General features: G+C 40.5%; 1 protein-coding gene across 3 annotated transcripts; it reads right to left on the bottom strand.

Moving 5' to 3' along the window:
- Positions 1–60,458: 60,458 nt before the first annotated feature.
- Positions 60,459–121,128, bottom strand: KCNN2 (potassium calcium-activated channel subfamily N member 2). 3 transcript variants are annotated; one of them, XM_061478526.1, is made up of 10 exons: positions 121,067–121,126; positions 120,551–120,631; positions 119,203–120,308; positions 118,898–118,993; positions 100,303–100,721; positions 77,425–77,566; positions 72,218–72,328; positions 69,623–69,750; positions 64,951–65,020; positions 60,459–63,081 (listed from the first exon to the last, which is right to left on the bottom strand). In XM_061478526.1, the coding sequence occupies exons 2-10, from the start codon at positions 120,570–120,572 to the stop codon at positions 62,794–62,796; spliced, it is 2,382 nt and encodes a 793-aa protein (XP_061334510.1). In that variant the 5' UTR covers positions 120,573–120,631; positions 121,067–121,126; the 3' UTR covers positions 60,459–62,793. The 3 variants fall into 3 exon arrangements, with proteins under 3 accessions (XP_061334510.1, XP_061334512.1, XP_061334511.1); XM_061478528.1 differs by lacking the exon at positions 121,067–121,126 and having other exon boundaries at positions 120,551–120,745; XM_061478527.1 differs by lacking the exon at positions 64,951–65,020 and having other exon boundaries at positions 62,917–63,081; positions 121,067–121,128.
- Between the last annotated feature and the right edge of the window lie 23,051 nt (positions 121,129–144,179).

Raw genomic sequence — 144,179 nt, 5'->3', positions numbered from 1 at the left:
AATCTCCATAACTAGAATGGGATGAAAGAGACTTCAGTGAAAAAGTTTCTTTCATCTCTAGGCAAAAATTTCCCAGATACTACAAATACCATTTCTTTTTCCAAACAAGTGCTCCAGTTCAGATGTTAAATATTAAACCAGTAAATATGTAGGGAGCTGCCTGTCAAAAATATGGGCAGAGAGCAAAGCAAAAGTAACAGAACAGGGAGGCTCTGCTGCAAGCTGAACAGCCCCAGTAGTGAGCACTGTCTGCTGTCTCTGCCAGACAAGAGCAGGTACTGTGAGAGGGCCCATTCCTGTTGCAGTCATCTGAATAGGGTGGAGAGGCGTTGGAACAAGCTGCCCAATGCTTGTGATGCTCCATCCTTGTGAATTCTCCATCCCTGGCAATGTTCAAGACCAAGTTGTCAGAGCCTTGGGCAACCTAGTCTAGTCTGATGCCTCCCTCTGCATGGCAGGGGGGTTGGAACTAGATAATCTTAATTAAGGTCCTTTCCAACCCTAACTATTCTATGGTTCTATGAATTTACTGCATGGGCTTTGGACAAACACAGCTTTTGATGGTTTGAGTGTTTACAAACTATTACATGTGAACTATGATTTTTCCAATGTAAATTTGTGTTTTAAATATTTCCTCCTTCATAATAAATATTTCCTCCTTCATAAATTTGTTCACATTGTTTACTCCAAGCAAGGGATCCTAAAGCAGGATGTAAACATTAATATTAGCACATAATATGCTACAATATCTTACTGCAAAAGCATAGCCAACCACAGGAACACTTCAGAGCCTGGCCCCTCAGTCTTGACCCACAGGGGCTATCCCTTCTCACATGAGTAATTCCATTCAGCTGACACCAATTTAATACTAAGCATTTGCTGCTTCTTGAAGGTTTTTGTGGTTTGGGTGTTTTTTTTTTTTTTTGTTATTTTTTGTTCGTTTGTTTTTACATAAAATCTTGCTTTATTGCTATCTTCAAAGATACTACTTCAGGAAATGAACTGAAGCAAAAATGTCACATTTTGGACTGTTTTATAAATATTTTTACTTTTGTAACTCTATTCTGCTGATGTTTTCTTGATTTATGCTGTAACTTATTTATAAATGTAACAGTACTGAGTTAGTACAATACTGGACAAGTGATCAATAAAATCTAGAAAGACTTTAGCATATTTTTCTGCACTGTGATAGTGATACCATGGAAGCCTGGTTCATGAAAATATTTTTTGAATGTCTCTCCGCGCTTTCATGTTTTAACATCTGGTATGCTACTAAATATTTTCTTAATTTTATGTATTCTATATTAATGTTCCATATAGGGATATTCTTAGGAATATTTTCTTAAACCTCTTTTAGCTTTAGGTAGAGAAACACAAGAGGGCACTTTAGTGCATTCATTTATTAAAGCTGGTATCAAGAAAAATCCTCAGCACTACTCTGACCACTTAAAGAGTACCAGTGAAAGGGCATTTTTAGCACTTTTCTTTCTTCCTTAACAGAATGAAACATTTGTAAAACCTGCAGCAGTGGTAAACAAGGCAAGAGAGAGAATCAGGCAGGAAATACATGCTGTGCCTTTGGGGTGAAAGGTTCCTCTTGTTAAACAACTGGTGATCATGGCTATTTGAGCTGTGGTCTGAAACACTGGGATTAAGGAATCATAATTAAAGGCAACATGTAGAAAACACCTTAAAAAACATTTTAGAAAACTATGTTGTTGGTTAGGTGACTTCCTTCCATTTAGGTCAAAATCAGACTAGGACTATAAAATTCTGAAAATACATGCATGAAGTATAAAAATTGAGGCTTTTTTTAGACCTTTTTGGTGTCTTCAGGCTCAAAGTTGAAGCTGCAAATCCAGTAGCAGTCATTCTGCCATGGACTTTCTCCTTACCCTCTGAGTTGTACAGTGATTATGAAAATGGAGTTATTTTGGTGAGTGTGGCTACATTCAGCTGCAAAATGGCTGCTATATTTATCAGTTGATGCATAAATATATATATTTTAAAAGAAAAAAGAGATGTAGGAGTGCCATTATCCACAAGGATAATGGCAGTAAACTACTGCCTCAAGCACCAAGACTTTTTTATGCTGCTGGTAGTCAGCAGCTTTGCACAACCACAAAATGTCTTTTACACTCCAGTAAGCTTCATGATATATTTTAATCTTCAGTGCAGTGGCTTTCACATGTCTTTTTATTTTTTCTCATTTCCATTTTTAGCCTTTCTTATTTTGTTGCAAAAAGGTATGTTCCAGGCCCCCTGAGGTTCTGTTGCCCTTCTATACTGTCAGGAACATTTTGCTGATAGTGATATTCTCAATGCCCCATTCTTTCCCTGACTTACCACAAAACCATGTTTTTCAAGTTAGTAACTGGGCAAACTTGTTTTAAATGTTCAGTTGCATAGCTACCTGCCACAATGTGTTGCATGTCTTATTAGACCATGCTAATGAAGGATTATGCCCAATACACCTGCATTCCTGCCTCGCACAGTTTGGGTTCATTTCTGTCTGGATAATGGCATTCGCTCTTTGTAGACTGTTTCTGGATTTGATTAGATTTACTGATGAGGAAGCAGTGTGCATTTGTAGAATAATTTTACCATTTTCTAGCAGCTTCTCAAGACCTAACATGCTGTCAAAGGATTCTTTTGAGGACCAGAACGGAAGACAACTTGGCAGGAGCTCAAAGGAACTGGAGGCTAAACTGCAGTTTAGGATGCAGTGGATTGCACTGATCAATATATCAGTTCTCACTGATATTGGTAATTGCATGGCAATGAGTGGGCAAATTTAAAAGTGATATAACACACGCCTTCACTACTTTGCATTCCTTAAAAATCCACTTATCTAATTGTTGTTTGGACAGTGTGTATGATGTATCTTGAATAGGCATCTATTCACTGGCAAACTTGTTTCCTTAGTTCAAGCTGTAGGGTCTGTTTGAATGATGAATTTTGCCAGTTCAATTCCTAGTGACAGCTGGGTTGAAAATACATCATATATCACAGCAGCAATATGATATGTAGTATATATGATTAAGAATCCCTTGAATATTAAGTAGTGCATAGTAAAGTTAAGGGTACTATAAGCTGTCATGGTTTAAGCCTAGCCAGTAACTCAGAACCATGCAGCAGCTCACTCACTCACCCCATTCTTCCTCCCCCCGTTCCCAGAGGGATGGAAAGGAGAATCAAAAGAATGTAACTCCTGCTGGTTGAGTTAAGAACAGTCCAGTAACTGTTCTTTACAGAAGTGCTACATTTCTTAGGTACAATATTGACCTGAGAAATTATTTTAGTCTGTGAGATTCAGTCTAGTTTTATTTATACTGTCCATGAACTAACCAAGACAAAGCCTGTAATGGAATCCCACTAAAATGACAAATTCAAACCTGGAATGGAATAACTTTTACAACTGTATTATTGAAATTTACTAGCATGCCCATAGAACGTGATGTGTGTTTTGACGCATGCTGCACTTGGCTGGGAACCTTTAATTACTGCTAGTAAGTTAGTTTAGAGATGAGTTGCTAAAGGCCAGAGTGAGACAGGGGCTTGATGTCCACTCCCACTCAGCATGACTGGGGGAAGGTGATCTTTTACGCCACTCAGTGCAGTTCCCAGGAGAAAACACAATCCCTCCAGAGGTTGAAAATGCAACCACAATTTTATTGTAAACTTCCCTAAAACAGTGTCAGGAGAAAAGTTTTGTCAGGTTCTTATTCTTACAAAAGATACTAAATAGAAGGAGGAAAGAAGAAAGTTAAAAAAAAGAAGGAAAGAAAACCGAAAAACAGGATCACCATCCTATGGATCCAGTGGCACCTTTTCGGTCAGCAATTTCACACTCTTTCACTCACCCTTTCACTTGTATTTTTTCAATTGTAGTTTCTGGAGTCCTTGTTTTCCTTGCAGTCAGTGAGACTGCTGACCTGGGGTCTAGGATGCATACCACACAGCTGCAGGATGACTCCTTTTTATAGGGTCAGTATCTCTTGGAACCCTCCTACTTGTTTGCAGGGAGATATGGTGAGCCCACAGACCCAGTTAACCAGCTGTGCTCTGACACGTGCTGTCTCCAGCCAGTTTGCTGCCAGGGCAGCTGATTTTCGCAGCCTCAAGGCAAACAGCAGATGAAGGTATCCTCCAACCTGGTGAAGCAGAATCCCTGCTCTGCATCTCTGCCATCTGCCTGATAGTGAGCGGTCAGTTCTTTCTATCTTTTGAGTTGTTTTGAGACAAACACAAAAGGGGTCTCTTGACCATCACACATGACCCTTAACTTTGAAATTACAGGCAGGGTAGTGCACGTTACTGTAACACATTTCTTAAATTTTCAATCAGAATGAACTAACTGGCATACAAAAAATTCTGTTGAGCTAGAAATTATGGTGATGCATACATATACTATATATAACATATATATGCTACATATAGACACACTATATATAAAATAATATTCTATATTCAATTGCTGAGGTGAGTAGCTCGAGAGAGGACTCCTTCAACACCGGAGCGAGGGGGAGATCAGCGTCCAGGAGCCTCAACTCAGAGCGACAAGAGCCTCCCACCGAGGGAGCCTCAAGTCCTCGACAGGACCTGCCCAGGAGCCGGCAGCTCAGCTGACGAGAGCGAGCAGCTGACACACAGGGGGCGGAGCTTGAAGCAGCGGCAGCAGCCCTGACTGGTTAAAAGCCTGCCCGGGGAGCGCGGCGAACAGAGCGGGTCGAGGCAGTTTGTGTGGCAGTTCGAGCGGGATGGTGAGCACTCGGCGTATGATCAGGGCCCGGTCCGGGAGCTCTGCTCTGGCCGCCCCGGCGGCGGCCAGCGTAGGCACCCAGACAGAGCCGATGAGAGGGGAGGCTGCAGCGCAGGGCTCGGGGTGTAGAGAGTGCCTGCACTGGTCTGGTGAGGGGAGGGTGCGCAATGGGCAGGGCTGCGCTCGGTGCTCCCTGGTGGAGGTCCTCCTGCAGCAGGTGGCTGAGCTGCGGGACGCTGTTAATAGGCTGCGAGATGACAGGGAAGCTGAGAGGAAGCAGGAATGCTTGCTCCCGGCCCAAACTGTGCAGGGGCCTCGAGCTTCACCTCTAGCTCATGAAGGAAAGAAGGAGGCCGCTAACCTGGGAAGCTGGGAATTAGTGACCGAAAAAACGAAGGAAAAGGACAACCAAAAGCAAGGGGCTTCCCCCTAAATCCCCTGTCCCCGTGCAGAACCGCTTTGCTGTCCTGCAGGGGGCTAATGAGGAAACGCACTCGAGCCAGAAACAGCCGGCTGATGCACTGCTAAAGATCTCTATGGTGCTGCCAGGAAAAAGCGGCGGGTCGTAGTAGTAGGGGACTCTACACTGAAAGGGACAGAAGCACTCGTCTGCCGGCCAGACCCTGCCTCAAGGGAGGTGTGTTGCCTACCGGCGCCATGGATCAGGGATGTGGCAGAGAGGCTGCCTGCTCTAGTAAGTCCCACGGACTATTACCCACTCCTGGTGATACATGTGGGTGCTAGGGATATAGATAGTAGTAGCCTGGGGAACATAAAGAAGGAGTACAGAGCCCTGGGGGAGGTGGTTAGGGGCTCTGGAGCTCAGGTGGTCTTTTCATCAATTCTCCAGGGTACAGGGGAGGACCTAAAAAAAGCTAGGAGGATTAGCCAGGTTAATAACTGGTTAAAAGATTGGTGTCATAGTCAGGGGTTTGGGTGTCTTGAACATGGGACCCAAGCTTGTAGGCCAGGTCTAGTGGGGGCTGGTGGAGCTGGTCTGATAAAGAAGGGAAAGAGCAGTTTTGGTAGGAGGCTTGCCAGACTGGTCAAGAAGGCTTTAAACTAGATGTGTTGGGGGAGGGGGCATCATTCCATCCCAACACACCCAGTCAGTTGCCAGAACCTATAATAAATGCTTGAAGCAATGTAGAGATATTCCAGCCGCTCCAGCCAATGAGCCGGCTTCATTTGGAGCTCGGCTCAGATGCCTCTATACCAATGCCCGTAGCATGGGGAACAAACGAGGAATTAGAGATGTGTGCACATCTACGGGGGTATGATATAATAGGCATCACAGAAACAAGGTGGGATGGCTCCTATGACTGGAGTGTTGGAATGGAAGGTTACAGGCTCTTTAGAAAAGACAGTCCTGGCAGGGGGGAAGGGGGAGTTGCCCTTTATGTTAGGGATAGGGTGGAGAGTATGGAACTCTGGGGACAGGTGAGCAGTCCACACAGTGTTCGTGGGTCAGGGTTAAAGGGAATATAGCTATGGGAGACATTACTGTGGGGATCTGTTACAGATCGCCTGATCGAGGAGAACCTGCAGATGAAGCAATCCAGAGACAGATAGGAAAAGCCTCATGCTCGCAGGCCCTTGTTCTCATGGGTGACTTCAACCACCCTGACATCTGTTGGAAGGATAGTAAAGCCCAGCACAAGCAATCCAGGAGGTTCCTCGATTGTGTAGAAGGCAACTTCCTTCTGCAAGTAATAGAGGAGCCAACAAGGAGAGGTGCCGTGCTTGACCTCGTGCTCACCAACAGGGAAGGGCTTGTTGAAAATGTGACGCTCCAGGGCAGCCTTGGATGCAGTGATCATGAGATGCTCAAATTTGAGATCCTCAGGACAGTGAGAAGAGCGTGCAGCAAGCTCACTGCCCTGGACTTCAAGAGAGCAGACTTTGGCCTCTTTGGGAACCTGCTTTGGAAGGTTCCATGGGATGCAGCCCTAGAGGGCAGAGGGGCCCAAGACTGTTGGTTGATACTCAAGGATCACCTGCTGCAAGCTCGGGAGTGTTGCATCCCAACTAGAAGGAAGTGCAGCAGGAGGGCCAGGAGACCTCCTTGGATGGATAAGGAGCTCCTGAGGAAAATTCAAATGAAAAGAGAGGCTTATAATAAATGGAAGCAAGGACAGGTGGCATGGGAAGAGTACAGGGATGTTGTCCGAGAAGCTAGGGACCAGGTTAGGAAAGCTAAGGCCCAGTTAGAATTAAACTTAGCTAGAGGTATTAAAGATAACAGGAAGGGATTCTACAGGTACATAGCAAATAAAAAACAGACTAGGGAGAATGTAGGCCCCCTCAGGAAGCTCTCAGGAGAACTGGCTACACAGGATTTGGAGAAGGCTGAGGTTCTGAATGACTTCTTTGCCTCGGTCTTCACTGCCAAAGGCTCTGACTGCACCACCCAAGTCTTGGAAGGCAGATGCAGGGACTGAGAATGAAGACCTTGGGCCCACTGTAGGAGAGGAACTGGTTCGAGACCATCTTAAAAATCTGAACATGCACAAGTCCATGGGTCCTGATGAAATCCATCCGTGGGTCCTGAAGGAGCTGGCAAATGAAGTTGTGAAGCCACTGGCCATCATATTTGAGAAATCATGGCAGTCAGGTGAAGTTCCCGATGACTGGAAAAAGGGAAATATAACTCCCATTTTCAAGAAGGGGAAAATGGATGACCCGGGGAATTACAGACCAGTCAGTCTTACCTCTGTACCTGGCAAAATCTTGGAGCAGATTCTCCTGGATGGCATGCTAAGGCACATGAAAATCAACGTGGTGTTTGGTGACAGGCAGCATGGCTTCACTAAGGGGAAATCCTGCCTGACCAATTTGGTGGCCTTCTATGATGGGGCTACAGAACTCATGGAGAGGGGTAGAGCAGTTGATGTCATCTACCTGGACTTGTGCAAAGCGTTCGGCACTGTCCCACATGACATCCTTGTCTCTAAATTGGAGAGACATCAATTTGATGGATGGAGCACTGGCTGGATGGCCGCACACAAAGAGTTGTGGTCAGTGGGTCAATGTCTAGCTGGAGACCAGTAATGGGTAGCGTCCCTCAGGGATCGGTGTTGAGACCGGTCTTGTTTAACATCTTTGTCGCTGACATGGACAGTGGGATTGAGTGCACCCTCAGCAAGTTTGCCGATGACACCAAGCTGTGTGGTTTCGTTGATACGCTGGAGGGAAGGGATGCCATCCAGAGGGACCTCGACATGCTTGTGAGGTGGGCTGATGCCAAACTCATGAGGTTTAACCATGCCACGTGCAAGGTCCTACACCTGGGTCGGAGCAATCCCAGGCACAGCTACAGGTTGGGCAGAGAAGAGATTCAGAGCAGCCCTGCGGAGAAGGATTTGGGGCTGTTGGTCGATGAGAAAATGAACATGAGCCGGCAGTATGCGCTTGCAGCCCAGAAAGTCAAATGTATCCTGGGCTGCATCAAGAGGAGCGTGACCAGCAGGTCGAAGGAGGTGATCCTGCCCGTCTACTCTGCTCTTGTGAGACCTCACCTGGAGTATTGTGTGCAATTCTGGCATCCTCAATATAAAAAGGACATGGAACTGTTGGAACAAGTCCAGAGAAGGGCCACGAGGATGATCAGGGGACTGGAGCACCTCCCGTATGAAGACAGGCTGAGGAAGTTGGGGCTGTTCAGCCTGGGGAAGAGAAGGCTGTGTGGAGACCTCATAGCAGCCTTCCAGTATCTGAAGGGGGCCTATAGGGATGCTGGAGAGGCACTCTTCATTAGAGACTGTAGTGACAGGACAAGGGTTAATGGGTTAAAACTTAAACAGGGGAAGTTTAGGTTGGATATAAGAAGGAAATTCTTTCGTGTTAGGGTAGTGAGGCACTGGAATAGGTTGCCCAGGGAGGTTTTGAATGCTCCATCCCTGGCAGTGTTCAAGACCAGGTTGGACGAGGCCTTGGGTCATATTATTTAGCGTAAGGTGTCCCTGCCCATGGCAGGGGGGTTGGAACTAGATGATCTTAAGGTCCTTTCCAACCCTTATGATTCTATGATTCTATATAACTTTTTTTTTTTTTTTCACTCAGCCAGCGAGGCAGCAGAGCTGGTGACCACGCTAAGTGCAGTGTTTGGGCTCTTGATGGAACTTTATGGGGGATTCTGAGCTCAGTGACAGGCCAAGCGAGAGGACATCGTCAGGGTACGCAGGGGTGCAACAAGGAAGGGGTTTGCCCACTCAGTTCCACTTGGAATTCACTTGGAATTGAGTCTGTCTAAGGACATCATGTACAACAAGAAGCGTGGGCTTCTAGAAGGAGATCAGCAGCTAAAGGATGATGAGGGAAAATGTGGAGCTGCTGCTGAATTCAGATGGGTGTCCTGGTAACAGAAAACATAGAGAAGACAGAACTACTGAATGCCTTCTTTGCCTCAGTCTTTACCATTAAGAATGGTTCTCAGGAGTCCCAGACTTGGTAAGTAACAGAGGAAGACCAGAGAAAGGAAGGTTGTAGAGATCTGGGTTATGGATAGGCTGGTGAATGCCTTCCCTTGCTGGCAAGGAGATGGAGGAGCAGGCTCACGGGCATAAGGTAATAAAACCAAAGTGCTCATAAATTACCTTCTCAGTAGCAAGGAAATATGGATGAATTCAAGTACCAGAATATTTGAGCTATAGTTTTTTTAAAACCCAGAGAAGGAATTAAAACTACATGGAGGTCTTTCTCTATACCCTGGGAAAGCCTGCCAGGGTGTTTTGGCCACCTGGGCTTGGCAGTGCTCCCTGTGGAGAGGGACAACTTCAACCGTTGCTATCAGACAACCTGGTTCAGCTGTCCCAAAAACACAGAATGCCATTTTGCTGGTCAATGAGTTGTTAACAACATCTTCCAAATGCAGACGTTTTCTCTCTTTCTAAAAAAAAAAAAAAAAAAGGAAAAGAAAAAAAGGAATAAAAGGGAAAAACAAAAACAGATACCTGCTCTGTGAAGGAAGTCCAGCAGGCTTAGGGAAGTTGTGCAGGGAAAACGAAGTGTGACAAGTGTCTTTCAGTCATGTTGGCATTTGAGGAAGCTCTATGAAAGCTGCACACACCAGGCAGCTGAATGGTCAGGGCATTGAAATTGTGCACTATACATGTAATTGTGTCGTGTATGTAGACAGTTATCCAGAGGTATATGGGTGATGATGACCTGTGGTTCCCAGAAAAGTAGGAGAATTTAGTGTCTAACTCTTCACATTCAGAATAAAAAGATACTTTTCCTTCTCTGTTTGCAGTTCCTCTCTCATAACCTCCCTGATCTCTCTCCTTTTTTTTTCTGTGTCCCTGATGGTAGGCAGGTTGCATACACAACAGGTATCTTCAAAGCACTGCTGAGGAGGAGTGTAATACATAGCAGGAACCACAGTGTTTCCTGAAAGGTCTGGGAACCTTTGCTATTTATTAACTCTCCAGTCATGCCACTTTGCTGTCCCAGACAAACACTGTCCTACCAGATCAGCTGGGAGCCCAGAGAGCTTTGCTGGTGCTTTGCTGGTTCTGAGCAGAGTAGCGGGTGGGGAACTGCTGCATTATTACTCTGTAACAGCTATATATATTACTATATATATAACTATTATATGTTACTAAAGAACAGCTTTCAAAAATTAAGATTCTAAAATAGGCATTTAATTTTGTCAGGACTGCTATTACCTTCTTCATTAACTGAGTACTAATGAACTCTGAATAATTTGCTTATTGACATTTATCTGCTGATTGAAAGGGCTAGAAAAAAATTTTTGGAAGGATAATAGCCAGGCACTTGTTAAAAAGCCAAAGGCTTTAATCTGCTCATAGGTGTCTTTTTCGAAAGAGCTGCTTCTCAGTGACCAATGCGAGTGGCAGTATTTGGGCATTAAAATACACTTGCATTTGAATGATCGGTATCTTCTTCAACTTGTACGGCATGGACTGTGAAGGTAGAGCCTTTGCCATCCAGGCTTGTAAAACCTGGATGGCCAACAACTGAAATGGAAACTGACTGGATATACAAACATTACTTTCATGCAGAAGCTCTGCTGCATAGCTCAGCTGGGGCAAATATGCTTCAAACACACTATCTAGAGGAAAATGTAAGGTGTGGGGTAGAAGGGTGCTGTACAGCTGCATCAGGACTCACAAACTGCTGTACATACTGATTTCTACTCAGAAAGGCTACCGTGAATTTTTCTGGGTGTAATTAACCTCCAAGAACTAGCAAGAGCCCAAGTAATTGTTTTGCTGATAGCTATGGCAGTGTTTTTCTTTCAAGATAAATGTCCTCCGTAAGTCAGCTACGTAAACACTCCAGGTCTTACAACTGTAGGGTCCCTGGTCTTGGAGTTTTTTCCAGCTCCTTGAACTTCTGATTATAGACTATTAGTTACTTTTGGTGAGTTCTGTATGTCACCGACATTCCCAGGACTGTCCATGTTATTCTGGATCACTTCAAAATAGGGATGGAAAAGAGCTGTTCAATGCCAGTGGTGAAGGTATTTCAGTAGCCTATCCTGATATGAGAGAGAGACGTACAATGGCCATACAACCCATTTTTTGAACACTGGTGACAATAAGGATAGTTATCAACAGAATAGTTCAGCAGACAAAAAGTAGCTAATTAAAGGAATTACACCAGTAAAGTTTTCAAGAAGAGCGAAGTTTTCAAGTGGAGACCCATAGTACATGAAGTGGGGAGTACTGGGAATGCTCTTTAATGATTTGTAGCTGGATAACTGCATCTAATTCCTGCTCAAGTGGATTTAAATACAAGGAACTTGGTTTTAATGCAGACATGTATTTCTGATTATGCACCGTAGTTATTTTTATTGCTATGGTGAATAATAAGCAGGTGTGTCCATTGCAGTGGGTGTAATGTGATGCAGAAATGAAAAATGAAAGAACAAAAAGGAAGAATCGAAACAAAAGAAGCAATTTGGCTCCAGATTCATGCATGCATTCAAATATTATTCAGCATAAGGCCTTAACGAATACCATTTCTGATACATTTAAGCCTTTCTTGGAAGTTTAGCAGAGCCAGTCTACCTGTTTTATTTTGTATGCACTTTTGTAATGCAGTAAAATGGATAATGGATTCAGCATCAACACCTCTTACTAGGGAAGTTTTAAAAATATGGTATAAAAAAACAAACAAAAAAAAAACAAAACCCACCCCCAAAAAAACCCACAGCTTTCCTTTGACCAGATGTTCAAACATTAAGCAACCTTCATATCACACAACTTTGTGAAATCAGGGCCAATATTGTTAGGTTAATGTGTGTGGGGAAGCCCACTAGGCAAAAAGTGCAAGATAATAAAAGCAGGACAAGGGGACTGCTTTAAAAGGTCAGATATGCATTGTTGGAAAATGACTTTATACATATTTTTAAAGTTGGAAATGTAACTTAAAATTCACAAAGGCAAAAGTATTCTGCAAACTGAATTAGTTTTCTTCCTGGTTCCAGTATTCTGCAAACTGAATTAGTTTTCTTCCTGGTTCCAGCTCTATGCACAGTACAGGCAAGAGGGATGTTTCTTTTTGTCTCCCATTCTAAAGAAAATCAAACTGGGAGGGGTAACTTAGACCCACTACAATCAGCAAGTAGTGGCACATGGAGAAAACTGGGGAGTTTACAGTCTACATGGCACTTGGTCATTAGCAATAGTTTGAAATACCCCAGAAGGTGTGGTATTTATTAAATGGCTTCTATTATAGTCATGCCTATTTTATCTTTCTTTCTGTATTTTGAGAGCTCACTTGCTGTGTAATAAAAGCAGTGAAGGAGCAAGAAGTGAAGAATGTATGAGTGAAGGGGAGAGAACACAAACTAAGGATTTGAAAGGAAGGTTTTGAAAGAAAAGCAGTGACTTCAGGATGATTGTTGATAGTAGGTTTGGGTGTGTTTTCTCTGTTTCATTTGTCTTGAATTCAAAAAGGACAAACCAGATTACTTTTAAAATGTGAACTGAAGTTATTAATGGTGAAATGTCCAGACACAGTTCCAGAAACTTATGAGAGAAAACTACAGAATAAATGCAGATGTGAATAACATTTTTTTAAATGAATTTATTTTAAGGAACTGCACTATAATCAAAGTTCATGCTTGAAATAATATCTGAAAAGATAGAAAACAGTGAGTGTTAGAATAACCAAAGAATACAAATCTGCATATGTTGTAAATAGCGACTGATAAATGACAACTCTATGGCTGTATTTAGAACATCATTAGAAACTGTAGTGATAGTGACTGAATAAAGCTGCATGAGTTACTTTATGCACAGTTATAAATTATGATGAATACCCTTGGAATAAAATGTTGCTTTGTTAAGAACCTAATGTAATTAGTTTTCATATAGAAGACTGCTTTGCTTATTTTGTGTATTCAGCAGGAGTATTTGGAACATAATCACATCTTTCAGCTGCCAAGGAATGATCTGTGATATTTTTCTGTAAACCAGGAAAGGCAGAAAAGACATGACACTACTGGATCTGCAAGGCCAGGCTTTACAGAGTCTGCTTTGCTTTTGCAAAAGCTTCTCAGGATCCCATTGTCTCCGTGTCGGGAAAAGAGGTCAGACATGAAGACTCTCCTCATGTCCCTAGGTAAGGGCATGTAGATCTTAAACCACAAACAGTAAATGCTAGTTGAAGTGTAGCATTTGAAGTAACATTCAACAACCACAGCTGTGTGCACAAACAAATTTTTCTTGAGCATATTGCAGCTGAGTTACCCTGATACAAATAAGTGACACATATTGATCTCACAGGTGCCAAATGATGAAGTATGCTTTGTCAGATACAAAAGAAGCCCAACCTGTGATTTCAGACCTCTGAGACCTTGACCTTTCACATAAGTTGGCTGAATGTTTCATGATTCTAGGGTTGGCAATTTACTTACTATCTCTGAGAGACTAATGACTGCAGTACAGATATTGGCTTGGGTGATGTTCTGACATGATCTCTGCGTCAGTACTGTGCTATGCACACAATCACAATTGCTATTTCCCTGGAAGGAAAAATCTTCTGCAAACAGGACATGATGCATTTGCCCATAATGTTTCAGCTATCTACTTTACTGTCTATAGTTTTCCAATGTGAGTAACTATAGCAAGTTCTATTTTATGATTCTATAGCAAGTACTGGATATTCTATACTGACTGTCAGTCTCCTGACACTACTGACAAGCAACCCTGTCCGTTAGTATCACTAATAAAAGTGCACAAGCTTCTGGGAAGCCTGATCATCTGCATCTGCTGTTACAGTCTGCTTTGGGATCTTAGTCTTGCAGGAATACTTTGAGTCATGAAGACTGGCTGACTCATCTACCCAGCCATACATATCTAGTGGTGCTGGAAAATTTCAATTGAGCAAGGTCAAAGCCTGACTGGATTCCAAAGACAGAATCCATAATGCAAATTTAAACATACACAGTATATTGTGAGTCAGTTGTGTGCACATCACCGCTTCCAATCAAAATGCTTAGGGTCAATAAGTCTAATGACAACAGAGTAAAGACAGCTGAGATGCTGAGATAGCATCTGGAAGTTGCCATCTCTGTTGCTCTGTAGTCACAAGCTGAGCTGATAGTATCCGTTTTAGAAAACTTTATCATCGAACTCTGGATCTCATTAAAATTTCATATTATATAAAGGGCCATGCTCTACTCTGTCTTTTCGCAATGATGAGCTGGTCTCTCTCTCCAGCTGCAAAGTCTTTTAGCAATTTGAGGTCTTCTTCTAACTCATCTGAATATTCAGACCTCGGAATAGCACAGAAACCGCACTCCTGAGGATAACTAATGATATTTTACAAAACTCAAATTCTGGCTAAAATTCTGCTAAATGAAAGTCCAGTGTTCTTTTGTGAGCTGATACTAAAGCTGAAAGTATTTAGATGCATGCTGAACTGTTTATCAGAAATCAAGATCTCTCTTGACTTCAGATATATTTCTGGCTATTAGGAGAAAAATAAAAAGTTAACGCCTGTTAACATAAAATGTGAAATCCTAGAATCATAGAATCACAGAATCAATTTGGTTGGAAAAGAGCTTTCAAGATTGTCAAGTCCAGTCTTTACTGTTCCCACATACAAACTTACTGTCAGCATTACAAATTATTTTGTGATAAATAGAATGTGAACTTATGTACTGTCAAACCCTGTGATATAGCATGACCCTTACTGATAAAAACATGCAGTTTTTTCTATTTGCCACTGCGGGGTATCATTGGAAAATAGTGTCTACCACTGTATGGGACTACACATGCAGCTGTATTGAACAGCTGCTAAACAGCGATTAATTCAGTGCCTGTACATTGTATTTCTTTCTTTTGGAAAGAAAAATTAACATTTCTCTCAAAAACATCACCTGATAGCCAGACCACTGGCATACTATGAAAAAGGGATTCCCTTTTTTTCTAATCTTAGGTACCCCATTCAGCAGCAACAGTGGTCAAACATGCAGCCAACCATTTACTGAAGATTCAGCTTGGGTGTGTGCCAAGCCATTGTCAGTCTGGAATGTTTTGTATAATGCAATATAATGACTTGTTTTGTATAGTCCATGTAAGATCCCTTAATTAAAAAAAAACACAAAAAAAAAACAATGGGGAGAATTGTACAAATACAGGATATAATAGATTTTGTTAATAAGCAAAAAGTTGATTTGCAAATGTACTCCTTGCCATCAGGGAACCTGTAAATACAGTTTTGTGTGACTTGGAAAGTTTCAGCCAGGAGGTGCCTGTGTGGTTTCTGCAGATCTGAATGTTCTCTGTCAAATCTCATTGCTGCATACTTGCAGTAGCAATGTCAATCTCACTGCATTATTTTTCCCCAAAAAAAACTTTGCTTTTAAGAAGAGCTTCTTGTATGTGATGTTTTTGGCCAAAAAGCATGGCTTTCTTTCCTAATTTTTTGATTGGAATGTAGAATCTTCTATTAATTTCCTTGTAACAAGGCTGATTGATGATTCGATTGATTGATATTTGCCACCCAGTGGCTGCCCATAAACAGCATGGTCCTTGGGTATCTTTCTTTTGGATGGAACAAATATGCAAAACCCATAGTCTTGCACGTTACTCCTAACAGACGAAAACTTACAAGAGTGCACACAGTCGTGTCTGCTTGAAAACAGGAACAATCAAAAATGCAGAGCTCCAGCTTTGCCTCCAAAACTTCGCCAGCATAACTCAGAAGCAAACTTAACACTCTTGCACTAGCTGAGGTTTGAGGGTCATTTCCCCATTTTGTGAACGCTCCTTTTGACCTTTCTCATAAGGATCTAAAAGGAAAAGAGATACAGAGAACGATTTTGCCACTGAAGTGTAGACTCTTGTATCCATGTTTTGGCCAGGCACATGCACTCTTTTTTTACCTGACAAAGGATGTGTAACAGTCTGGGGAAAAGGCTCCATGGCAATGTGAAGATTAAGCAAGGCTATGCCTACCAGTGAAAGTCAGCTAATGCAGGATTCGACTCCAGTATTGGTTATTTCTCCTTACATGAAAGCGTCCAATGCATAGAAATCCCTAGTGTTTGCATAAATGTGTTAAGGAAGTAGTAGCTCTGAGGACTGCTCTGGCTCTCAGCCTTTACCCTGTGAGGATGGAGGCACGGACCCAGAGGTAGAGTGCAAGCTGGATCGTTTATTGAAAAGATTACATGATATTTACATGCTTCCAAGCAATTAGCCAAGCGCATCTGTGTTTGCCTTGCGGTTACATCAGGTGAAAGGTCTGTCTGATTTTCTTCTCAACATCCTCTTTCCAGTTCCGACGGCCTTGTTCCTTGCCAGTTCCAACATCTTCCAAGTACCAGTCAGGGACAAGTCACTCTTAATCGCCTGCTGTCGTTCTTCCTTCTCATGGTCACTCTTAATTGCCAGCTGTAGTTTCTCCTTTCCGTGGTCTCTGACAGCCTTGATACATTCCAACCCCCACATTACCCCTTCTTTTCCTGTCTTAGGTTACAAAAGAGAATCTTACCTGGATCTTACTCTCCAGGTGATTTTGTATTTAAGCAGACCTTCAGTGGGACATCTCAGTAAGTGAAAAAGAAAAAAAATAATATATTTGAATTCTCCAGAAGATCTAGATCCTCTTTCCCATCCCACCTGTCCAGCCATTTCAGGTTCTCCTATGTCTATGGACAGTTTTCCAGTTGCAATAGACCTGAACAAACCTCATTATGGGCCAACAATACTCTGAGTGCTGAAACTCAGAATAGGTAAAAACCCTTATGAATAGATATGCTGAGAAACTAAGTGGATTTTTTCATGTCCAGTGAGAAATGTTAGTATGCTGAGTTGTTTTTTTTGTTCAGAGCATTAATAGGGTCTGTATCTTTGGCCCAGAAGCCTACTTTCAGTAACAGTGCAGAAATCACCAGCACTTATCCAGTCTTTTAAGCAGATCCTCTTACTCACACAATTGTGCTGGCTCAGCTATTAGCAAGGGTAGTATGGGACAGAAAACAAGCTCAAGGAACCAGTACACGTTTAACTAAGAAAGAGGGTTTAGCTGGTGGCACAGCAACACAAGAAATTTTATGGGTCCAATTAAGGGGCAATAGAGAAAAAGGGAATTCTAAGCCACCAAAAGAAATATTTGTCAGACATGTTTGGATAAACTAAACCGAAATCAGGTACTCAACTCAGAAGTTGACATACATCAGGGCCATGCATGCATGCACATATTCAGAGAGGAGATGAATAATAACGAAGGGTAAAACCGGGATAATCTTTTCAGACTTACTACTTATTAGATGCAGTAGAAATCTAGTCAAGTCATTAGTGGAAGGTGTGATTAGTGACTTGGAAGGTCTGTATCTAGTCTATGTGTTTCTGTAGTTTGTGTTAGTGCCTTACTTATTTTGATTTTTCATGATTCATCCTACCAGAATAGTTCAATATCAACACTGTGAGAGACTAACTATATGTCCCATAAAATTAAATTACAGACTTCTCTGGCCATATGAGTATGTGTAAATACCAAACTGGTGATTGCCATTTTGGATTCAAATAATCCTACTTTGTAACCTAAAATATCCTTTAGTTTTCAGTTATCAACCAGATAAGTGAAATGAAAGGGGAGATACCCAATAATAGAAGAAAAAAATTTCTAGGAAAAATTTCTCCACTCAGAGAGTAATCAGGCATTGGAACAGGCTGCAAACTAATTTTGAATCACAACTGAAAATAATGTACACAGAATTTATACACAAAAATTATTTGGGTCTTAACATTTGTATGCAGGAGAGATTTAGACATCTACATGATGATAAAGATTTGGTATCCAGACGCAAAGAGGCTTACGTGGTTGTGCATGCTGCTTGAAGATTTGGCCAAGAGTTTCAAAAGCTACTTGTAATTTGTGTGACTGTTGGTGTCCAAAGATAGCAGTATGGCCTGGCTTTTCAAATACTTAAGTTTGCACTTGTCTACCAGACTTCTCAAAAGATAAATACTTAAGGTAAAAATTCAAAATTGCTCAGAAGTTTTAAGAGAAAAACTTATGAACAAGGGAATCTTTGTAAGTTAACTCGGCAATGAATGTAATATATTAATAATTCTCCTTTTCTGTTTATACACTATTATCAGAACCAGTTCTTTTCCCCTCTTTAAGAGATTTGATGATTAAATGGAAAGTTAAAACACCAGAGAGAGTGATTGTCCTGGGTTCAGCAGTAGCAGTCATGTTTGGTTTTTTTTTCCTTTGTGCTAGCTGGTGCAGTGCTGTGTTTTGACTTCCAACCTGAGAACAGTGTTGGTGAAGTCAATGTTTTCAGTTGTTGCTAAGTGATGTTTACCCTGACCAAGGACTTTGTGAGGCTCATGCTCTGCCAGGGAGGAGGGGAAGCCGGGAGGAAGCAGAGATGGGGCGCCTGACTCGGGCTAGCCAGGGAGGTATTCCATACCACAGCACGTCATGGCCGGGGTGGGGGGTGACTGGGAGTTACCCGGAAGGACACGGGCTTCCGGGTGGAACTCGTCTTCTTGGCCGGTGGTATCGTATTCTCTTCCCTTGTTATTTTCCCTTATCATTGTTGTAGTTGATAGTTGCGGTGGTGATTTGTGTACATTGGTTGCTGGACTGTTCTTGTCTCAACCCGTGGGAGTTGCACTCTTTCGATCCTCCTCCCCGTTCCTCCGGGAGTGGGGGAGAACCCCGGGGGGGGGGAGACGGACCTCGATTGTTGTCAGCTCGGCACCACTCACTGGGAGTGAGTGAACAAGTTACCTGACTGGGTTTAAACCACGACAGTGATATAAACATTTCAGTTCACAACAGAATCTGAATTCTTTGAAGTCTATTCAAGATATCTCTAGTAAGTGCAGCATAGCCTTTATGCTCAAGTAGTCCTAAACTGTGTACAGTAGTCAAAAGTATTGATAGGTGTTACTTAAATTATTGTATCATACCAGATCTGAAATCTGAACGGTAATTCAGTTATTTGTTCCTTCCTAGTTTCACATCAAGATTTCAGTACTTACATTTTTCACGGCGTTCTGAGTTCAACAGTAGCAGTCATTTTTTCTCCTTCTTAGTAGCTGGTGCAGCACTGTATTTTTGACTTTCGGCCTGGGAACAGCTCTGATACTACCGATATTTTTAGTTACTTCTCAAATATTTAGTCTGAGCAAGGACTTTGTGAATCTCATGCTCTGCCAGGGAGGATGGGAAGCTGGGAGGAAGCAGAGACAGTACACCTGACCCAAATTAGCCAAACAGGTATTCCATTCCACATTACGTCATGCCCAGGAAGTAGAACTTTGGGCAGTGACCCAGAAGCGGATTTCACTGCTGGGTCTGCCTGGGTATCGGTTGGCGGGTGGTATTGTTTTTTCTCTTCCCTTTTTATTTCCTTTATTGTTATTATTATTGGTGGTAGCAGCAGTGGTTCGTGTTATACCTTAGTTACTGGACTGTTCTTATCTCAGCCTGTGGGAGTTACATCATTCCGATTCTCCTCCCCACCCTTGCAAGAGTGGGGGGAGGGAAGAAGGCAGGAAGTGAGAGAGAGACTGCGTGGCTGTTTTATGGCTGAGTTTAAACCACGGCACATGGACTTTTTTTTTTTTTTTTTAACAATGTCATTAATTGCAGTTGAGAGTTTCTGCCTACCTCTGTTACAAAATTTCTGTCATTCTGCTAATAATTATTGGCTTATTTTGGCAAATTATATGCCTTTAAAGAGTAGCAACAATGACTGCTCTTCAGCTGTAACTAACAGACAAGACCCAAATTCTAACGCCTATCTGAAACTCCCACCTTAAATAAATGAATATTCCTTGTGCTTAGAAAAATAACTTTTAGATTAGATTTTAGTTTAGATTTAGAATCTGGTTTAGGATTAGAAAAAAAAAAGCCATGATGAAAACACTGCTATAAATAGAACATTTCTATATCTATGTCATTCATATAACTCACAATATTATATCAAGATTTTCTTACTGTCTTCAGGTGATACAGTCTTTCAAAGCAACATGAATAGTAAGTAATCTGTAGTTACATATAAGTCACAACACTAGTATGTGCAAGTGGTAGGCAAATCTCTCTGTTGTGAAATTTTTTCAGAAGCTTTGCTTCTCCTGTGGGAAAATAAAAGCCACCAAGATTTAGAAAATGAATGAGAAAGTATATAGGATCAGTAAATGATTTTTGTGGTTGTGGCAGATCTTGCTTATTACAATTAACAGTGGTAGTTACTTCAGTAATTGGTCCTTTTCTAGGCAACTGTATTTAAAAATGGCTGGGAAAACATCAAAAATATATGTGATAGATGTATATTCTCTCTCTAATAAATTACGGAGAAATCTAAATCACTGGGAAGAGGCTTGAAAAAGAAGTTATGTGAAAGAAAGCGGGAGTAAGAGGTTTTTTTAACATGGCAGTGTTTTTCTTTTAAAAACTTAATTTAAAAAGATCTTTAAGATTTGTTTTGATACAGAGTGTGGAAAACAGAAGTGTCACTTACTTTATATACAGGATTTTATTAATAGATCAAGAATGAAGGCCTGCATTTTTCAGGTGACTGATTTTATGGTGTCCTTGGGTAGTGTTCGAATTCTGCAGTGATTGGCAATCTTTTGGACAACCTCTCACAGGAGAATGTCATTTTAGTGTCTTTTCTGCTTCTGATATAGCTAATCTCACATACCATCTGTTGGCAACCTGTTTTGACCTAAAACTCTCTGAAGGCAGTTTAAAGTTCAGTGAGACCTGAAACGTCAATTAACCTAGAAGTACACATGAGCATGCTGTTGAAAAAGTTACAGAAAGTTACAGAAATTTCAGATAACCCTGGCAAAGCAACTATTCAATTATCTAGCCCTTTCCTGTTTCCCTGCACATGTAACAGTTGTGTTCTCAATAACTGCCAGCATAGTCCGGAGTAACCAAGAGTTTGTTTTGAGTTACACCACACTTTCCATTTCTGTTTTCACTGGTAGGGGTAAGGCTTTGTCATTTTAGTAGATTTGACAGCTCTAGATTTTCACCTCATTGTTACACTTAAAATGACCTGAGAGCTGATTTTCGAATATCAGTGATATAATACACCAAAGTTTTAGCTGTTACTCAGTGGTACACTGTCTAAAGACTTTTCACTCTCTCATGCTCTGTGAGGAGGGCACAAGAAGCCGGGAGGAAACAGATACGAGATACCTGACCCAAACTAGCCAAAGGGGTTTCATTCCACAACACATCAGGCACAAAATGTAGAACTGGGGGCAGTTACCTGGAAGGTGGACATCACTGCTCAGTCGGGCTGGGTATCCGTCAGCGGGTGGTGAGCGGTTGTATTCTCTTCCCTTGTTATTTCCCTTATCACTATTCCTGACATCTGAAACTCCCATTCTTAACCATACAGTTGGGTTTTGCTGAAGTGGTTTTTTTTTTAAATCCTGGGCTGTGTGATCTACTGAAAAGCAGTAAGAAAACGTTGATTCAGCATGGGACTTCTAAGAACTGCTTGACAGTAAGATTTCAGTAATTCCAGACTACAATGACAGGGTTCATGTGATTAAAATTAATCACCTTTTAAGTGATTTTCTGGGTGCGTTATGTATTTTTAACTCATATGACTCAAATCTATCAACATAACAATAGCTCTAGAGTTCCCCATTATTGCATTTACTGAAACAAAAGACAAGTCTAAAATTGCCAAGGCTAGTTAATTGCCCAGATTATGTTTCTGAACTTCTTTCCTTCTGTGTAATAAACTCAGTATGCTACTTTGCGTAGGACCTCTTACTAGTGCTGACTACTTGTCTTTCTGTAGAAAGTTCCAAGGGATTTAATTAACTTATTTAAATGTGCTTGTAATTTAGACTGAGAAAGGTCTTCTCATTATTGCCAAAATAAGGAAAACAATTACGGTTTACCCTCCTAACTATCATGCTGTTGCAGGGCATTGTACAGCTGCAGAAACAAGCAGCTTTCACAAGGACTTCAGTCAGAATAATTCATAAAAGTCATACACTACCTTTGCTCAGAAGTGCAATTTTTGGCATGGAGTGCTTCGTTTTCCTTTTTTTAATGTTTCACTGGCCCCTTGCCCCCCAAATCCCAGGAGATCTGAAGGCATCCCTATGTGACATATAAAGGTAAAAATGGATGAACTATGGTGTGTGACTGATTCATGGAAAATTGTAATATTTTTTAAATGTGTGGGCTTATTCCACTTGCGTGATATTTATGTACACTTCTTGAGCTGAATAAAAGTCTGTCTTTTGTTTATTTTTTTAATTTAGAAAGTTATCCGGACTATAACCACACTTGTACAACAGCCTTGCTACAACCACTGTAAAAGCATTGGTTATTAATATTTACTAATTTTTAGTAACAAAATGAACAACTTTTTAGTTTCACACTCTTTACATTTGTATTCAGCCACCATAGAATAGTGTCACAAAAATGTTTCATCCTGCGCAGCCACCTGCATAATTCATTTAGTGCCACTTACTTCCTCTGGAGTATATTTGGGCTGGAAACCAGAGAGATAATGTCCAGAAACATCTGTTTTTACTGATTCCATGTTCTTAAAATTTTTGAGTGCTAGTCTCCTCACCTGGGCACATTTTGTCACAAGACCCTGTCTACTAAATTCTCTGTGAAACTTCAGCAGTGTGAAATGCGTGCAAATGGAGACACGGGCCAACATTTCACAACCTGTATGAGTCAGTCTAAGAAATGGTCAATCTGCCCGTGCCCACCCCAACTCGAAAGCTGAGATGTTGCTCCTGGGTTCAATCTTCTCCTCTATGTTGTGCTGTCTTCTGCTTGGAAGGCTGGAAATGTTAGAAGTCTGATAGGAACCCAGATGAAATCTGTCAAGTGCATCACATCCAACAAAATCAGGTGTCAGTCCTCATCATAGAATATTATTATTGTTGTCACGTTTCTTAAAAGTTTAGTGTCTTCACCATATTAACCTTAAATTTTGCCAGCTTTTTATCCTAATTCTTCCTCACTGAAAAAGGAATCAGAGGGTAAATCATCTAGAAAAAGAAAGAAAGGATTTTTTTTCTAGCGCATATAAACCCCAAAGTGTTCCAATTAAGATTAAGAGAATTAAGCTGCACATATTATGTGCAAAAGTAATTAAGGGGTATATGTTACCATACAAGGGAAAATACTCATGAATCAGCTGACAAGCTGCCTTTCCACAAAGGGTGTCTGATCAGCGTGTATTCAGCACTGTTCTCAGGCTGAAGACAAAAAAACAGCACTGCACCCAGCTACTAAGACGGAGAAAAATAACTGCTACAGCTGAACCCAGGACAAGGAAGCATATAGAGAGTGAACAATTTTATTTTGTGTTAAATAATAACTTTAAAATAATTTGAACACTACAGATTTGATTAACGTACTTTTTTAAAATACAATCAGCAATAATGAAATAGCAATATAAACTATTGTTCTCAGTGGACAAGTACACTAAAAAAATGACACAAATAAATTAGATTTTGATCCTATTCTTCCTACTTTTGGCAACAGGCTGAGAAATGATTATGTTTTTGCTTTTTTCAGTTTCTTTGAGCTTCTTGGTGGTCCGAGTGTGGCCAAAAAAAAGCCCAGTACCCGATTTTGCTTTTTAGTTCCTCTACAACAGACTCTGCCAAGAAATGTCCCTCTGCCCTTGCACATCCTTTTAAGGTGTCTGGCCTATTGAGATCATACGGGTCATGCTGAATGTGTGTCATGTCAAAACTTCAAATCCAAAGCATTTTGCTACAGTGACCAATGAGGAGTAAGTGAAAATCATTTTGATAAATTCCTTTTTTTCCAATGACAGGGAAAGAAGATGCAGTGGGTATGGACTGTAGCTCAAAAAGCACAGTTTATTTTGGTCCCTTAAATGGATTACTAAGAGAAGGTTCTTCATTGAAGGATCATTTTACAAGGACATGCATGACATGACAAGGCGGGATGGCTTTAAACAGGTGATTTAGAATAGATACTAGGAAGAAATCTTTTACTGTGAAGGTGGTGAGGCCCTGGCACAGGTTGCCCAGAGAAGCTGTGGCTGCCCCATCCCTGGCAGTGTTCAAGGCCAGGTTTAACATGGCCTAAAGGGACTTGGACTAGTGGAAGGTGACCTCATCTATAGTTCAATTTCTCTTATAATTATTTCAGCTGCTAATACTAATAAATATTGCATTCATTTACAACAGTAAATGCATCTTAGTGAGGTAATTTGTTCTCTATTAAGATATTTCCAAATTAATGGTTCTTATTAATGTTAATGGAATTGCTATTTTGCATGTCAATGGCAATGCATGTCAATGGCAGCCTTGGCAAAAATGACAGCCTGTAGCTGTCATATACCAAATATACCACTTCACCATATAAATATGTATTCAAATTTAAAAATGCAGTTTGAAGAGCATTTTTTAATTAATTATAAAGTTTCATGATTCTCTTGGGTTCTTTGCTGCACAGTCCTCACACAAAACTCAACTTTGCTGAATTTATTTGTTCATCATGTCTTCACATGCTAAACGATATGAAATTAGTTTGCCTCTAGTTGCTTAAGGGAAGATTTTAGCAATTGTGAAAAGCATGAAGTAGTCTTGCGTATAGAGATAATGCATAATAAGAATATGTGAATGAATGAAGACGTGAGATTTCATAGAGAATTACGTTTAAGTTACTTGCAATAAAAGGCGTTTTAGTCTGGTTTGGTTTTCTTTGCATGTTTTTGAAAAAAAAAAAATCATGCTCTGATTTTTAAGTACAGTCTCAGAGCTTCAAGCCATGCCTCTGAAATCTGCATCTTTATGTATTATTTGTATGACACCATTACACACAGTTTAAAGCCTTTTTTTCCATATGTCATCCTTTAGTTGTAGAGTAAGTCATATTTCACAACAGTCTTGATACCTCTGCTTTGGAAGGAGTCTGCAGATGCCTCATGGTCTGACTGTGTGTAATGGTAAAGCTTTGTATTTACTGGCTAATATTCACTGCCTGTATTTGCTGATGAATTTAAATATTTTACAGTTAAAAAAAAAAAAACAACAAAGAACTCCAAGGATGGAAATTACCTATAATATTAGAGTATCTGTCCTTTTGCCTCTGAACATATAGCACACCTGACTGCACAGTATGTTATTCAGTATCATGTTTTGTTTAGGTTTGAAATTCTACCATTTTGCTTGGGTGCATGTTCTGCACACAAGGTAATGAAATGTCATGAATTATCTCTTGTATGTCTTACACTGTTTTCCTCATATCAGCTGACCTAATAGCTTGGAATTACTTTCCTCTATACTATTTTAATTTCATGTCTGTTTTTTGCAATCTAAGCCATTCTCAGACAAGTAGATATGAGGATTATAGGCAACTTTGCCCATCAAAATAGTGAAAAAGTGCTTATTTTTAAAATTCTTTGGGGGAAAGGTATTTTTGGCATTTGTTCTTTCAGTGGCAAACATGGTGAGATTAGACCGTAGGTGAGTTCCTACGTAATGCTGCAGTGCAAACTAGTTACCTAATAAACATAACAGTAGTAATGACTTTCAAAGTGGATAGATGTGTAACACAAACAGGAATTTTCCACTGAAATGTTTTTTACATTTCTCTGAGAAAGTTTGACATTAGTGAGTAATACTCAGTCTACAGTGTATATAGCAGAGATTTTGTCTGTCTTTGTGTCGTGGTTTAAACCAAACCAGACAACTCGTTCACTCACTTCCCCCCCTTCTTGCCCTCCCCCTACTCCTGGAGGGACAGAGAGGAGAGTCAAGAAGAATGCAACTCCCACGGGTTGAGATAAGAACAGTGTCGTGGTTTAAACCCAGTCAGGTAATTCGTTCACTCACTCCCCCCTTTCTTTCCCTCCCCCTACTCCCAGAGGGACGGAGAGGAGAATGGAAAAGAATGCAACTCCCACAGGTTGAGATAAGAACAGTTTAGTAACTAAGGTATAACACAAATCACTACTGCTACCACCAATGATAATAATGATAAAGGAAATAACAAGGGAACAGAATACAACACCTCACCACCCGCTGACCGATAACTCGCCCCCCCTCAGCCCGACCAAGCACCGACCCATACCTCCTCCAACCCTGCAGTCTCTCAGCCCTTCCGGCTAACTCCCAGTTACATCCTCAGCATGACGTGCTGTGGTATGGAATACCTCTTTGGTCAGTTTGGGTCAGGTGTCCTGTCTCTGCTTCCTCCTGGCTTCCCCTCCCCCCTGGCAGAGCATGAGGCTCACAAAGTCCTTGGCCAAACCAAAACATCGCTATCAGTTCTGTTCCCAGGCCGAAAGTCAAAACACTGCACTGCACCAGCTACCAAGGAGGAGAAACATGACTGCTACTGCTGAACCCAGGACATTATCCACCCCTTATTCCATACCATTCACGTCATGCTCAGATCCCACATTTTCAATATACCATCACTCTTATCTCGGTGCATTCTTATCTTAGTGCATGGACCAGTCCCTATAAAGCTACTGCGTCCATCTGGTCCATGTCAGGCTCCATCTCTTGTAACAGTCTTCCAGAGCAGGAGAGACTGTGTGCAGTGTTCACACTCGTGAATAACCTGGGCAATAGTGTCCATTGTTAAGTCCACCCCTCGATCATGAGTCCATCTCTGTGTTGCATTTCTGCTCTGATGGCCTGAAGTGCCATGGGCCCACCAGGCTTAAAATAATTCACTGTCCCCTTAAGCAGTTTCTGCAGCTTGTTGCTGGGGACTCCATACAGCTGCCTTCCATCTCCGACGCTTCCAAAGCACTGGAGGGGCCCAGTGGACTAGATACTTGCCCATACTGTCCCACACACCCTGCCACTCATGACTCTCCAGCCTTGGGGAAAATCTCTTGGTCCCCCTATATTGTTGTCTAACCCCAGACAAGACCCAAACCTGACTCTGCTTAACTTTTGAGATCAGACAAAATGGTTGTGGGTAGAACACAGCCTGTGTGTGTGCCAACATGCTGATCCCCATCACAATCAGCAGGCAGGTCCCAAGGATACCCAAAGGCCATTCAGAGCCTTCAGAACTCTCAAACGACGCTGCTGTGCTTGTCACTGGGGCTGGTGTAGCTGCTGTGCTTGCCGGCTCTCCCACCACCGGCTTCTCTTTTCCTGAGCCCAGCTCTTCCTCCTCTGCCTTGCTGGGAAATGCTGCGTGGTCTCCTGCATCCTCCTGGGGCTCGGCGGGTGGCTGCCGGGGAATGCTCTCGGCCGTCGCGGGGCTCGGCTCGGCCGCGGGGCTCGGCTCCTCCGCGGGGCTCGGCTCTGCCGCGGGGCTCGGCTCCTCCGCCGCCTTATCCCGCTGCTCGGCAGCCGCTTCCTTCTGCTCCTCGACCGCCCCGGCCTCCTCCACCGGCAGCCGTCCCCTGGCGGCCTCCGGCCCCGCTCCCGCCGCCGCTTGGTCCCCGGGGCCGCTCTCCCGGGCCGCTTCAGCAGCCGCCGGCTCCCGGGGCCGCTCCCCCTCAGTTCCCCGCAGCCTCACGAAGATGGAGAGTAGGGCGAGGGCCAGGACGGTGAAGAGCAGCCGGACGGCCAGGTACAAGTCCACGGCCACGTCCGTCCCGCCCTGCTGCTGGAGCCCGCCCGTATTACAAGCCATTGCCATAAAGCACAGTGAGACAAGAACCTTAGCCCAAGCCCCGCACTTGATAAACACTAACACAGCAAATACCGGCTCTAAGTAAGTTACAACGGTCTGAAGCTGTGAGATCAACAAGAACAACTCTGAGAGCCAATAAATCAGCATTGTGACGAGTGACTATTAATCCGGTCAGATCTGCCGTTATCTCAACCCTTCGTGCCCCACGTTGGGCGCCAAAAAGAACTGTCGTGGTTTAAACCCAGTCAGGTAATTCGTTCACTCACTCCCCCCTTTCTTTCCCTCCCCCTACTCCCAGAGGGACGGAGAGGAGAATGGAAAAGAATGCAACTCCCACAGGTTGAGATAAGAACAGTTTAGTAACTAAGGTATAACACAAATCACTACTGCTACCACCAATGATAATAATGATAAAGGAAATAACAAGGGAACAGAATACAACACCTCACCACCCGCTGACTGATAACTCGCCCCCCCTCAGCCCGACCAAGCTCCGACCCATACCTCCTCCAACCCTGCAGTCTCTCAGCCCTTCCGGCTAACTCCCAGTTACATCCTGGGCATGACGTGCTGTGGTATGGAATACCTCTTTGGTCAGTTTGGGTCAGGTGTCCTGTCTCTGCTTCCTCCTGGCTTCCCCTCCCCCCTGGCAGAGCATGAGGCTCACAAAGTCCTTGGCCAAACCAAAACATCGCTATCAGTTCTGTTCCCAGGCCGAAAGTCAAAACACTGCACTGCACCAGCTACCAAGGAGGAGAAACATGACTGCTACTGCTGAACCCAGGACAAACAGTTTAGTAACTAAGGTGTAACACAAATCACTGCTGCTACTACCAATAATAACAATGATAAAGGAAATAACAAGGGAAGAGAATACGTCACCTCACCACCAGCTGACTGATAACTCACCCCCCCCAGCCCAACCAAGCACTGACCCATACCTCCTGCAACCCTGCAGTATCCCAGCCCTTCCGGCTAACTCCCATTTACATCCTGGGCATGACATGCTGTGGTATGGAATACCTCTTTGGTCAGTTTGGGTCAGGTGTCCTGTCTCTGCTTCCTCCTGGCTTCCCCTCCTCCCTGGCAGAGCATGAGGCTCACAAAGTCCTTGGCCAGACCAAAACATCATTGTTATCAGCTCTGTTCCCAGGCCGAAAGTCAAAACACAGCACTGCACCAGCTACCAAGAAGGAGAAAAATGACTGCTACTGCTGAACCCAGGACACTTTGTTATTATCCTGAATGTTCAACTGAAGTGCACAAAATCCTACCCAGTGATGTTTGACTGCTGAAGCAAAAAAGTGGGCATGGGAGATTACCAAAGTTCTACCCTTACATTATAAAACATTAAGAGTTCTATGTTAAACCAAATCTCTTCTCCAGTTCTTTGATAATACCTATAATTTACTCATAAGATCACTGTTTTCATGTACTATCTTTCAGAGAGATGTAATGGTTGTAATCTGTAAGAGGTTATCCTAGATGTGAACTGCTTGATTACATCTGTATTTTTTCTGTAAGAATTAACAATATTGATAATAACAATTATATATGGTATGTTATAATAATATCTTACGCTTTGATTCAGCAGTGACTCATACAATGTTTCCTTTGAATTAATAAGGAACAAACATACAGAGCACATTAAATGTTCTATTCTTTATGATGCACTTTTAAAAAAAGATAACTATATCCTGTAGATAAATGTAGATAAATTATTTCTGCATAAGATGAAATATTATTCCTATTTGATCTCTAAAATAAGTCTAGATTTTTTTCACCATTCACATCCAGAAAATCCTGTAGATATGATAACATCTGATTATACTTACTGCAAAGCTAGATTTACTGCAAAATATAAGAAAAGATTTTTTTGAAAGTATATTTGTTTGACGTAGTAGAATACAGGATAGAGACTTATTTGTCCTAGCTATTAACCCTTATTTATAAGATAATCGGTAAGCTATATATTATAAAGACAAGATAGGCTTAATGTCTGCTTGCGTAAAAAATTCTGTTAAGGGAATGTTTAATAATTGAGGCTTCTTGAGAATGCCTGACACTTTGCTATGAGAAGTGGAAAAATTTGGATATAAAGGGACAGAGTTTATCTTCAGTTAGAACTCCTTTTAAAAGATTCTCCTTTGCTTTCATTTATTTCTGTCTAGACCTTCATTTAGATTGCCTATTTACTGGTTCTTGCTCCCTTCCACTTTGTAATATAAAAAAAAAAAAGTAAGAATTGGTAAAAGCAAGATGTTATAAACACAGAACTATTCTATCACTGTTCAATAATCATGCAACAAAAATGAACATTTTGGAGATAAAATTTTCTAAACTTGTGGTGACTTGGTTCAACTGTTTCTATAATGTTTGTCCATTTTATTGCAGCCTTTTGGGCATGAATATCTTTAAGTGTTTTTAAATGGCATCAAAACTCCTTGCAAAAAAATTTCCATGTAGATTGAAATTATTAATTTACTCTAGAAGCTACGTGTGCACCAGGACCCCTAGGGTGTTTTTACAAAACTGCTTTCCAGTCGCGTTGCCCCAGCCACTGGTTGACTCCTGAGGCTATTTGTCCCCACGTTCAGGACTTCTTCCCCTTACTGAACTGCAGGAAGTTCCTTTCTGCCCCAGCCTCATAAGTTCTCTCTCAAATATTACATGCCCTGCTAAGGGGTCAGGTCTTGCCAAGAAAGTCTGTTAGAATTTTTGTTCAAAAACCAAAAATTTAAACCAAAATTTAAATCAAAATGGATCTTTAAGGAAGAATTAAAATATATCCTACAATTAACTGAATGGTCAATTTAAATTCAGTGGGTTCAAATCGACAGTGTTGAACTTGATTTAAAGTGAGCAATACAACTACTCAGTAATGTGCAAAACTATTTTAAATAAAATATTTAACTGCGTTAATATATATTTGTATAATATAGTATAGATTTTTATATATAAATAAAAAATATTTAAAACAGTGTTTTAAATAAAAGTTCAAAAGGCTGCTCTTTATTTTACATTCCTTCCCCTCTTCAGAACATATTTAAACTTTTCTTTCCTATTCAGCTGTCCATTTGGCATTCTACTGAATTAAGTCAGCATCTGCTATCTGTTAATTGCAGATATTTTTCTATCCTTTAGAATTTTATCACTCATTCTTTAAAAGGGTTATCTAGGTAGAGGTTGGAGGTCCTTGGATTCTTTTGTTCAGAGAGCATAGAGATCCATCCTTCTGCAAAAAGCCATGTGAAAATCTTGAAGCATTGTGATTAGAGATCTCAGCCCTGCAATCCAAGTGGTTCCTGCATCCTGCTGAGATAAGGAATCTCACCACAGGTGACAGAACATGACTAGCAGGAGGCGGAGTTCATACTTTCCTTTATGTAACAAGTAGTATGCCTTTAATTATGGCTCTGTACCGAAAATTCTTCTGAAATGTAGTAAACATAAGATTTTCGGGTATTTTTCCTGCGAAAGAAAAGGAAGCCTTAAAGGAAGTGAAAATGAAGATGCTATGCTGCAAACTTTTATTAAGTACAAAGATAAACATTAATAACAAATTGTTAAAATGCTCCTAACTGTCACAGAAATTTCCAGTAAGAAAGTGGCATAGATCTTTTCCCCTTAGAAAATACCTCTGGAACATAATGTTCAGATGTTCTTAATGGCAGCTGGTTTGCTGTGGAAAATTCATGTAGACTATTTGTTTCAGTGCCACTTTTGCTAGACAAGACTTGCTGATATCCAGGAAGGTGAAAGTTTGGTGTTCCTGAAGCTAGCTTGAGCTCACTCCTAGGATATCTCCCTCCCAGGCTTTTCTTTAAAACTGTTGAGGGTATGATTCTTGGCTATAAGTGGGGCTTAATGTTTCATAAACTATTTATTCCCTTCCCATCACAAAGATTCCTTAAAATTCACTTCTTGCTCCATGATGTTATTTTAATACTGATTGTCAAGGTCCAACTGGAGAAAACCCCAGTGTCTGACCTGATTTACTCATGATCCCAAAAGTGATATTAAGATGCAAAGAACGTCAAGTAGTGTAATCGATTTATTACAAAAAGACAATTATTATGAAAAGGAAATTGTTATTAAAAAGGGGATTGCGATAGGACAGATCAGACAGAAGAAATGAAGCAAGAGCTTGCAGAGAGACATTATGACCACTGTTGATCCAGCGGTGTCCCCGTGGATTCCTAGTCATCACCAGAGGTAGTGGGAGTCTTTCAGGGTCCGTAGTTGGTATTGGAGCACAGATACCAGATGCCTGAGTCTGTAGTAGTAATCAGAGGTGTGTGTCCTCATGGAGATGTCCTTCTGGAGTTGTCCTCTTAAAGGTGTGCTCTTGGTGATGTCTCTTTTGGGGATTACTTTTCCCCCTTCTATAATGAGTTGGGAGACGTACTCTGTTCTTAATGTTGTGTACTACAGGTTCCTGGTGGACCAGTTTAGCTGGCCTTGCAGCCAGATCTTCAACTGCACATGCCTGCATCAATTCTTGGGATGATGGGCAGCAATTTCTCACAACAATCCTTGAAATAATGGAAGGAAGAATCTTAGCTCCTTCCAGCCATCTGTCAGCCAATGGATTAAGAAGTCCTATTTCAACTTCTCACACCCATCTCTCAGACAATTGACATTGGGGTCTTAACTCCTCCCACCCATCTCTGAGCCAATGATCACTGGAATACCAATCTCAGCTTCTCATAGCAGTCTTTGAGGCAACGGACAGTGGAGTCTGATTTCAATTCAGTCTTTTACACTGGTCCACAGCCTATTTTGTCATAAACCTTATTTTTTTTTATTTTTCTAAACTAATATTTATAAAAAATAATGACCTTCAGATTTTCTCTAAAGACTCTCCTAAATTAAGGATTTCTTTGAATTCCGTATTGACAATAACAAAAGAGAACTACTATATAGAACTATATAGTAGTAGGTTTCCTAAACATAGTAACTTTTTTCCCAGTTTTTTTTATTTCTCATTGAAGCACACCGAGAAATAGGTCCTTGAAAAAATAAAAAATCTTAACAAGCTCAGAACAAAGACTTTAGAGATAATTTCATTCATTACCCTAGCAGCGAAAAGGGTTTTTTCGTTGTGCAAAAGTAGTGCCCTGTAAACCCTAATTTCAAATCCTCAAGCACATTCCTGGTTTACTGCTGTATGAGTTGTGATATGCATTTTCTTTCTTATTTGTTACAATTTGCCATTATTTTAATACAAGAAAGAATCCCTTGGAGGAAAGACAGGCCCAAGAAATCTTGATAATATTCAAGGACCACCTCTTCCAGGCTCAGACGCAATGGATCCTGACAAAGAGAAAGTCAGGCAAGAATGCCAGGGGACCTAAATGGATGAACATGTAGTTCCTGGGCAAACTCAAAAAAAAAAAAAAAGAGGCTTACAGAGAGTGGAAACAGGGATGTTTCCATCTGAAACATTCCAGCCTGGGAGGAATACAGAGAAATAGAACAGCCTTTTTCACCTTGGTATTCAACAAGAAGAGCTCCAGTCATGCTGCCTAAGTTGCTGAAGGCAAAAGCAAGGACTGGAAGAATGAACTTACCTACCTCCTGTATGAATCTCCTACCTGATGTATCAATCTCCTACGTTCTGTAGGAGATCAGACTCAAGACCGTGTAAGTAATCTGAAGGTGCACAAGGCTATGAGACCATTAGAGCATCTGAGGGTCCTAAGGAACCTGGAGGATGTAGTCCCCAAGTCATTATCCATCATATTTGAAAAGTCGTGGCAGTCCAGTGCAGTTCCTTCTTCGTGGAAAAGGGGAAACATAACTCCCACTTTAAAAAAATGAAAAAGACCCAGGAAACTACAGGCTGGTCATTGTAACCTCAATGCCCATCAATATCATGGAGCAGATTCTCCTGAAAACCATGCACATGGACAATAAGGGGGTGATTGGTGACAGCCAACATGGCTTCACTAGGGGCAAATCATGCCTGATGAATTTGGTAGCCTTCTTTGATGTGGCCAGAACATTGATTAGTAAGGAAAGTAACGGTATACTACAATAACACCAACAATTTGAATTTTTTGTTGCATTGGTTGTCTGTTTATTGCATTGTGCTACACACCACTGAAAAAAAGACAGAGTTTTTAGAAATTCAGCTCTGGAATTCCAGGCAGGAACAAAACCACACAAGTTCTTTATAGAAGAGCTATAAAATATGATTAGGAATAAGATCAGGATTTCAGTTTAAGGCATAAGTTAAATGTTACCGAGTTCTGTGGGGGAGCTTGTGATAGTTTTGGGTGTGGGAATTACATTTAAAGCAAAGGCAATATAAGAGCAAAGACAAAGTCCTTCTTTCCTGAGCAAGGGAAATACACTCTTACTATGAGAATTATGCACCATGGCAGGTCACCAGTTTGGCCTCTCTATGACTCTTAAAGTGAAATTTTGAATCACCTCACAGAAAAATAGTTGAAATCTTTACACCTGAGGCAAAGGACTTTGAAAGCTGTAGACCCCAATCCTGCTAACATATGGGTGAGGACCTTGAATTGCAAGGCAACTATTTCCTGAGATTTGTGAAATCCATGTCACAGAGTGATGGCATGGATGTGAGAGGAAGAGTCAAGCATGAATTAAAGTAGGTCCACAGCAGAAGGGTGGCCAAGGCCCAGAAGAAACACGTATGAGCAGTTTACAGGACCTTAATGCATTCCCTTTAATCTCTAGGGACAGATTTCACAAGGGAAGATCTTAATGAGAGTTGCAAACCCTGAAGCTTAGAAAGGTAGGTGTTGAAAAGACAGCAGTACACCTATGTAACAAGTGACCTTGTTGATGGCTCCTTTTTACTTTCCTTTAAATCTGAAGATGTAAATGGAAAAAGGATTATACTTTCACCTTGGGTGCTAGCATATGTTTGTTTTATTGTTACTGGCAAATTTGAAGATGACACTCCTGAGATCTTCTTATAATGCCTGTATTGACCCATGAGGATAAACTATGCAATTCTAGACCATAAGGGATCCTGCCTAAATTTCAGTTCTAATGTTTCTTTATGTCTTTAAGGTGAGCTTAATAAAGCATCTCCCATTTGGTTTAAAATAATATTACAGTAAAAGGCAAATAAAAGAAATAGGAAGAATGTCTTGCTCTGCGGAGCAAGATCTTACATGATCTACATAATTTCTCTTTAGCCTGCCTCCTTCCCAAAGGGTGTGATAGGAAAGGTAATTCCCTTCCCTCCCTGTTCACTGCAGAACTGAAATGCTACTGTATCAAAGCAATTTCTCACAAAATGCACAATAATTTTAGCAATTTAGTGAATAAACAAAAAATATTAACTGGCTCATATCAGTGTCCAGGAGAAGAATGCACATAATTGAGTTGACTGTGAGGTAAAGCTGAATAGAAGTCATAGAGCTATAATCAATTCTATACTGATTTCTTTTGGAAAACCTGGTTATTATTACTTTTTGCTACCCTTATTTCTTTCTTCAAGTACTGACTAATATTGAGGCTACTGAGTATCCCGGAGGAGAAGATCAAGGGTAGTGGTGACTTGATTGCCATGGAATGAGTAGAAACCCTCAAACAGATGATGATGAAACATTAGAAAATAAAAAAAATATTTAAGCCTAGTGAAAAAAATTACTATAAGCACTAAATAAAAACTTACAACTAAAGAGAACTATATCCCATGCTAAAATCCGCAACCTGCGGATGAAGGACTCTATAGACAGATAGGGAAAGCCTCACGCTTGCAGGCCCTTGTTCTCATGGGTGACTTCAACCACCCTGACATCTGCTGGAAGGATGGTAAAGCCCAGCACAAGCAATCCAGGAGGTTCCTCGATTGTGTAGAAGGCAACTTCCTTCTGCAAGTAATAGAGAAGCCAACAAGGAGAGGTGCCGTGCTTGACCTCGTGCTCACCAACAGGGAAGGACCGTTGGAAATGTGACGCTCCAGGGCAGCCTTGGATGCAGCAATCATAAGATGCTCGAATTTGAGATCCTCAGGACAGTGAGAAGAGCGTGCAGCAAGTTCACTGCCCTGGACTTCAAAAGAGCAGACTTTGGCCTCTTTGGGAACCTGCTTTGGAAGGTTCCATGGGATGCAGCCCTAGAGGGCAGAGGGGCCCAAGACTGTTGGTTGATATTCAAGGATCACCTGCTGCAAGCTCGGGAGTGTTGCATCCCAACCAGAAGGAAGTGTAGCAGGAGGGACAGGAGACCTCCTTGGATGGACAAGGAACTCCTGAGAAAAATTCAAATGAAAAAAAGAGGCTTATAACAAGTGGAAGCAAGGACAGGTGGCATGGGAAGAGTACAGGGATGTTGTCCGAGAAGCTAGGGACCAGGTTAGGAAAGCTAAGGCTCAGTTAGAATTAAACTTAGCTAGAGGTATTAAAGATAACAGGAAGGGATTCTACAGGAACATAGCAAATAAAAAACAGACTAGGGAGAATGTAGGCCCCCCTCAGGAAGCTCTCAGGAGAACTGGCTACACAGGATTTGGAGAAGGCTGAGGTTCTAAATGACTTCTTTGCTTCAGTCTTCACTGCCAAAGGCTCTGACTGCACCACCCAAGTCTTGGAAGGCAGACGCAGGGACTGTGAGAATGAAGACCTTGGGCCGAGTGTAGGAGAGGAACTGGTTCGAGAGCATCTTAAAAATCGGAAGGTGCACAAGTCCATGGGTCCTGATGAGATCCATCCGTGGGTCCTGAAGGAGCTGGCAAATGAAGTTGCGAAGCCGCTGGCCATCATATTTGAGAAATCATGGCAGTCAGGTGAAGCTCCCGATGACTGGAAAAAGGGAAATATAACCCCCATTTTCAAGAAGGGGAAAATGGATAACCCGGAGAATTACAGACCAATCAGTCTCACCTCTGTGCCTGGCAAAATCTTGGAGCAGATTCTCCTGGATGGCATGCTAAGGCACATGAAAATCAACGTGGTGGTTGGTGACAGCCAGCATGGCTTCACTAAGGGGAAATCCTGCCTGACCAATTTGGTGACCTTCTATGATGGGGCTACAGAACTGATGGACAGGGGTAGAGCAGTTGATGTCATCTACCTGGACTTGTGCAAAGCGTTCGACACTGTCCCACATGACATCCTTGTCTCTAAATTGGAGCGACATCAATTTGATGGATGGAGCACTCGGTGGATAAAGAACTGGCTGGATGGCCGCACGCAAAGAGTTGTGGTCAATGGCTCAATGTCTGGCTGGAGACCAGTAATGAGTGGTGTCCCTCAGGGATCGGTGTTGGGACCAGTCTTGTTTAACATCTTCGCCGGTGACATGGACAGTGGGATTGAGTGCACCCTCAGCAAGTTTGCCGATGACACCAAGCTGTGTGGTTCGGTTGATACACTGGAGGGAAGGAATGCAATCCAGGGGGACCTTGACATACTTGTGAGGTGGGCTGATGCCAACCTCATGAGGTTTAACCATGCCACGTGCAAGGTCCTACACCTGGGTCGGAGCAATCCCAGGCACAGCTACAGGTTGGACAGAGAAGAGATTCAGAGCAGCCCTGCGGAGAAGGACTTGGGAATGTTGGTCAATGAGAAAATGAACATGAGCTGGCAGTGTGCGCTCGCAACCCAGAAAGCCAACCGTATCCTGGGCTGCATGAAAAGGAGCATTACCAGCAGGTCGAAGGAAGTGATCCTGCCCCTCTACTCTGCTCTTGTGAGACCTCACCTGGAGTATTGTGTGCAGTTCTGGCGTCCTCAGCATGAAAAGGACATGGAACTGTTGGAACAAGTCCAGAGAAGGGCCATGAGGATGATCAGGGGACTGGAGCACCTCCCGTATGAAGACAGGCTGAGGAAGTTGGGGCTGTTCAGCCTGGAGAAGAGAAGGCTGTGTGGAGACCTCATAGCAGCCTTCCAGTATCTGAAGGGGGCCTATAGGGATGCTGGAGAGTTACTCTTCATTAGAGACTGTAGTGACAAGACAAGGGGTAACGGGTTAAAACTTAAACAGGGGAAGTTTAGATTGGATATAAGAAGGAAATTCTTTCCTGTTTGGATGGTGAGGCACTGGAATAGGTTGCCCAGGAAGGTTGTGAATGCTCCATCCCTGGCAGTGTTCAAGGCCAGGTTGGACGAGGCCTTGGGTGAAATGATTTAGCGTAAGGTGTCCCTGCCCACGGCAGGGGGGTTGGAACTAGATGATCTTAAGGTCCTTTCCAACCCTAACGATTCTGTGATTCTATGATTCTATGATATGCAATGGGATTAGAAAATGTTGCTTATTGCCAGACCGTAACATTGGAAAAACAGACATCTCAGAATTTGGCACTAGTATTTGCCTTCATGATACCTGAATTTATGAGATAAGATGAAAGTCGTAACATCCAAAAGCAAATTGACACCAGTGAGGTTAAACACTGTCATAAGTGTTTCAGTGTGGTGCAAGGGAACTCCAAGAATCCAGTGTCCTTAATGAACAAAATTAACTGTGAAGCATGTACTTTTTACGTGTCTCTAGCCGACTGCCAGTGTCCAATTAGAAAAGTTTTCATGCAACTATTATTTGTTACTTTATGTCCCTATCTAAAAAAATACCTTGAAAAGTTTAGTGAGAAGTTCTAATAAAAATCACAACCTCACCTAAGACTCCTGGAACATAAATTAAAAAGGGCAAAAGAAGGACACAATTTAAAAGCTGAAAATAGCTGAAATAAAAGCAGAAGCACTAGTTAACTCTGGGGTAGAAAAGGAAATTGACAAATCTGGGGAATGATCAGGGAGCTAACATTCTGCAGGAGATGTTAGCTGAGGGTGGTGGGGAGGCCAGCAGGGCTATGACTGCCAAGGTACAGATCCACTGTGGACAAACTGCACTGCAATAAGGAAAGCGGTGCAGGGCTGGGACAACGACTGGACTGGCCAAGGGATCTGAGGCTGCTACACCACCCCACGGATGAAGCAGATTTTTCTTGCCACACAGCTGTTTTTCCAGCAGTCTCATCCAAGGCTTCTCCTTGGCAGTGCTGAGCTTGAATGTAAAGCAACTAAACTCCCGTGGCTTAGGGAGAAAACATCTGAGCCTGTTGGTGTGCTTGAGTGCCTGACATATAATGGCTTTAAAAATTTCAGGACATGAAGCTGTTGTCAATTTTCTCTACGTATAAATAGTACAGTCTTGTGTTTTCTAACATTAATGCAGAAGATCCAAGACAAAAGAACTGGTACAGTTACAAAACTGAAAACCCAAAGAAAGATACTTAATGAAGGTGATGGAATTGTTTATCTCCCAGTAACTTTTAACATGCTACACATGGAACAGAATTTATTCAGAAGTGTAAGTTTGTTGTCTTATAAACCTCTTTGTTCTTCTAAGGTGATATTTCCACAATCATAAAACTGGATCAACAGAGTACCAGGTCACTCAGTGATAAAAAACTGACATGAATCAGTGATTGCACTTTTGTAGAATTTGAAAAGAATATGGTAAAAAAAAAATTACAAAATATTTCTTTCATTTTCTTTCAGGCAAAATAAAACTAGCTTTAAGCCTACTTATGCAAAATCTGCAAGAATGTGTTCTATTGGGCCACATACTACACAACTCCAGTATCCTCTGGTCCGGCACAGAGTCTGAGTGATGAAGGAACCATCTTCCTAGCAAGTCAGCATTAACTCCTTTGTTAACCACGGATTTGATGCCACCAGAATCACAGGTAGGTCTTCTTATTCAAGCCTAATGTTAAGTGCCTGTATTTCATTAGTATTAACTTATTTTTTCAAGAATGCATTCTTTTCATTCATATTTTTCTTTTTTCAGTTTTCTGGTTTTTTTTTTCAGTTTTCTAGTTTTGGTTGGGTTTTCTTAATTATTATTATTTTTAGTTTTTAAAAGTTTCTCTTAATTAAGTGTAAGACTTCAAACCTTTTGCAAACCTTTAATCTTAAAGGATGTTGCAAGATGATATCTTGGAAACCACGAACCTAACACATCATGTGTGGTCACTACCATGATGGCTGCATTCCAGTGTAAGAAATATGTTTTATTTCAGCTACTCGTACATTTTATGTATGCTACAAGCAGTGCCGAATGCAACACCAAAGACGCCATTCAGAGTGTGGTGGAAAGCTGTGCTCAAAAACTAGCAGAAGCCTAGGCCCAGAAAAGTACTATTAATATTTATACCTCTTAAAGGCATGGAGCCTCAAAATCTCCTGAAATGCTGAGTCCTTCTGTATTGGCATGTAGATTTCAAACCCTAATTGTGGAGGTATGCAAGGGCATGAAAAAGATTTCAAGATCAAGGTACCTCAGTTTTAATATCTGGGAGGGCTATAAGAAATTCTAAACAGTTTATCAGTGCAGATTAGATACTGAAGTGGGGGGAAAAAAATCAGTGCTAACCTCTGTAAAGGCTGAATCTGTATTAGGCAGTGCCTACCAAGAACTGGTATTGTAAGGAACCAAGACATAGTTTTTTTCCCAGTTGAGTTGATGTCCTGGGTTCAGCAGTAGCAGTCATTTTTCCCCTTCTTGGTAGCTGGTGCAGTGCAGTGTTTTGACTTTCAGCTCGGGAACAGAGCTGATAGCGATGTTTTGGTTTGGCCAAGGACTTTGTGAGCCTCATGCTCTGCCAGGGGGGAGGGGAAGCCAGGAGGAAGCAGAGACAGGACACCTGACCCAAACTGACCAAAGAGGTATTCCATACCACAGCATGTCATGCCCAGGATGTAACTGGGAGTTAGCCGGAAGGGCTGGGAGACTGCAGGGTTGGAGGAGGTATCGGTCGGAGCTTGGTCGGGCTTGGGGGCCGAGTTATCGGTCAGCTGGTGCTGAGGTGTTGTATTCTCTTCCCTTGTTATTTCCTTTATCATTATTATCATTGGTGGTAGCAGTAGTGATTTGTGTTATACCTTAGTTACTAAACTGTTCTTATCTCAACCCGTGGGAGTTGCATTCTTTTCGATTCTCCTCTCCATCCCTCCGAGAGCAGGGGGAGGGCAAGAAAGGGGGGGGAAGTGAGCGAACGAATTACCTGACTGGGTTTAAACCACGACAGTTGATGAAACTCAGCGTGGGGTTGCTATTGCAAAGAGTTAAGGAAGAACTGCGTCTTCGTATCATAAGCCTCTGCTTCTCTGCAAAAAGCAGAGAACTGAAGGGAGCTCCATGTACATGCACAGACTTAGGTCTTCATGCTTCTGAGCTAACTTCTGATCAGTGGTTTACTCTTGTGTCAAATTCAGTGTACAACTGCTACTTCTATGTTTTACTGGTGTGATGTTTTGAAGTATAGAAAGAGATTTGTTGCACAGCAAGGTAATTCAAGGTAAATGCAAACAGAAATTAAACCAGTGAGTAAAAATAAAGTAAGAAGGTCCTTACTATCAAAGGTATGAAGGAAATTGCCTTGGTTGAAATTTCTCATAGGTAGAGTAAGGAAGTTGCTCAAAAAATATAAAAACAGTCCATTCTTTCCTTGTCTAATGTGTTTAAGGAACTTACCTGGTCCTTTCCATTCCGCTGGGTCCCTTCCTTTTAATTTTAATGGAGGAGTGCAGACATACCTATCACAAAATTGCCAATTGAAAGTCATCAGCTAATTGTTATTTTGCCTCCCTTACTTGCCTCCCTTACTTTTGCTTCCCTTAGTGTCCCTGTTGTCCTTCTTATATCTACTCTGTTTTTATTTAGGCAATGCTGAAAGGAGACAGAACACACTAGTAACCTAACCAAACCAGAAAATTAACGTGGATGTAACCCAAATTCCTGGTACCTTCAGGATTGCAATGTCTTTATTTGTTTCCACACACAGCTATTGTAATCAGATGTTCCTTTGTTCAACAATAAATGATAAGGTCAGGAAAAATGTACTTAGTATGTATTGGAACTAGAGATATAGTGGAGAGAAGTAGTGCCTAAGTAAGTCATTGTTGCAAGTTATTTTCATCTCCTGAAAAATAAAACCAGCCTTCTGTTGTTAGTACTAAATTTTGTGACCACAGCAGTTGATTGTTCTTCCCTTTTCCCATTCCATTTTGTTGGGAAGTCTGTTCTCAAAAAGCAATAATAGGTTCTGATTAAAATTTCTAGTAGTACAGTACGATTACAGAGAACGGTAGCAAGCGCCTCAAACACAAGTAGAGGCTATATAGCTGTAGGTAGAAGTGCTTCTGTTTCTTTTTTTTTCTGATTTTTCTCTGGGGAAGAAATTTGATGGTGGCAGCTCTCACCTCTAAAGCTGCAATTTCAGCTAAATTGCTAAAGTAGGGATGTCCTCGTTAATTTGCAGGCATAAATCCATTCCCAAATGTAAGCTTCCAAGTGTCTGACTTATTTTGGTATGTAACCCACCAGGGGTCTGACCAGGAAAGCAGACTCTCTGTGGTTCTGAGATTCTGCATATTTCAGGGAAACTGGAGAAACTTCTGAAATAAAGAAAAACAAACAAACACTCTTGCCCCAAGAAGTAGTTTGCTCTCTGCAGCCACATTCAGCATGCAACACTGGAGCAAAAAATATCTGCCTCTAATTTTTCTGATTTTATTTATTTCTTAAGAACAGGGTGAGGAATGAAAGAGAAAAGCCCTTTTTTTTAAAGTTCTTGTTTGCTTCAGATAGGATTTACCCAAGGATACTGAGGGAGCCGGTTAGATGTTATTGCTTTGCCGCTCTCCGTCATCTTGGAAAAAAATCATATGAGAATGGGAGAGGTGCCTTATGGTTGGAGAAAAGCCAACGTCACTCCCATCTACAAAAAGGCAGGAAGGAGGACCAGTGAAATTACCAGCAAGACAACCTTGCTTTCATCCCTGGAAAGGTGCTGGAACAATCATTCTGGAGGTCATTACCAAGCATGTAGAAGAGAAGATCATCAGGAGTAGTCAGCACTATGAGTAAATCTTGCTTGACCAGTCTAGTAGCCTTTTATGATGACATGGCTAGATGGGTCAATGAAGGGGAGAGCAGTTGATGTTATCTATCTTGACATCAGAAATGCTTTTGACACTGTTTCCATAACATTCTTGTAGGTAAGCTTATGAAATGTGGGTTAGATGAATGGACAGTGAGATGGATAAGAAACTGGCTAAATGGCAGATGGATGTAATCAGAAGAGTAGAGTCCACCTGAAGGACTGTAGTCAGTGCTGTTCCTCAAGGATCTGTACTGGGTCTTGTCTTACACAACTCCAAATCTTCAATCTGCTCGACCCTGGTTAGGACACATCTGGAGTACCGTGTTCACTTCTGCCTCCTCAGTACAAGAAAGACAAAACTCTCCTACACTCTGTCCTCTGTAGCAGTGGAGATGAAATATAAGGTGCTTCAACTTGCATGTAAGTAATCCTATCTATATTAATTTTTAGTTTTAAATATACAAAGTCAAGTGCTGCAACCCTGGTAGGCAGCAAGTTTGCTGCTTCAGTTACTTACAGGTGAAGAAAATCACTGTCAATTCTGGAAAGTTTGGAGGGGTTAATATGAACAAGAAATCAAAAGGGGTACATAAGTTTTCTGACCCAGGGATGCTTTAAAAATTCCTCTGACAATGGTATCAAGAAAATTCATTCGTGAGGATGGAAGAAGTTCTCTGCACATTGCTCACAGTTTGAAAGAACTGAAGCTGAACTCCTTGGGCACAGCTGCTCTTTTACAGGCTATTTTATTTCACATTCTTGCCTCTGTACAGTTCAAGTTTCATGGTGACTTCAAGAAGCCTTTATAAACAGCTGCTACATTTTAATAAAAAGGACTCCTTGTTTCTGAGGTAAGACAGACAGCTAATTAAAAAGAAACAACCAACTAAACAAAAAAAAACAAAACAAAAAAATCTCCTAAATAAAGATATGAATTTTGAAACCAGTCTGAGCTAATTGAACTTCCCTGGTACAACAGTGGTATTTATAGCAACCTAATTTTACTTTTCTCTTACCCAAATGGATTCACTCATAGGTTTAGAGAAGTTCATGAAACTCCCAGCAGACTCAGTTTTCTGGTCTAGAAGGCTAATGTATGCTGCTGGAAGACTGGTTTGTGCTCTGAACAGTTCAGTTGGTGTTTGCTTTTCTCTTTTCTTAAATAATTTGCTTGTTCTAAACTGCTCTGGCATTTCAGTCTCTTGGCTGAAATGAATATGTGCTGTACGGCTAGAGGTCTGTGAAGTTAAATAAAAGTTTTAGGCGCCTTGTCACCTTCTCTCTTCAACTACTGGTAAACTTTCAGCTGTTTCAGAAAAGTAAGTCTTGTTGACATTTGATATTTTCAGTCTAAACCAGGAGATTTTTACCGAGTCTTCACAAATTTACAGAAGAACTTTTGAAGTGAAAAAACAAAATAATTCCAGAATGCTCCAGAATAATTCCAGAATGAATGCGAAAGATTTTTATTTAAACATCTTTTCAGCGGTGTTGTGATTTAAGCCCAGCTGGTAACTCAACTCCACACAGCTGCTTTTTCATCTCCTTCTGTTCTCCCTTCCCAGGGAGGGATGGGGAGGAGAACTGAAAGAATGCATATCCCATGGCTTTTATATTTTAGTACAGTAACTAAAATATAACATAGTAGTATTAATAATAATAGTCATAGTGACAAAGGAAAAACAAGGGGACAGTATATAAAACTAAAAAGGGGAAAGATAAACAGAATAGGCACAAATGATGCACAGCACAGTGCTCAGCACCCAATGATGGATACCCCGCCAGACCTGAGCAGGGATCTGGGCCTTCTGGGTAACTCCATCAAGTTTATATCCTGGGCAAGATATGCTGTGATATGGAATAAACCTTAGTCTAGTTTGGGTCTGGTGTCCTGTCTCTGCTTCTTCCCGGCTTCTTGTTCCTCTCCTTACTGGCAGAGCATGAGAGATTGAAAAGTCCTTGATCAGGGTAAGTGCTACAGATCAACAACGTTATCATCACTGTTCTCAGACTGAAGCTCAAATACAGTACTGAGCCTGCTACTAGGAAAAATATTAACTCTATCCCAGGGCAAACTTTTCAGTACTATCTGTTCTAAGGCACCAGTCATGCTTTTTTATTCCATTTTCTTTAATGCTTCCATATTAACAAAGGAGAGTGAAATGGCCATAGTCAATGGTTTAATGATAGTCTTTGTTTTAAGGCAGGGTGGATTACAGTATCACAGTATGCTAGAGATTGGAAGGGACCTCAAAAGATCATCTAGTCCAATCCCCCCTGCCGGAGCAGGAACACCTAGATAAGGTTACACAGGAATGTGTCCAGGCGGGTTTTGAATGTCTCCAGGGAAGGAGACTCCACAACCTCCCTGGGCAGCCTGTTTCAGTGTTCTGTCACCCTCACTGAGAAGAAGTTTCTTCTCAAGTTTAAGTGGAACCTCTTGTGTTCCAGTTTGTACCCATTACCCCTTGTCCTATCATTGTTTGCCACCGAGTAGAGCCTGGCTCCATCCTCGTGACACTCCCCCTTTATATATTTATAGACACTTATAAGGTCACCCCTCAGTCTCCTCTTCTCCAAACTATAGAGACGCAGCTCCCTCAGTCTTTCCTTATAAGGGAGATGCTCCACTCCCTTAATCATCTTAGTTGCCCTGCGCTGGACTCTCTCCAGCAGCTCCCTGTCCTTCTTGAACTGAGGGGCCCAGAACTGGACACAATATTCCAGATGCGGTCTCACCAGGGCAGAGTAGAGGGGAAGGAGGACCTCTCTCGACCTACTAACCGTCCCCCTTCTAATACAGCCCAGGATGCCATTGGCCTTCTTGGCCACAAGGGCACAGTGTTGGCTCATGGTCATCCTGTCGTCCACTAGGACCCCCAGGTCCCTCTCCCCTACACTGCTCTCTAACAGGTCGTTCCCCAACCTATACTGGAACCTGGGGTTGTTCCTGCCCAGATGCAGGACTCTACACTTTCCCTTGTTACATTTCATCAAGTTATTCCCTGCCCAACTCTCCAGCCTGTCCAGGTCTCGCTGGATGGCAGCACAGCCTTCTGGCGTGTCAGCCACTCCTCCCAGCTTAGTGTCATCAGCAAACTTGCTGATAGTACACTCAATTCCCTCATCTAAATCGTTGATGAATATATTAAATAATACCGGTCCCAGTACTGACCCTTGAGGCACTCCACTAGTTACAGGCCTCCAACTAGACTCAGCCCCATAGACTACAACTCTCTGGCTTCTCTCCTTCAGCCAGTTCGCAGTCCACCTCACTACCTGATCATCCAGTCCACACTTCCTCAATTTAGCTGTGAGGATGCTGTGGGAGACTGTATCAAATGCTTTGCTGAAGTCAAGGTAGACCACATCCACAGCTCTGCCATCATCCATCCACCGTGTTATTTCCTCATAGAAGGCTAAGAGATTGGTCAAACATGATTTCCCCCTGGTGAAGCCATGTTGACTGCCCCTCATAACCCTCTTATCCTTGATATGCCTTAAGATGGCACCAAGGATAAGGTGTTCCATCACTTTCCCAGGGATGGAGGTGAGGCTGACCGGTCTATAGTTACCCGGGTCCTCCTTCTTGCCCTTTTTGAAGACTGGAGTGACATTTGCTTTCCTCCAGTCCTCAGGCACCTCTCCCGTTTCCCAAGACTTGGTAAAGATGATGGAGAGTGGTCTAGCAATGACTTCCGCCAGTTCCCTCAGCACCCGCGGGTGCATCCCATCTGGACCCATGGATTTATGGATGTCCAGATTGCTCAACTGGTCTCTAACCCATTCCTCATCGACTAAGGCAAACCGCTCCGTTGACCTGACTTCATCTAAGGTCTCAGGGGTACAGGGCTCTTCAGGACTGTCTGCAGCAGAGTAGACAGAGACAAAGAAGGCATTCAGTAACTCTGCCATCTCTGTATCTTCTGTCACCAGGGCACCCATCCCGTTCATCAGTGGGCCTACATTGCCTCTGGTGTTAGTTTTGTCTGCCATGTATTTGAAAAAGCTCTTTTTGCTGTCCTTGACCCTTCTCGCCAGGTTTAATTCTAAGGATGCCTTAGTCCTCCTAGCTGCCTTCCTACATCCTCTAGCAGCGGCCTTATATTCCTCCCAAGTGGCCAGCCCCTCCTTCCATGACCTGTAAACTCTCCTTTTCCACTTGAGCACACCCAGCAATTCCCTATTTAGCCACGCAGGTCTCCTGGCCCTCTTCCTTGGCTTCCTACGTGTCGGGATGCTCCGATCCTGAGCTCAGAAAAAGCAATCCTTGAATGTCAACCAACTATCTTGGGTCCCTTTACTTTCAAGCAGCCTTGCCCATGGGATTTCCCCTAGCAATTGCTTGAAAAGGCCAAAGTTTGCCCTGCTAAAGTCCAGGGTTGCAATTCTACTTGGTATTCTACTAGTCTACTAGGATTGAGGTGTTGTACCGTACGGTGAACCGACAAACATTGAAAACCAGCATTGACAGCTAAGGTCACCTTATGTTGAGTAGAAATAAAAATATCACTGGCAAATGTGGGCTGAGAGCAGAAGGTAGACTCCATCTGTGTACCTAAGCAAATGATGGTGTTTTTTAATACTTACATAGTAAGTATTGCTCTCGCTTGAAAAGCTGCGATATGCCAGAGGGAGTCTGAGGTGTCCCAGATGCTGTGGGCTCCAACTCTGAATGAACTGCCAATGCTTTCTGAGTAGTTTTGCAGTTTATGCATGAAGCATATGTTAGGAATCTTCAGGCAAAAAAATCTATTTCTTCCACACCTCCACACACTAGCTGCCTCTCAAAGGTGGCATGCACATCATGAACATAGGTGAGCCAGGAGCTTTAATTAACAAATACCTGCCCAGGAAAGAAGCCTTGTGGAGACATCAGATCTAGACATCCATTTTAGGATTCTCTGCAGTTATAGGATTACCAGGTTTTGTGGCTGAGGTAGTGATTCCCTGTTAGTTACGTGTTAGCAACAACTGTGCAGTAGTGAGCTAGGTAGCTAGTTTTTGTAGAGATTACTACCTCTGTGAGTATATAAAGTGCTTTGACCTAAAACACTGCTTCATAAAGCAGTGATGCATGCAGGGTTATGTAATAAATCAGTGCCTTCTTTCCTCTTGAAAGAGTAGGCTAATTTCAGAAAAATTTAACGATGAAGAAAACAAAACAAAGAGTAAACCAGAATTTTTTTACAAAACCTCTAGCCTGGGACACAGAGGATACATTAAAATACTGCTGGTGGCAGGGCTGTAGTAAGGCAGCATCCATGCCACAAAACCTGGATACTTTGCTAGGGTCTGTTGGACAGCCAGTTTTGTACTTTCTCCACTCACAGAACTGTTTAACTGTGAGTCTTTATGAATCACAGAAAGAGTGCTGTGTTGTGCTTGAAGAAAGGTGATGTGTCTTTGAGTGTCTTTTTATTGTTGATGGTGGTAGTGGTTTGTGGTTTTGGATTTTTTTTAATGAGACCTCTGGTCTACAGCTCTACACTTTCTTGCAATAATCTGAAGATGAAATATTCAGGTAAATTGATTTTAGAAATATCTGGGTTTTTAATCTTAATTCTTGTAAACTGGTTTTCTACAATCTTGACTTTTTATTTAGCTTTTTTTATTTTAGATAGCATTCTTCAAATGATTATGTTATTTCGTACCCTTCCAAGTTAGTTGTCATGGCCAAGGAAGTTGCAGTGGATTTGTAGTCAAACTCCAAACCCAACAAAAAAACTTCAAAGGCAACATAAAATGAAAACTGAAAGGGAAACCTCAGCAAGAGCAGGACAAGAATCCAAAGCCTTAGTAAAACAGTTTAGAATTTTTGTACTATCACTTGCTAGGTTAAAAGAGGTTACTTTGGGAAAAAGGTATCTTGGGCCAAAGGCCAAGATAGGAGGTAAAAGTCTTACTAATAAAATTGATATGCTGATTTTACTTACAGATGCTACAGCTGCTACCCTGCCTTTCCACCTGAAAGTAAATACTAACACTGTGTCTGTTTACCAAGCTGTGGCATTGGAAGGGGTCCATATTCTGTAGGGGGAAGTTGGCCAAATGTGTTTTAAGGGAAATTAGTTTTCTCATTGAGGACAGATTGTTTAATTGAAGAAGTATTATTCTCTTCATGACTTGAAAACACTGAAGAAAACTTATGCTGAATTGCAAATGAGTACGTGGCTGAAATGTATCTAAAACAACCTGTCCTGGGTTCATCGGTAGCAGTCATTTTTCTTCTTCCTCGTAGCCAGTGCAGTGCTTTTTGACTTTCAGCCTGGGAACAACGCTGATAACACCAATGCTTTTAGCTGTTAAATAACAACCCGATCAAGGATTTTTCAGTTTCATGCTCTGCCAGTGAAGAGCGGCACATGAAGCAGGGAAGAAGCAGAGACAGGACACCTGACCCAAACTACCTAAAGGGGTATTCCATATCACAGCACATCAGTTGTTACCCGGAAGGCCCAGGTCGTTGCTTGGGTTGGGCTAGGTATCAGTTGGCCAGTCGTGAGCAACTCTAGTCTCTTCCCTTGTTATTTCCCTTATCATTATTATTGCTGGTAGCAGTAGTAGTTTCGTATTATACCTTAGTTACTGGACTGCTCCTATCTCGACCAGTAGGGTTTACATTCTTTTGATTCTCCTCCACATCCCTCTTGGAGCAGGGGGGAGAGGGAAGAAAGGGGAGAATGAGTAAGCAGCTGCATGATTCTGAGTTACCAGCTGGGCTTAAACCACGACAAAACTATAAACTATCACTATTTGATTTGTAGGAAAATGCTAGCCTTATGTGTGCTGAAAAGCAGGATTGAGCCAGCATCTCCAGGAACACCCAGATGCTTACCAGTATACTGTGGAATCACTTTATTATGAATACATTTGAAAGGCTTCATTTATTTTTTATCTTTGTTCCCATACAGAACCAAATTAAGTGTTAAAAGCTGATGTGGTGCTGAACAATCTCACTTGTGTTTAAGATTCCTGTAGTTGATGATTTCACAGCTGCCAAGACAGCAGCAGCAAGGTGGCAGGACATATGTGCCATCCCCTACTGCATCCCCACAAAAAAGCCACTGCTTTGATTTCTTTTCCTTGATGGCTGTTATTTGCTAGAAGCTGCTACAGCAGTGGAATTCTCTTCTGTTCTCCTGGGGAACAAATTATGCAGCCAAATACATTCTTTGCTTTGGAAGTTGTAACAGGTCATGAAGGTCTAGGATATAAGAAATGGTTAATGCTAGCCCAGAATTTATATACTAAGGGAATTGTCCTAATCTTACAACAGTAAGTGCTTCAGACAGTTAAATCTTGAAACTATCCCTTGACTGATTTATATGTGTGTGTTTATATATGTAAAAATTGACTTTGGGTGTAGCATTCTCCATTAATTTTTATTAATTTTCTCTCCATGAGTGTCAGGGCACAGCTGCTTTCTCTTTGCTTATAACACAACCAGGCCATTAATTAATCATGCCTACCTAGGGTGCCAGGTGTTTGATGTTTCGGCATTCTCTCCCAACATTACATGACTTTCTCAAAAGTCGATAAAAACTGTTTGATTTCTAGTTAGCAAATGGGAAGCTGCTGCTAAAGTTAACCCTTTGCAACTTGTGGAAACAAGGCAGTCCCTTTGAGAGAGTAGTAAAGGCGTTCACTGGTGGATGGCTGTCAGTAGTTAACTAAACTCCCAGCACAGCTGAGAATGGACACTCTTATTCATTATGAATGAAATAGGCTATTTTACAGAAACCAGTAAATTTTTTCAGAGCTGGGAGGCTGCAGCTGCTGCAACAGATGAAACAGCACTGGGCCTCAGCCCCCAGCCAGCAGATGACTGTAGTATTCCTTCCTTCCAATCCCAGTAAACCACTAAAGATCTTTGCTTAAAACATTCTGAAATCTTTTTAAAAGGCTGTCATTAATTTAGACTAATTTTGATTTCAAAATACTGCTGTGGGGTTTTTTGTTGCTTTGGTTTTAATTATAATCTTTTTAACCTTTCTGTAAATCTATAACTTGTCCATTGTTTTGACATACTGGATATTTTTCATATAGCTGTCTTTGTTACAGAACTGAAAGGAATTGGCCAAAGTTAGATGAATGTGAATTTTCTGGAACCCATTGCATTGAATTTTCTTGGCTGGGTAGATGACTGAGGTGTTGAGTAACAAAAACATGACTCCAGATCAGTTCATGTGCCACTAGTGCCCATATTAGACTTATACCTATTTGTCTACTCAAAGAAAATACTAATGATAAGCATGTGAAATTCCAGAAAAAAGCTGATCATCAACAGTGAAGCAGGATCCATTTTTTGCACAAGATTTGAAACAAATATCCATATTTTAAAACAAATTTTATAATTCAGCATCAACTTTTTTTCTTCAAACCACAGGTCTCACCCCTTGCCAGTAATTCAAGGAATATTGAAATAATGCAAATATGAATGAAGGGAGAAGCATAACATTCAGGTTATTCCATGTACTTCTTTCAGAGTCTAGTATAGATGAGAACAGTGATGTTGCATAAATATTTGAGAAGGAAATCATCATGCAATTCTTTTTAAGCTCCTGGTTAACACCCAAATGGTTGCGTCTTAACAAATTACATCTGAAATTGTTGAATATATTGAAAAAGAAATCATGGCATTTTACATATCATTAAATTCTTGTACTGTTTAAAGTAACAAGTGAACAGCCTTGACAGTGCTGGTTTAGCTCTTTAGCTTTATTTAACATGTAACCAAGTATTCTACTGGCTTTTTTTTTTTTTGGTGTGTGTGTCTACTGCAGAAATTTCTATGTTATGCTTTGGGAGTTTAAAAAGACACAATTTAACTGATGGGAAATGAAGTTTAAAAAAAAAATTCATAATATTTTAGAACCAGGGCTCTCAAAAGAGTTAGGGTATTTTACCTCCTCCCAAAATAGTCAAGGTGAGCAGTGGAATACTCAGAACTCACGTTGGGATCCAAAGCATCTTGGAAAATAACAGAGAGAACTAACTCATTGTAAAAAGATGACAGAATCATAGAATCAAAGACTGATAAGGGTTTGAAAGCATCTTAAAGATCACTCCGTTCCAAACCCCCTGCCATGGACACAGATGCCTCACACTAGACCAATTTTTAAAGGCCCCCTCCAAACTGGCCTTGAACACTGCCAGGGATAGAGCAGCCACAGATTCGCTGGGCAACCTGTCTCACCACCCTCACAGTGAAAAATTCTTTATATCTAACCATTTATCTCCCTCTTTAAATCTGAACCAGTTCCCCTTGTCCTTTTGCCACAGTTCCTGATGAAGAGTCCCTCTCTGGCATCCTTTTAGGCCCCCTTCAGATACTGAAGGCTGCTATGAGGTCTCCATGCAGCTTCTCTTCTCCAGGATGAACAGCCCCAAGTTTCTCAGCCTGTCTTCCTAGGAGAGGTGCTCCAGCCCCCTTATCCTCCTCGTGGCCTTCTTTTGGACAGCTCCATGTCCTTTGCATGTTCAGGACACCAGAACTGCCCCTCTACTCCAAGTGTGGCCTCACAAGAGCAAAGCAGAAGGGCAGGATCACCTGCTTCGACCTGCGGGTCATGCTCCTTTCGATGCAGCCCAGGATATGGTGGATTTCTGGGCTCTTAGCACACACTGAAGCCCAGCCATATTTAGTTTCTCATCAATCTATACCCCCAAGTCCCTCTCTGCAGGGCTGCTCTGTATCCCTTCTCTGCCCAATCCGAAGCTGTGCCTGGTATTGCCCTAACCCAGCTATAGGACCTTGCACTTGGGTTTCTTGAACTTCATGAGGCTGGCATTGGTCCACCTCTCAAGCGTGTCAAGATCCCTCTGGATGGCTTTCCTTCCTTTCAGCGTGTCAACTGCACCACACAGCTTGGTGTCATCAGCAAACTTGCTAAGGGTGCACTCAATCCCACTCTTCATGTCGCTGACAATGATGTTGAATATGATTAGTCCCAATACCGACCCCTGAGAGACACCACTTGTCAGCAATCTCCAATTTGACATTGAACTGATGACTGCAGCTTTCTGCGTGTTGCCGTCCAGCCAATCCTTTATCCATTGCGTGGTCCATCCATCGGATTTATGTCTTTCCATGTTAGAGACAAGTGGGTCGTGCATGACAGTGTAAACATTTTGCACAAGTCCAAATAGATGACATAAGTTGATCTGCCTTTCTCCATCATTTCTATTTCACTGCTGGCTTCCTATGGAATTACTTGCTAAGGCACAGAATCATTCCATTATTTCTGGGGCAGAAAACCCACACCAATATTTGTTTATTCTTTCTCTTATAGAACTTTCAAAGCAATTTCCTTTCTCTTTACAAACGTTAAAGTCCTTTTTTTTTTTTCCTGCAAAACCAAGGTGGGGGATAAAAAAGCCCAGGTTTTACTACACAAGAGGCATTTAACAACAGCACTAATTCTCAAAGTGTTTCTGCAACTTGCATGATTGAGTTAGTTTCTGTCTGATTTGCTTCCAAATCCTGCAGGAAACAGTTCCAATTTTTTTTTTTAATATTACACTTTCACAGTGTTGCCTGCTGCAGAAGTTCAGGCTTTTTCTGACTCCAAAGAGGAAAGAGCAAAACACTAAGTTGCCAGGACTACATCCCAGCCAGTAAGACCAGGAAGAGGCTGCAGGGAAATATGTACTTTCTGTGGGGATCTGAGCCCGGCCTTTCCGCTTTCAAGGGTCATGCACGCTGTCACAGGGAGAATGAAGCTGATGGATGGTTAGTCATTACAGCTTGCAGCCAGAAAAGAGGAGAATAAATCTGCATGCCAATTCTTGCTCTAAGTATCTTTTAGATTTGAGTCATCTGAGCACATACACAAAACTAGACAGCTGAACTAAATCATCATGCAGAAATGACAACCTTTTTTTTTTTTCCTATTAGTGTTCTTGTTACCTTCGTTTTGGATTAATTCAAATATTTTTCCTAAAAAGTTCCTCCACACCACTCCAGGTGTAGATAATGTACATTCATCCCTCAGGGCTTGAAATCAAGCCTTAGGGAAAAGAATGATATTTCCTATAATTAGGAAATTTATTAATTTGGATAGATAACTTTATTTTTCACAATGACTTCCCTTCCGTGGAAGATTAATCTAGCAGAAATACTTGCAACAGAAATGAATTTTTTTTGCCATCAAGATTTTCTGAGTGTCATCTTGGAAATTACTTGGAGCAGTAACACATACGCAGCTTCAGCAAAGGTTGTGGTTCTGTTCAAGACAATTAGAGCAACGAAGCAGATAGTGCTCATTCACAGGACCAAAATCACCATATCCTTTAATGGGCTCCTTTTCACAATTGCCCTGTACCTAAGTACAAGGTGCCTTGGTGCTCTGCCTATTTATCATGCATTCAGCTGAACTGAGCCACAACTGCTCAAACCAATGTAAAACAATTTGTGGAGCAAAAATGGGTGTGCTATTCTGTAGCTCCTTGCAGGGCAAATAGCATGAGTCAAGGTAGGTGTAACTTTATCTCTTAAATTATGCATTCAAATGCCACCAGCAAGTAGCTGGTCATTTCATACACATGTAAGAGGCATTCATTCCACCAGCATAAAAAGTTACAAAAGGCCTCTGCATCTGACAATGTCTTTTTTGCATCCACTAAGCAAAGATCAAAAGGGGGGGGGGGGGGGGGGGGGGGGAAACGACTGTGAAAACAGCTTTAAAAAGAAGAGACTTTGCCAATATGCTTGTAATTTAGAAAAAGCTTAATGTATAAATGTCATGGAAACAAGCTATTCTTTCTGAATAAAAGCAGTACTGTGTTGTTTTGTTTTGTTTTTTTTCTTTATCTTTTCAATGCAGAGGATAAAGAAGGCAAATGTTATACAGTTAAAAGCAAGTATTTCCTATTGTGGCAGTCTAGCTATATGCATTTTTTTTCTTTTCTTTCTTTTTCCCCCCAGTCCTCTTTGAATATTGTATGCATTTGTTGCAGATCTTTGAGCAGAAAGCTGTTCTGCCCATCTACTTCAAAGGGGAAGTAGACGTTCATATGGGTGAAGTGTAGGACAGGTGCCTGCCACCTAACACCAGACCACACTTACACTGCAGAGATGACCCATGTCTTCTCCATGGCAGATGTGGACATGGCTTTCAATGGACAGATGTACCCATTGACCACTGAAAGAGAGTCCACAGGCTATGCCAGCTGAGGATCAAGCCCACTCTCTGTCCTAATTATAGCTCTCTGAAATCTGTGGCAATACTTACTTGGAAAGCCTATCTGCTACTTGCCCCTCTCTCTTCTGCTTCCCTTCAGCAGCAAAAAATATCTGTAATGATGGAAATGCATTTATTTCATACTGCTGTGTTATAGCAATTGCTTCAAATTGAAAATAAATATAGCTGAATCACTGAATACATTTTATAGGCTGGTGAAAACAGTAGAGCAAGGCAGTGAATATAACTGAGAGCACTAAAAGTCTATTTCTTACATACAATCTTTATGTTTCGTTTCATGCACTTGATAATAGAAATTAAGTATGGCCTCATTTCCTACCACTGCACATTTGATATTTATTTAGCTTCCTCTGTGTGTAGACTGTAACTAAAAAGTCTGCAGGAACAGAAAAACTTCCAGCTATTCTTGCATCTTCAAAAGTACCTTGGGAAATAATGGGAAAGCTGCTTCTCTCCATATCTGACGGGATAGTTTGCTGAGCAGACAGTAAAAGGTGTTAGAGCACCTGCTGACCAGGTTAATAGCCAGCAGGGCACAACCTGTGCCACATTCGATGGGCACAGACATTTTTTGGCACATCCATGGGAGCAGCCACGGATAGCTACCCAAAATAACTGCAGATCTCCAAGTGTGGGCGCTCCGCCCAGCAGAAGGAGGCGATTTCACGCTGTGGTGAAACCACAGGTAATGTAATGCACTTGTTTAAGATCATTAGCCAAACTGTGCTTCAAAGCAAGCTAAGCTAGGTGGCTTGCTCATAGTCTCTGGGCTGTCTTCTGAACTCACATGCTCAGGAGCTGATCTGCATTTCTCACTGTCACACAGCACAAGGGAGACTCTGAACTCCATCCAACATAGATATCTAGAAGGGCTGATTGATGCCTCACCTTGCATCAATTTCCACCACACTCCGCCCCCCTTTTTTTTTTTTTTAAGTAGACTGTAATGTTTAACCACTTAGAAGCTTAGCTCCTAAGCCCCATTGCTTAGCCAAAACACCTTACTAAGTTTTATCCCCCTTGAATCTGGAGAACTTGGGCTGGTGGATCTCAAAAGTAGGCATTTATCAAAAAGGGTCCGAGTGGCACAGTGTTGACCTGTGCTCACAGCGGAGCAGCAGACTTTGTGCTTTCCTCGTAGCAGGGGCACAGCCTGTCAAAACGAGAGAGGTCTTATAACACTTGAGATTATAGAATCACAGAATGCTTTAGGTTGGAAGGGACCTTAAAGATCATTTAGTTCCAACCTCCTGCCATGGGCAGGGACACCTCCCAATAGACCAGGTCACTCAAAGCCCTATCCAACCTGGCCTTCAACACTGCCAGGGATGGGGCAGCCACAGCTTCTCTGGGCAACCTGTGCTGGTATCTCTCCATTCTCACGTGAAGAATTTCTTCCTAATGTCTGATCTAGATCTCCCCTCTTTCAGTTTGAAGCCATCCCCCTTTGTCCTGTTACTGCCTGTCTTATAAAAAGTCCCTCTCTAGATTTCTTGTAGGCCCCCTTTAGGGACTGGAAGGTTGCTCTAAGGAGATGGGTTAGAAACACATTTTTTTAGTCTGTAAGACCATTTGAGAAGAACATAGTTATACAGTGACAGAGAAGAAGAAGAGTGGTTACATGCCAATGATCTGCTACAAGAGCCATGATCCCCTTCATATTGCTTCTGGCTATCTGCTCTCTCCAGTTAAATGCCCCGGACCAGTGGTCTGTCAAGTGCTCCGTGGACACCTTCATCTTCTGATTAGTATTGGTGGCTTTGTACCATTGTTGCTGACAGAGAAAGCCATTGATCAGCAGCCGCTGGAGGAAAACGCATAGACCAAAGGGCTGCAGGTGGATTGCAGCAATGGAGGGAGTGATGGTGGCATGCACTGTTGAAAGACCTTCTAACCAAAACACATGTGGGTGTGGTGACGTTTGCAAAAATAAAAACTCAGAACTCTGATCATTACTGCAATACTACCCAGTGTGCCACAACTATTTGAAACTGCAGGCAGCTTTTGTTTTTCAGTGATTCTTAAGGCAGATTTCTTGTTCTCTTACACACCGCAGGTTCATCTGCTGCCCCCTGGACATCTCTAACTTCTCCAGCAGGTATCTGGGCTCAGTCACTTTGAAGAGCACTGCCACATGTCATTTTGCACAGATTTGTGCCGCTCAGTACATTGTATAGTTGTATTTTTGTTTGGGTTTTTTTTTGGTAGGGTTTGTTTGGTTGTTTTGTTTTTAAGGGAAATAACGAGTCTGCAAAACTGCTCCTGAAGTATTTTTTGTTTGATTGATTTTTGCTTGAGACCACTTGAAATCTCATTTCTTTCAATTTTTCTGGAGGGTAGGTGCAGGTCTTTTGAAACACTAATCTAGCAGAAGCTCTTTCAGGTTTCTCCTAATGTCTCCAAAATAATGGAGTTCGTTCTTTGTTAAAAAAAATCCTACTTTATTTCTGTGTGATGAACAGCTCTCATATTTCTGTAATTGCTTGACAAGTTCTCCATATAATGTGATAGTATTAAACACAGTGTGTCCTAGTATTAAACACAGTGTGTCCCTATTATTCATTGTCAGAAAATGTAATTGTAGAGTCTTTTACTTCTCACTGATACCCATGACTTTCAGATCTGGAGTGAGGCTTCACTTAAACCTCTTTAACCTCTTAAGGCTCTGAAGCCTGTAGCTTCACCTACTTTAATGTTTTCTTTTAAGTTACTATTCCTGGTGCTACATGATGTTTTGATCATTTATCTGGACTGGAAACGTTCTTCCACTCAAAAGACCTGCTTTGTTCTAGACATGTAGTAGAACACGCAACTCCTCTTTAGACTGACTTGGAAGTGCAGGTTTGGAAGGCAACAAGAGATCAGAATAGGTGTAATTTTAAAGTAAAACCTTTTAATCTAACTAAATGCTTGTTGCTTGCTTGCTTCATGTATAATTGAAAAGTCTAGATTCTCCTAAATATTTGAAGATATAATTGATTTAAGTGAATCTGAAGGTAAGGGAAGTTAGCATAAAGCATTTTATACTTCACTTTGCCACCTGATGTGGTTACTTGCCTTGCAGCAGGTTTATGTTTGCAGCTTACAGTTTTTCTCACATTGCAGCTGTGTTATGCATTATGCAGAAAGACTTTGAAGTCCTCTGTAGGAGAATCTTCTTTACATAAATGCCTAAAATTATTGGCTTAATGGAGTTTCACTATCATTATAGTCTAGTATATGTTTGTGCTAATTCTGACAACTGCCCCCATTTTAGTTTTCTCAGAGCACATCTACACACCATAGTCCAGACTATGCTGCACCTGCTCCATCCATATACCGTACTACCCATATGCAAGCAATATGGCAGGGACTCAAGTGTCTGCATTGAGCTTGGTGCTATGCTAAGCCATGAGTCTTAAGCAAGAGTTCCATCAATTAACACAACTCTCCTGTATATTGCAATCATCTTGCACATCAGGCTGTTCTTTAGAGGTGGTTATTTTCTCAGTGCTGTGCTAATACAGTGAATGAAACTTGTGCACCAGAGATGATATGCAGATGGTAACGTACTCAGGTGGGTCAGAGACATGCCTGTACGCAGTTGACTGCAAAGTATCTCTTAACCGTATCTTTTTCTTTATGCTCTCGCTCATGGAGATGGCAAAAAACCTCACAGATACTCACTACAAGGTTTGGAGAAAAAAGGCTACCAGGCTTTACAGCTCAGTCTTCTCTGCACTTTTGATAACAGGTATAGGATGAGATTAATAAACCCTGATTGACAGATGCAGGTTAATTTTATTATGCATCAATAAAGTTCCACAAACAGAAATGGTTGGGTCTGAATGTGTGTAAGCTTCACCTCAGGACTGTACTGATACAGCAGCACTCTTCCTGTGCTACAGCTGGCTTCTATCTAGGTAGCTAGGAGTGCTGTTAGAGAAAATTTGTGGCCCTTTCTACCTGAGCATTTAGACAGGCTGATGCAGGGTAGGTTTCTGAAAGTGAGATACAGCAGTGCTAGCTCTTTCCTCCTTTCCCCTCTTTATCTGGCTTCTTTTTACCACTTAATACTGTTTTGTGAGGGGGGGACTAAAAGGTCAAAAGGACTTTAAGGACCTTATTCTAGAAAAAGAAACAATACGAGCAACAAAATATTTGGCAGATGGTGAGAACAGACTTACTAATCAGAAAATCTTCCTTCCATAGATGAAACTTACTAAGAATTTTTAATAACTTTTAGTTAGGGGAAAAGAGCTTTCAGAACATTTCCATCTGTAGTACTGACATGGTAATAGATTTTATTCTGAATATTAGACATTCATATTTAACCATTTATTCTTTTATGCTTAGATATGCTTTTAGTGTGTGGCATATAATTTAAATGTTCACATATGATCTGACATGGAAAGAGTCTTACAAACTGAGAGGCAGTATGCCTATTATCTAACTTTGACCTCTAGTGATGATCCAGTCTGGGAGAGCCACAATTTTAAATAGCTCACAATGAAAGGTATGGACTTCCAAAAGGCATTTAAAGTTTCTAAGCAGGATGCTTAGCTTTTATATATTGAAGCTCTTTCTGTATCAGATCCATCTTTATGGGGAAGCAGCAGGCAAAGAAAGGCTGAGTCTCACAAGTATGTCTGGGAAGATCTGCAGCCTTTCAGTAGATAATGATTTACAGAATAAAGAACTGCAGATCATTTGCAAGTATAATATCTGTGAATATATTATTCCAATCCTGCAAAAACTTAAATGTAACTAAAACCTACTGTTTAAATCAATGTACTTAGATTTAAGTGTGGTGAATAGGCCTGTTGGCAATCTTAGATTTCAGTCCTTTCACACAAGGTATCTTGGCTAGGTGTTATTAAAAATGCAGTGATTAGCAACAAGACTCAAAGTAACTGGAAAATGGAATTGATGTCTGGAACGCAGTGTAAAGCAGCTCACTAGCAACCAAAAGCTGAACTTTCCTGTAAGCGAAACTAAAGCAAGAGACACATGAAGCTTTTCAACTGTAATATGATAAACATGGCACACGCTTTAGGAAATATTCCTTGATATTTTTAAACAATCTTTCAAAGAAAAATCTACATTCAACTACACAAGCAGTTTCAGAGATCTGTCATAATGCTACCTTTTCCTTTTGGTGAGCTCATATACTGAACATAGTGAAGGAGCTCAAGCTTTGAAAATAAAAACCAGTAATGGAATTTGTGGTATTACAAAACTCAAACAAGGAAAGATTAAAGTGACTTTTGTATCAGGAGTAAGAAAATCACACCCATATGCTTTGTGCTCCCCTGAATCTCATCTCACAGCCCTGCTTGCATAAAGATGCTGCAGGGTTTCGTGAGTTCAGGCTCCCATCCTACTGTGTAAAAGAAATCAAGAGGTCAAAGACGACCATTTCTCCTTCACATCTTCAACCTTAACTGTGACAGATCGGCAAGAATTTTCAATGTAGAGCTACAGTTATTTAAAAACACAGTTAAAAAATAGGTCTTAGAAATACAGAAAAGATGTAAACAGTGAAAGAGCTAGTTCAAGCTGACAGGACAAAAAGGCATGTATTGAAGCTACAGCAAGTGCATTTCACATTCAATGACAGGAAAAAATATTCTAAATTAAAAACAAACAATGGAAGCATGAACAAAACCCCCCAAAAAGTCTTCAGAAAAAGAATTCTGAAATGTGGCTATAAAATTCCTATATTATTAACCATTACTTCTAATCCTGCCAACAGTGTAAGGCAGGTGGCCTCATGACCAGTCAAAATCTCATGTAGTTTAGGACTGGGCTAGCACAGTATTAATACTATATAATACCCATCTTTTTCTTTGGAAATGAACTTCATAAAAACAAAAGCAGAACTTCAAACACTCTGCATACTGCTTATTATTTCCTGTCACAAAATACCACACACTGCAAACAAGGCACTCCAAGGGCATGCAATTGTCCTGCTTACCTAGTGGGAAAAGTACTGCAAAGTCATAATTTTTCTCAAGGACATAAAAAGTGTTGGGGTAACTCTTCATAAGCAAGCAATGCCTCTGGATATAACGTCTATTCATCTGTTATAACTTTTACTCCAAAAAAGGGCAGATCCTTTATTTTAAATAGGCCAAGAGTGTCTGCTGTTTTTCAGATTATATGTTGGGTTTCGAGAATTTTGGGTGTTGTGGAGAACCGCTCTTCTCTCTTCTCCAGCATGGCTCAGCCCTGACTTTCTGCATCATTGTCTTCCCTGCCTGTTGCTACAGACCAGAACTCACAATATCTCATGGAAAAATCAGCATTCCTTCAACATCCATGTTAGTTACTTCTATGCAGATGCAGTATTCCTTGGAGGCAGTCAGCCATGTCTACTTGTTTTACTTAGTATAGCTAACATGCTAGCACTACCCTTGAAAGCAAAATAGTCTATATTAAATTGTATCTGAAAAGCCCTTATCACTCTTGTCTGTAAACTGGAGGAAGGATGGGACTAGTGTATTTCATAAGTAGCAAGTACTATAAAATACATCATAAAGTCAAGTAATTTCCTGTTCATAATTAGGAATTGTGAAGGCAAGTTGCATATGCTGAACATTTAAACTTGCTTAGTTTCGCTACTCCAGAATATAAACTAGGTGAAATGTCAGCCAGGACTTTTTCACAAATGTGTGCACTATTCTTTGTGAGTTTTTTAAAAAAAAAAACAGGAGAAATTATTATTTGTGCATGGAAATAAAATCCCACAGGTTTAAATCCACTGTTTAAATCCCACTGTTTAAATTCAATCTACAGCAGTTCTTTTTATAACAGCTATTGGAAATATTGCTAGAAGCGTTTTGCTAAACTCGACTGCATAGCAGAAACCATGGCGACTATCCAAATGTAATGTATACAAAACACTGTGCTGCTATCACACAGCTGTGTATACTGTAACTCTTTGTGTCAGTCATTCATTCCAGAAATATTACACACAAAAAATGGAGTGGAGAAAGGTGCAACCTAACACTTTCAAGACAACATGAATGGGAGCCTTCTATTTTGAAAGTGATGATTTTGTCTGGGCATACTTACCTGGCATAATTATAAGACTGAATAAATGAAAAGGACTTCATCTGTCATTTTTGCATGCCACTATCTTTAGAAACAGCCAGTTTAAAAGATCTTTGTCATGGGCATTGCATAAATAATTTTATATACATAAGTATATAAATGTATATATATTATCTGTGTGTGTACAAACACATGTTAAACAAAACCCCTATGATGATTTAAAAAACCCATAGCATACTTCATAACTTATTTTTTAGGATAAACTATATTTTTACTTCAGAAATCGAAGCTATTAGTGACCTTTTAAAATGACTATATGTATACAGGACATTGTCAGATTAATATTGATTTTTTTCCCCCTCCACTGCAAGCAAAGTTTAGAGAGTTAGTTTCATACTGAGAAACACTTATCAAGCTTCAATTTTGCTTCTTGAAAGCTGATAATTAGGCCTTTTGATTGTGAGCTTTTTTTTTAATTGTTAAGTCCAAGTAACCAAGCAACTATGTGCAGAAATTAACCTTTTTATTGTATTATATACTGTAGTAGTAAAATTTGTTTGAAGTGCATGATTAAAAAGTTAGTGAAATTACAGAAGGAACAATCTAATATAGCAGTAATAGGTGCATTCACTGTGCATCTGAGAGGAGGAGGGGGGAAAAAAGAAGACTTTTCAACTCATTTTGGCCTAAAGCATATTCAGGTTTCCAGGATTCTGACATCAGAACCCAGATAACACTGGTTAGAACCATAGGGCTTTACAATAAAAGCTAAAATATTGACCATATGATGGCAAAAAATCTTTATTTTGTGGTTAACTCATTCTCTTCTAGCTACTCTCTGATGAAGTTGGTGGTGCTGTAGAGGATGATCTCCTTCTTCTTGACAAAGATCGTGATCGTTCAGCACTGTAGGCAACATGCTTATCGTAATTTTGTATCTGAGCCTCAAGGAAATCCCTCTGTTGCTGGCTGATAGTCTGGCTAATCAGTCCAGGGAGAGCTTGAATGTTACCAATTAAAGTTTCCAGTTTAGTTTCCAGTGTAACAATTCTCTTCTCAAAATCTTCACTTCTTTCATTTAAGTCAGAAATCATGTCATACATGATGTTTTGAGTCTGAAAGTAGAAGGATATAAGCAAAGGTTTAGAGACCTTGCAAATAAAAATTTTGACAAGCAGCACGACTCTAAAAGGATTTGTAAATACTTTTGCACTTCACAGACAAAAAAAAAAAAAAAGGATACAAACATTATAACAATATCCAGTGTTGTGAAAAAATCTTCCTTGTAGATTCCTGATAAACTTCCTACTAAATTTATCGAGCAGGAACACAATGTGCTTTGAGTAGCACTTTAGTTGTTAACAATATAAATGAATCAGTCAGAAGACCAGGCGTTTTTTGGAAGGTCAGGTGCTTAGAAAAGCACCATGTATTTGTTTGCAAACAAATTCTTTGTTAACAGTCAATTGTGTAAGCCACCAGGAGACTGAAGGCTCCAAAGTTGTGATCCATCCTTGTCTCTTCTGTATTTCCTCTGATTTTCAACATCCTCATTCTTCTAAGCCGTACACAAATGTTTATTTGATTTCTCCTTAAACTGAACAGGTACTCCTGAACTGGCTGTAGCAATAGTAGTTGGGTGGATTGTTTTTGAAATGTAGTGTTAAGGAGGCAAACTTCAACTTCATACTTCCCTGCTTCCACATTCACCAGTCCATCCACCCTTTACAAAACTGTTTGGTTTTAGCAAGTATATAGGGTGTAATTTAAAATGCTATAGTGGTCAGTAAAAATGTGATCTGTTCTGATGAAATCTGTTATTTCATAGAGACTTGAAACGTGTTAAAAATAATTACCGAATTTCTTCCTGATAGACTGAGACTTCAGGTTAGACTTAAACTATAGTCAAAACCTGGATGTAATTCAGTAGAAAAACTGGTTGAAGTAATGAAAATTAATTGAATGACTCAGCCTGAAGTATAAAGCACTTCAGCATCAGATGAGTGTTGATAACCCATTTCTCTGCCCCCTATTTCAAGATACTAGCACAACCCCTGAAAGCAAAAGTCTACGTTAAATAGTATCTGAAAAGTCCTTATCAGTTGCCAGAAGCACTAGACTGAAATGTATTTTCAGTAATTGAAGTTGTCAGGTGGTTCTCTAAAGCAAAAGGGGAATGAATACTGAAGAATTTAATCTTTGTTTTGATGCATTTTAAATTGAGGAGGGGTTAAAGGTACATGAAGAGGTGTACAAGAAGCCCTTAGGAAAGGACCATTAAGGCCTCTAATGTAGCCTCAAACTGTGATCAAAGTAACTGTTAAATACTGAGGTCTAATGTGAAACCTGGAATGCTATCACCTCAGCCCTCTAACTCTGTAGTCACTATTCTATATTAATGAAAAATACCAGCAACAGTAGACAAACAGTTTGCAACTGAATAGTCTCTTTTTTTTGGCAGCTATTACTCATTACAAAAACTTACACAAATGCAGACCTGAATTTACTTGCACTGCTGCATAAGACAAGCAGAATACAAAACCAGAAGGTCTAATTTCAGTCTGTGTAAAAGCCTGTGTACTATGGTCTCTCACGGTACAGTCACTATCACTGGGTGGGAAATCTCTTTACTATGCAGCACTACACTAATACAGCCCACTCACAGTTCAGCATTCACCATGACCACTGCAGTCACTTCAGGAGCTCTCAAGATCAGTTTCTCAGCACTAAAATCCTTTTCAAATGTAAAAAAATAAAACCAAATATATATATATATAAAAAAAAAGTGCATTAAAAATCTGGTCAGAGCCATAAACAAGATATTTCATTCAGTCGGTATTACCACGAAAACGCACACATATTTTCATTTTCTACAAATAGCAGATTTGTTAACAATATTTGCATGTATTATGCATAACATTTTCACTTACAGACTCTCCAGTTTGAAAGAATTAATGTTGAAAAAACAGAAATTGCCCACTAACCTTTGCCAGGTCCACCAAAGTGTTGGCTTGATCATTCAGTTTTCTTTGTTCCATTTTTACACTTCTTAATCTAAAAAGTGGAATTTTAAGTCAGTTTTGTGCAAGTGATCATATTAGTATTTCTAAAAGGCATGCACAAAACTTACAGGAGCAAATAAGTGCATGGACAATGCCTTGAGTACTTTGTGTAAAATCAGAATTGGTCATGTGCCTGCTATAATGGGAAGCATGCTTCTTCAACACCGCAAATAAGGAAAGAGCAAGGAAATGTGATGTTCTTGAGAATACCATTTGCCATAGTCAAAGTTGAATTCAAAAAGTGAGATAACAGTTTATCCAGGCTATATGAAAGAAAGCCATAACATTCCTCGAAGCTTCAGTATCATGACAAGTAGATATAGGAAGAAACATAGAAAACTGTTTTTTGTCATTTATGTTGTAGCAAACAAGAATCTTCCCATGCCTACATGACTAGATACAGGTATTAGCCCTGTTCTGTCGGAAATGGATTGGGTTAGCAGGTGTTTGAACCTGATGGAAACACAGTGATAAGTGAGTTTCTCATTACTTTAAACAGAACTTCTATCTGACCAGCAGCTAAATAACCAACATACTTGCCAATACATTTGATTTTCTCCCACAATTTGTGAATCTAAATATGATTACATTTTAAACTTATACATTCCTTTTCAATGCATTATTTAAGCTACAGCATTGAAAAATTATGAAAAAAGCAGCAAAGGTGTATTTTTATATGTTTTTTGCCTACCTCTGTGCATTATAATTATTCATGCACATTCTTTGAAAGACGTATTATATGACCTTTCTTTTCTGTTCTCTTAAACAAAGTTCATGTTTTTCAGATTAACTTCCAGAGGAGTGGTTTGTAGATGTGATTTTCACAAATAAGAAATTCCTTCCTTAAATACAAGTTTATTGTTCCCCATTTCCCAGCACAGAAACACTTGGACTTTCAATGTGTTTTCTGGTGGCTGTTCTAAGCAGGAAATAGCAGTTTTCAAAAACAACATAAACAAATATTTAAACAATGTGTGTTAAAATACTAGTCTACTAGTACCTCAAGGGCCAAGCAAGCTAACCATTTGTTTAGCTGTCAAGTGAAAATAATTTTGGCAGCATTTTGTGGCAGGTGGTTTGCTAATGCATAATCTGCCTATTTCTCAGGGATGGTGTGACTTTGAAAGCTAGTTTAAAGAAAGCCTTTTTGAAGATACCCTAAAATCAGGAACTTTCTTTTCACATCTTTAGTTACAGGGCATTTCCTTTCTTATCTAAGCTAACCACCATCAGAAAATTAGTTGTGAAGAGTGAAATATCTTTTTAAACACATGGAAATAACACTGTTAAGGTAGAAATCAATTGTTCACATAAAATTGACATTCCAGCAGCTTTTTACTGCTTCCCCTGGAGGTATCCTTCAGAGCACAACATAAATGCAGGTTGTGGGAATGGTGCTTTCAGAGGCTGGAGCTATCATAAAGTAAAAAATACGGAGGAGTCTCCAAGGAATGCAGTTATATCATTACAATCTCACACCTGAAGAATTACTCAAAGGTAAGCATGAATGATTTGACTGGAGAATGATAACCCTACTGTTCTGGTGAGCATCTCTCAAATAATTCACAGAATATATGTTATCTGCATTTCTCAGCATTCACTGACTCATCTGTTTGCCCATTAGTACTTTAATTTTAAAATACCAAGAAATCCATTGTTATTGTAGCGATACAAGTACAAGCTGACACCAACATGGTAATTCCTCATGATAACCAACCCAATACCTATCACAGACTAAAAAAATGTCTCTTTGGCAAGTCTTTAGCTTCAGCAGCTGGATTTAAAGAAAACTGTTGGAATTTTGTTCCTAAATACATTAAGAGAAAATATGAAACATCTTAATACGAAACTTCACTTATCACAGCAAAAGATCATGATTCTGGATCGCATTTCCATGGCAGCAATCAGACCACTGAAGTTCACAGATAAAGACTCTATTTTTTGCATGCAGACAGTGGTAAATTCTGCAAATTTAGAAAGGAAGAGCTTATACAACTTACTTCCGAGCTCTATTTTCATTTTGTTGAAATAAAAAGACAAAACAAAAGAAAACAAACTGTAAAATATACTAAAACAACCAAATGAGCACAGTGAGCTCGATTCATCAGGTGGGAGTCCTAAGGAGCTGCTACTTCTTTCAGTCAGTAACTGCCTGAGGTGGAGTCTAATTCACTTCCATTTATGATGAAAAAACCTGCAACCTGCAACAGCTTCAAACCTCCCAATTAACTATCATCTGTAGATTTTTCTATTCATACAGTACACAGAGTGCTTTTTGATACTATAATTTAGAATGATGATTTCACCATCATCTCATTTAGAGTACATGAGAAACAAAAAAAAGATCCAGAATAGCTGAAGGCAGTTTTAGAGCTGTGACCATGAGTTTGATACTGCTTCCATGATCTGCTGTGGTTTCTTGTATAAAACTGGCCCTGAAACTTCATTCCTTTTAGTTCTGTCTCCAGAGAAATGGTTGAAAAGGTGAAGGAGGGTGACAAACAAAAAAAAAAATCCAGAAAGATGGAAAAGAGACATACACATCATGAGCCACTTGAGAAAAGTGCAAAAGTGCTAGAGCAATGTTTTAATCCATGGCATTTTCTTCAGCATTTTTAGAAAATTATCCTGGTTTTGTTTTTGGTTGGTTGGTTGGGGTTTTTTTTTGTTTGTTGGGTTTCATTTTGTTATTTATTTTTTTGTTTGGTTTTTGTCTACATAAAAAATTTTTAGAAATGGGATGCACAGAACTAAAGGATAAAGGGAAATTCATTATTAAAATAGCTGTTCAAAGTTTGGCTGGCACAGCTAAAAAAAAACTACTGCTGTCACCTTCTTCACCCCATCTGATTAACGAATTTTTAAGGCAGATGTAGAACAACACTTTACATCCTGTGAAGCTCTTCTGGGCTTGAATGATATATAATGTTGCAGACAGAGCCTGCTGTGCTTTTTAGATTCTTCTCTGAATATGCATACTCTTCTCTGAACATGCATACATACAGACACACCCACAGACACACAAAATAAATAGCAAAGTTAAAATATGAAGAAATAACCTTTGCAATCGAGGATTTAAGTCCAGCAAAGGATGCACAGGGCATGCTCTATTCCAGACCCCCTGCTACTCTTCTCTGCCTCCCAACCCTTTAAGCTAAGAAGGATGACCAAACTGGGAAAATATACTTTTTTATATCCACACAAAAATGCCTTGACTTTTGTCATCTTTTTATTCCTTCCAAGTATTTCTGCAATAGCACAGTAAAATTTAATCCTGTAAGTTTGCTAAATATAATATACTAACCAAGGTTTATAGGATACTTCACACCTAAAGCTTAGCAACCTATTATTTTAAAACATTGCTATGAAATGGAGATACTGTTAGCCTAAATTTATTAACAGCAAATATGATAACCTGGCCTTTCCTTCCTGTTTTTCCTGCAAGATGACATAAAGGTGTTCTTTTCATGATGGATCCTTTCCTTGTATCTCCTCACAGGATGGCTCAGACACAGACCCACACTGAAAAGTTATCAAAACGTCCGTTTGAAATTAAACTTACTTGATTTATCTACATCCCCCCTGTGTTTCATGGGAACTAATTGCATGGGCTGTACAAATGGCTGCCTCAGGCTGGATGGGGCCACTGAATAGAGCAGACTCTATTGTGTCATGGGTCTTGACCATTCCTCAAAAAGTATCTATGGTTCCTGGGGACAAAAGTCTCTTTTTTTCTCCCCTATGTAGTCCAAGGAAAAGTAACTGAATCATTGTACAATTCTGCTGGTTTTGATGTACTTCATGACAGATATGTATTATGAATTTTAGATGAATACTTATAATCTCTCAATACTATAATTCAGCTTAATCATGCTACTGGTTACAATTTGCGGGTTTTCAACCCTAGAAGATTTCAGTGGAGGGGAAGAACTCATCTGAATCTTGTCAGAGGTGCTCAAAGGTGCTAACGTAATGACTGTTGGCATGTACTCCCATTTTCCCCATGTCAGGGGTCATAGCTGACATACCAACATTTGATTTTAGGCACTGAGAATATATGATGGAGAGAGACAACTGCTGGGTATGTCCAACAACACTTGATGCATATTCTTTTCATTAAAAACAACATACCTACTCCTAGGCTCTCTTCTATCACATCATTCTGATTATTAATTATTAAAACATCTACTACTAATGAAACTTTCTTCATTCTCTTCTGTCTGTTGTAGCTTGTATCTTACTACCTGTAAGCAAATGTGCAACAGCAAAGGATCATCTCAGCAACAAAAGACAAAGTCTTAGATAATTCAAGAAGCATAGGAAACTTCTAAAACAACACAAACAAGTTCTATTTACTGTGGACATATACAACCAGCATACTTTTTAATTTTTTTGTAAACAGGTAACATAGTAAAAACTTATAATTGTTTACCCAAGCGAAAAAACAACCTCAAGAGCAATTTCAAGTATAAAGGTGGAGAGAAAAAGGAGGGAGGGAGGGAGCAGGATGGGACATGGAGACTGAGAGTGACTATGAGGGAAAGAGAAAATAAGAGAAACCTGGAGAGAAAAGCCAGAGCAAAATAGTACTTACTGATGAATAGCTTGCAAGAATTTGCGTTGATGTTTCCTTACTTTTGCATGGTCTATCTTTTTAACCAACTTTGTGTTTTTATAAATTAACCATGTTTCCCTGAGTACATTGGCCGCTGCATTTTTCACCTGTTTGATAAAGAAAAACATCAGGCTGTCAAAAGTAGCATTATGTCATGTTTTCTCTTTTCTGGAATAAACTCCTTCTAAAGCACTTAAGACCCTGCCTAACTGTGGGAAATGGATACACAGGAAATGAAACACCGAGGGCAGAAAGAATAATTGGACCAAGGGGACTGCTGAGCAATTTCCATGTTACTTATAAACTTGGGACCAGGTCTCTTTGCATTGAAGAATAATTTCTCTCTTTAAAGAGGGAGCACTGTTTGGTGGTTTTGACAATATAAATTACAGTAAGGAAATACTAATGCTTTATCTATATGGTAAATAAATTACAATGTGCTTAATATATCATAAAATTTCTCACTTTCTTATTTATGGTTAGTACCTCTTCAATCTCTTAGCAATTTAACAGTCTCTTAAAATATCCAGAGTGATTTGAATACACTTTTTTCCTTTTTTTTTTGTTTATATTTTTATTCTTGTTTCTTTTTTACTATTTTCCCAGGAGATTTAAAAGATCTTGCGAATTAATATGGCCAGTGTTCTGTTTCATAAGTCCTTTGATTTTTTTTTTAATGAAGCTTTCCATAGAATCTTAAATGTAAGAACCTACAGTTCTTCAGGCCCTCCAAAACTTTCAAGAATGCTTAAGAACATCACAGAACTTCAATGCAATGTTGGTTAAAGTCAGAATAGCTAGTTACTTGCAAAGAAAAACTGTCCTTATTATTCATCTGTATTTTCTCTCCCTTCAACTTTATATCATGCCAGTCACTGCAGCATCAGAGCTAAGTCAATGTTGAATGAAAGCCATCACAAGAATGCCATGCAGAAGCTCTCCCGAGCAAGAGATTCCCACCTTGTCCCTGGAGAAGTGTTGGAGAACCTTTGTCCTGCCTTTGGTCAAAGCACAGTCAGCTTGTGACCTGACGTGCATCTCAGATTTGTTCCCTAGGTTTGTTATTCATGTTCTCTGAGTTTCAGGAGTTTGAAGCTACCCAAGCACCACTTGGATACAATATCAGACCAATATTTATATGAAGAATTGTATTTGAAGAATTTGTATTATGTATTCATATTGTATATGAAGAATTTGTATTATGAAGAACATATAAATACAATAAACCTTAAAAGGCACAAATGAACACCAGACTCAAAATCTGGTCAATGTTTACAAAACCCTTTTCTTCCCTGAAAGACAGTTTGAACTCAGCTGTCAGATTACCCTAGAAAAGTGCCCATATTAGGAATGAACAAGTTTGTGGTTTAGTATCAACTTAACTAACTGTAACAGGAGTGCAAACCAACATGCTCAGACAGAGAACTAAAGTCAAAGACTTTTGTACCTATATAAGAACTGTCATCCCACTCATCCTTAGACTTTCCTTGACATGACTGCTTAGGGGAGATACAGGCTGTCAGTGCTGATGGGCACAGAAATGAGGGAACCAGCAAAACCAGAGCAGCCTGCCAGCATAACCTGGAAACAGCTTGTGGAGACATGACACAGCTCTCTGCAGCAGAGGACCTGCAGCAGCACAGCACTGCACTGATGCACGGCACTGTGCTAGGCAGCCAACCTCCTTCCCACATGGACCAGAGACACAGTTTCCTGCTCAGGCATCCATCTCTCCACCCATCAGCAGGGATAAGTTCTGCTGAGTTCTGTTGCAAGGACCTTCCTTTCCATATTGGCTCTTCTCAACAATGAAGATCAAATAAATTGAGAGGACTGTGTAGATCCCACTAAGTTTTTTGTATCCTCAACAGTGACCTGTTTTATTTCAATAAAGGACTTCTATTGACTGTTTGCCACATTCTCTCATTTTCCCAAATGTTACTGTATTTCAAATGATATTTCATTTATATTCAAATACTTGAAGTTACATTTCAAAAGAAAAAAATTACAATATTTTTTATTAATTTAATGATTTCTAGAGGATTTTAAAAAATATTCCCTTCTAATAATATTATCCACAAATGTTGCTCAAGGTACTTCAATAATTATGTGCTGCTAAGTGAACCCTTTGTTGAGTGCAAAAGGCAGTTGGAAAGACTGTCTCACTCACAATCTATGAATATGTCTTTTTCTTAAGAACACCGTTCATAGCTTGTAATTCCTGTATCAGTCGTTTCACCTATTTTAGCTAGAAAAAAAAATGCCTATTCTTCTCGTATGTGGCATGAAGTTTTTTTAGCTTAACATGTCTTTAGTTTTACAGCATTTAGCTGTTGATTATACCTATTATATTGCAGCTGCAAGAGAATATATTCTATACAGCATATTCAAATTTTCAATATCTGACAGTTTCTCTCAATTTAGAGAAAATCTTTAGGCATTCAATTCCTTCTCCTTGCAAAATCACACCCTTGAAAAATTTCAGTATAATGGAGCAGGAGACTATTTAAAACAAAAGCAGAAATAAATTAACACACATTTCCTTTTCAGTTGTGAATATAAATTGCGACTTACTCTTTTAGTTAGCTGGGTGTCCATCATGAAATTATGCACATGTTTTTCTGCTTTGGTAAGTTCTAACTTCCTTGCCACCACAGCTACCACCAGTGCAGTACACCCAGCACCCTGAAAATAATAAAACAAATCCCCAAGATGTTACTATTTCATTTTGCACAGTTTTTAGTTTCTGTTTCTTCTTTGCTGTAGAAGTGTGGCAGGCACCAGGTGGTTTATCCCTGGTAAATATAGTGAACATGCTAAAGCTATTTCAGTTCAGAGTAATAGGAAAAGTCTGTAATTACTGGCTGGTCTGTCAAGGCATCAAAATATTCGTGAGCAGTATCATTTAAAAGTTCATTTTTTCTTCCTGCAGGAGTTGAAAATCTGAACACATCCCATTTGTAGTCCATAAACAATACTTTTGTTTTGACAAAAACACTTTTAAACCCCAGAACAGTTAGTAAATAAATGCCCTGGTTTTAACAATTGTCTAAAGGTTACAGCAATTGCCAAGAAGAAATAAGATTAGATTAGTATTGAGCATACAAAAAAAAGCTTTTTATGATTTTCTGAGGGTGTAAAAATAATCATAAATTTAGTATTTACTTACTTAGTATACTTCCTTGTTGTTCTCTGAGTCCTTCAATTATCTTTTCTTACAGTATTGCTGCTTATCTTATTACAATTTAAAATAGCACACATACACAAGACCATTTCTTCAAAACTTGGATGGGAAAAGTGTCAATTAATTTTCTAATTTGTGTTGTGTATATGTATGCAAGAAGAGCTAAAGCCAGTACGTACCTGTCCCTTTGAAATGACAGCACCTTTATCACCATCACAAATTTAAATGTGGTGGGTTTTTTTCAGGGAGGAAAGCAAAGGATGCCAAATGAACTAGGTAATAAGAAGCAACATTACAGACATCTAAAGGTGTCATTTACTTTACACTATGAATAAATTCTGCTGCCTTAGTTTTATTTTTTGTTTTGTTTTGAACAACTCTTTACAAGTTCTTTTTTAAAAAGTACAAAAAGAACATGAAATATGCCAGGCTGTGTTTAACTTGCAGTTTCACCCCAATCTAGTTATTATTGCACCTGTGTCAGCTACTGTCCAGTATAAAGCAATCTCTTGTTGTACACTGAAGTTTACCGCATTTTCATTCACAGAGCTTTCTTCCATTCTTTCTCTATTTCTCCATTCTCCACCTCTGAGTGCCTTACTCTCCAGAAAATCCAGAAGAAATACCTGAATCCAGCTTTCACAATAAAATTCCAGTAATAAACACATAGAGATTGCAAAATAAATTAACTCATTGGAAACCCTTATTCACATAGTGTTCTCAAGAGAAAAAAAAAAGCCCAACAAAAAAACTGCTTTCTTTGCTTACTTACTGAGGCACACACTGAATTTTGTAAAAGACTCCAAGCAATTAATTCTTCATTCCCTGGTATATTGTTCCAACAAATCCACCTGCTCCCTCACAAACACCTAATTCTCTGCAATTAATTCTCACCTAGCAAAGCATATCCCCAAGGAGCTCTCAACATTTCTTTGAATGAGTCCTTTGTAATTTTGCTGCATTTCCTTTTCCCCTTCAGTGTTAAGTACCAAGCTTTCTAGTTTCTGTTCTTTCTGCTGGTGGACATTTACTTGAAGTTTTGCTCCCCCCATGAGGTGACTCAAAATGGGTCTGTAAGTTCCTTGGCTTCCCAGTAAGATCATTAAGAGTTAAAAAGGCGGCAGATGGACAATGCAATTTAAGGCTGAGCACTTCAGAAATCCACCAAGCCCTCTGAGAAGTCAGAAGATGCTCTACCATATGCCCTACTTCCCCAGAATATACACAGCTCTCCTTTAGTCTCCTTTCTGTGAAAAATGGCAGAAGGGAAGTGTTGAAGACCTTTGTGGGCAAATAAATAAATGAGTTACCCCATACATGAAGAGAAAAGCAGACATCTTTTGGTCCAGTATGTCAGGATAACCAGGATCAAATTAATGACCTAATTTGAGTTCTACCTGCTTATAGCATGAATGCTAAAACAGAATGAAAGTATTCATAGCAACACCCCTGGCAAAGTGGCACAATACAGCTGTTTATGCCAAGTTACCAGGGCAGAGAAATATTAGATGCCACTTCCCACAGCCCCCCAAAAAGCCAGAGGAATGGTGACAGACCAAAGCAATTTGGTCTGAATTGAAATTATTCCAGCCTTTGCAATGAATGCTTTTCAGAGTGACCCAGCTGTTACAAGGGCCAAACACTGTTAAAACCAGTAGCTTTTTATTTCATATTAAAGACTCTGCCTGCAGCAGCAGAATACTGTCACCAGGAAGCTATGACAACCACATCTGTGGTGTATATGCACAGCAGTGCATATATGTATTCCTTGGCTCTAGAACAGCTTACTGCACCAGCAAGGTATTCCAACATTCAGGTTACCCCTCTTGGCTTTGTGGGGTATGAAGGATCTCAATACATGAAAATGAGCTCATTTTAGCATTTCTGCAAAAGAATGAAGTGTTATACTGTTTGCACGTTTATGTTTCACAGTAACTTGAAGGAAAACAATCTACACCCATTATTTAAACAACAGCTTACAGAAATAAGATTGAAATTCCACTTAAAGTACATAATGCTATATAATATTTTTTATTACAAAGGTCTGTGCTATTTTAGGGCTCTGTAAAGATCTCAGCATCCTTAAAGATACTAATAGAGTGAGAATTATTCCAAACTGCAGAAATGAAGTAGAGGCAATACAGTTACTTTAAATGGCAGAACCACAAGCATCAAACTTTCCATGTTTTGGAATATCCTGATTCAGATGAAAATCAGTAGCATGAATTAATTTAATTCATGCTCATGTGCTCAGTTTTTTTTTTCTTATATCAAGACTATAATGCAGCATCTACTTTTTTATTAAAATCACTTAGGCTAAGCAAAAGCACTATGGCATTAATTTCAACTGCAAGGAGGGCTATTTTGAAAATAGAATTCAAAAAAGTCATATTTGATTACTATATTTTATAATTTCCAACATAATTCTATTTTTCCTGTTATGAGTATAGTAAACCACTGCTTCAAGCTCTTGCTTAACTTTCAGGGGAATTATACATAATTAAAAAAAAATTAAAAGGCCAGTATATATTTTCAAGTAACAAGGCAGCAATTATTTCTACTTGGAATTTGCTCTCTTCAGTCAGCCTCCTGTCCACCTCTTGCATTAGAGATTGTAGTGTATTTTGACTTGGTATGCACACTGATTTTAAGGGCACTAAGGACTTGCAGTGTGTCAAAAGTTGAGGGAAAAGAGAATGAAAGAATATTCATAACATTCCCTCATAAGCCCATCGCAATTTCAGCTAGATATATATATATCTGAAAGCCACCAACTTCCACCTCACTGAACAGTCCATTTAAGAATGAGTAATAGGACAACAATTATGCCATCTCAGCAAAAAGAGGTGACCTAAAATAGTTTTGTATTATTTGTACTGCATATATTCATAATGCCTCCCTGGCTACTATTGTCTACAGTGGAGTTTGCACCACAGCTAGAATTTTATTGCAACATTTAAACTTCTAATCTATAATGTGTCTGCTACAGCCATAGTTGGTTCTATTATTCCTTTCTCTATGGCATCACATACAGAACATTTGCCCTCAGTTGCAGTATTTTGTAACTCCTGGCTCCTCCTTCTCATGACTCTAGTAAGCCCCTTGAGACACAATCTTTTGCATCGTCTCTTGACTTAGGAAAAACTTCCTGGAAACATGTGCAAAGCTAATGCATAGTTTTCTTCCAAATTCTTCCCCCTCTTTTTAGGATAGCAAAGCCTAGCAAAACCAGTGAAGGTACTTAAGAGTCTGGTATGCCAAGATCATTTGTTCTGATCCTGCATAATGCCCCCTTGTTCCCCACTCTCTTTGCTATATGGGGATGGTAAACTGTTCAGGAACTTGGACTACATGTTGGTACTATCTTTATACAGTACTGGTATCAATAGAATCAGGTGTTAAGAGTCCTGAACATAAATAACAATAAATAATTAAGGTAGGTCTGGATTAACCAATTACACAGTACACATCATAACAGCAGACCTGACTTTGTCTTTTTTTTTTTTTCTCCTTCAGATCCTGATGAGGTTTGCTGACATAACGTATCAATGTACTTACTACATACTATACCAGCTGAGATGCCTTCAGCAGTCTTATCACAGTCCCTTGTCCTCTTAGCTGATGCAGCCCTGCCTGAACTTTTTGCTGTTATCATCAGAACCACCAGACCAAAGTTGACTAACTTAAAAACTACCACATAGAATTTTACATTATGGTAAACCCAAACAGATAAAGCCATGACAGCTAGAGGGAAAAAGCAGGTGTTGCCTAAAGCATGTAATGAGGGTGAGTCTACGGAGTTTAAATCAAGGCCATGACTTTCGTACTGTTCACAAGTGCCAGGACTGAGGGTTCACACTGGTGCAATACACAGTGATTGCAAAACTGCAGCTTCAGGCTCCTATAAAGTCTAGTACTTATATCTAACTTCCAGGTAAAGGCCAAGTTTTAGTGATAAACAAAATGAGGTGCTTGCAACTTTTCAACTGAAGGGTTATCTAAGGTAAAGAATAGTTAGCACTGGCTGATAAGCTGCACTGAAAACAGCATTTGGTCAGCAGAGAAACCTGGTACTCTAAGTAAATGCCTCTGGCATTTCCACTTGGTTCCTTCTTTGCTAAGGTACCAAAATAACTTTACAAGGCAGCGATGAATTTCTGCAGCTGCCTGGAGGTCATATATATGCCTGGAGGGTGCTACTGGTGTGAAAGAAAACAACACTCCATGTCAGTGTCTCAGCTGAAAATCCCCTGGCAGTTTTGGTTTAGTGGACTGGAAATGAAGTGTGGTCTTTAGTGCTGCAACTGCCACAGAAATGTGGCTGTACTTGCCTGTAACTGAAAGAAGGCATTTCCCGTTTTTCTTTCTCACTTCCCTTGGGATCCACTGAGGGAGTGAAAAGGTCCACTTTGCAGACATATTTTATGTAAAGAAAACTCTCCATTCCATTACCAGGAATGAAAGACCATGGCAATGGTGCAAGGATATATAGTCTACAAGCCAGCAAATAAATATTTCTTTATGATGACCATAAATTTTGCAATTAATTGCAGCAAACTTAATCTTGTATCTAGTGAATAAATTCAGAAACACTCACCATTATTCCAGTGAGTAAACAGACTCCTTTCCCACAGTACGTATTAGGTACCATGTCACCATATCCAATAGACAAAAAAGTTATTGAAATCAACCACATTGCTCCAAGAAAGTTGCTAGTAACATCCTGTTGATCGTGGTACCTGAAAAGAAAATGGTTTTGTTATTGTGAAAACTTTTATTAAACTTTTGTGCTGTCAGAAAGAAATCGTATTAACTGGTCATACAACCATTCTTCTTATTACCTTTTTGAGAGCAGCTATAAGGAAATAAATAAAAATCAAATACAATTACATCAGCAATAAAGAAACAGGAGGTACCACAGCACCAGTAGTAGAGCTACTCAGATGGTTCATAATTTAGTATATTATTATTATTAAAATGTTGCTGTTATTAAAATAGCAGAAGCCTCAATAATTTAATAAAATCTCTTCATCAGGGGTACAAGTCCTGCTAATCCTCTGCAGCAGTGTAAGACACCAGTCTACTATAGTTGCTGCAGTCTGAGGCAAATATGAAAGTCAAAAAAGGATGTGTGAGCAAGCAGACAGTGGAGCATATCTCCATCGCCTTGGCCCAAACACAAGTCTGTAACACAAAACCTGATCAAGAACTATCCTGTAAATGCTTACTTAGACAACCTAAGATCTTCCCTCTCCTTCTACGTGCCCGAGATAAATAGAAAAGTATGGCTTTGTATTTTTCATCAAAAGATCTTTACCAGCAAAATCTTTGTACAGATCTTTGTACAGCAAAACCTTCTTTTTGTATTGACAACTATTAGGTCTAATTTCCTGATGTGCCATTTGTTGTCTTAGTTTTAATATTCTAGTGGAATATATTCATTTTCTCCTTCAAAGAAAAGAACTTCAGATAAATAATCTAGTCTTCACATAATTTATATACTTAATCAACAGGGAAGCCATAAGGACATATTTTAGGCTTAAAACTGTTATCAAGACTCATTCTGTGCGGGGAAGAATGCCTTATTAGGCCTTATTATTATGCCTAAAGTAGGTGGAATTTTGCTGCCCGCACAGAGTAGCTCTGCAACAGAGACTATCTGTGCTAGCTCAAGGTGGCAATAACCCCTGCAGCTGCTGTGAAGCCTTAGATTAGCTAGCTATGCTGTTGGATCCCTAATGGTATTATTTTAGCCAGTCCCTAAATCCGTGTTGAAGGAGTGATTTCTTAAATTAAAAATCTGTAAGTAAAATAGAGACAACCTAAAAGAGGGATGGGAGGAGGGGTGTCACTGTCATGATAATCCCATCATTTCTATGCCAGATTTATAGGGAGGTGGATTGGTTTTGCCTTGGGTTTTTTGCAACCTCATTCATGATTTTTGAATCTCTGTCACTGGTAATTCTGGTGCATGCCTACACCCTTCTGATTTTTGTAAGATTACAGTTGTGCCAGCACACACTTTCAAGTGCTTTACTATGTCATTAGGCACCAGCACCACCTGGGATTCAAGCCTGAATGAGGCTACCCTGCATCCACAACATCTCCTCATTCAGCCAGACAGTGAAAGACAGCTGGAATGTGACACACTTCACAATTCAACTGCCGTTCTCCTAAACTACCATTCATTCTGTATCTGAGAGCACTGAACTCCGACTGGAAAATAACATACTATGAGCAGCTCAGAAACACAAAAGCTCAATAAGTAAAGAAAAAGAAACAATTTCTGCAGCAAGTTCGACACAAAACAAAATACAGTCGCCACCAAACAGATTTCAGAATATAAGCATTTTGTTATTAAACATCAGTTTGAAAAAGGTTTTTATTTTTTATAGCTACTTGTTTTTTTTTATTTCAAATCACTACAAAAACATTTCTTTAAATATTTAAAGCCACTACTCTTAGTCAATTAAAACATGCACTAGAAACACTGTAAAACAAACACTAGAAACAGCCATATGTCAATAAAATCTAGTATTTCACTGCATTAAAATGGCAGCTATAAACAGGCTGAATTTCTGGATTATATCCAGCCTCACACTGCAGCAGAACGTAGGATTATTTAGAAAAGCTGTTTCTTCCCCCAGGGTAGAAAACTCCTTGCCTGAAGTCACGCAGGCATTAAGTATGATCTATGACTTCTCTCCTTTGAAGAAACGTGCTAGCAGGCAGGGAGTGGAACTTACTACTCACTAGGCAATACTCATCCTGTGAAACACCCTTATTCACTGCTCTCTAACAAGCATATGTAAGTCCTGCCACTACTCCAATTAAAACAAAAAATAGCTGAACTATTACATTTGTGCAAAAATAGCATGGCTTGATTCCATCCCAAGGCAAACTTAGTGGGAGTTTTACCATTCATCTCAGGAAGACATAAATATTCCTCAGCTGACAATACTGCAGTGGCTTGGGTTGTCAAAGCACTATTCCAGATTCTTTATCAAACAGCAGTCCTTTTCTTCTCTATCAGTACCGTGATTTTCAGTCCCACTTTCCTTCAGAAATATGTTCATATTTGATGACATTTTATTTAATTGGTAAATCATCCTTTTAGCTGCACACAGTTATCACACATTGACATCTTGACACCTAAGACACGTTCATCTTAGATGACTAAGACAAAATCCAGTATAACATGAAACTTGATCATATTCACATTAATTCACACTTAGGAGTTTGATTTGAGTTAATCTTACTCCATGGACAGCCTCTGGTAACTGCCATCTTTGTTTTGGCTTTCTTGAACAATTCAAGGAAAGAACTAAAAAACCTCTTTTTGTAGGGAAGAAAATGCTTTTACCATAATCATCAAGAAATTCCTAGTCTGCACTTCAGTGGCAATCCAGGCTGAGTTTAGTTTTGTCAAACCTTAAAACTTTTAGACTAATAACAGCTGGAAACCGGCCCATTAAATCAGAAACTTGCCAAGACTGTTGAGACACTGATAGATCTAACCAGCCATTAGAGCTCTCCCACAGTATCAGGCCATTCTGTTACTATGTGCCTTTTTACTCTGAGTTACATGGTAGGTACTGGCAGCTTTTCATCTCTTAACACAGATAAAAATAATAGACAGGTGATGATAATAGACAGGTCTTTTTATTCCGTCTCTCTTCCTTTATCCCTTCTCACTTATTCAAAAGAAGGAATATAGAAGGAATGGCGGGGCTGACTCCTAATAAAGACAAGGGAATAAATTTTGGCTGCCTTGATGAGTTAAGGATCAGAAAGGAAGCTTGAAAAGTGTATGCCATTCCTTGTCTTTTTTTTCTGACGTGCCTGTTGACATCCCCCAAATATTTATGAACAGCAGCACAAATGTCGCCATAAAAAAGCACTAGGAAAGTGCAACACACTATGGCCACTGGATATCATACAGACTCACATCAGCAGCAGTTCAGAACCCAACCAAAAGTAATGGATGCGAGTAATCTGTCTGAATTGCTTCTTCGCGGTCAAAATGTTAATGATTTTTCTATTAAGCACATTTGTGGACTATTTATGGAAAACTAATAAATCTAACAGAGAAATGTTCAGTATCTTTACATAAGCAGCTTGTGTTATTCTGTTAGCTAAGATGGATAGAAAAATAATCTAAAAGAAAACAAGAGGACAGAGGAAAGAGAAATCAACACACACACATAAAAAGGTGAGATGGCATGTTTTAAGAAATTTTATACTTATATTCTTTAATATAAACTGCAGCTAAATATAAGTTTGTAGGCATAAAACTATTTAGGCTCCTAGCTGCTGTCAGGCATCTACTTCTCAATGCCTGGGCAATGACTAACCTGCCAGCAGAGAAGGTTTAAGGACGAACTGCCATTTTTTCAAAGGGTACCAAACTTTCATTTGACCTCCACTGGTAAAGGTCTTCTCTTGTTTTCCTGGTGCTGTGAAGAGCTGACGCTCTGCTAAATTAGTACAGTTGTCTGCAGTCATGGTAGATGGAAAGATTTTCCATCTTTCCAAGAGAAGCCATTCATCTATAAACATAATCTAAAGATATCAAAGTTGCTGAAACTCCTTGAAAGAGTTATCTGACATTTTCTTTTAGTTTTGTTTTGGTTTTTTTTTTAACCTGCATTCAATAATTGTGTAAGAAACTTAAAGAGAATCTGTTGAATCAATTCTACAAGTATTAGGAAACTAGGAATTGGAAAACCTTTAAATTTGTGATACAGCACTCTACTAAGAGGAACAGCAGCAAAGATAAGAGCTCTCAGTATCAGTTTCAAGCTACATGTAGTTCACTGAAAAAAAAACCCTTCAGAAATAGAAGTTTTAGAAATTGGAAATAGAATTACTCATAATGAACTTAAAATTAAGCTCATCTTTTTTCTGACATAAAATGGCAGAACTAGGTAAATGTTAGCCTTTCTTTTTTCTTGTATGTCGAAAAAGCGGGGATAAAAAATGAGGAGGGGAAATTATACAGCAAAGATGGTGCTGAATCTCAGAGACTACTTTCTGACAAATTGAGTACTCTGAAGGTATTCTTCTTTCATGGAACTAATTTCGTTTATCAAATGCAAATTACTATTTTTTAATATCTTGGTTTTCTACAGCAGAAGCTGATGTATTGCCTTCCATAAAAAGGAAGGAAGTAAAAGCTCATGGCCATAAAACCTGAGGTTTTTTTCTGAACAAACTCTGGATCAGAGCATAAGCATGTGGTCAGTGCAAAAAATTTCCATTGACTGCTTCAGATTTTGGACTAGGCTCACACCGTCTATTACGAACACTGCTGAAGCCATATGCTTAACTTAAATCAAGCTAAAGTATACTTATTCCTTGAATATATTTTAGTTTACTTTATGAAAAGGAAAAGCCATACTGAGTTTAGTTTCTGTTAAGTCACACTGCTTGAAACTGGACAGACTTTACTGAATATTCATAAAGATCATTTCAAAACCATACTTTGTGTCCTGAGAGTCATCTGAAAGTTGTGCCAGATTTCACTATGAGTTTATTTGTAATGTACTAGGGACAGTCAGTACATTTAATATTATGAAACATGAAGTACAAAAACATAACTATATATTGCTGTATAGCAAATGAAACAAGGAAAGCACTTGTAACCTGAATATTTTCCACTTCAATTTTTATGTATGAAAGTTCAGCATGAGGCTGTCAATACTTAAAAAAGAAAGTGTTCTCATTTTTAAATTTTATTCTTTTCATCAATCCAGCCAGAAGGCTAAGAAAATCCTTCAGGATGAATTTTTGTGGTTAATCTAGAAATGTTCCTTTACTCCGTAAATTGATTGAGAAAGGTTAAAAACATAGAGGACAAATTTCTGTGTCTCTGGTGCTGTATGCCTTACTCTGGAGTGAGTACATACACGATAAACTAAGGGATGAACTTCTGCCACAAGTCTCTCCAAGGTAAACTCAACAGGATACCATAATTCCATCAGAAATGTAATACAGCTGTACATAGTGCTTAACTCCTGTAATAATGGTAAAGGCATATCATCCTCATTTGCACACATCGACCTTTGCAGTGACAGATTAGAAGACAGAAGTATTGCCCAGCTAAATGCTCCCAAAAAGAAAATGCTTAAGACACCTTCACCATAGTATGTTAAAAATACCAGATGCAGTTAATGGTTTTCTTTCCTTTGTTTTAGGCCTAATTATTGAACATGTTGGAAAATCCTTTAAAGAAACAGAAATTATCTGATGCCTCTTGATTGTCCTATTGGTAATTTCGATGCAAATCATACCATAGATGTGTGACACATCTATTTGACTTTCATACTTAACTCTTTGGTCATGATTGAGGCAGGCAAGCACATAATCATGTTTAACTAAGGATGCACAGGACGGGACCATGTGAATTTGGGACTGCTAGCCTGATATGAAAACTAGATTTAAATCCAACTCTTACTAATTATTCTTTTCTCAGACTGTGAAGTCATTCATAAAGGCTATCAACATAATTAGTATTAATTTGCAACAAAGAGTATGAGGTGGAAGATGAAATGTTAAACAAACTTGAAATCTAATTTGCAGTGCTCTATTGGCCCTAGAAATGAGACAAGCTAACTAACGGGAGAAACATGGGGAAGTGTACAGAAGCAGGTCTAGCTCTACTGAGAAGAATGCTGCCCTTAGGGAGCTATTAATTGTCCTTTCACTCGCTTAGCAGAACCGGCCTTCTGCAAGACTATACATATACAACAGAAACTGAATCCAACCGAACAAACAAAAATCACAGGCATTTGTAGAATTTCAAATGTGACTGCAGAGCTACGACTTTTCTGGTTATCTTAACTGTTTCAGCTGCTGTGCTTCATAAAAAGTAACTGAGATTATGATTTGAAAGCATCAAAGAAGGTAACAGAAAGAGACTTCCCCCCCAACCCTAACCTCTAACCCTAAACCCTAACACTAACCCTAACTTTAACTCCTAACCCTAACCTAAACCTAATGCTAATCCTATGAGTAATGACTACCAGGTTACAGGTCAAAGACATCTTGTTCTGACAGCAAAAGCCCATGACATTAAAGAATAAACAAGTCAGGGATACTCAGCAGAAAGATGTTCAGTTTGGGAGAGGAAAAACAGGAGCAGACAGTGAACTGTAGATGTGTGTTATTCTTGTAGAGTTCAAACCACTTTATTCCTAAGTGTTATTTCTGCAGCTACAAAACATTCATTATAAAAACTTATAAACAAGGCATATTTAACACAGACTGAATTATAAGAGTTCAACTACACCTGAGTGCTACCTTTCATAGAACTCAAGAAAAGATGTGACTGAAAGTAAAATTATCTTCCACCTTTAAAAGAAAAAAAATCAGGTTTCTCTAGATTGCAACTTTTGAGTTCAAGAAATTCAGTTACGAGACCCCAAAGGCAAAGAGGACAGAGACTTCCATTTATATGGATTAAAAATCCCTTGAAAATACATGAGATCTACAGTCTTGCTTTCCCATGCCACCCAGCTTCAGTCAATTTCTCCTTTAGGTTCAGGAGTTGTGACTGAAGAGAAGCAGGTGTAGAGCTGCAGCAGAGCTACACAGCCTTCTGCAGGAGATAGTCTGTTTTCTGAATATCTTCCCCCAAAGCATGAGAAAGCAAAATGTGAGCATACAGAATTAACAGCATTTTCTGTATTTTCACACCCCTCCGTTTGCTCCTCAGAATGGGTATAGTGAGGTATCTCTACCGGTACAATAATTTTAAACAATATAAAAGCATTATAATTTAATAGGAATTATTATAATTTAATAGGAATTAATTATAATTTAATAGGAAAATTCAAAACATTTTGTTTTTCAGTATAAGGACACCACAGCAAGCAACAATAGCTGCATGGAATAGACACTGAATTTAAATGACTTTGTCCAAGGTCACAACAGAACTGTAGGATAGATTTTCTCTGTCATGCTTTAATAAACAGAACATCCTCTATATCATTAAATAATGCTTTTTTCCACCAAAAAATTTCCACTTTTTAATACTTTTATAAATTTATAAATTGTTTGTATACGTTTCACATACTTCTGTTGGTATACTAAAACCTTCACTTCTATGTGCTATATACTACAAGCAAAACTACTGCGGTTACCTGAATAACAGCAAAGCATTAGGGTTGACCCTATTAAGACCATGCTAACATTATTTTAGTCTGATTTTTTATTTCCCTTTGAAGGAAAGTAAAAATGGACTGATCAAATGTGTAGTCTCTAGTGCAGATTGTTGCATCTCCAGCAGACAACAGAGGCCATGGCATCTGTTTCTTGGCCAACTAGATCTCATTTTCCAAAAAAAATTCAAGAGAAATCATACTCCTTGATATCAGAAATACAATCATGGAAGGACAACAGTGTCCTGCTATGGCATACCGATTGTGTCAGCAGGTCTGCCTCCCAGCACAGAGAACAAGGAAGGCAACCAATGTGATCTGCTAACACGGATATTCAACTATTGGCGCAAATACCACTCTAAAAGCAGTATTATCGAGAATTATCAAGCACAACTTTTGTTAAATGCTGTTTTGCTTGGGAAAGGAAGAAAATGAATGCTGCAGGTATGACTGAAAGCTGACAAGCATCTTTGGTATATTAACTAAACGTAACATATAATTTGCTTTTGAATACCTTGGAAAGAATCTACTGTGAAAGGCTTCAATTTAACACCAAAGTTTAAACAGTCACGATTACAATTTTAGAAACTCATTAGTCAGAAGGTGTATGATAATTTTCTGAAAATAGGATGATTAAAAACAAAGTCAAAAGGAAAAGATATTTGGGCATGAATACTTGGTCTGAAATCTCACTACTTAATTTCAGGCAATGTTGTACCTCTGTGATTTCAGGTTGTGGGAAGCTTTGCAGGTCACATCTGCTGCATTCTTTAAAGCGTAGAGTAACATAAGAGATCACCTTTAATGCAAGGAATTAGAACATAAAGTATCTTCTTTCTGAAACTCAGTGAAGTGATAAATCATTTTTATTAGAAGACTATTACTTAATGCAAATCATTTTTGCAAGGTCGTTTCCCACATATGCTGTTGCATGCCCAGAAATAACGCAGTTCAGCCCCTGGACTGACACTAAGGTCAAAAAGGAAAACATTCTGGGTAACTCTCAGGTGAAGCCAATTACACCATGTGTCTACACAACCGATGAATTTAGTTTATTCAGGAAAAACTATGCAGTGGTTGAAAGAGGCGGGACAAAGATTAACATCACTCCTCTGTAACTACCAAAAGCAAGCCTGAAACAGAACCCTTATCAGAGTAAACTCCTCATTCTCCAACCACTACCCCACTGCAAACCCAGCAGTTGGTGTACAATGTTTTATAAACCCATGTTTAAGTTTCCCCCTCAGATGTACAACAGAATCAGAGAATCAGAGAATGATTTGACTATAAGATCATCTAGTTCCAAATCCCTGCCATGGTAAGGGATGCCTCCCACTAGACCATGTCACCCAAGACTCTGCCCAACCTGGCCTTGAACACCGCCAGGGATGGAGTGTTTACCGCTTCTTCTCTGAGCAACCTGATCCAGTGCCTCATCACCCTCACAGTAAAGAACTTCTTCCTTATATCTAACCCTGTTTAAGTCAGAACCCATTCCCCCTTGTCCTCTTGCTACAGTCCCTGATGAAGATTCCCTATACAGCATCCTTCTAGGCCCCCTTCAGACACTGGAAGGCTGCTATAGGGTCTCTACCTTATGGGGCCTTCTCCAGGATGAACAGCCCCAGCTTTCTCAGTCTGTCTTCAAACAGGAGTTGTTCCAGCCCCCTGATCATCCTCATGGATCAATTCCAGTGTATCAACTGAACCACATACCTTAGTGTCATCAGCAAACTTGCTGAAGGTGCAAAAATCCCACTGTCCATGTCACCAACAAGGATGTTGAATAGGATCAGATCTAACACTGACCCGAGGGACACCACCCGTCATCCATCTCCAGTTGGACATTGAGCCATTGACCATAACTCTCCGAGTGCAGCCGGCCATCCGGCCAATTCCTTATTCCATTCTTTTGATGGATGTGTGGCCTATCCATCAAATTTATGTCTCCAGTTTAGTGACAAGGATTGCATGCCGGAGCACAACAAACTGCCAAATGTAGCCAAATACCTATAAAGCCATTGACTTGTCTGACATGACTGATTATTAACCAAAATACCTTCCATGCCTTCTCATACCATCCTTCCATACCATCTTTCTCAGTACAGAGCTGGACTGAGGGAAAAGCTCCTCCCCTTTAGATTTCATGTCCTATATCCATACTATACTATGGATAGAGAAATGGCATCAGTAGAAAACAAGTCAAAACATATTCAACCAATATTCTCCTCTCCCTTCAATCAGCATCAAGCTGCAATGGAACTAAAATTTTTTTTTTTTCCTCAGTTTACATCAAATACTTTTAACATTACACAGCTGCTTAGCAAACAATGCCTTTTGACTCCTGGTTATTTTGTTTCATTCTCTTTCATGGACACCCCCTTGTCATGGGGAAAGAGCCTGCACGCCTTTGTGAGGTTGGGAGCTATGCCACGTGGCACATGCCTCCGGTAGGGTCTCCCATACCAGACAGGTCTCAACTGAAGGGTCAGAAAAAGCGTGTCCATGGGCAGGATGGGTTCACTAGCCTTCGAGCAACCATCCTAGGAGAAGGACAACTCTAATTTCAAACCCGGGCAGATGGAGCTCATATAGCCCTGTAAGGCAATCCATCTAAGAGAAGGTCACTCTAATCAAACCTACAACCCAAGGACTTTGCTGTCACTGGCCAAGCTCCCTAGGCCCTGGCAGATAAACCTCAGGTGTAAAGGGTGGGGCCAGTTCTGCGGACGCTGTGCCTCACCTAAAAAATCCACTGCGCACGCCTGAAGGGTTTACCCACACTTGCAAAGCCCTCTAGAGACAGGCGAGGGACAAAACGGCAGGTGATAAGGTGCACTGGAAGTCACAGACCTAACCCTGCATGCAGGTGGTTCAGGACATTGGTCTCTCAAGACTGATCCAGGAGATGACAGTCTTGTTCGGCAACATCCTGAATGACTGAGCAGCCTTTTTTTCAAGGAGAGCACTGCTTGCTCCATATGGAGAGAGGCCTAGAAAAGGTGGCCTAACCAAAGCTCATCTCCCCCTCCACTGGTTGGCTAGCTGTGGCCAATGGGCATCTTCTGTTGCGGTCCATTAAAGACAAAGAGACAAAGGCATATACCTGCCTCCAAAGGTGTGTCCAGATTGACACTTGCATGTTGGAACATCAGAACCATGCCTGATGCAGCAAACAGCGGGCGTCCTGAGCACCCTTCTGTGCTAATTGCCCACAAATTGTCATGACTTAACATCAGTGTTGCTGCTCTCGGTGAAGTTTGGCTTCATGAGGAAGGCAGCCTTAAAGAACATGGTGCCGGCTATACACTCTACTGGTCAGGCAAATCCAAAATTGAAAGTCATCTTTCTGGAGTTGGCTTCATGATTAAAAACTCCATCATCTCTAAACTTGAAAATTTGCTGATAGGTCATTCTGATCGTATTATCTCTTTACATCTTCCACTACACAGTAAGCAACATGTTGTTCTTTTCAGCATATATGCTCCAACTCTGCAAGCTGACCCTGCAGAAAAATTCTACTCTGACCTGCGTCACCTCACTCAAAAAGTTCCTATAGAAGATAAGATCATAATCCTTGGTGACTTCAACGCCTGAGTAGGTAAGAACTTTGAAGCCTGGAAAGGACTAGGCAAGCACGGTGTTGGCAGCTGCAATGATAACAGTCGCCTCTTACTAGAGTTCTGTGTAGAGCAACAGCTTACCACCACCAACACTATTTTCCAGCAGAAAGAGAGCCGGAAGAAAACCTGGATGCATCCTCGATCTAAATATTGGCACCTTATTGATTATGTCTTAGTGCGCCAGAGAAATATTCATGATGTCTGTCACACCCGAGTGATGCCTAGTGCAGAATGTCAAACAGACCACCGTCTTGTGCGTTGCAAGCTTAATTTCCACTTCAACCTCAAACCTAAGAGGGGTGGCATTCCCAGGAAGAGGCTCAATGTTAATAATCTCCAAATAGCTGCAGTGAGGGACAGCTTTCAGGCTAACCTTCAAACTAGGCTTGAAGACCAGCTTATAGATTCTTCTCCTGAAGCGCTTCGGCAACATATTAAAAATAGCATCCTGCAGTCCTCCATAGAATCCATTGGGTTCTCCTTAAAGAAAAACAAAGACTGGTTTGATGACAGCAACCAGGAGGTCCAGGAATTGCTGACAAAGAAGAGATCTGCTCATCAACCAGAACTCACTCAGCCACTTTGCCATGTAAAAAAAGCAGCTTTTCGTCTTGCATGTACCAAACTCCAACAGAAACTTCAAGACATCCAGAACAAGTGGTGGCTCAACCTAGCAGAAAAGACTCAATTATGTGCAGATCTGGGTGACCACAGAGGATTCTATGAGGCTCTGAAGGCAGTGTATGGACCCACGTTTCAGGGTCAAAGCCCCTTACTTAGTGCAGATGGCCAAACGCTTCTTAAAGATAAAATCTCCATCCTGAATCGTTGGTCTGATCATTTTCAAACACTCTTTAGTGCTAACTGTGTAGTCCAAGGTGAAGGAATCCAGCACATTCTACAACATCCGGTGAAAAATGAATCAGATTTAGCCCCTACCATGGAAGAGACTCTTAAGGCTATACAACAGGTGAAAACTGGCAAGGCAGCTGGGGTTGGTGGGGTCCCACCTGAAATCTGGACGCACGGAGGCCTAGCACTTCATGCTAAATTTCACGAGCTAGTTGTGCACTGCTGGGAACAAGGTAAATTACCATCAGATTTTCATGATGCAATCATCATCGCTCTATATAAGAAAAAAGGTGTAAGGTCAGACTGCTCAAGCTACTGAGGTATAACTCTGCTCTCCGTTGCTGGAAAAATTCTTGCAAGAATACTATTGAACAGATTAGTACCTCCTCTCACAGAAGAACTTCTACCTGAAAGTCAGTATGGTTTCAGAGCTAATAGAAGTACCACAGACATGGTGTTTGTTTTCAGACAACTGCAAGAAAAGTGTAGAGAACAGAATATGGAGCTCTATGTAACTTCCGTTGACCTCACCAAAGCTTTTGATGCTGTGAGCAGAAAAGGCCTATGGCTGATCTTGGAACAATTAGGTTGTCCCCCCAGGTTCCTCAAAATGATTATTCTGTTACATGAGGATCAATAAGGCCAAGTCAGATATGGCAATGCACTCTCTGAGCCCTTTCCAATAACCAATGGTGTGAAACAAGGTTGTGTTCTCGCACCAACTTTATTCACAATCTTCTTCAGCATGATGTTCCAAAGGGCTACAGTAGACCTTGATGAACAAAACAGCATTTATATTTGATATCGTACTGATGGTAGCCTATTCAATCTAAGGCAACTGAAGGCCCACACTAAGACCCTAAATCACCTTGTCCATGAACTGCTTTTTGCTGATGATGCCGTCCTTGTTGCCCACACAGAAGCAGCTCTGCAGCGTTTAACATCTTGCTTTGCGGAGGCAGCTGAGCTTTTTGGGCTGGAAGTCAGCTTGAAGAAGACAGTAGTTCTCTACCAACCTGCACCACAAGAAGATTACCATCGTCCCCACATTACCATTGGCAAGTCAGAGCTTAAGTCAGTTCAGCAGTTCAGCTACCTGGGAAGCATTATTTCCTCAGATGCCACGATCAACAAAGAGATAGACAACAGAATAGCAAAGGCATATAGAGCCTTTGGAAAACTCCGTAAAAGAGTCTGGTGCAATAAACACCTGAAGAGAAGTACAAAGATCAGTGTCTATAGACCCATTGTACTGTCTACTCTTTTATATGGGTCTGAACTAGACTTTCATGGCTCAGTTGACTTAGCTTATGATAGCATGAGATCACCTGGTCGTGGCTTCAACCTGTATCATTTTAACAGCTGAGCCCCATTTTTTTAAAGATTTTTAGTCACATCTCTACGTAACTGTTTGCTCAGCTGACCAGAAGTATATTTCTTTGAAACTGTGTCCTTTATATCTTTGTTGGTCTGCTATTGACACTATGAAAGAAACAGCCAACCAAAGATACAAGGACAAAATAAAATGGAAGATCAGCTACTCTGCTTGAGCATCATGGTGCAAATGTTCAATTTTCTGCAAATGAAGAACATGCTCCAAAATGGGTATGTATAAGCTAGCAGTGCCTTGGGTCATAATCACTAAATTTTACTGTAACTAGAAGGAACTTCACCCTATAATGGAAAGGTATGAAGTCCTAAAGGGAAAAAAAAAAAAAAACAAAAGCCAAAAACCACCCCCCACTCCCCCCCCCCCAAAAAAAAAAAAAACAAACAAAAACAAAACAACAGAAGGCGAGTCAGGCTGGTTGGTCTGGCTGGGGCCAGGGAGGATCACCTATCTGTCAATGTCAGCAGTGCAGCAGGAGGTGGCAATGCAGCAGAGCAAAAGACTGTCCCTGGTTGCTGTGGACATCAGACATTCACCACCTACTGTCTAACAGGGGTGATGAGTGTCCTTACATTAAATCTAGTACATCACTAAACTCCAGCTAGATTTCAGGTGTGTTAGTAAGTAATAACTTACTTGCATGCTTTCAAGTTCTGCAAACCCTGCTTGCAAAGTCTCTTTGCATCTGCTGAAGATGCCCAATAACCTACCCCAAAAGAGGGATCACAGAATTAGAGGCAAGGAAATAAAAGAATAGCTGTAGTAAGTGAAAACCCCTGGACTGCAGAGATACTAGGTTTTAGTTTCTTAATCATCTTACACAAAATCCTGATCTTTGAAAGAACATGTTCATTTGTTAAGCCCACACAACTCTCAACTCCTATGTTTTTACAACCTTTCTGCTTTGTACTCCAAAGTTTCCTACAAGTCAAAATATTTTTAACGTAGCCTGTGCAACAGACACAACAAATACAATGTAACTACATGTGTATCTGCTCAAGTTTATGATTATTAAGAACACTCTTTAAGATGATCACAGCCTGCTTTATTATATCATTACAACAAAATAGGCAATGATTAATATTATTGCACTCCTAAGCCTGGGACACGATCCTGCAATCCTGGCATACCCACAGTAGGAATTCAGTTTATAATAAATGAATAATTTATTTACACTTCTAGGGGATCATGATTATGACAGAAGAATATATTAACATTAATATGAATAAAAATCCATCCTGTAGTTACATCTTTAATCATTCTGTCATTTGTTTTTTATGCATAACGATATGTTTCATTGTTTCAAAGACAGCATACACTGTTTTTTACTGCTGTTTTCACCCTGGAAGTAGTCTTCTACAAGTCAAAGTTATTTGTGAATATTTAATGAATTAATGGAATAAATAATTCTTTTGAAAACAAGACAACACAAAACCCCTAAAATAAATATCTGTTTTATTCATAGTTATTGCTAGACATCCTTCTCCCTGTTTCTCATATAAATGCATATTGACATAGACAGATATTCCAAGGTGATGAAAACACATCACTTTTCATGCACGCTGATGACACTAACAATGGTTGCAGATTTTTCTGCCATGCATCCCTATTTCCTAGCATTGCAAAACCTGTTTTCAGACCTGCATGTAATTCCTTACAACTGATACTTACGTTTTTACCAGAGGTTTATCTCAGCAACTTGGCATGATTTGCGTGATAACAGAGTCAGGATGCAATCATTCAAGCTCTGTCATCAAAGATTTTGAAGTCAATGCAATTCCAGTGGCTTTTCCAGATTTTGCATCAAGTTCCAAAACAGACAGTAAACCCCATGGCAAGGACACCATCTCTTACTGTTTCTGCTCTTACCAACTGAGGCAGCTGCTACGCTGGGAGATTTGGAGTAATTTTTACTCTCATTGCACCTTTGTAATGATGGGTCTCTTTTGCTGCCAAGCTTAGCAAGCAAGTATAGCACAGAGACCTTAATTTAGTGCCAGGTCATTCCAACTCAAACCGATGTATGTTCACAGCATGGTGCTGTGCACAGTGTTCGCTCACACCTAATAGGAGTATAATTAACTGACCCTACTATCTAGTGGGTTTTAAGGTCCCACTTCAGACTGGCATGCACACAGCTTCCCGTCCGCAAGAGAGACTACAGAGCCTCTCACCCAGCCTTCTCCAATTTGGACTGTGAAGTCTGCAGAGAAAACAAACCAGCTAGCAGGGTGTTATGGCTGCCTGGGCAGTGTTCTCAGCACAAGCTGTCAGCATGATTGGTATTGATCAAAACTGAACAATTTGTCTTAAACCACTGTATCAAAGCTAAAGGCATTTGTCTTCACCTAACCGCAGCAGTTTTCACAAGTGATAGCTTCCTCCTCACTAGAAATTATCACATTTACTGTTACTGCAATGTCATATGTGTGTTATTCTTGGATAACACTTTGCTAAGCAGTGTGCAAACACAGAACAAAAGACAGCCCCTGACCCAGAGTCTTGCAATTTAAATAATCTCAGATACTTGTCCAATTCACACTGCACTGATAGCTTCAGTTTTCTGTAACATTCAATGAACCACACTTGTGGAAACTCATAGAAATTTTACCAATGGATTTCATTTAACATAGAACAAGGCTTTAAAAAGAAATATTGCCTATCAATCTATTTTAGGGAAAAGAAAAGAAAAAAAAAAGGAAGGTAGATTCATGTTCTATTTTGTAATTCAGGAATGTTCATGACTGATCAGCCTACAAGCTCTGAACTAGTATAACATCACTGGTTTTGGAAGTATGAGTGTAGGTGATTAACACACACCAACACTTGTACAGTATAAAGATTAAGAACGAAAGTCACGTATCATGGCCCTAATTCCAAATTCCCTGTTAGGGAGCACTATGTGTCTGAGAACACTGAGAACTCAGGAACCCATACATGCCCCACCGCTAATGAGGGAGGAAAAAGGAGAACAAGGGTTTTGTAAAAACAAATCATAATGCACTCCTTCTGATTGTTTCCCAAACAAAAACGTCTAAAGCATATTACAAATGTTAGAGTGTAATGTATTTTTATTAAAATATTTAAAATATATCAGTGTGCTGGCTTTGGCTGGGCTACAGCTAATTTTCTTCATATCAGCTGGTATGGGGCTGTGTTCTGGATTTGTGCTGAAAACAGTATTTATAACATAGAGATGCTTTTGTTGTTGCTGAGCAGTGCTTAAACAGAACCAAAGCCTTTTCTGCTCCTCAACTCACCACACCAGCGAGCAGGCTGGGGGAGCATGAGGAATTGGGTGACACAGCCAGGACAGCTGATCCCAACTGACCCAAGGGATATCCCACACCATATGGTGTCAGCAGCAGCATGTTAAGCTGGTTTAAAAAGGACAGGGAGATGTTCAGAGTTATGTTTTTTGCCTTCCCAAGTAACCGCTACAGATGACGGAGCTGTGCCTTCCTGGAGAACGTTGAACATCTGCCTGTCCATGGGAAGTGGTGAATGGCTTCTTGGCTGCCTTTGCTTGTGTGTGTGCAGCTTTTTTTTTTACCTATTAAACTGTCTTTACCTCAAACCCTGACTTTTCTCACTTTTACCTTCTGATTGTCTTCCCCCATCCTACCAGGGGAAAGCGAGCAAGAGGCTGTGTGGGGCTGAGCTGGCAGCTGGGGTGAAACCACGACAATCAGTACAAATAAAAGTGAAAAGGGTTTCTGGGTTTCAGTCCAGAAATATCATTGAAACTTTACAGAAATACTAGTATCAGGGTATGAGAATTTCTGTGTTTTAGGCCAAAATGGGGAACAGCCTTCTCATTTGCATGAATTTAGAAAGCCGAATATTCTTCCCTCTACCATTTTGTCACTTTTCCTTTACCTAACCATCTTTTTTAATCTATAAAACCGTTTAAAAATAAATTCTAAGGTTGAGTTCCTTGGAACAGAAGGCGAGTGAACAGATGCAGCTTTTGGTCTGACTCGTCAGGGAGCACTGTGTACAGCAGACCATCTCACAGCCTGACACCAGGGTGTCACATCAAGGTAAGTCTCCCTAAACTCTGCCATGCACATGACTCCAGTTTGAGAGTGCCTATTTCTTACAGTCAGCAGTGCAGAACGAGTCATGCAGGCAGAACTATGCCCTCTTCTATTCCCACTAAGAGAAGGAAGCTGCCATTTCTAAACTCAATACTGATATGGTATCTTAATAATATTCCACAAGGGCTGGTGATGGGACCTTTCCACTCACTGGGCACTGGACTGCAGCATGGCAGAAAATTAGTGCTCTCTGTAATTGCCAGTAAACTTTGTGGCAGGTTTAAATTTCATATGTTTCCATAGGGATTATCAGTTTGTGTACATACCCAAGCTGTACTGAAGGAAACATTCTGGGGGATCTTTTGAATTAAGTAGTTTTACTGTAAGGCTTTTTCAACTGTGCATAAACAAAACAGTTCCAAATTACCCAGTAAGAACTACAGTTGCAAGCATGTAAAGCTACAGGAACTACCAACAGCAAAGATTTGTCTGGCAAGCTGGGCAACCCACGTATGTGGTAACTATATTGGGACATCGCACAGTTACATCACTAAGCAGAAGTTGAAGAGCATAGTTACATCATTAAACAGAAGTTGTAAGCATACGCTGGCCACTACTGTGATGTCTCTACAATACTTACAGCCAATTTGCTACAAAACGTACCATCTAAAGAATAACTGTAACGAAAACTATAGCTGATTTTGAACCTCTTAAGGCAAAAAACTATCCAAGGAAAAAACAAAACCAAAACCAAAACCTACATGTATTGTGACAGCAAAGGGAAGGAGCACAGAAAAGGAAAATAAAGAACATGCAAAATATTTAAAAAGAACCTTCTAATTTTTCCATCCATATAACCACTTCTTTAAACTGTGCAATTCCCCTCACACTATCCCGTATAATTGACCTTGAAGACTTGAATTTTTAGGACTGAATTATAAATTCTCAATAAAAGAAATTCTTTAATGTATAAGGTCAGAATTCAGTCAGTATATCGTCCATTCATTAGCACTGAGGCGGCAACCATAACCCAAACTCCTCACTGTGGCCTGATACCCAGATCAAGAAGCAAAAGAAAACCAATAGTATAGCCTAAATCCCCATTTCAAGGTGCATTTTTCAAGGGTGTTAAGCTACTGGAGCAAGAAATTTTATTTTGAAGTGACAAGAAACTGATTTCTGCTTCATTATGACCATATTTTCTACGGACCGTTTTTAAGAAATTATGGCAAATAGTTTTGATTCCTCTAGCAGCAAAATATTCTGAATAGTTTAAGGTGTTGGTTAAAATGGGGAGGAAAAAAATGAACTACTGCATTAAAAAATGCAAAGACCGTAAGATATCTCTTTGTATCCAGTAATGAAAGAATAATAAAAAAATCCATAAATTGCTCTCTGATCTGAAAGAATTTGGACTGTGTACAACCATTTTTGCTGAACAGTAAAAAGACTGTTGCCTGAATTAAGTTTTACAGATTCAAGATTAATATGAAAGAGAATGAAAAAAAGGCATTTTGTCTCTGAATGCAGATAAGTCCTCCTTTGTAGGTGTTCTTATTCTCTTCAGACTTTTGAATTTAGAGAAACAGTCTTCACTTTGCTCACCATTCTTATGAGACATTGGAACTACACATGAGCTTTTCCATTCCACTGTGTTCTCATACAAGTGTTGTATGTATAAATCCTCTGTAAATAAAAGGGAATTTAACCTAAACAAAACTTTTCCTGCTCTAGTTAGATGACCCTAGAAAAGAATATATTTTTTAAATAAGCAAGGAGAGTTTTTTGTGCTTGTTTTCAACTTTTTGTCTTTTGCACTCCCTTCCCCCAGTTGGGTCTAGTATTTTTGGACTAGAAACCACTCTATCTTGGCTTTATAAATTTTTGTGAGAGGATGACTACACCCATTATTGCACCAGTTATTATTACTTTCCATATCTATAAGGCTAATTCTATAAATCCAAACAAACTGAAAAATACGTTCTTATTTGTATTCCCAAAATTCTTTTGCTGAGAATACACAAACAACATTGCTCCAAAGAGAAGGAAGATCTGAATTTAGAAGAATACAAATCAAGCTCTACACACATTAGAATAAGTGCCTCTGCTTCCTCTATTAAACTTCAGCTATCAAACAGCTGAAAAACCCATCATTTAACTATTAGTGTTTCCAGATGCACTTAGGAAACCAATTTCTTATTTGGATCAATAGTTCTTTTTTTGGATTTGGTTTATGTATATAAGACATTCTCTGTTGTACTTCTGTAACAGACTGCCTTATTGCCTTCATTGTTTGATAAAACAATAGATCTGTTGTCTGTCAGTAGCATTTGCAATGAAAATACAACCAGTTATATCAGTTTTTACTTATGAGTTGCTTTGAGAGATAAGTATTATAAAAGAACAGCTTAACATTTACTGTTAATCTATACTCAGTCTGCAAAACCAGGAATTAAGGCTAGAAGGCAGAGAAGCATTCATTCATAGCACAGCTTCCAGTCAAGATGATGATGGGTCATCTTTGATCACTCCTGTATTGAATATGTAACAGTTAACGTCTGCTGCCACTGGAGAAACACGACTACCAGTAGTACATTTTAGATCCAGCGAGCCAAGAGAAGGTAAGAAACTGTGATCTACAGCCAGCATTATCAACACATAAACAATTTTTGATCTGTTGACAGCAATTAGACATACTGGCTAGAAAAAAAAAGATACGCCATTGCTTCAGCATTTGGGGGCTAAAAATGGATTTAAACTAAATACTCAGACTTGGGTTGGTTGGTTGGTTTTGGGTTTGTTTTTTTTTTTTGTTTTGTCTTGGTTTTGGTTGGTGTTTTTTTTAACTACCAGTAAAAATATGCACACTGGCACTGCAGAAACTGTTAAAGGCAATTTCCAATGTAGTGAAGTGTAGCCTTGGGATTATGCATACAGTGTACAGTCTTAAGATAAGGTCCTCAAGCCAAGCAAAGAATTTAAACACATACTGCAAGGAAACCAGATTAGCTAAGAACTTTTTTTCTCCTGCATGAATTACAACTGAATTACAAGCAGATGCATCCACCTTCTTGTATCAAATAAATACTTAACATTTGCCTAGCAGTTTTCATGTGTGACCTGCTTACTGAAAGTTTTGTCAGGAAATGGTATTTCCAAGAATTAAGACAGGTGTTTACTTATTTGTGGAAAACAAGAATGCGCAGAGAGCAGAAAAGAATTTCACGTTCACACACAGATGGATTTGTGTATATGTGTTTTGTTTCTTTGGTTGGTTGGTTTTGGTTTTGTTAAAGCAAGGAAAGAATACATATCACAAGCTGATGGGCAGAAGAAAGGATGCCTAAAAGAACTGCTCAGTCTAAACTGACTTCATTGTCAAAAGTTAGAGAGTGGTACAAACAGAACCAAAAATGGTGCTAAAAATGTGCTGAGGAAGCAGAAAATCAATTTCTGTTCCCAGTTCTGCTGCTGGAAATCCACAGTTAACTCCAAGCACACGACATGAGCACGTTAAAGCCATGTTGTGCATTCAGAAGGCAAAGTACTTTCTTCCTTTGCACAGAAAAAAAAAAGATAAGCAGGAGAGACTGTCTTCTACATAACCTAGAAAAGCAACATGCTTCTCACAGGAGAGACAGGTCTTCTCCAGAAGAGCAACGCAAATTTACCAATTTTCAATGATATAATGCTCTACTTTTTTCTTTTTTATAAGCCAAATATTTCTATTTTAACAGCTATAAACAGCTGACGACATTGCACAGAGCTATCTCAGTAACAGGATCAGTATGGGAAACTGCAAAAAGTAATCTGCTTACAGGGCTCGTAATTCATACATGAAAGTAACATATTCGTAAGTGCTCTAGATAGCGTGCCTTGAAAATGTTATAAACACAAACACCTATGGAGTTAGATCCAATAAAAACTCTGATTTTCATTATTAAGCACACATAAAACAGACAGCAATACACTGATACCAGTAATGAAAAGGCAGGTATTAAAACCTATGTAAATTAATCTTCCCCTCAAAACAAACATAGAAACTTGAGCAGTAAAACAGGAACAGCTTCTGGCATTGTGTGCACAGCAACAACTCGTACTTTCCCACCTTTTACTCCCAAACTCCCTCAGCCACATTACTCTGAAGCCCTTCCAACCCGTTTATACTCATCTGGCTGTCCACCATCATTATCTGAATTATATTCTGCCCTCATGGATGACCTTAAACTGCAGTCCTGGAAAATACCTTGCTCACCAACCCACTTGCTATAATTAGCATTCTGAGAGCTAACAGTACAGCCACTAAGGCACTGAGAAAGACACATGTCCTGCCTCAGCTCAATGCCTCTCAAGTGATCAGTCAGATGACCATTAAAACAGTGAAGTCTTTATTCAAATGGTCAACTCGCCTGCCTCAACCCATAAGCTGTCTCTGTAAGATTTTAAATAGAGGCATGGATAATGATGCTCTTTCATGTCACCCTCCTCACTATGAATTGGGGTGCTTCCAAATCTCCCTTCCTATTCCCAGGACACCCTGCAGTAAGTTGAAGATGTTCCACCTGAAGTAAGAAGAAATTCACTCCAGATCTAACAGTTGTGCCAGGCACTAAATCTTTCATAAAAAATCATTCTAATTGTCCTATCTCATGTTCCTAAGCAATCCCATCCAATCAGAAGCTCATTTCTTTTTTGTTAAAGCTATGTTTGAGAAATGAAATTTCACGCTGTTAGCAACTGTTAGCACTTCACCTCCACTGAAGTCTGTAGGAGAGAGGGTAGAAAACTACCTGAAATTAATGAAAATCTGTCTCTCAAATGCACATGTTCTGATTTTTAGTGGACGAAAAACGTTGTGCTACTGCAATTGTTCTGCATGTTCTCTTTTTTTGATCTTGCCGACTCCCCAAGAGTATTTTGCATTCCCTTTTTTTTTTTTGACAAACTCGAATTAGAAAAAGCAAACAAGCAAACAAACAAACAAAAACCAACAACCAAAAAATCCCTCATATTCCACTGGAGTTTTACATGGCTATTTTACCTACCTTATCCTCAATAAATTTAACTTACACAAACAAAATAAAGCAGAATATCAACAACTACTTTTAAAGAAATTTTATGCTATCCATCCACTGTGTTTTAGCAAACATGCCTAAAGTTATACCAAAACACTGATATCAAATTGCAATGCTACAGTAAACGGCATGGCAAAAACCTCACTGCTGAAGTCCTTCAGATCAACAGGCAAAGCATTCCTGACAATTATGTGACAGAATCAACATTTGTAATATCAAGGACCTAAAAGTTCTATTCCATTAAGTATTTAGGTCCCCTGACTCCAACAAAACTGAAGAGTAAAAAAAAGAGAGAAAAGAGACAGAAAGAACTAAACAAACAAAGCAACCTTACCTTTCACAAGCTCGGACAGTCCACGCAGCAATTATCCATAATGAGATACTAAAAACCAACAGTACAGTTCCTGGACATATCGTCATGAGAGTCTTCATAACAAAACGGGTATTGAAGTTTATCTTATTTAATGCTCCAATGCTTCTAGATGAGGCATCAGTGAAAAGTTTGCTGTGCAAAAGCATAACTCTGGCAATAAGATAAAGTCTTAAGAACATTGGTATAGACAAAATAATATCCACATCAGCTGTTGTTGTGGATGGAGCGTAAGAAAAGGCGAGCCGGGCTGTCCATGTAAATGTATAGTTCCCAGGTATGGGATGTATAGCACACACCAGTATTTCCAAGCAGATAAAGAAAATACGCTCATAAGTCATGGCTATTCTCCAGTCATCTGCTCCATTGTCCACCATGAACAACTGAAATAATAAAATATAAAGTTAACTTTAGTAGGTCATTAAAAAAACTTGTTATAATGCTATTTTAAAATCTCGTAATTTTCAGAGCTGCCAATGACCACTAAAAATAAAAATAAATATGCCATTTCAGAAAACGACATTACTACATCACGATGAAGGGAAATATAATGCTGGTTAAGACAAAAAGAATTTTTCATGCACTATTTTAAAAACTAAACATGAAACTGAATGTTCACATATTATTTACTGAGAATTCTTCATATTTTCTTTAATTGTCATTTTTGATAAAACAAAACTCTGGATCAATTAGGCTTTGTCCCTTCAAAATCAATTACTTACTCTACGTTCATAAAATTGAGAAAAATTTAAGAAAGTGTGAAAGTGTTTGTAGAATGGATATCTAAATTACAAACTGAAAATACTTTCTATGATGCGACATTAAGCCTGCCCTTGCGCACACCCATGCATCAGCTTGTGTAGCATAATGCCAGCTTTTTTCAAGCTTCAGGCACCAATACAGATCAATGTAGGATGCCAAACTACATGAGAAACTGCACAAAGCCTAAAAAAGGTATCTCATGGTGAAAAACTGAAAAACAAAGGCCAGTAAACATCCAAGCAGCCCAGGCAGCCAGAGAACATCTACTCTGGCTGTATTTGAAAATTAAATACACATGTTGGTTCTTTCACAAAGGCCTTCGATTTGCCACGCAGGAACAAAAGTACTGAAACATTTCACACTGTTCAGTAAATGATGTTCCTTATGACTTACTAAATAAATAAAACAGTATTTGTCACTAGTAGAGTATAGTGGTACGCAAGAAGTTGCAAATACTAAACAAAAAGGAACACAACCCATACTGACAACATACAATTTCAGTGACAGGAGAATAGTTTCTTATCACTTCAACTATAGTTCGAATCTCAACAAGGCCATTCAGTAAAAAGGCAAGAGGAAAATAATACTCTGTCAGAATGTTTAAAATTAGATTATTCAAAACTAATGGGTGAGAAGGAATAGTACACAAACAATGCGCTTCTCAAAGTAACGAAAGTATTTTCAACATATGCACAGCCAAAAAAAAATTACTCATCTGCACTGCTCTTTGTCCCTTTCCATCTTGCAAGAGTTTAAATATATAAGCCTGATCTCTCTGTATATATATTTTTAGAGATCAAAACCACCCTCTACATTGTCCTTCCAATATATTCAGCGTGTCTTTCAGAAAACTGCTCTAGTCATTTGTCTAGAAGTGATAACCACAAATAAAATTTACTGTAGTTGAGCTGATACTAAAATAAGGAAGTTAACCATGGTAAGAAACAAAACTGATTCCTGCATTTGTGGACCTGTTTTTCATTTCTTTACATTATTCCCCTCCATCTGACTGTACTGTCAGTGACAAGGCTTTGGTACTGGAGAGGCTGCAGCGGTAGTGTCTGCAAGAAGAGGACAGGGCTGTCCCACTCCAGGAGATAGCTGAGCTCATCAGAGAAGCTGGTGGTGCTTCTGCAAAAGCATATTTAAGAAAGTGCAAAATGCTGCCTAGGCAGTGAGAACTGAGGGAAAAGATGTGTGAGGAAATACAAAGGTCAGAGAAGAAGGGGGAGGAGGTGGTTCAGGCACCAGTACAGAGATTTCCCTGCAGCCCATGGAGAAGACCATAGTGAAGAAGGTACCTCTCTGAAGCTCATGGAGAGGACCATGCTGGAGCAGATACCTACACTCTAGACCATGGAGTACCCTACACCAGAGTAAGGTGAATATTTCCTGAAGTAACTGACACCTACAGAGAGCCCATGCTGGAGCAGATTCTCCTTCCAAAAACAAATGCCTGAGGAGGACCCATGCTGAAGCAGGTTTATCCTGAAGGGCTACAGACCAAGGAGATGACCCACACTAGAGCTAGGGAAAAGTGTGAGGAGGAAGGAGCAGCAGAGAGGAACTGTCATGGACAGACTCCTATTCCCCATATCCGCTGTGCCATTCATGGGGGAGAAAATAGAGGAGCTGGGACTTAAGGAGAGATGTTGAGCATGGGAAGAGGGGAACAGGGCAAGGTTTTTGTTTCTTGCCATCCTACTCTGCTTTTACCTAGCCATGAATTATTTTTCCCCAGTTAAGCCTGCCAGTGCTGGTAATTGGTAAGGGATCTGCCTGTCTTTATATTAACTCATGAATATTTTCATCTTATATTCTCTCCTTGTCTTACTGAGGAGGAAAAGTGAGAGAGCAGCTGGGTGAGGGTCTGCTAGCTGGCCTAGGTGAAGCCACCATACTTACCTTCCTGCAATGGCATACTATTAAAGACAAAACACAGTGTTGAATTAAGCTAAAGAAACACTCAGTGAATTCAATGTAACATGAGCACATACACTTTCTTTTAACTTTTGTCATTCTACAAACTTCAATTACTAGATACATGAATTGATACTGGAAAGCCACATTATACATGTATGTAGGTATGTATTACCAAAAGAGTGCTGGTTTGCATTTAGCAAATGTACTATTTGGTATGAAGGGTCAAACTTTTAGTGTACAGGAAGGCTCAAGTGCATTTGATTCTTGTGATTAGCCTGTAACTGGTATCAGTCCTATCAGAGAAGTGCTACATCAGTTTATGAAGAAGCCCACATATTTAGAACCCCCAGAACACAGATGAATAGTAGCCAGCTTGACTGAGATAAGAGATAATATCAAATTATAATAAACCTCTCAAATAATATATATATATAAAATAATATCTCTCAAATGCTGTGTGGATTTCCAAAGAAAAGAATAAATCAAAAAAAAGAGCTAGTATTTTAATTCTCAGATATATCTCAAATACACGTCAAACTGGCAGTGTATGAAAATTTCATTTAAAAAGAAAATTTCAAAATCTGCTGAAAAAAAGCAGTGGTCTTTTGTCCTCCCTTTTTACCTATCATCTTCACACATTTCAGAAAGAATTTTATATGCAGAAAGGCATTTAAACAGTTCAATTTAAAGATGAGAATGGAAGAACACCAAGTTAGGAATTAAAATTTGATCTTAGAATTTTCATAGGAGATAATTTTATTTAATAATGGAGTTTTTAAAAAACTTTGAGATGTCATTATGGAATAGATACTTGATAATATATTCACCTGTCAGCAGAGGAAATCCTAATGTGCTAGAAAGAAAGCAGTTTCTTAGTAGTGCTTACTAGAACAGGTTATGTTTGCAGATACAAAAGATTCCTATCAACTTCCCTTGACCTCAGCTGTGACAGTTTTTTCTAAGGAAAATAGTATTTTAAGGTGATACTATCTTCAGCTGTCATATAATGAGATTTAAGGAGTGAAAACGCGGAAGGTACGAAACACCAAAAGCCACCATAGACTGCAGACCCAGTACAAACATTTCTATCTCATAAAAACATTAACATTTCAAACTAATATTCATAAGGAAGAATTCCTTACAATACCGTGTCTCTAAAATAAAATTGTGCTGGTTCTCAAACACTCTGGAACAAATATGAGCCTCTGAAACAGGCTGTAAGTAATAATTAAACTGGGACATACTAAGATGACAGAGAAATTAGTACAGGTTTTCATGTACATTTTATATCCTCGTAATTATGCAACCCACTAAATGCAAGTTTCACTTTTCATTTGGAAGACGCAGATGTATTTGTGCATTTCTACGTGCTTGGCTAAGTTCATTCTCTATTCAGAAACTGAGGAAGGTAAATGAAGAAGAAGAGAAAGAACAGCTGAATAGAACAATTTTAATGGTATGCATACACCCTTCTAGCTGCTTTCAGTCAATCCCGTTATAACCATTCATTAATTTCAAGATACAACTCCCTGTTTGAATGGAGAATGATGGCAGCAATAAAACTAGAACGTAACAAAAGAGTAAGCAAACTGTTCCTATAGAACTGAGTCTTTGCACCCCATAGAGAAGGCCAAAGTCCAGTCAAGGTCAAAGATGTTATGCCTGTTCATAGCTTTCAAATGTCTTATAATTATTCAGCACTGAAATCTAACGCAAGTACTTCATCAGTGTTCTGCAAGGCTCTCCAAATGGAGAACTAATTTTCAGAATGCATTTTCAAAGAAACTTAATGGTCTGTGTCATATTTTTCACCATTTCGAGCTCCTCTGAAATAAAGTAACTGTGATTCTACAACCTTCTTGCAGAACAAAAACTACCTGGGGAGAACTATCTACATTCCAATATTTTTATGTTTTAATTTTAAATTAATTTACAATTCTTCAGTTAGGGTTTTTTTTCCTTCATTCAGTACTGAAAATAATCTGTTCTACAGATCACTGCAAGAAGAAACGCAGTATCCCAAAACATCTGCCATCTGTCACTGTTCCCACAATGAGAGAGGCCACACCCTCTTCAGGATGATCAGCTTCATTACTCCTAGGAAAACTGGAACCAATTAAAAAAAGGCAGCATTTTCTGAAGAAATTTGCAATGCTTTTACAAGTGAATAGAGGAAACAAAAGTTGAGGGAAGAAACACTAATTCCGATGCTACATCAAATGAGCTAACTCATTCATCCTGCCAAAGGAGTTCACCAGCGACTCTAAACTTAGAAACCTTTTTTAAGGGCTGACTGGTAGCAACACATCATATACACAAGAATCTGTCTTCTCAGCTCCTCCTTTAGTGTTCACTTATGACATAATACTTCAGGAATTTTGGGAAGTTTGTGTGTTTGTTTTTAAACTGGATAAAGTTTTATTTAACTGACAATGGGTGAATACACATCGGCACCACTGGAATTGTACAGTCCCTATAGTTTTCTTACTTTCTCAGAAACACAGTTAAAGTGGGAACTTCATTTAGGGATATGTTGAAAATAGTATCAAATACAGACATGCAATATCCAAGCATTTAAGCGCTGTCCTAAAACAAAACCACTTAAGTAAGGGAAACTAAGAATTGGGCAGCAGCAGATGCAGAGTGGAATTAGACGTACTTGTGTATTTAAAATCCTGAGAAATGTAGTCAACACACTCATCCTAAGTGTATAGAGACATTCCTGCAAGAACTGCCTCTGTAATTCACCTTGGTAAGTAAAACTGGGAGGGAACAGTAATAAAGCAGCTATTTAGTTAGTCTCTGTTACCGCTGAAGGCCTATAGTGGGCTTCTGACTAAACCACATAGCAGATAAAGTCTTTACACTGCTTCAAAGATTAAGTTAAAATATCTTTAAGAAGGGCAATTTTCAGTATCAGCTTAAATAAACACAGGCATGAGTTTCTTTACAGGCATTTATATACCTGTATTTCTCTATAAGTAAAATACTGGTTTACTTGATCACTACTAATTACAACTGCAGCTACTTCCTCAGAAGAAAATCAAAACAAAACAAAAAGCAAAACAAAACAAAACGAACTCCCCAGAGAAAATCAGATCCAAGTATATCCTGTCAAACAGGCTGAGAAAACTGTTCAGCATGGCTGAGAAGACTACATGATGACCTCATAGCACCCTTCCAGTATCTGGAGGGGGCATACAAGGATGCCGACTGAAGAAGGACTCTTAATCAGGCATTGCAGCAACAGGACAAGGGATAATGGGTTCAAACAGGGGCGATACAGGTTGGATATAAAGAAATTATTTACTGTGAGGGTGGTGAGACACTGAAACATGTTGCTCAAAAAAGCTGTGGCTGCCTCATCCCTGGCAGTGTTCAAGGCCAGGTTGGACAGAGTCTTGGGCGACATGTTCTCGTGTAAGGAGTGCCCGCCTGTGGCAGGGGATTTGGAACTGTATGATGTCTAAGGTCCCTCCCAGTCCTAACCATTCTATGATTCTATAAAACACCTCCTACCATGAACTGTACTTGTTGCTGTCTCACTACTTACATGAATGTTACAGCTTCAGCAAATCTGTCTAATTTACAGCAGCACTCTCAGGTCCTTAAAGCCCTGTCCTTAAAGCTACTTCTTTTTCTAAGAAGTTTGCAGACTAAATACATGAAACAAGTTTGCAGTAAGTGCTGCCAATCCCCTTATTGTCCACAGTTTCAGCATAAAATTTCTGTTCAAAATGTTTTAGAGAACTTTATATTCACAAACATTACGCTCAACAAGACGGCAACAAAAAGTCTGGTGTCTATCAGTTAACATAGGATGATACCAGCCACAATATACATGCAAAAGTCACCGGTGAAATGCAGGAATTATAAACTTTGAATGAGCTGACATCTCTGATCACAGGCTGGATATAAAACACTTGTTTACTTGTTTTATTTTCTTTCCAAGTGCCAAATGGCAGGGGAAAAGAATGGTCTGCCAGCTTACAGCCACACTTAAGATGCTTTGCTGCATCCCGTTTTCATACTGGGATGTAGACAAATATCTATTCTTACATGTCTGCACATAAAGATGGAGAACCAAACATTTTCCTATCTGATAACCACATATGGAAAGCAGACTGGCCATGCATAAGCCATCGATTCTATTTATTTTATGGGGTTTTTTTATACATTTTGCCATTAAACTGTCTTAAAACCATATGGAAGCTGAACTAGGAATACATCAGGCCCAGCACACGTCTATCCTACAGCACTGATCTAGTTATTCAAAACTGCAACAATGCACACATCATGACAGAATGCAAAATATTGGCTTTTACCATGAAGCCCAAACCTGAATGAGAAGAAAAGGAGGTGGGCTTAGTGTGAAGCCACTTTACCCATGACACAATTAAGATGAGCTGTCATCGGATACCTTTTCTTCTATACTGGAATGTGGATGGACAAGAATTTCTCAAGAATACAAGAATATATCAGTCCATTCCTTATGCAGAGCCCAAAAATGACTCTTGGGCAGCATTCTATGAAAGAATCTACAATTAAACGAACCCACTACAATCCAGATGCAGTACCTGCAAAGCCAAAACTGAATTTTACAGCTGTCGCAGAGAGCCCTTCCATGGGCAAAGGAAAAATAGGTAAAGCACAGTCTTGGTTTAAACCCATCCAGAAACTAAGTACCACGCAGTCATTTGCTCACATCCCTCCTTTCCCCCCTATCTTGAGTGAGATGGAAAGAATATAAAAGCCATGGGTTGAGGTAAGAACAGTTTAATAACTAAAATAAAGTACTAATACTACTGATAATAATGATAAGGGAAATAACAAGGGGAGAGAATATAAAACTAAAAAGGGGAAAGGAAAAAAAAAACCAACAACAACCAGCAGTGATGCACAGTACAGTTGCTCACCACCCACTGACTGATACCCAGCCTGACCTGAGCAGCTAACAATCCTGTCCAGGTAACTCCCCACAGTTCATATACTGGGCATGACATGCTGTGGTATGGAATAACCCTTTGGTGAGTTTGGGTCAGGTGTCCTTGGCTTCTCATGCCCCTCCTTACTGGCAGAGCATGAGAGACTGAAAAGTCCTTGATCAGGGTAAGTACTATTTAGTAGCAACTAAAACATCCATGTGTTATCAGCATTATTTTCAGACTAGAACCAAAACACTGCACTGTACCAGCTGCTACGAAGAAAATTAACTCTATCGCAGCAAAACCAGGACAAAAGCATCCTTAGCTTATTCATAATTCAGTGGCTGTTTAAAAGTTTCCAAATCTTCTTGAAAAGGTATTTTAATTACAAAGATGTTAAGGATTGAATCCTTATCATACAAGGATGATGCTCTAAACTGAAAGGCTCTAAAGATCCCACTAATTTAGATACTCACAAATACAGATCCTCCTCTAAAGTTGAGGCTCACCTCAAATGTGCATGACTGGTATAAAAATGGTAACTAATTAGAAATTAAGTGAGAATACTTTTGACAAAAAACTTCATTAAACCTAGGTGCTATTAGTGAATGCTCACTAACCATTATTGCTTAGTTGCATTTATTATATTTTTGCTGTCTATCCACACCTGAACACTCAGTCTTTCTCCCCTTTCCAAGGCTGAAATCAGAGTTCTGTGCATGTGATTTTTATGGATGCAATGGTATAGACTGAATCAAAGCTACTATGCAATTTTTATTTTTAATTAAAGAGATGCCTCATTCCCTGGCTGCAACAGCTCTTATTCTTAAAAGCACAATGACTGTCCCAAAACAAGAAATGCCCATTCACCACCTGGGATGAATCTTTGTTTTGTTAAGAGACTGAAGATAAAGCATTACTTCATAATGCATTATTCTAAGGAAAGACACTACTGTCAGTTAAGAGACTGAAGATAAAGCATTACTTCATAATGCATTATTCTAAGGAAAGACACTACTGTCAGAGGTCAGGGGTAAGGCAGGTGCGTCTGCATACACTTCTAGTGATGCTACAGATGTTGCAGTGGTATGACAGCTGGAATAAACAACTGTAATAAGAATAAAATGTTTCATAAAGATTCCCAACAGTATCTGATCAGGACATACTGTGGAGCACTGCACTCATTTTACATTGCAGTTTTGTGATACCTGCTAAAGCAGGCGGATAATTGTTGAAAATTATAGACATAACAGGATGACAAGTGTCTTATTTAGATGACAAAGGACAGATCTCAGCATAACACTACGAGATATGCAAACCTGAGCTTTAAATGTAGCTACAAAGTCTTTCCCAGATTACTTCCACAGCACTTGAACTCTCAGTCTCAGCAGTCCATTTAGTAAAAGCATCATTTAAGTGACAGAAAAAAAAGGTGAGAATTTGTCCAGGTAATTCCCTTTGACAACAAAAACTACAATAGAAATGCTTGTTATACATGCATTTCCTTCTTTTCAGGCTATGTTACACCTACTCGTCAAACCACTGAACTGATATCTATCTGTTTATGGAAGACATAGCTACACAGCAACAGTATTTATTGCAGACTACAGGTAAGAAAGCTCAGGAAGTTCTCTACCCACAGGTGACAACAAAATCTATGGATATTAAATCATATATATTTATTTCTCAGTAATTTTTTATTTCAAATATGCTCTTTTACAAGCAAAACCTCTTCCTTTTTGCCTCTGAAACCTTCTTCTGAATACTGAAGTTAGGTCCCTTCCTACGGATACATCCTTACCAACAGAAGTGGTTTTGCAAGACAAACTGTATTTAAGAGTTACACATGTACAGCCTTGTAACTCTTTACATACGACCCTCATGGCTCCTACAGTCTTCACTCACTTTGTGATATCTCTTCAACTAGAACTAAATAAACAATTCTGCTGGTCTATCCCACAACCACAGAACCCAGATCTCCCCTACTCATCAGGATAGCTCTACAGTATTAATATGCAAAAAGTTCAGAAGGTGCCACTTTGACAGAGCGTGTTTTTCTTTTAATAAATATTTTCTTTATGTTTCTTTATATAAAAATATATATAAAAAAATAAAAAATTCTTTATATATAAAAGATTGTTTCTGTATGGAAAAAAAAAAACAAAACAACAAAACAACCAAAAATCAAACAACACAGACCTAATTACTCTTCAAAAGACCAAGAGTCACAATTTTAAAATATAAAGATAATTAAGGTCTCCCCTTTGTTTTCACTTTCTATGGAATTCACAGTGGTATTTCCATCTGCCATAAAAAGGTCTAGTATTTCCTCAAACAGAACTTAATTCTGAAAGGTCCATCAGTCCCCACCAAAATGAATGAGATAAAGAAAAACCTTAGAACATGCACACATCCCTCTTCAGAAATCATGCCTCTTCACTCCTTCATGGTGTATCTAACATTCACATCCTTTTGTTTTTAAAACACCAATTTTAAAATGTCAATATAAAACTATGTTACTTAAGGGCAGTTTTCACACAGACGAAGGAGAAAAATTGCAGGGACCATTCAAGAGGGAATAGATGAATGAATCAGTAATGTACAGACTTATGATTCCCAGCAACTGTATTAAAACAGTATTATACACAGTATTTATGCATGATATTAACTGAACATTTTTAGTTGCAAAGGTCTGGGTTCAGATACACCATTTTCAAGTATAAAAGGTTCATGGTTTATCACTCCCTTTACACAAGAATTCTTTATAAGCTGTAAAACATGTGCTCATGATAATCCCTTCTGATCTTCTGACAGCTGTAAGAGGAAATTACTTAATGTACTTTTCATTAAAATAATGGAACAAAGTTCCACTATTTTACATAATAGAAGTTACACAACTTAATTAAAAATACACTATGATAGACAGGTATTTCACTGGTCTTGTTCAACATCTTCGTCGCTGACATGGACAGTGGGACTGAGTGCGCCCTCAGCAAGTTTGCCGATGACACCAAGCTGTGTGGTTCGGTTGATATGCTGGAGGGAAGGAATGCCATCCAGAAGGACCTCGACACACTTGTGAGGTGGGCTGATGCCAACCTTATGAAGTTTAACCATGCCAAGTGCAAGGTCCTACACCTGGGTCAGAGCAATCCCAGGCACAGCTACAGGTTGGACAGAGAAGAGATTCAGAGCAGCCCTGAGGCTAACCATATCCTGGGCTGCATCAAAAGGAGCGTGACCAGCAGGTCGAAGGAGGTGATCCTGCCCCTCTACTCTGCTCTCAGGAGACCTCACCTGGAGTATTGTGTGCAGTTCCGGCGTCCTCAACATAAAAAGGACATGGAACTGTTGGAACAAGTACAGAAAAGGGCCACGAGGATGATCAGGGGACTGGAGCACCTCCTGTATGAAGACAGGCTGAGAAAGTTGGAGCTGTTCAGCCTGGAGAAGAGAAGGCTGTGTGGAGACCTCACAGCAGCCTTCCAGTATCTGAAGGGGGCCTACAGGGATGCTGGAGAGGCACTCTTCATTAGAGACTGTAGTGACAGGACAAGGGGTAACGGGTTAAAACTTAAACAGCGGAAGTTTAGATTGGACATAAGAAGGAAATTCTTTCCTGTTTGGGTGGTGACGCACTGGAATGGGTTGCCCAGGAAGGTTGTGAATGCTCCATCCCTGGCAGTGTTCAAGACCAGGTTGGATGAGGCCTTGGGTGATATGGTTTAGCATAAGGTGTCCCTGCCCGTAGCAGGGGGGTTGGAACTAGATGATCTTAAGGTCCTTTCCAACCCTAACTATTCTATGATTCTATATCACTTTTTTGAATGGGAGGTTTTCCATTCAATGTAATATATTTTATGTTACTGGGGAAAAAAAAAAAAAAAGAGACATGAAAAAAAGTGATATAAAATTATTTTTGCGTGTGTGTGTTGTCCTGATATGTAACTTTTCTCTTTTCTACAGAACAGAGCAGTGGAAACTTCCTCACAAAACTACTTGTTTTTCTGCATACTTTACAGTCTATTTTCAGTTAATAGAAGAAACTTTAATATATCCATCTTACCGAAAAACTAATTACAAGATCAGTTACAGCCTCTTCTCTTAGGCATAATTTACATCTTAAGAGGAGCTTCACAGGCACAGAGAAGTAACTTATCCTCTAGTAAGGGGATTTACAACAACTTTCACCATCAAAATCACACGGGAAAATGGCTGACTGAAATCACATAGAAGCTTCTGCACCATTTTTTAATTCTCCCAAGTCTGAAGCAGCAGTCATTCCTGTTATGATCTCTGCTCAAAACAGACAGAAACACAAGAGCCTTCAGCTACACTTGGCACATACTCATTGAAACTCTGGCAAACCCGAGCTGCAGTACCTGGCAGAATTTTATGAAGTCCCCAGAGTTGAAGGATCTAATATACAATACTTTCATATTAAGATGAGAATGTAGAATGGCTCTAAGATCATAGACCACAGTACCCCTGTTGATTTCAGCTAAACTGCACAATTAATACAAATCCAGCATCTGACCTCTGATTACAAATGTTCTCCTCCAACATGGGCAACAACATACCTTCTCACACTTCATTATGCACTAATATATCTTGATAAACTTCTAACAGCCTCATAAAAAAATGGCCATAACAATGGTGTATATGAATACATAGTCCTAGGAACGGCAAGGCCAATCGCTCAGTGTTCTGAGCATCAGGTTCAACCTCCTACATTCTAATGGAGCCTCTTGGAAACAGAGAAAATCTTTTACATGGAACTTCAGTGCAAAAGGCCTCAGATCCTTTTGGAGGCTGACCAACATTAAAGGATTTTCTAGCCTGCCTTCTGTACCATATGCATTACAGTGCTGCATTTCAGCGACACTGGGCACCTTCCTACATCCACAGGTTCTGCAGATGCAGTCTTTCAAAAATTTATTGAATGGAACTAAACCTAAGTATTTTCACAAAAATATTCTAAAGTGGTTTTAATTTGACATATACGGTATCCTTGAATTCCGACCTGATTTCCTGCTGTTCAATACAAATACGGAATGTGTGTTAAACTTGATTAGTAGAAGGGAATTTTTGAGTCTGTACATTGTTATTGTGCCCTGAATCAAAACTGCTACACAGTGAGTTGTTGTTACCTGATCCAAGGCCTATTAAAATAAACAGGAAAGACATCACTAAATCTCAACAGGCTTCAGGTCAGAATAAATTACCCATTCAAAGTTTATTAAATGATTTCCACCCATTATTCAGCATACTTGTTCTCTGTGCTCTTAATCTAACTCATTTGTTTCTGCAGCAGTTTGACAGTCTGTGTGTGCAAGCCTTGACATTTCAAGCCAAGTTAAGACTCAGCAACAAGACTGCAAAGTTAAGACTGCCAACAAGACAGCTAATAAGATGCTAACGCTAATGAAATGCACATGTACCACACCAGTGAAAGCAAAACAAATAATCTGGCCTGCAGGGTACCTATTACTTCATAAGTCAAGAAACTGTAAGGCAGTTTAACTTCCTATTTGCTCATGAGTGCATAATTCTTACTGCAGAACTTTCCACTGATGCCAGTAAGATAATGAAACTCGCATAAATGGTGTTTATTCCTACCACGCTTTATGGAATTTATTTGCAGGTCAAGATATGTATTTATTATCATTCTTTTCTGTTTCTTGATACTGCCTGTTCCATTTCTTTAAGTTTTCAGGAACAGGGAAAAGAAGAGAAGATTCATGATTCTTGCTCTCAACTGTGATCACTTTCTATAAAGTTAATGAAGACTCAAAGTGTGTCACTCCACATCCATCAGTAGCCTATTATTTTCCCACCACTTCAGAACCATCTAGGGACTGAAGGTGCTTTCTCCTTGGAGCCCTGATAGGCTCTGCTGTGAAAGCAATGGCTTAACCTTAACTCTGGAGATTGCAAGACTTTCCACATGCTAGTTCTAGTATGAACTAGCAATACATTTTTGAAATGGTTAGAAATCTCAACTGACATAGAGAAGAAAAAATACTATTAACTTCTACCAAATACCAACTGCTTTCATGTTTCTCCATGAGTGCAAGCATCTTATCAGGGAGAAGAAGTTCAGATTCTGTCCCAGAGAGCACAGGTTAGCATTACTCAGGATTTAAATTACTATTATTCAGGAAAGGCAACAGAAGAGCAATGTTTATTTACAGAAGGGATATACTAAGTGGTCCAGCATCAAAGGAAAAGTGTTCCAATGGGTATATTTCTCCAGTAACCACGTCTCTCAAGAACTACCAGACTGCAGTGGAATGCTCAACAAAAGACATTAAAGACCTCCTACTGGGAATCTCAAAGAATTTCAACTTTTTGCTCTGAGTAACACACAAAAGTGCCAGTACAATTTGTACTTAAAAAGCATTTCTAGCTCCAGCAGTGCTAGAGAGAGACAGAGAGGTCTATTTTTCAATAAAAGTAGGACTGCAGCTTTACCATGTGAACTGCCACCCAAAACTTTCTTAAATACCACTGTATTCATTAATCTAAGAGCAAATTCCACTAAACACATGTGGAATGGACAACAAATTCTTTAGGAACTACTATTTTAACCAAATTCCACACTGTTAATTTAATTATGTAATATAGTATTAAGTAACAAACTGTTTATGCATGAAGTAGATAATTTATACATAAAAAATTATTATGATAATTGGATCACACCACCCTCTTAGCTTTCTATCCTCCATCTCTTCAAACTCTCAACTGGAGTAACAGTCAGAGAAATACCTGTTCTGGGCTGGGATAACGATGAATCATATTTTTCCCATTGATCTTCCAAACACAGGGCACTTACTCTAAAGAACTGAACCAACAACCACACAAGCCTGGAGACAGAGCAATGCGTATTTCATTATCTGCCTAGAGTGATGACTTTAATAGCATTAGAGGCATGATAACAATGGACCAAAAAGAGCACACAGATTTGGGGTTGTGCTATTCTCAGCTCCAACATCATTACTGTTGTTCATTAGGAGGTTTTTTTCAAGAAGAGGGAGGGATATGAAGAAAATCTGCTTGTAATCTTTATCTTCTTTTATGAAAATGGTAATGTAAGCTATAAATTATCATTTAAACCCAGGTGGTTTCACCTGACTTTTATTACAGTCTTAACACTAACTCACATCTACTAACTTAAATTACAGCTCACACTTTATTCTTATAGAATCACATAACATCTTTGGGTTGGAAGAGACAGACCTTAAAGATCATGTAGTTCCAACCCCCTGCCATGGGCAAGGGACACCTCACACTAGACCAGGTTGCTCAAAGCTCTGGCCTTCAACACTGCCAGGGATGGGGCAGCCACAGCTTCTCTGGGCAACCTGTGTCAGTGCCTCACCACCCTCATTGTGAAGAACTTCCTCCTTATATTTAACATAAATTTCCCCTCAGTTTAAAGCCCCCTTGTCCTGTCACTACATGCTCTTGTAAAAAGTCCCTCCCCAGACTTGTTGTCAGGCCCTTTAAGCTCTGGAAGCTGCTCTAAGGTCTCCCTAGAGCCTTCTTTTCTCCAGGCTGAATGAGCCCAACTCTCTCAGCCTGCCTTCATAGGAGAGGTGCTCCAGCCCTTTGATTATCTTCATGGTCCTCCTCTGGACTCACTCAAGCAGGTCTACATTATGCAGAATATTAAACAGAATAACTAATACAGTGTGATCACTGAAACCATATTTGATAGATATACTTCAAAGTTTCCAGTATCACAGCATCCATACAGCTGTCCTTGTCTAAATACTGCAGCTACACCCTTCTGGGGACCCTGGTGTATCAGATGCAGAGCTCTGGGCGAGTTCCAGGGAACTCAAAACAAAAATCCACATGGCTTTGCAAACAAGACTGAAAGCACGGCCAGAGGGATGCGGGTGTGACAGGGCGGCTAGCCTGTGCCGGGCCGGTCTAATCCAGTCCAGCCCAGTGAAATACAACCGGTCCAATTCAGTCCGGGTCCCGTCAGTCCGCCCCGGGGCGCTGCGCACGGCGCTGTCTGCGGTGCTGCAAATACGACGTCAGAAACCACCCCTGCCCCGGAGAAACTGAACGTGCCCCAGCTCTGTCACCACGTATCAACCACAGCCCAACTGGGGAAAGAAGCTGAGAATGAAAACTCACTCCTCTCACCTTGATGTATTACTGACTAGAGTCACCTGCTATGCTGCCATGCAGTGCCTCACTGACTTGCTTGCAGCATGACTATTTGGATTTCCTACCAATAAAACAAGGTCACAGACTACTGAAAAGCATGAGAAAGATGATTTCCATTTGCCAGCATTTTAGGTCATCAGAAGTTGCTAAGTATTAAGCCTGCAATTGCTGATAATTACTAAACTGTCAGCTTTTTATTTCTCAACATGTTTTGTCTCATGCTTTGTTAAAAAATTTACTTATGTTTAGGTTGGTTTGCTTCTACTACAGTATGAAAAATACCACACTGCAAGCAGATTACATTGACCTTCTATTCTACAAAGCATTTTTTCTCTCTCAGTGAATTCCTGCTTAATTACATCCACTGTTTAAGTATGCTTCAGACAAGAATTAGAAAGGAATGTTCAAACTTGAACAGGGTTGACAAATAGCTGGTGCAAACACAGGACACAACCAAACATCTGTGGGCATGATTCTACAGAGATGATTCATTCTGCTACACACAGCAGGATACTTGCTTGAATTAAAGGCATGTGTGCCTTCAGAAAACTGTCAGCTTTAAAGATTATTTCAAAACCATTACATTATCACGGTTACACAGTATTTTCTTGTTCCTGGGGAAGACACCATATATTCCTAAACCAAAGTATTTTTAAGGTACTTCTTGTTTTCAGATGTCAAGTGTAACACGAATTTACCACCTCAGATAGATGTAATTTTTGCTCTGCACATTCTTCATCTTATTTTTAAAAGTAAAGCATCTGAACAAAACCAGACTACACCTAAATTAAAAAGCTATCAGATATCCAGCAGCTAAGGATGGTACTATGCCCTCTCCATCTAGCAAGGTCCTTGAAAAAGAGAACTTCCTTTTCAACATGAATGATAAAGCTCCTTAAAACTGCAGCTCACTCCTAGCCCTGCCACGACTACTGCAATTTTCAATGTCTCTCAGACTAAACCAGAGTATTGATGTCTTACAGGCAGTGCTGTCAGGCAGCAATGAAAGCTACATTAACCTTGATTAAGTCACGTCGTTGCATAATTCTCTCCATGTAGTCACATACATGAGAAAGTTCTTTAAAGCAATCAATAAAAAAACCAACCAAAATGGAATTACAACTTTTTTTTTTTTTCTGATTTGTAATACACTCCTAAGGGAATTAAAAATTTGTAACTCTTTACCTGAAAAAAAAAAACCAAAACAAAAAAAAAAACAAATCTTGGAGTAACCATTATAAGCTGATGCATACAGGGACCTACAACTACTTGGTTATCTTGCATAAAATTTTCCACTTAAAGTTTCTGGAAAATTAATAGAGTAATTCAAATGTTTACAGAGAGGTTTTTTCCCAGCTTTGCTCTTCATGCCTCAAGCACCACTTATGGGAAGATACACCAGAGAAGGCAGTTCCCACACTGCAGCAGAGCCACTTACTTATTTTTATACAGATTAAAAAAAACTCCTTATAATAATCCATGAGTTTATAGAGAAGCTCTTTCACCAGAACACTTGTTTATTGAGTACAATATCATTAAACAGCATTCAGTATCTTTTATACTGCAGAGAAACTGGGTTCTGAGCCAGAAATAGAAGTTTGGCATGTGCAAGGACTGCACAACAGGATTCAATTTTGCAAAGAGTCTTCAGTAACATAATACTTCTCTAACATTACCCTAAGTGGGTGGCTATGGTACCACTTCACATTGAAACTACAGCATTCATTTGCACAGAAGCAGGGTACTATGCAATCCTTATTTTATCCTTTTTTTTAACTGATTGGTACCAGTGGAAAGGAAAAGTATTCTATGCCCTTGAAAGCTGTCGCTTTCCCTTGAAGCTCAACATATTTTTCAGTTAAAGAAGCTGAAAAAGTAAAAGCACTGATGTGTCTACAAGTAAGGCATTTTCCCCCCTCAAAACTCTGAAATCTGTTGTATGTTTCAGTTTAGCTGAAATGCCAAGTATTTATTTCTTGGTAAAAAAACAAAAAAACACCAACAACTAAAGTCAGAGCTAAGTCCCTTGAAGAGATCCAGTGACAGTATTTGTGAGACTTATTACATCTTCGATCACTGCATTCCTTCTACCTTTAGCCCTACCTTTCTTGGCAGTTCTCTTCCGTCACAATCTTAGCAGCTATGCAGCACTATATAAAACACAGTCCTGGAGGTATTTAAAACACACGTAGATGTGGCACTTAAGGACACAGTTGAGTAGTGGACTTGGCAATACTAGGTTAATAGTAACTTCTTCAACCTAAACGATTCTATGATTCTGTGATTTTTTATCTCTTCCCCCTCCTCTTAAACATTCTCCTAAAGTACACTCGTGTCTGAGACAATCCAGTTAAGATTACATACCTTGCACAGGAAAAACAATTAACCTTGCCATCAAGAGAAAATGCGTAGCATGAAATTTAGTCATTGGGAAATAAAAGACTGTTGCCGTACATCTCCTACAGAAGACGTCAGGCATGTCACCAAGAGTGTTATAACCTCAGAGCTAAGCAATCCTATAGCATAACCACTAGCAACAGTCCCTAGCAAGCAGAGCTTCCTAGCACGTAACATGCCTACCGTGTTCTTCCCTGGGGCCGGAGGTCCGTGCACCAACGGCAGGCACACAGAGATAACTTTTTGCTTTCTGAATTGTCAGGAAGTGCCAAGTACTTACCACCACTATGTCCTTCGAGAAACCGACTCACCCCCCCTCCCTCGAGCTACGCCAACAACGGTCACTGACCCACAGAAGGAAACATTACCTGTATTTCCCTTGCATGGTACACGATGATGAGCCCGAGCAGGATAATCGTGGACAGGCTAATAAGGCATTTCAGAGCAAGGGAATACAGCGACTCCTGCAATAGAAAGACACCACCATCCCTCAGCTACAAGGGGCCGCTCCCGCCCGACGCCACCCCGATGACGGGGCCCAGGGCACCCCATCAATGCCGGGGGTAGAGCGCCTCGGGACGGGGCTGGGGCGGGGAACAAGCAGCCCCGCCGCGCTGGGCTGTAAGGGGCCAGGGCGGCCTCTCCGCTGGGCCGTCGGAGCGGCTGCCGGTACCTTGGTGTAGGCGCCCCAGGAGAGCTCAGTCTCAATGACCATGACGACGATGCCGAACATGCCGAAAATGAGCGCGTAGTCGCTGAGGCGCTTGCGCTTCTCAAAGAGCGCCCGGCGGTGCCCCAGCTTGTACCCGATGTTCTGGTTCTTCTTCTTGCTGGACTTGCCCCCGCCGTTGTTGGCGCTGCTCGGGCCGGAGCCAGGGCCGGCAGGGCCGTAGAGCGCCAGATTGTTGGAGTTGTTGTGCTCGGGCTTGGAGACCACGATCTCCGGAGCAGTGGGGGTGCCCGCGGTGGCGGCGGCAGCGGGGCTGGCGAGCGGCTGCGACTCGGAATCCAGCTCTTGTAGGTTCCGACGGGACGAGCTCAGGTTGCTGAGCGGCCGCATGACGCCGCCGTTGTACCTGCAGCTATTCATGGCTATTTCGGTGAATGGGTTGCTCTCCCGGCGCTGGTGGTGGTGGTGGAGATGATGGTGGTGATGGTAGTGGTGGGTGCTGCCGCTGCTGATACTGCTGCTGGGGCTCGCTGCCTGCTGCTGCTGCTGCAGGCTGTGGCACTGGTGGTACTGGGCGTACTGGTGGTGCTGCCTGGACGCGCCGGCATGGCTGGAGGGGGTGAACTCACTGACGTTCAGCTGGCTGCCCTGCCGGGAGGAGGCAGCGGAAGACAGGGGTGAGGAATGAGTCCGGAACGTGCCCGAGTGGGGCGAGATGGTGCGGAGCAGCAGGGGCAGGTTATCCCCCGCGGCGGCCGCAGCAGCCCCATAGTAGGCGCAGTTGTTGCACTGGAGGCATGGGGACTGCTGCTGCTGCTGCTGCTGCTGCTGCTGCTGCTGGAGGCTCTGCTTGTCCTGGACGTGCTGCTGCTGACAGTGCGGCAGGCGCTGCTGCTCTGGGCCGAAGCCCGCCGGAAACTGCTGCGGCGCGTCCATGCCGGTGCCGTTAAAGCCGCAGGAGGACCGGGCGGTGGTGCACGCTGCGCAATGCGTTATGGTCGGCAAAGGAGAGTCCTGCTGCCGCCAAGAAAGGCCCATCCCGGCACCCGTAGGATCCAGCCGCTGCGTTCCATTGGTTGGGCGAACCAAAATAATGGGCATCACGTCACCTGATGGGGGTGGACCGGCCACAGCGTAAGGCGGTGGGGGCCCTACAGGGTCTCCCCCCCCCACCCCCCGCTGCCCCGCACCGTGCAGGGAACCCGCCTCCTTGCGCGCTCCGCGCTGCAGGTAAGGGCTACTTTTGACCCTTGCTCCCGCCCCACCCGCCGCGGAAGCCCTGGACCTCCTGGGGGTCCCCCCGCCGGGAAGAGGCCTCCGCGGCGGAGCTCCCCAGCTCCCCGCTCCTCACATCTGCACCGTCTTCGGAACATGGGCGCCCCGCTCCGGAGCTGTCCAGCAGCGCCTTCCGTCTGTTTCCGCCTCCGCCGCCCTGCAAAACACAGAGCTGCGCTCGCTCCGCTCCGCCGCCTGCCACTGGCTGCCGGAGCAAGCCGGCAGAGGCAGTGTCCCCGCGGGCTGCCGTGAGGCCGGATAGCGGACAGCCCATCCCGGCACAACTCCGCCTGTCACCAGGATCGGGAGGGCCGGGGACTGCCCCTGCCTGCCGGCCGCCACCCGGGAACCCTGCTCCGGCTGGAGCTTCACCGTGGAACAGGGTGGGTGTCCCTGAGTGGCTGCCGCCCCCCCCCGCCCCCCGCAACAGTGCGCTGGTCGCCCGCTACCGTTCTGTCTCTTCCCCTTCTGCTCCCAGCTGTCACCATATAATTCATTCCCGCAGCTCCCTGTGGCAGAATAATGTCTGCCACCAGGCAGTCTCTGCATTTACTTAAAGAAAGGCTCTTTACGGGAGCAATCGTGAACTTACCTTGTTAAAGGTGTGCCATTCCTGTCCCCTAGATGATATTATAAAAGGTTTCGTTTTGTTGGAAGGTTTCGGTTTTGTTGGCTTTGTTTTGGGTTTGTTTTTTTTTTCTCCAGTTCTCCAGCACTGTTCAAGCAGCTTGAAAAATCCACTGGGAAATTTGATAATGTGGAAAGTTTCTTTACATCTTCAGCTTCTTGCTAACGTTAAAGACAAAACTCACCAAGCCCTTCTAGGATAACAGTTTACGCCCTTAAAATTCCTATGTCGAACACAACATCCAGTTTCCTCTGAAACCCTACACCCTTGAATGGCTTGCAGATTAGAAATATGGGTGAAGCATTAAGAGTTTTAAAATATACTCAGTTATAAAATTCCACTTTTTTTCAAAAGTGTACCTTTAAATAAAGCACATACAGCACACACGCAAACAACCCTCGCTAATATAGTGTCATGGTTGATAGATTACATAGATAATATAGATTATTTAGAGACTGACCAATACAGCCAAGTTGTGAATGAAAATCCACACACACATTCTTGAGTGAATGATAAAGCACTTTCCAAGTGCTTCAGTCTGTTTTTAAATTACGTTGAAGTGTATTTGGATGCTCTCCATTGCACTCAGTTCCCCTGAGCATCAAAGACAAAGAAAAAAGACATTTTTAATAATAAACAGGCTGTTTGACACAGCTTCAGATATTCCATTGTTTGTTTGAAAAAAAAAAAAATAGTTGCTATAATTCCATCTCACTGTTTCAATCTTGCCTGTGTTTTCAAACACATACAGATCAAACGGATCTTCAAAAATGAGAATCTCAAGGAACCTGGGCTTTTATCACTCTGTAAATAAAAGTCCTGCATAAGAGTGCTGTTAAAATAGATGTTTTGTGGACTAGTTAAAGATTTAGATAAGACAAGATTTCATCATCCCTTTTCTGTTCATGCCATGTCCTTAATGTTTGCTTAAACCTTGTAAGTGTTCTCCTTAACAAAAGTCCTCAGGACCTAGTTTACCATGAGGAGCTTATTAAGAAAATTGTAAATCTTCATATTTTATTTAGAAGTCACTGAGGCTTTGTCCTGCAATTTAATCTTAAGTTTGAAAAAAAAAGTGTCAGTTGACCAAAATATATGGTAGCTGTATTCTATATGGGGAAATGATGGCATTTATTTTTCTAATTCATATATAAAACTTACAAGCCCCTCTACTGCTGCTAACCTGTTGATTTGTAGAAATGGCAAGAGGAGAGCTGTTACCAGCTTTCAGACTTTTCATGTACTTGCATTATGCAAGTAAAAAATTAATATTCCTGTGTTTAACACAAGAGGTCATACTAATCACACAGCATGTTATAAAATCGATCAGCTAGGGGTTTATTTCAGTTCCATTGTGCAACCTGGAGTATCTCCCCACAGTTTCAAGGACTAAAATATGAATGATTGAGAGTTTGCATTTTCGCAGCTAAGGAGGTAAATTTTCCTCTCTATGAAACTGATTACTGAACCAGAATAGAAAAATGTGGTTTAACATCTTCCCTTGTAAAATAATTTTGAAGTTTACTTTTAAAAATTAATGTATTTGTTTTCAGAAATAAAGTATATTCTTCATGAAAACTGAATTGTTATATTCCTTTTTTAATCACACATTAGCATTGTTAGCTCAGAATTGTTATATCGTACTAAACTGGTAACAACCCCTGTAAAACAAACATTATCTATTTGGGACTGGGGGCTTTGGTGTTTTCCTACATTTTCATTATATACTGGATGGAACTGCTCTTGCTGATTATTATAGGTCCTGCTGCTGGTTTATCAAAGAGACTGTTTTTATACGTGTATGTTTGTGTGTATGTACACATATGTGCATGTGCACCTTTGTATAAAGTAACAGAGACAGTTGCTGTAGAACTAATTTGATAATGATGATTATTGGAGATGTTTGGGAAGCGGATTTGTTTTCTAAACCCACAAAGTGAAAGAACAAGATAAATACTGTTGAGCAAAACTATGCCAACAGCAGGACAGGAAGCTCAACAGGCACAGGAAAAAATAGATTTCTGAAAGGAAAAAAAAAATTACAAAATATTTGAAGTTACAGCTAATGAGAAGTCATTTGAAAAACCCACTGAACGACATACACTGAAGATGCAACACTTACTTATTGCCCTACTCCAGTTTAAATCTGGCTTCAATAAAAGGTATTAGAAAGCTGCTTGGACTGTTAACTTATTGCCAGAGCCAGACTCTGGTTAAAATCACTGATATTTCTGCACTCACAAAAATGTTAAAAAAAATGTAGAAAGAAGGAAACAAAAAGGAAGCAAAGGGGAGGAGGATAAAAGTGTAGGAAATTCCATTCTGTGATGGTAATTTGAACTCAAAGTATATTCTGCACAAGGCCTAGAAGTTTCTAGAAAGCCGTACAGCAAACAGCCTTGTCCAGTTAAAAAAAAAAAAAAAGGCAAGTAAGTACAGAGCTCAGTGTGTATATAGAAGGATGTCACTCATTGAAAGCAGGGTCACATTAATAAAGGTGGAGGTGACACTGGCAGCAGTAGAGATCATTCAGGGGTATGAAAGCAAGATCATTCAAGGGTATCCATGCCACAATAAAAATGACAGCCGTACAGCTGCCAAGACAATGGCATGGAAACTACCCATATGAGCTACCTGTGTAAATTTACCTTTTGCATAGCATCTGGCAGGGCTTTTAACCACCAGATGTCTCTGACGTTCACCCCAGCAACTTCTGTTCACATAGTTTTATGCACTAGCTGGACTCCCACACCTGCTGGACCTGCACTTCAAAGAGTTTTTTATAATGCATATCACTAATAAAAATGAAGATTCACTCCAGTTCAAAACCTTTGTCTATTATCTGGAACACGTAAGATACAAAAGATAAGGACACTGGATTGACAGCTCTAAAATAGTAACCAAAGTTTTCAAAAGTGGTGATACCTTAATTAATGGGAGTGCAGCTTAAGAGGTATCTAGGATTGCTGCATGCATTTCCTCTATTCAACGTGCTTTCCTCAAGAGATGGAGTTTTTTCAACATTTTTTTGCTAGCAAGACTTTTTTAAATATTAAACATGTTAAAAGTGTTGGGTTTGGTCCACAAAACAGCTGGGGAAAGTATTTCTCCCTTTAATTCACTTTTCCATCCTTTCTGGATATTTTTATAGTACTTGGAGATCACACAAACCTAATGATTCCTTTCTGACCACTGCTTTTTTCTCATTTTCAAAGGATACTGCCACCTACAAAAAATTTCTTAGCTAGCTAATTGCATCAGCATTAATACTATTTTGCTCAGCCAGTACAGGTGCTCAGCAGGTGACTACTATATTGTGTTTAATCAGGCTACCTTTTATTATTCTCACAAACTGGTGCAGTATTGTAACAGAACTTTAACTCGGTGCGATTACTGAAATTACAGCATCATGCAGTATTTTGATTTCAGCCTGTGTGAAAGCAAAGAGTGCTTTGAGTGTGTGGTGGGGTTATCAAGAATGAGGGCTCATTTTTAATTTTGTAGAATCTGGTATTTGAAGAATTTTGATCTATTGAGTCCAGTGAGCCATTGTTTACATCGAAATATAAGATCATACCTTTGAAAGTTGATAGTACAAAAGATGAAGATGTTAGCAGTGCTGTTCCTCTCCATAAAACGTGTAATTTCTGATTCAGGTAGCAACTGATTCTAAATAATTACATTCCATTTGCCTGTGTTTGAAAAATACGTATTTTTTTCTGTTGGTACTTACCTTCTGTGCTTCTATTTTACCATGAGAATATAGTTACTATAGATTTGCACTGGCAGTGTTGTATTTAAAAAATGCATTCTTGGTTACTGAATAACATGATCTCTTATTAGTCTGTAAAACATGAAAGGTGAACTTTGCTTTTATCAGGTGGAAATATGTGGTGTGTATGACTGCTTTCAAAGTTTAAATCTACTGTAGGTTGTTCCAGTCAGTAGCCCTCCCAGTTCAAAAAGTATAAAATGTAAGGTTGCCTTTTAAGTTGTGTTTATTGAGCTTTTTTTTTTTTTTTTTCTGCAGTCCTGATACCATGAAAGACTCTACAACTTCCACAGCACATTCAAATCTCATATCAGGAAGTCTGTCTGTTTGTTGCTGTCATAGCCATACCTGAAACCTTTTGCATTCATTCCTAACACACACAAAACATCAATGTATGTCATGGTCCTGTTTGCAGAAATTGTATCTCTAAGTCTGAAAAATTTATACACTTGCAGAACAAACGGAAGCAGGGAAAAGATGAAAGCCAATGTCCAGTTTTATGTTACCTGCAGTCCCACTTTATACTCAATATAAGCTTAATCGTCTTTGTGTGTTTGTTTTTCTAATTTATGAGGTGGCTAGGTCAAGAAATTAATTTGGGACAGAGGAATGGGGCAGTTGCTAAGGGAAGCACATCTCACTCCTTCCTTCCTAGGTAGGAAGGAAGCAGCACCTTCTTTTCTTCACTCTGCATAACCCCTCCTTCTTGCCCTTCCCTGTTGTAAAGGAGACAGTACATAGTACCTGACAGCACCTCTGGGTCAGGAGGTGGAAAAATAGCAAGTTATTCAAGCTATCTGTGCTTCAAGCTGGCCCTGGCCTCATAAGCTCAATGGTATTTCAAAAAGTTCTGGGAAGTTTTATGAATTTTTCATTCTCTGAAGTATATTTTTTCAGATTCTCTCCTTTATCCCTTACATTTTCATACTACTCAACAAAAAAATAGCTGTGTTTTTGAGGAAAGGGCTAGGCAGTTTTAATTACCAAAACTAATTTTAAGGGGAAAGGGCTTAAGACTTTCACACAGCCCATAAAATTATCCCATTCAGAACACATTTCTATAGAATTAAACGTACTTCCTTCCATCTGTCTAAAAGCCATCCCTGCAACCCAATATTCTGTCTGCAACTTCATGCATTCAAAACATTTTCTACATTACAGTGGTCTGTAGCATAAATGGGAAATATATGGACGGTATAGTATCTTCCTGATCAGCATTTTAGATTCTTTATCTTTTTGGAAGATCAAAACCAAATTTGAAATGGAAAAGATCTTCCAGCTTTAATTATGAAATCTCTGTTGTAACTATTGTAAGGTATGTCCTAGGAGCTCTTTCTCAGACTAATTTTCATAATACTAAAAATGCATCAGTGTTCAAGCTGGTCTGAATATAACTAGATTTTACATCTCACAGAAGCCTATCCTCTGGAGAAGAAAGCCAGGGCATGGTAGGAATCCTTTTTCCCCTTTGTGAACATTACTGCAGAACTAACAAGGCACATAGGTAAGAGATCTTCCCATATTGTCTTGGGAAATAGCAATGCATCCCATAGATGTTGGACAGTGTTGAGAGCAACAAATTATCTAATTGCTACATATTTCTCAGTAATGCAATTTCTTTTTAAGAGCAGAAATCCAGTATTCAGCCAGCCATATTCTCTGAAGCAAGATGATGCAGCATGCACCTGCACCTCGAGGCACCGTATTCCTAGGCATCTGATCCACACTGCAGAGCTCAAGCACATGGAGGAGAGGGATTAGCAAACCAGTGTGCAGAGCTTGAGCTAGTCAGGAGTGTGAATTGTGGGTAGGCACATGAACTCAAGACCAACACTTTACTGATGCCTTTCCTGTTCAGAAAAATGCTGTCCTGAGGGGGTAGGAATCTAAGAAGCATTTTATTTTAAAAAATTATTAGCCATTTTGTTCTCTTAAATGTAAGATGGATGGGTCTGGGTATTTCTTGTCCACATAAACACAGTAGGGAAGGAAAAGTGATTTTCCTTTCTGCCAGCCTGGATGGACTCACACACATACTCCATCTCAGAGAGCAGGTCCTAAAAACCAACTGTATCTTAGCTGGTGGAAGGAACAACCAATCCTTCCCCTAACAGTTGTCCACCCATGGAATGTGAGATGATTCATTGGGTCAGGCACAATGAGAGTACACAAGACACATGCATTGATCTAGCCAAAAAGCAGTCATACTCTTTGGAGTAGGAACAGGGATACACCCCTAGAAGATTAAAAGAGACCCTTTCAAGGGCCCCTCTCCAAGACCAGTGTGCAAATACCCACCAAACCCCAACATCTACTGCTGTCCTCTTTGGGGGACCCACAGGAGCCAGCTGGCCATCTCCAGGCTTTCTCATGTTCAGGCTTCTATGGCTGCTTCAGTGCAGTAACAGTGTTTGAATGCTCTGACGAGCATGTAGCACTTTGAACCCCAGATTTTAAAGCTTATTTCATAATTGTCTTGAGGCTTAAAATGGCATTTGAAAAAAATTTCCAACAATTTGTAAGTGTTTATTCTGACCTTCAAGAATCACTTATACTTTACAATACCCCAAACTGACATCACCATTAATCTTGCATGTGGAATTCAGCAATTCACAGAATAATCAATAAAGCTCATCTTTGCTTTCTCAAATAATCAGCTATTTTTCAGTGACCCCAGTTCACGCCCTTATAAATGCTTTTTTCTGTGCATGAGGACTGAAGTTTTTGTATTTCTGCTTCTGAGGCAGTTACATTTAATGTTAAACAAAAAAAGTCACAGAATGCAGTCATGCCTTTGAAGTCTGGCAGCTAAGACTTCTTAGAATCACAGAATGGTCTGAGTTGGAAGAGACCTTAAAGCTCATCTAGTTCCAGCACCATGTAATGTGCAGGGACACCTTCCACTAGACCACGTTGCTCAAAGCCCTGTCCAACCTGGCCTTGAACACTGCCAGAGATGGGGCAGCCACAATTTCTCTGGGCAACCTCTGCCAGTGTCTCACCACCCCCACAGTGAAGAATTTCTACCTAATGTCTAATCTCAATCTCCCCTCGGTCAGTTTAAAGCCATTCCCCCTTGTCCTGTCACTACATACCCTTGTATAAAGTCCCTCTCCAGACTTCTTGTTGGCCCCCTTTAGGTACTGGAAGCTGCTCTAAGGTCTCACCTGAGCCTTTTGTTCTGCAGGGTGAACAAGCCCAACTCTCTCAGCCTGTCTTCAAAGCAGAGGTGCTCCAGCCCTCTCATCATCTTTGTGGTCTCCTCTGGACTCACTGGAATCGGTCCACATCCCTCTTATATTCGGGGCCCCAGAGCTGAACGCAGCACTGCAGGTGAGGTCTCACAACAGCAGAGTAGAGGGGGAGAATCACCTCCCTCAACCTGCTGGTCGCGCTCCTTTTTATGCAGCCTAGCAGCCTGGGCAGGTGGCTTTCTGGGCTGTGAGCACACACTGCCAGGTCATATTGAACTTGAAGGTAAACACCATAATTTCTGCCTCTGCAGCAATGAAAAGCTGTCTGTCCAATGTAGAAAAATACCAAAAGGGTAGCACAAGAATGTCTTTGCTCAGAACATCTTGTGCTGTCCTGTGGTGCTGGTCCCCCAAGCAAAGCCAGAATGGGATTGAAAGTTTGCAATGTCCTTGGTGAGTTAGTTTAACAATAGGACTGCTGAGTCAGAGAGAGAATACTGTCACCTACTATGAAAATACATGTTTTTTAATCTATTTTCCTTTTATTGTGACAATGAAACTACCTTTTTTTAAATTATTTTTTAATTGTATGATACTGTGGGTTGAGAGTTTCTGGTATCATCAGGGAGGAAAAAGAACTCCTAAATCTGGTTCGATGTTAACCTAAACTTTCTAATTACCCTGCTGAAAAATGAATTATTCACAGGTTTACTCCTAACTTCGCTCAACTTCAAGTGTCATGCTTTCGTTTCTACAGGCAAGTATTTACACAGACCAAATGTGTGCGCCAATGAACATCTGCTCATGTCTTTCTACAAAAGTATGTCTTTCCAGATGTAAATGTATATCTTGTAGACATAGTCTGAATGTTTGCTTTTGAAAACTGTCCTAAAATACAGTGACAGATATAATTGCAGAATCTAGGTCAGGATGAGAAATCCACAGCAAGTGAAATACAGGAAGCATTACTAAAAAGGCATACATTTAGGTGTAATCTTCTAATGAAATGTAATGGCTTACATTTGCAGAAACGTGTCTGCTGTATGGTAGGCACAAATTATGCCTGTATGCTTTCTTCTACATGTGTACCTGTGTAACTTCAGGGCTGCAAGCAGAGAGAGAAGTTAAGTGCTAAAGTGTGGGAAGTGGATGCACAGTTCCCACGCTGGAGGGGAGAGCGACCCTTCTGCCTCTTATGAGGCAAAACATGAACCTGCATAAAAATGTCCTGTAATTTGCCCATAAACAATTTCTTCGTAATTAGCTAAAAGCCATTCAAGTGGATCAATGTTGGTTACTGGTCTGTGATCTGTAAAATCAAAGTAACACATGACAGCAGAGCTAGAAATGAAAACAAGACAGCAGTTATTATGGAGGAAAACTGGAACTGTAGAGATGATCTACATGAGGTGGAAAGAATGGTAATGAGGGTTTCCAAACCTAACTATTCTGTGATTCTATGATAAAAAAAAAGATGCAATTCCAAAATAGGTGTGACAGCAGATGTTTAAAAAAAAAAAATTAGACATGGGGATTGAAAAGTGTAATTTCAAGAACAAGAGGTGACGTTTTGGCAGAAATACAATATACACACAAAAGAAATTGTCTAAATTCGATGTGTCACCAGCACTGAATTTCTTTAAATGCAAGAATGTTAGTAATTAAATGCCAGTGATGAATTCTGGGATTTTATCCATATGGAACACAAGTATCATTTTGGCCTAAGTCCTGAACAACAGAAGTTGGCTTGCTGATATAAGATCTGTGATCTTTGAAGAACAGTTCTACCAGTGAGAAGATCTTGTCACCCTTACAGACTTGATCTCTCATCAGGCAGAGGATGTGGTTGACATGTTCTTCTCCTCATGCTCAGCAAATAAGGCCTCTGAGCACTAGGACTGCCTTTCTTTGTAATCTGTGGAGAGAAGGCAGTGCCCAGGCTACAAGTTTTGGCACATTTCATATCCCTGACAGGATCTAATCAGATTCAGAAGATGGAGCGTGCTGTGGACCTGGCAGTAGATACAGGAATAATCCACCCCCTTGCTGTTGCTTAGAAGGGCAGGAGGATGGAGGATACGTTCAGGCTGGGGTGATTTTAAGTTACTTCTTCTTGCATGCTTGTGAGTGATCAGTACTGATGGTCATTCTTTGTGTTCTCACTCTTCAGGAGACAGGGACTGCTCTGACAACGCAGTTTGTTTTCACCATTATTTCCCCTTCTGTTAGTTGTATCTGGAATACAGGATCTGTGTCAGGCCCCAGATAACATCAGCTGCAGTCAAAAACTGTTCACACTTCACATGCAAGAATGTGCCTTCATTTTATAGCCCATCTAGTAAACAGGAACATACTCCAACTCAGGTATAGATGCAGACCAGGACTTGTGATCCCAACTGCCTGAACACAGTTTTAAGAAGTGTTACTATAAATGTCACAGTAATATAATACATTTTAGTGTGTTGGAATACAGTACGTGGGGGTCTGTGGACATTTAAAAAACAGCCCAAATAACTAAAGCCAATGTTCTAATAAAGCAGCTAAAAACACTTGGACTGAGAGCATGTAACAGTGCTCAACTCAGCATTCATACGGGAATGTTTTTTTGGTTTCGGGATCTAGAGAAGCTGTTCACAGGTGGACAGATTTCTACAGAGGTTGAAGCTCTTCCAGCCACATGGAATGTGAAGGGAAGTGAAAATTTTTGCAGAAATAATGTGGGTGTCATTTATCATTTGCTATATTTGGGTATAAAGTTCTGTTGAGTAAAGCAGTTGCAAGTAGATGGGGAGTACCTCTGTTGCTATAAAGAGATGCAGATGGTGAAACAGAACACAAGTGTGAGAATTAGCAAAAGTGTTTTAGACACTCCTAGGACCTCATGAGCTACCGTGGTCCCCACTGCTGGATACCACTCACTAACCAGCTTGCTGCAGTGAGGCTCAAAATAAGTGGCAGCTGGCAATAGTGGCATTGAGTGGGAGCTTGATGTATTGGGTTTACATGGCAAAGTTTTGGTAATGGGGGTGACTGCACGGAGTAGCTTCTGTGAGCAGATGCCAGAAGCTGCCCCCATGTTGGACAGAGCTAGTACCAGCTGGCTCCAAAGCAGACCTGCTGCTAGCCAAAACTGAGCCCACCAGCAATGTTGCTAGTGCCTCTATATAATAACATACTTGAGAAAGGGTGAAAAAATGCTGCGCAACAGCAGCTGGATTAGAGGACAGAGAATATGTCAGAGAAAGTCTGCAGACACAAAAGAAGGAGGAGAGTGAAGAAAGAGAGGAGAAGGTACTCCAGGTACCAGAGCAGACGTTCCCTTGCAGCCCATGGTGCAGCCCATGGTGAGGCAGCTCTGCCCCTGCAGCCCAGGGAGGTCCTTGGTGGAGCAGATTACGCCTGCAGCCTGTGGACAACCTCATGCTGGAGCAGGTGGATGTGGTTTAAAGGAAGTTGTGATCCTGTAGAGACCCTGTGCTGGAGCAGGGTCCTGGCAGGAGCTGCAGCCCTGTTTAGAGGAGCCCATGCTGTTCGTGAAAGACTGTACACTGTGGAAAGGATCCACGTTGTAGCAGTTCTTCAAGAACTGCAGCTGTGGGAAGGACCCCCACTGGAGAAAATCATGAAAGACTGGGAGAGACACCGTGCTAGAGCAGGGGAATAGTGTGAGGAGGAAGGAGTGTGTGAGGAGGAAGGAACATGTGATGAACTGACCACAATGCCCATTTTCCATCCTTTGTGCTGTTTGGGGGAGGAGGTAGAGAAGTTGGGAGTGAAGCTGAGCCTGGGAAGAAGGAGAGGGGGCAAGGTGCTTTTAAATGAATCTTACTGTTTCCTACATCTGATAACATGAACGCATGAAGGGTAAGGCCTGAGAGATGTGTAGCCTGCTGGAGTCCAGTTCCATGCACCCAGATCCAGCCCTCCACTGGCCAGCTGGGCAACAGGCACAATGTTTGTGTGGGGTCTGAACATGAACCCAGTGGTGTCAGGCCAGTCCTTGTCAAAATAAGATGTCTTCCTCTTAGGGAAGAAAATATATATTAACTGAGCTTCCATTTTGGAAGTTTCATGCCAAATCAGTCCAGATGCTGAAAAAGCCGCAAAAGCTAAAACACTGGTGGTTCACTGTGATGGCAGAACTGCTGTCAGTGGGCATAAGCTCTATCTCCAGGAGTGTGAATGAAAGTTGCTGGTGACTTTCTAAATTAGTTCTACAAGCATTTAGGGAAAAGGAAGGCTGTTGGTGACAATGTAGCAGGAATTTCAAATGACATGGGACTTAGGACCTAAAATCCATGCTTTGAATTATGCTTGAAAATGGACTGGTAGCCAGTGCATTTGAAGACCATGTTTTCCTCTTTGCAAAGAATCATGCAAAGCAAATGAGTGCTAAAGTAGCTCATCCCAAAATAATTAGCTATAGCTGTACTGATTCATATACTGTTGGGGACTGAGCTCCACAATTTAGAATGGATGTTAAGGTACTTGAATGCATTCAGAAAAGAGCACCAAAACTGGTGAAGGTGCTGGAAGGCATGTCCTGTGTGCAGTGGCTGAGGACTTTGGGTTTGTCTACTTTGGAGAAAAGGAGGCTGAGGGATGACCCCCTTGCTGTCTGCAGCTTCTTGAGGAAGGGAAGTAGAAAGGGAGGTGCTGAGTTCTTCTTCCTGGTACCCAGTGACAGAACATGTGGAGATGGCTCAAAGTTGCATCCATAAGGGGAAGATTTAGACTTGATATGAGGAAACATTTCTTTACCGAGAGGATAAAGGTCAAGGGCCAAAGGCCCAGGGGACATGTCTCAGCTCAGCCTGGGGCCTTCAGTCCCTGCCTGAGCCATATTGTAGTTGTGCCTGTCCCTTTCCCTGTCTCCTGGATGGGCCTGGGACCTGCACTGCAGAGAGCTGCTTTCCTGGATGGACCCTTAGACCTAGGGCATTGCTTGTCATGCAAAATTGTAGTCATAACCTAGTCTAGTCTAGTCTGGTCTATTCTACTCTGCTACATGCCATTCCATTCCATTCCATTCCATTCCGTTCCCTATGCTCATCCTGAGCTGAGGATGAATGAAATTGTAATTTCCTGGTAATGCCCAGGGAGTTTCAGCTCCAAAAACACTTTCAAGAGCACAAATCACAAGGCTTACAAGTTGAAACAGGATTTATTTTATGATTTGATTTTATTTGGTTTGGTTTCTATTATTCTATGATATTTTATTTTATGTTACTTTACATTATTTTATGTTACTTTATGTTGTGGGGTTTTGTTTGTTTTTCTGGTTTGAGTTGGTTGCTTTTCCTAATCTGTTTCAGAGCTGATGCTCACAAGCACAACACAATGCACATGTGTAGCCCGAAGTAGGCTGATGCATACTTCAGGTCAGCTTGAAGAAACATCCATTGCAGTCTGGCAAAAGAAAGCCACTGAGCCATGGAAAGCAGCATCAGGAAGACAGGCCAAGCAGCTTCTGTCTACTGAAGAGTGAATATGAAGAATGACCATTTAGTATTGACCACACATGAAAGTGAAAGGAGGAGGAGAAGATATGGTACTGTGGCATATTTCCCAAAGCATAACACCTATCGATGACGAGCACACTTTTGTCTTCCAAAATTTGCTTGGCCACATTGCAAACTAGACAAACTTGGCCAGTGATGCATGGAAAGTGCTCTTGTGACTGCCCAGCACTGGTGTTGCACGCAGGGTGAGCTGGAAAGTGGCAGCTGCTGACAGGGCAGCAAGAGAGCCTGTCCAAGCGCAGGCTGCTGTGCACAAGCAAGAACCCCAGGGGAAACGGAGCCAAGGGAAGAGCAGAGCTCACTCCCACTCTGAGCTTGCACTGAGCAATGGAGCCAGAGACAGCCAGGGCACAAGTGAAGAACTGAGGCCAAAGAGCCCCGGGGAGGACTGACAAGGGGCTGTGCTCAATGCTATGCAGGACAAGCAGGCCCCTGAGGGCCATCCAGGGGTCACTCTGGGAGTCTAGAAAGCTTTCTCTCTGCAGATGAGGCCATGAGGGCTACCTGTGAAGAGCAGAAGCAGCAGACTTTGGGCCAAAATAGCCAAAGCAGCCATATCAAGGGGCTGTGCTTGCCTGTGGAGGAAGGCAAAAAGCCCCTAGGGATACTCACAGGCCCTCTGGGGGTGGAAAAAGCCTTCCTCCCCCCAGTTGCAGGGCATGAGGGGCAATCTCCATGGTGCATGAGCATGAGGCAGTAACCCAGCCAGAACGAAGAGGAGGAGCCCTCACAGGTGGTCTTGCTTGGTGCTGTGGAGGGAGGTGAAAAACCCCTAGGGACCTGTGCCAATCTGTTCTGGCGGAAAATTCCTTCCTGACCTCAGCACTGGTAATCAGTTACCCCTCAGCATGTGAGCAAGACCTGCTCCTGGTCCACAGGCAGGTCATGCCTCCCAGGAGATGCCCAAGCCCCCTTCTCTCTCAACCTGGAGCCACCTTAGGGTCTTTCAAGGGTGGCAAAAAGCCCCTGTCCTGATCAACCTTTAGAGCAAAAATCCTTCCCATGCCTGGTGGGGCACCAGTGGTGCTCCAAGCACAGGAACCCCTGGAAACATCTCTGTATCCAATTTCTGGCTCCCTGGAGATGAGGATGGTTAGCTCTGCAATGCTCCTCAAGAAGGCATTTCTGTAATCTGGCCATGGCTGTTCAGCTGAAAAGGATTGCTATCCTTCAGATGAGTTTTGAAGGTTGTGCTGCCAGGAGCTGGCCTTGCAGCGAAGAACCTCCAGCAGCCTTGTCCAGCCTCTGGTCTTCCTCCCTCAGCACCCCCCTAAGTAACTCCACTGACTCCTCAAGGATTTCCTCTTGGATGTCTTCAGACTGCCCTGAGACATCCCTGTCAGAAGGACTCGTACTTTGGCAGATTTTGTAACTGCTTTGTTGTCAGGTGGTGGCACTGTGACATGGAGGTGATGGGCCCCCATGTGCAGCCCTGCCCTGTGCCCCTCAGTCGAGCATCCTTCTGAGGAAGGCCTTTGAGGTTTGATGAACTGCAGTTATGTCCATTAAAATGGGTGATGGGATCTAAAACTGTCACCTCTCAACTTTCTCTCTGAGCTCCACCACACCTTAGAAAACATGTGCGGTCAAAAAGGAGGAGGTGGTAAAATCTGGTTCGTGTTGGGAAGACTAAACCACTTTAAAACACTTTTACAGGATTTTGAAGAAACTCAGTAAATGTTTTTCTACCTCTTACTTGGAAGCATAGATTTTCAGAAATTGGTCAAAGTAGTGGTAGCCTCTCTTCATATGTCAGTTGCACTGAGTAGAAAATTAGGTTCAAGCAGAATTTATATGAGTAAGCTTGGACACTGACCAAAATGTTAGAAAAACAAGTGACCACAAAGTAGAGTATTCTAATACCCACAACACTGTTGAACACTTACTTGGTGTTAAGCTTTAAAACTTCAAAGAAACTAACATAGTTTTGTGGGCTTATTTATAAGCTACCAGATTCTACTCATTTGCTCTTCTGGCTTCTTATGGCCTCAAGTTTTCCAGACTGTGAAGCCCTCTTCTGTGTCCAGGGTATCCCTCAAGTTTTCCAGACTGTGAAGCCCTCTTCTGTGTCCAGGGTATCCAGGTGATCTTGAGAGTGTTTAAGTATGGCTGTCATGAGCTGCAAACAACTTTCTGCTGTCTCTGACAGGGTGCACCCATCTGTATGTAATATCGCTCTGGGTCAGGTGTCCTGTCTCTGCTTCCTTCTGGCTTCCTATGCCCATCCCTACTGGCAGTGCATGAGTCTGAAAAGTCCTTGATTGTAGTAAGCATTACTTAGCAACAGCTAAAAACATCAGTGTGTTATCAGCACTGTTCTTAAAGTCAAAAACACAGCACTGCACCAGCTACTAAGAAGGAGAAAAATAACTGCTACAGCTGAACCCAGGGCACACTCTAAAGCAGAATTTATTAAAGCTATACAGTCTTGGCTATGAAGGAAGTGCACAACTATTTTGAAGGACCTTCAGTATATTTATCATTTTACAGAGTATCAGGCCAAACAAGCTTGCCTGAAGACATCCTGATGATGTAGACTCTACTCTCCCTGCAATATCACAAGTGGTTTAGCAGAGACACCAGTTGAACAAAGCAGAGAGACTCTAGAGAAATCAGTAAGGTCTGGAGGAGGAAGAGAGGCGATGAGTATGAAGGGATGCTCTGGTGCTACCTTTATTTGTTTGCTCTGATGCTACCCTTATTGTTCTTGCTTAAGAGCCTGATTCTGCAGCTATGTGTTTTCTCTGGTGCTGTGGGAGCAGTTGTGTGAAGCAAGTGCTCAGCAGTGTAAACCTCCTGCACTGCTGCCTTTACAGACAAGTATCACTTTCCTCTTCAGAGTGACTCGTGATAAGAGCAGCCCTCTGCCATAGCTGCTTCTCCTCACTAGTCCTCTTGATGAGTAGTAAGCTATTTGCATTTTCTTTTTCCTTATTACATGTCTGCTTGCCTCAGAGAGCTCTGCCAGTGCCACAACAAACCCCAAGCCTGTAGCAATACTACAGGCTCTGGGAAGAGTGGCTGGAAATCTGCTCAGTGGAAAAGGACCTGGGTGTGCTGATTGACAGAGCCAAACGTGATCCAGCTTGTGCCAAGGCAGCCACAAAGGCTGGCCTCTATCAGCAATGGTGTGACCAGCAGGGCCAGGGCAGTGATCATTCCTCTGTACTCAGCACTGGTGAGGCTGCACCTTGAATCCTGCTTTCAGTTCTGGGCCCCTCACTGCAAGAGAGACATTGAGCTGCTGGAGTGGGTCCAGAGAAGGGCAGTGGAGCTTGTGAAGGGTCTGGAGCACAAATGTGATGAGGAATGGCTGAGGGAACTGGAAACGTTTTCTGAAGAAGAGAAGGCTCAGGGGAGACCTTATTGCTCTCTGCAACTGAGAGGAGGATGGAGTGAGGAGGTGGCTGGTCTCCCAAGTAACAAGTCTCCCTAGGACAAGAGGTAACGGCTGCAAGCTGCACCAGGGAAAGTTCAGGTTGGACATTAGGGGAAAAGTATTTACCAGAAGGGTGGTCAAGCATTGGAACAGGCTGCCTAGGGCAGTGGTGGAATTAGTGTTAAAAAACTGTGTAGATGAGGCCCTTTGTGACACCATTTACTGGTGATCTTGGCCTTGCTGGGGTAAAGGTTGGACTTGAAGATCTTTGTCTTTTCCAGCTTAGTTTATTATGTGTCTCTGTGACATGTGTGACAAAAGCCTGGTGACCACTGTGGCAAGATCAGTCCATGTGGAGAGAGGGACAGCCATAGCTCTGCTGCTTGTAGGAGCCCCTTTTGAGTGCATCTCCACCATGCAGTGGGTCATCAGGGCGGCTATGCCAATTTGGTCTCACCTCTGTCCCATAGCATTTTTGGCAGTAATGGCTGTGAGATTAATAGGGTGAATCTCTCTTTTGAATCTCTCTTCCAAAGTCTCTTATTTGAAATACCAGATATAAATCTAAATTGATACCTCAGACACCTTCTAATCTCTCTGAACTTAAAGCTCAGGTTTACCAATACAGTAATTTGCAAAGGTTTACATTTTATGAAAAAAGAATCCCATTTAATATTCTCATTTTGTTTGCTTGCTGCTAACATTTCTGGTAGGAGAGAGAGCAGGTCATATTCTGGTTTTCTGTAACACGCATTTTATTTTTAGGCCCTTTTATTTAAAATACAATTTTTATAACTTTGTGGAGCACAGGTATTTAGAAGCCCACTCAAAAAGCCTAAGAAGTGAGGGTAGTATGTAGTACTTATTTTCACAATGTCTTCTATGCCTGGCAATGGAAATTATGCCTTTCTCAGCCTCCTTTAGCACTGAAGTGCTCTTTTTGAAGGAGAATGTCCAATGCAAGCATTTCAAAGAAGGCTACCATATTGCCTTCAAAGGGAAATATGAGCATTTTTATAACTTACCAAGGGAAATATGAGCATTTTTATAACTTATGTTAAAAAATCCTTTTGCATTGTCTTAATTTTCTTGGAATTACCTGCATTACCATGGGATCTCAGGAGTGAACTTTCTAGGGGGCAATTTTTGACACTAAATTGCTCATCTCCAGTCAGCTTTTTCCAGTGATTCAGTTGAGCACGAAGTACATGACCAAACTGGGATGAAGATGTATCATAATCTTGATACTTGGGAAATTATAAAGGATTAGTAAAGCACCATGACCGGGGCAAAAGAAGAAATCACTAGAAGAGAATCCACACGTGGAGGCTGACAATAGCTCGCAATCTTACCTTTGAAACAGTATTTTCTCAATTTTAGAAATAATTTGAAAAAGTGCTCACTTAAGGTAGAAAAATGCCATGTTTTGCATAGCTGCTCTGTAGCTACTGGTTCCAGAAAATTTCCTAGAAAATAGATTTCTTGATCATGGTTTACATTAACTATTGCCTGAGTATATCTTTACAATAATTGCAAAAAGCGATGAACTCTTTTACACTAGAACATCAATTATATAACGCTAATGCATTTAACCAGTGATACTGCTCACTACTGAACACCCATTCACCTCCACAGAGCAACATTTAACCTCTGTGACAAAAAATAAAGGTTCAAATGCGGTGCGCCACAACAGAAGTAAGAATAAATGCTCTATTTCTCAACACTATAGCAGTCCTTGGGTACCTAGCCACTAATATGATCCAGAACCTTCACTTGCTGATTACAGCTTGGAACTTTTACATATTACACTGTAAGAGTTAGCCATCTAACAGTGAAATTCAGAAGCAACACATGAACCTGATCTATCCAGTAGACAGCTGCCATCTGAGGGACAATGGCACATCTTGAAAATAAGATGCTACTGTACAGTACAGAACATAGACTCCCAGATCCAAACTGTTTTTTAGGGCAGAGTATCCATCACTGCTCCCTGAAAAATGAGGGGTGTTAAAAAAAAGATAAAGAGGATGTGGTGGTGTCTGTGTCACGTTTTACCTGATCAGCATGCCCCCAAGATGCAGAATAAATACGATCATTATCTTTGATTGCTTGATTATCTTTATGTGCATCTATTAGCTCAGCGCTTTAAGAAGTAATCTAGAGGGTTTTCCAAAGTGGGACTCTTAGTAGAATACACTTTAAACACTCATTAGTACAGCGACTGGAATCCAAGCTTCTAAGTCCCAAATGACTTCCTCAGACATTAGTCTGTAAAATTTTGCAACAACTGGTTTATTACTCTCTTCAACAGTAAGAGTAATTGAGAAAACCTTACCCTACATTCTGGGAATTAGAGATTCCAGAGGGTTTTAAGTATTTTTACAGACAGGAGAAATCTACAGCATGATCTCTTCCATGCTAGGAGACAATCCTGGACTTTAAGATTATTTAATAAATGAATTTGTTGGGTGTATATGTAAGATTTACTCCTGGGCATCTTCAAAACCAAGTGACTTGAGAATTTGACTAATAGAAGGGAAAGTATCTGTACAGTCAAGGAGCAGATGTGATAGAGGCCTCAAAGCCTTGAGTTATGACCCTTTGTGTACGTCACATAAAGAAGATATCCAGATGGAATTAAAGTTCAGTGGTGGTAATATAAAAGGGTAAAGTACAGGCTCACCCAAATTGTCTTTACCTTTGTAAAGCACTGGTACTTCCATAAGCTGTTTCAAACCTGATAAGATAAAAAACTTAATGTTACATAGCACAAACTTGCAGGTTTTGGGTAGTTTCAACATGATGATGGATAAAGTTATGTTTGAGAAAATAGTGATTTTGCTACTATATGCTACTAGTTTGTGATGCTTGCTCAGATAGAGGGACCTGATCTGCAGTTCTTGTCATGTGTCTGCAAATGTTTCAGACCCAGCAGTTAAAATTTGAGTGGAATTTTAGAACAGCTCATGAGTCTGTTAGCCATTTCTAACTTGTCCTAGGTAAAGGAAGGAGCAGAACTCAGCTTGGCTGCCCTGTTGGAAAGGAAGGGGAAGAGGAGTATTTCCATTTGCTTGGTTGTGCTCTAATTCCCAGCCTTACAGTGTGTTGCCTTAATATTACAATATTTCATCAGTGGCACCTGCAGCGTCAGCACAGCAGATGATAACATTCATAAACCATGTAGACCAAGCCCTCAGTGACATGGGTTAGTGGGTGGCCTTTGTAGTCCTGGGGAATGGTTGGACTTGATGATCTTAAAGGTCATTTCCAATTTGGTTGGTTCTATGAATCTATGGACATTTTGAATCCTTATCCCCTATTGATTTCTCAGTAAAAAAAGGGTATGAGGAAAATAAATAGAGGAGTATCAGCCAGTATTTACCTATGCATTTGAATCACTAAATGAGTCACCAAGATACAACAGCTGAATTGCTAACCGCAGTATATACAGCTTCATGCTCAAGACTACATATCGACGTGAGACAGTTGCCAAATAGTATGGTGCCAAGGTTCCTGGGAAGATAAGTAATTTTACATACCAGTAAATCTGATCTCAGAATTGCAAAACTGAGTAAGAACTATAATAAAAGGTAGAAGTAATACACACTTGGATTGATATGATTTGGGGAAAGAACTTTTTTTCTTCCAGTTTAAGAGGGATGTCTATCTAAAAATTTTATCATTTTTTCTTTGAAGAAAGTAGAGCAGTATGACAGACCTGTATTTTCAAAAGGGACCCTGACATCAAATTATCTCTGCAGTAAATAATAACTTGTGGCCCACTGATTTTTCTTAAGTGTTAAAAACGATGGCTATATGGCAAGGTCACAACACTGAAATTTACTAAATTGTTTTGTTTACTGATGCAGAATAGTAACTCAATTTAACTAAACATTTCAAACCCATTAAATCTAACAGTGTGTGTGTGGGGGGTGTGTCTCTATGTATATACACTTCAAGATTATATTTGCAAGTACTAGGCGGCTAAGTGTAGTACTAAGTCTTAGCAGCCCTGATAATCTTACTGCTCTTCCACCAAGGTCTTACAACATATTAATAAAACAAAGGAAAATGGCATCTGAATAGGAACAAAATTTGCATTAAAATACAGCATACCTTTATTTTGCTTGTTATGAGGGTGCAAATCATGTGGCAGTAATACCTCTGCTAAGAGGTGACTAGTCAAGGGGCAAAGAGAGAGACTCCTCCAGTAAACCATTCAGGGAGCTACATCCTGAAAAACCTTTTTTGCTTTGACACTGGGGGAAGATTTTTCCCATGACTGATTTAGCTGGATAACCAGAGCCATCAGATTTTAAAGTGAAACATAAATAGCCTTTTATCAAAAGATTGATTTCATCTAGGATAATACACGGAAAGGTTTCTTTTCCTCTTTTGTACAGTGTATTTTTTAATCTCTTTTCCAGCCACCCTGTGTGCCTGTAATAGTAGTAGCTTGAGTTTTATATATAACTATATGCAATCACAGATTAATTTAATTTAAAAATAATGGTTTGGAGGTGTGGGGGATTAGAGTCCTTGAGTCATTTCTTAACTGACTCAAGGTCAATACTTTCCATGCAATATTTTTCTGCACTTTCCCAAAAGGAATCGTGTACCTGAAATTTTGTCATGGAGAGAAAAAAACAAATGAAGCTTCAGATTTTAGTACTTTTTTCCTTTTCCATTGCACTTTACCTATCTCCTTCAGTAAACTAGATTTTTGAAGCATTTTTAGCTGACAGTATTATTATATGGAGAGGGGAGATACAGAAGGATTGTTAAAAGAGAAAGAGGAAAAGAGGAACAGTGTTGAGAAATCCTAGTCTTACGAATAGAGAAGTACCACTGTAACGGAGATATTCAGCTAATGAAAGATAAGCTAAATCCTCTTTGTGTACAAACTTCTTTGAATTCTCTTTCATCTAACACAAGTAGTTACTACACAAAAATAGTTACGCTTAGCTGGTAACCTTCTAAATATAAGAAAAATAAAGGAGAAATGAAGACTTTGAACCTCAGCATTTGCAGCTGGACTATTAATATCCATTCTATAAATATGTAGGACATTGTTTTGTACTCCCTCTGTTTTATTGTACTGCCTCATGTGGCTAAGCCAAAGGCAATAAAGGACCTATTTTAGATTTTGTTACAGCTTTTGAAGCACTCAGTATTGCAAAAAAAAGACTGCTTTCTACTACAAAACTGCTTCCAATAACATTTGTAATTTGCAGATGAGTTACATATGCTTTGATTTCAATATGGGGAAGAGGAATTGAAAATTACTGAGGCATCAGAGAACTGGATAATCCTTACAGGTCTCTTCATAAACTGAGTTGAGGTATTGATGACACAATACAGGTTTGTCCTGGATTCAGCAGTAGCAGTCATTTTTTCTCCTTCTTAGTAGCTGGTGCAGTGCTGTGTTTTTTACTTTCCACCTGGGAACAGCTCTGATAACACTGTTGTTTTTTGTTACTGCTCAAATATTTAGTCTGACCAAGGACTTTCTGAGTCTCATGCTCTGCCAGGGAGGAGGGGAAGCCGGGAGGAAGCAGAGACAGTACACCTGACCCAAACTAGCCAAAATGACTCCATACCACAGCACGTCATGCCCAGGATGTAAACAGTTACCTGGGCTAGTTCTTTGCTGAGTCAGGATAGGTATTGGTCGGCGGGTGGTATTGTGTTCTCTTCCCTTGTTATTTTCCTTCTCATTATTATTGGTGGTAGCAGCAGTGGTTTGTGTTATAGCTTACTTACTGGACTGTTCTTATCTCAACCTGCGGGAGTTACATTGTTCCGATTCTCCTCCCATCCCTCCGGGAGTGGGGGGGAGGAAAAAGGGGGGGGAGTGAGCGAGCAAGACTGCGTGGCTGAGTTTAAACCACAAGGTTTTTATCCCGTATTTGTAAGCATACCTTATGTTAATTTGCTTAATTCATTGGTCTGCTTCCTGACAAGCGCTTTGCTGAAGAATCTTTCTGTATCTTCCTCTACCTTCTCTGTATCTATCACATTTAGCTTGCTACATGAAGCCACTCTGGTACATAGAAAGGGTTTTGTGTATCTGGATTGCTGAACACTGCAAAAACCTGACTTTCAGGTGCCTTATGCTCCTAGACTCCGTGTGCAGAGGAAGGAGGGGTTTCCAAACATGATCCACAAGAATTGGCTAATAGGTAAGCACAAGTGTAAAAAAATGTGCTTTATATAGGGCCTGTTCCCCAGGTTAGTCCAAATCAAAGGTGAATACCTTTCTCCACTTCAAATTCAGAGCCTGAAACCTCTCCTCAACACATCAGTATAAAAGCAAGCCAGAAACAGGAACAGCATCTTCCGCCCTACATCTAGAAACTAATCCTTCTTTTGGAAACCCTCAAAGACTAATAGTTTACTATGTGTACCTCTCTCCTGCCAAATCATTTAATAAATTCTTTGACACAGAAAAAGAGAGAAGGGGCAGGATTACACAGTTTATGGGCTCCAATATTCAGTGAAGCAGGGATTCCTGAGGTCTGCTTCCAGCTGTGTTTTGGAGAAAGCAAACTCTGTGGTTCTGTGCAGTCCTGTCCTTGTATGGGAGGTGCTCCATCTCCCTGATCATCCTTGTAGCCCTCTTCTGCACTTACTCGAACAGCTCCATGTCCTTATGTTGTGGACACCAGAGATGTACACAGTCCTCCAGGGGTGATGTTACAAGAACAGAAGGGCAGGATCACCTCCTTGAACCTGCTGGTCACACTCCTACTGATGCAGCCCAGGATCCAGTCGGCTTTCTGGGTGGCAAGCACACACTGAAGCCAGCTCATATTGAGCTTCTCAACAACCAACACCCCTTCTCTGCAGGGCTGTTCTGAATCCCTCCTCTGCCCAACCTGTAGCTGTTTCTGTGATCGCCCCACTCAGGTGCAGGACCTTTCATTTTGTTTTATTGAATTTCATGAGGTTGGCATTGGCCCACCTTTCAAGCATGTCAAGGTTCCTCTGAAAGTCATGCCTTCCCTTCAGCGTATCAACCGAACCACACAGCTTAGTGTTGTCTGCAAATTTGCTGAGGGTGCGCTCAATACCATTGGCCATGTTGCTAACGAAGATGTTGAGCAAGATCAATTCTGTCTTTGCTGGTGTAATACACTCAAGGTTGCATTTTCAGTGTTGTCCTGGGTTCAGCAGTAGCAGTCATTATGTGTATTTGACTATATTCATT

This window comes from Pezoporus flaviventris, unplaced genomic scaffold (assembly GCF_033815535.1).
Source record: "Pezoporus flaviventris isolate CSIRO_AGI_PZ_B2104156 unplaced genomic scaffold, CSIRO_AGI_Pfla_v1 ptg000126l, whole genome shotgun sequence".
In the NCBI taxonomy this organism is placed as follows: domain Eukaryota; kingdom Metazoa; phylum Chordata; class Aves; order Psittaciformes; family Psittacidae; genus Pezoporus; species Pezoporus flaviventris.
Note: the sequence above shows the minus strand (reverse complement) of the source record. Positions and strands in the feature narration are given on the sequence as shown.

What these genes read in the sequence shown, in the direction of transcription:
- KCNN2 (XM_061478526.1), bottom strand. Translation starts at nt 120,572, where the DNA reads ATGTTCCGAAGACGGTGCAGAT. An exon ending in GTTCCGAAGACGGTGCAGAT is followed by an intron (nt 120,309 to 120,550) that starts GTGAGGAGCGGG and finishes CACCCCCATCAG; the next exon opens with GTGACGTGATGCCCATTATT. An exon ending in ACCATGCAAGGGAAATACAG is followed by an intron (nt 100,722 to 118,897) that starts GTAATGTTTCCT and finishes TTATTATTTCAG; the next exon opens with TTGTTCATGGTGGACAATGG.